Source organism: Musca autumnalis, unplaced genomic scaffold (genome assembly GCF_047663935.1).
Source record: "Musca autumnalis isolate F117 unplaced genomic scaffold, ASM4766393v1 scaffold_1, whole genome shotgun sequence".
Taxonomy (NCBI): Eukaryota; Metazoa; Arthropoda; class Insecta; order Diptera; family Muscidae; genus Musca; species Musca autumnalis.
The window spans coordinates 227,399,983-227,544,161 of NW_027411644.1; the positions used below are offsets into that span (position 1 = coordinate 227,399,983).

Genomic DNA, 144,179 nt, shown 5'->3' on the forward strand with positions numbered 1-144,179 from the left:
TCTAGATGAGAAGCAGTCTCCAAGTTGCTCAATATCAGCATGGAATGCCGCCCAGAAGACTGCAGCAGGGTGCCTCCTCAAAGCCCAATTGGATCGTCTTCATGAGGAGACGAAGATCTTACCGGTATCGCAGATCTTATCTTATCGCCGCTGTGACCATCCCTGCCACAGTCTAGTGGACAGGCTTACCCATCTAGGTACGTCAGGAAAGATCTGATCCGGGTAGACAGTTCCAAAGGTATAAGCATACATAATAGGCCGGGGCGATTTGTGTGGAAGGGAAAAAACCTTAACGGGCCCTTCGCGTTTCTGATTCCTGGGATTGAACTGAGCAAAAAAGTCCACTGAAGTTTTTATTGACGATTTTTGGATATTTTGGCATATAACAGTCAAACCATTGAGATTTGCGATCCAACACAAAGACCAAAATTGTAGCCAATACAATTATCAAGAACTCTCTAGTACATCGCAAAAGTATTGGAATGCTCCTTCAGACAGTTTTGGTCTGAGAAGGTGCAAACTATTCGGAAAATGTCGATAAATGACATTGTGCTACAAAAGTTGACCATAAAAATATTCAAACGCTCTGGTGCAAAATTTTATCGCCCATTAAGATTTTCAAATCGCCCCGGCCTAATACATAAGGATTTAATATGTTTCTATCAGGGTTTAAAAACCAGCATCTACCGCCATCAGTATTAGCTGTACAGATCTACTGCTACACAACATTGACGCACACGGCTAAATCAGCAAAAGAACGCATATTTTTATACACTCCACCACAATATGGAGGGTATAATTAATTTGTCATTCCGTTTGTAACACATCGAAATATGCATAGCAGGCCCTATAAAGTATATGGGGATTTCTGAGTGAAATCGGACACTTTTTCAAGATGAGGTTTTTGATTTCCTTTATTTTTTGCTGCGGTGATGCTGCTCATTAGCAAAACTTTTTAGTATATTTTCAGATTTTTTTGGACTCACGGTTCCAGAGATATCGCGCCTTGAAAAAGTCAAATTCTGTAAAAACTACATGCAAAGAAATACTCATAACTTCTTTAATTTTCGTCCAATTTGAAAAAATCTTTTTTTGCATGTTTTGTTGTTTTATCAGCTATTAACTACACAGTGGGCTTGGATGCTATTTTCGCGATTTAATATTTAAAATCTATTTTTTAAACATGATTGCACCCTTCGATTTTTTCACAAAAATTTTACGTTAAACTACGCTCAATTACAAAAATTTTAAGCCCTATGTGGTAATGGGATTCGGACGATTACTATTTTTTTCTGAATTTTTTAATTTTTTCAATACAATTTTTCCTTTATAACTTTGTCCAAAATTAGTATTTCCTGTATATTTGATGCTAAGAGTACATATTTATCATTATATATTATATATCTAATATATAAAAGGCAATGTGTGTATGTTAGTATGTTTGTTTGTTTGTATGTTTGTATGTTCCGAATAGACTCAAAAACGGCTGAATAGATTTTCTTGAAAATTTCAGATAATGTACTGGAAACACCGGGGGTGAAAATAGGCTATATATTTTTTTGAATGGTCGTCGCGAAAGTGAAATATCGCGGTCATCCCAAATTATTCAAAAATGTATTATTTCAAATAATATACCTAATTTTAGTAAGCGGGACTACAAAACCGCTAAAACACTGGCTTCAATATGTGGGATAACGCGGTCAACGCCATATTTTGGAATACAGTAAAATCCCGATGACTTGAGATGTCACTATATAGAAATACCGAAAAATCGATTGGGAAATCTTATGAAATTTTGTTTGTGGAGTTTTTAGGTCTGAGAATAGGTCGTAATCTATTTTTTTATCACGCTATGTGAAGTGACCGGTGGTCCTCCCCACAATTTTTTTAAGAAAACCGCGAAATTCAAGATACGTTTTAATATATTGTTTACAAATTGTTTGCAATGCTATGGTAATTACAGTCTTGACCCTGAATGGTCGTCGCGAAAGTGAAAATCGCGGTCATCCCAAAATTTTCAAAAATGTATTATTTCAATTAATTAGAACTGTTGTAAGCTGTTTTTATACGGCAAGGAGTAAGAAAATCTGAAATCTTTGATATTTTTGAACGTATTGTTTACAGATTGTTTTCCATGAATGATCGCGGTCATCACAAAGTTTTCAAAAATGTATTATTTCAATTAATATACATAATTTTAGTAAGCGGGACACATAAATGATATAAACACTTGCTTCAACAAGTGGGATAGCGCGGTCGTGAGCTATTTTAATACGGCTAAGTGTAGTGACCGGAGGTTCTCCTTCATTTTTTTTTTTTTTTAATTCTGAAGTCCATGATATTTTTGAACGTATTGTTTACAGATTGTTTGCAATACTACTGTAATTACTGTCTTACCTCTGAATGGTCTTCGCGGAAGTGAAATATCGCGAAAAGTGAAATATCGCGGTCATCACAAAATTTGCAAACATTTATTATTTCAGATAATATACATAATTTTGTAAGCGTGCCTAAAAAACCCTATAAACGCTGAACACTAAACAATAAGTGGGACAGCGCGATCAACTCCACATTTTGGAATACAGTAAAATCCGGATAATTTGAGATGTCACAAGATCGAAATTCCAGAAAGATCCGTTGGAAATCAGACAAAGTTATTGATATACAATACAATATCATCATTGGAATCAGAATACCACGATCGTGTTCGATTTTTGAAAATATTATAATTACGGATAAAATCTCAAAATGTGGGAAGTGAAACTTCATGAGCATTGATTTCAATCCTTGGAATAGCTAGATAAAGATACATTTTTTTAAATACAGCAAAATCTCGATAATAACGACTATAATTTATAGAAGTAATTTTTTTATGAATTATATAAATGTTGCCATACATATCCCGAAGGAACATACATTTCGCTGAGGGGTATTTTACCAATATTGCATATAGAGCGCGAAGAAAAAAGGCGTTACGTTCGATAGGGTTGAATGAGGTTAAATCCACCAAAAATACCGAAAATCAGGCGCCACCGTTCTATGGGAGCTATATCAAAACGAGGACGTATACTGAAAATTCTCTGCAAGACGGTTTACGACCCCCAACAGTGGCTATATCTCAGAACTATTGAAAATCTGGAGGTACTGTTTTATGGTAGCTATATCAAAACGTGAACCTATAACTGTTACATACCGAGCGCAAATAAAAAGGCGTGTCTTTCGGTCGATCCGAATATTTATGTTCTCCTCTTTAAAATATATTAAAACCAGATTTCAGCCATTTCGGTGTGATAATGATGTTAAATCCTCAAAAATAGCGAAAATGAGCCGGTACCGTTCTATGGGACCTATATCAAAACGTGGACCTATACTAACAATTCTCTGCAGTAATAATTACGACCCCAACCGAGACCAACAATCCAATATATAGCAATGTTAATTGACGTGCACCGACCATTACATGGAATTTATGTCAAAACATTGATTTATATTATGAAGTTTCTAGAGGGATGCCTAATTATGGGTGTATCAATACTGTATAGATAACTAAAGTTTACACGGACAACCCAAACAACGGGCCAGCAACGCGGACCGGGTCAGCTAGTTTATTATAAAAAATAGAAAAAAATGCACAGTGGGCTTTAATGGAATTTTCGCTGATGCATTTTCAAAATCGAAAAATATCGCAGTTTTTAAGATGTTTGAGATAAATTCATAAATATAAAATCAAAACAAATATTTATAAATGAAAGTTTTAATTTTTTTAATAAAATAATAAATGTTGCACAAAGCTTTAAAGGAAAAATTAAATTGATAAATTTTAAAAAATTCAGAAAAAATAGTAATCGTCCGAATCCCATTACCACATAGGACTTAAAATTTTTGTAATTGAACGTAGTTTAACATACAATTTTTTTGAAAAAATCGAAGGGTGCAATCATGTTTAAAAATTGATTTTATATATTAAATCCCGAAAATTGCATTGAAGCCCACTGTGCATTTTTCTTTTAAATATTTCTTTTGATAGCTGATAAAAAAACAAACAAATTAAAAAAAGATGGTCCCATTTGGACCAATATTTAAGAAGTTATGAGTATTTATTTGAACATAGTTATTTAAAAATGCGATAATTTCAATAGGCGATATCTCTGTACCGTTGGTCAAAAAATAATTTTAAAATATACTAAAATGTTCTGTTGGCTAGGAGCATAAATTGAACCAAAAACAATTGAAATCAAAAATTACTTTTCTCCGAACTGTCCGATTTCACTTGGAATTCCCCATATATATTCTTGGTCAGGGTAAAATTCTTCGATATAAACATGTCCGCCCGTCTGTTGAAATCAAGATACAGCTCGCAATTTTTGTAATTTGGTATAGACATTTATATTACTCCTAGGATGTTTGGTATTGCTAATGGGCTATATCGGTCCACGGTTTGATATTGCCCCTATAAAACGGTACCAACCGATTTTCGGTATTTTGAAGGTTTTAGCTTCATTATCGCAGAGACATGCCTGAAATTTGGTACTTAGTCTTCTTTGAGGGTATAAAACCTGCTTCCAGAATTTTGTCGGTATAATTCCACGTATAGCCCCCATAGAACGGTACCCTCGATTTCCAGTATTTTGAAGGTTGTGGCCTCAATATTCGGAAATTTCGAAATGACTGAAATTTGAGGTATAAACATTCCATATGAAATTTGTCGGTATAAGTCCACGCCTACATATAACAATAGCCTCCATATAACGGTACCAACTGATTTTCGGTATTTTAAAGGTTGTGACCTCAATATTCCTCCGAAATTATTAAAATTTGGTATTAAGTCTTCGTTGGTGGTATAAAACTTTCCACCTGAAATTTGTCGGTACCGCCCGATTTTCCGTATTTTGAAGGTTATGGCCTCAATAATCAATTGAAATGACTGAAATTTGGTTATACCCTTCGTTGGGGGTAATCAGCTTTACCCTCTAAATTTATCGGTATATGTCCACGCCTTCATATTCAATATTCAATACAAAACATTCAACTTAATACCCGATTTTCGGTATTTTGAAGGTTGTGGCTTCAATATTCCACCGAACTGGCTGAAATTTGTTATTTAGTCTTCGTTAGTGGTATAAAACTTTCCACTAGCAATTTGTCCGTACAGGTCCTCGCCTTCATATAGCCCCCATAGAACGGTACCTCCAGTTTTTCGACATTTTGAAGGCCACAACAACCCACCGAACAACCACCCACCGAAATGGCTGAAATTTGGTATTTCGCCTACATTGCACACTGGTCGAAACCACTGATCTAGCGGCGCGAAAGTCAAAAAATCGAACTATAAAATTGCGAAATATTTTCCATTGTATCGATTACAGACACTTTGCAGACAAAGATTTTGTTTTTTCATTTTTGTTGTTGTTAATATTCAATCAGTTATTCACTATCAAATACAAGAGTTTTTGTTGCATCAGATTTTAAAAAATTGTTGCAAAAAAATTAACTTCATATTTGTTTAAATGTTAAATAAATTCTTAATGAAAATGGACAAGATATATTTTTAATTAATAGCAAAGGGTGTGATTTAAACTATAAAAATTAGTTGGGGGTCTGGAGTTACTTAGTTATATAGCAATCAATTTTCAAAAAATTCAATTTTTTAGTGTTTTTATGGGTTGTACGCTCTTGTTCCATAGAGTGCATCTTGTAAACTTGGCCGAACTTAGGTCCGATTTGTTTTTGGGGAATGAAATGGGACTCTCTGGATACTGAATAACCACATTCGGGCTGCAAATATTTGCAAATCTTTTGATGACTAACTTTTAAAATAAGGGATTTTGCGTGAAATTTATACAAATTTAGCTGTGCATTTGTATGGGAGCTAAATCCAAATATGGACCTATCATGAGAAATGTTTGAAAGGAGGAGTTCTACCCCCGGAGACACTATAATACCATATTATAGCTAAATATGTTATTAAATATGGGATAACAAGTAAAAATTCAACGAATCGGGGGTACCATAAAAGGGACTACATCGAAACATAAATCCGTATTGAAAATGTTTTGCAAGAAGATTTTATACGCAGTGAGAACAAGGAGTGCAAAATTACAGCCAAGTTGAATTAAAAATGTGGTCATGATATTCAAAATACTTTAAATTGGGAGGTACGGTTACATGGGGGCTATATCAAAACGTGGACCTATGTTCATAATTTTTGGTGGAAATATTTTGTGACCACTAGGAACCCTAAGTACCAAATTACAGCTAATTTGCTACGAAATTGTGGCTTAAATCCTCAAAATACCGAAAATCGGAGGGTACCGTTATATGGGGGCTATACCAAAACATTAGCCGATATTCTTCATATTTGGCCCATTATTACCCACAGATACAAGCTGAGTTTGTGCAAAATTTCAGTGAAGTATCTCAATTCGTTTATATGTTATGAATTTCGCGCCGCTAGATCAGTGCTTTCGACCACCGTGCATTGGAGCTAAACACCTTACCAACATAAATTCGACGGTATAGGTCCACGTTTCTCTATAGCCCCCATAGAACGGTACCTCCCGATTTTCGTAATTCCGACCTAGTATCATTTAAAGTCATCTTACAAAGCCGAACGAGCTTTGAGGGAATACCAAATTCAGACATGGCTTGGAATACTTTTGGGCGTAGGGGGTTGTCGAAGGCTGCCTTATAATCGACTAAAGTTGGTAGGTGTCGATCTGCATCTCTTGGGTCTTCTCCAGGATTTGGGGGTTTTCCCATTTGGTTGTGCTTTCATGACAAACGCTTAGTGCTGCCTTTGAAAGTAATGAGTTTGGCTCTGAACGCTAACACGCCGTGACAACACTTTTTTTTGTGTTTTTTAAGGACGTGGGTTCAAACCCCAGCCTGTTGTTGTAAAAAACAAAACAATATGCATTTGAAAGAAGAAAAGTTCGAGGACAGCGAAGCCGCTCCACATCCGATATGTCTGAGGAGACTTTACCAAAGTCGAAACATGTCATGTCACATAGTGGTGGGTGTGTGGGTTCGAGTCGTCGTCGGCTTTCCTTTTTCACTTGCATTATTGATTGATCATCAAGCTCGATTCCAACGAGAAATTAATTAAAAATTAATACTAAAAATGATCTTCGCCTAAAAAAGGCAAAATTTTCAAATAAAAAATAAAAAATATTTATTAAACAGCTTCACTAAAAATTCACATGGGCTTTGAACGGAAAAAGTGGAATTAATAATATCTTGATTTTAATACTTTTTATCCTTACTATAGGCAACCCTGAGCGCAAAAACTATTGTTTGCTGAAAACATGGCTAAGCAATTGGAACTATGTTGCTTATTTTCTTTTCTAATATGTGTTGATAACTCTAAAGCCAAACGTTGACATTTTCACAACTTTTGGGAAAGATCGGTGATGAAGGAGCTCCTTCATCTCCTCCCTCTCATGAAAGCTGTGAAAGTTTCATATGAGAGTTTCAACGTGTGGTTTTATAGGAATTTGTGCTGCATAATATGATTATGCTTGTGCAGTGCTTTTTATACCCTCAGCATTTATGCTAACGAGGGTATATACACTTTCATACGGGCAAAATGTGCCTCATCGAAATAATGGTTTTAGACCCCAAGTATGTTTGGACGAAATGTGTTTCAGACAATTTGGAGTCGATTGAACAATGTCCGTCCGTCTGTCTGTCGGTCTGTCTGGCTGGCTGGAGCGCACGATAACTCTCGAACGGATCAACCGATTCGGTCCAAAATTTGGCTTTCGTAATATTTTGTCCAAACTTAGTTTAAGTTCGAAGACGGGTTATATCGGTCCACTCCTTCCGGTACCTCCCCCACAAAAGTTCGAAAATGTTCGGAAAACTTGTACGTACGATAACTCTTGAAGGATGCAACCGATTTGGTCCATAATTTGCAACTCGTGAAATGTCTATCAGACTTAGATGAGGTTCCAATATGGACTCAATCGGTCCACTCCTTCGGATACCTCCCACACAAAATTTCGGATAAGTTCAGTTTAGGACCTGCTATCGAATCGCTTTAATTTTTGTTTTAGAAATTTGTATTTACTGCCCCCCCATACGACGGTACAAGTTTCATCAGGGGCAAGTCCATACTTCCTGAGAAAATTGCCTGAAAGTTGCACAAACCCCTATGACACCGTGTGAGGTGGTTGGAGCGCAAGATAAGTCTCGAGCGGATCTGCCGATTGGGTCAAAAATTTGGTCTTAGTAATTATTTTGTCCAAACATAGTTTAAGTTAGAAGACAAGCCATATCGGCCCACTCCTTCAGGTACCTCCCCCTTCGGAAAAATTGTTCGTACGGTAACTTTTGAAGGGAGTGGCTGAATTGGTCCATACTTTACACATCCTAATATATCTACCATATATAAATCAGGTTCAAATATGGACTATATTTGTCCACTTCATCCAGTACCTCCTAAACAAATTTTCGGGTAAGTTCACTTTAAGACCTGCTATCGAATCACTTTGATTTTTTTTTGATTTTCGTTGAAGCAACTTGCATTCGCTGCCTCAATTACAAAGGTAAAAGTTTTTTCACGGGCAAATCCACACTTCTTGAGCAAACAGCCCGAATGGTGTAAAAACCCCCTATGACACCATATGTAGTAGCTGGAGATCCACTTCCATAATGGTCATTGTCGATCCATTCCTTTAAGTATTTCCTCCGAAGAACGTTTGCTCTTTAATCCTAATCAACATTTTTGTCGTTTCATACGCCCAACATTTTTAAAATCCTCTAAATACATACGTTTTTTGGGAGAAAATTGTTTCAATATACACAGGCTGAGGGTATATCTCAGTCGGCCAAGCTGACTGATACTCTTTTACTTGTTTATTATAGCAACAATATCAAATAGCATTAGCATCGCTAGCAATACTTTTATGTAATGTGTTGCTACGTGTTGTCGTTGTTAATTGTTGCTAAACATACATATTTCGAAGAAATTTTAGCAGGCAAAGCTGCACATTTTCGATGGTTTTGCCAATATGGCATTAGCATTTTAAACCCTGATTTCTATACATCTTTAGCAAATCATTCTACAGAATTAATTTCATAAAAACTGGGACTCCACAGTTAGGAAGACAAGAGGATCAAACACTGCTGAAGAATAATCTCAATAAAATTTAAAAATAAAACAAATGAAAAAAAACCAACAATATTAATACAGTATACCCCTTAAAGTTTTTCCATACTTATTTATAGACCTTAATTTAAATTGACTGAATATGAAATTATCTCCATGAGTACACAATAAAAATTATGCACAAAAACCAAATAAAGTGAATATTATGTGCATGAAAGCAAGGCCGACAGACAAAAAGAAAACAGAAACACACAACCACCCCCTCCTTCTTTATGACCATCACAATTACAACAAACAGACACTCTAGGCAACAACTATCACGGTCGACTCAAGGCAGACCAAGGATTCAACTCATTTCTGTGATACATAAAGACGAAGAGTACAATCAAAATGACTTGAAGAAAGCGACAGCAGCGATTATGGTGGCAAATGAAGACAGAAACCAAAAATATTTCACAGCTGCTTAAAATAGGCTCAGCTCTACGTTTGTAGTTTTAAGCTGATTTAAATGGAATATCAACAGCAAGAACAATAAGAACAACCGTGCAAATTGCAGTAGCATATTGCAATTTTGCATTAGTATTAATCATGGAATTGTCTGTCATTGAGGTTGAGAGTATTACAAAAGAATACGACTACGAAGAAGAATAAGATGAGAATACCAATGACAATTTCCATTTACTCGTACTACATACTCGTAGTACACCTACCTAGTCGTTGTACAAGTGTACGTACAATTCATTACGTGTGAGTGTGTGTTCTCGTAAATACTTAAAAACAAACATACACACACTTCGCAACATTTCTTAAATATGGTTGTTTGTCTGACTTCAACGCGGCTTTTGTGACAAACATGTTAAATGGAACAACAGTTCGAGGAAATTTATTTAGGAACAATATTCACAGATTAAAACGTTTCTAGTATATTTTAGTTAAACATATGGCATTTGCTTGAAATTTGGAATGAGAAGGAGGCTAATAAAGCCATGAGTTTCCCTCCGGCCTTTTACTACATTACTCGAAATTCCGTCACATAATACAATTTCTGTGCATTTTGTTATTCTTAAATAATAATTACACCCTCTGCTTTTAGAGTAAAGAGGGTATATACAATATGATACGACCAACAAATTTGCCTCATTGAAATGATGTTTAGATGAAATTCGTTTCAGAAAATTTGTATTCGATTTAGCCATGTCCCTCCGTCTGATTGGTGCGCGCGATAACTCTCGAACGGATCTACCGATTCGTTCCAAATTTTGGAAATCGTAATATTTTATTTAAACTTAGTATAAGTTCAAAGATAGGCCATTTCGGTCCACCACTTCGGGCACCTCCTCCACAAAAGTTAAAAACGTGTCTGTAAAATGGTGTGAACGATAACTCCCCGAATGGGAGCAATCGATTTGGTCCAAACTTTGTATATCGTAAAATTTCTATTAGACATATATGGGGTTCCAATATGGATTCTATCGATTCACACCTTCGGATACATCCCACACAAAATGTTAGGAAAAGTGCAGTTTAAGATCTCCTCTCGAATCCCTTTGTTTTTTGTTGTAGCAACATGTATTAATTGCCCCCATTACGAAGGTACAAGTTCTTTCAAGGGCAAGTCCATTCTTTTTGAGAAAATGTCCGAAAGCTGTAAAAAATACCCTATGGCCCTTTGATTTTTGTTGTAGCAGCTTGAACCCGCGGTCCTCATTATGACGGTAAGTAAATGGAAAGCTGTAATAAATCCATATGCCACCATGTTTAGTGGGTGGAGCCCACGATAACTCTTGAACGGATCAGCCGATTCGGTCCAAAATTTGGCCTTCGTAATATTTTATTTTAAAATCTTCCAAAATGGTTCATATCGGTCTTCTCTTAAGGATACCTCCCCCACAAAAGTTCAGCATTTTTGTTTATGACCAGTTTAGGATCTGTTCGAAGATCCTTTGGAAATTTATACCGAAACTACTCCTTGTGGTACTGTTTACGCAATATTATGTTTTTCGTGGGCAAGGGCAAGTCCATGCATTCTGGTCTGTCTTAAATTATACCAATTCACCAACTGATATGACTGGTGGGCTCGATATCTATCGAAAAGAAATGATTCCCAAAAATAAGGTCCACTTCCAAAACTGACTATTACGATGTATATCTTCTGGTACTTTTGAGCTCTAATTGAAGTCCATATTTTTGTCGGTATGTTCATACGACCAAAAAATGCCATAAAATTTACTGCCTTATTACTGTCTTATAGTTACTTGCCCTCACTTTGGCTAGGTGGGAAACACTCAATGTCGTCCATCGCAGCCCATATTCGATAAAAAAAAAGCTGGATGAAGTGCTCCCTTCAGATACTCAGTACGCTATCTGTTCGAGGACTGCACAATGACAGTCTGGCGTAGGCAAGACTGCCTATTGGCATTTCAATTGGTCGCCATTTGACATTTCAATTGGAAAGTTTATAATTTTTTAGCATAAACGTAATCATGTCAGTTTGACATACGACCATGCGCTGTGTATGTTTACAGTGACTTGAAAAAATAACTTTGCAAAATACTTTTCACAAGTTTCGACGTGGATTATGACGGTAAGAGTGCATCCTTGTATGGTGAAAAGCACCATCCTAAAGCACTATAAAAAACTGGTTTAATGAATTCTATCGTGGTGATAAAGGTCCTGACGGGCGTCCAAAAACAGCCGTTGTGCCAGAAAAAATAAGCAGTGCGTCAACTGATAATGCAAGATCTCTATTTTATATTCCGTGAGATAGAGACATCCTTGGGCATTTCTTCCACCAACCAACACTTGCTATTGCATGAACACCTGAGAACCTAAAATGTCAAATTATAGCTAATTGAGTTAAAACTTTTAGCTAAGATCCTCAAAATACCAAAAATCGGATGGTACCGTTATATGGGGGATATACCAAAACATAGACAATGATGAAGATTTTTGGTAGAGAAGTTTTGTGGTCACTGAGAACCTCAAATGTCAAATTACAGCTAGTTCGGTTAAAAATTGTAGTTTAAATCCGCAAAATACCGAAAATCATCAGGTACCGTTATAAAGGGCTACTATACCAAAATATGAACCTATGCCCACAATTTTCGGAATATAGGTTTGTTGATTACTAGGAACCCTAAATGTCTAATTATAGCTAATTCGGTTTGAAAATGTGTCTAAAACGTCAAAATACCGGGAATCGGGCGGTACCGTTATATGGGCGCTATACCAAAATTGGTATACCGCGCAAAATTCTAAGTCGATTTAACCGTGCAATACCTCGGTTACACTTATCCGGATTAACCCATTGGGTTTGGATTTCAAATGTCAATTCCATAGCGCAAACGTCAAATAAATCCTATCGCAGTGGGTTAACCCGTCAAAAAACGTACTATAAGCAAGTCAGTAATTAGCTTATATAAAAACGCTTTATGTCTGCAGGTATTGAAAATGGACTATATAGGTTTACGTTTTGGAATGTCCTCTATATAATAGTACCACCCGATGAATCCTGGTGCACGTGTGAGCCATTCCGTCTAATACTAAGATCCATATAAATGTACCTTCAGATTTTGGAATTTAAGCCAAACTTTCCTACCAAATTAGTTGTAATTTGGTAGTTAGGGTTCCTAGTGGTCACTAAACTTTTCCAACAAAAAATGTGGACATAAGTCCACGTTTGGATATAGCCCCCATATAACCGTACCTCCCGATTTTCAGTATTATGAGATTTTTTGATCCACATTTTCAGACCAAATAATCTTAATTTTTACATTGGAGGTTCTCGGTGGTCATATATCTTCTCCACCAAAATTTGCGAACATAGGTCTACGTTTTGATATAGCTCAAATATAACTGTAACGCCCGATTTTGAGGATTTACGCTACTTTTTTCAGGCATTTATCGGAAAGAACCAAAATTGTTTTATTCGGAATCTAGGAGTCCAACTTAGTTCGCCAAAAAATAATTGGACTGAACAACACAAAACATTTTTTAGTTACGCTCCATTCAACAAAAGTATATTACACTTAAAAACACAATAATAATAATTTTTAAATGGTTTTATTTAGCTCACCCCGTTTGTTTTATTATTATTTTATTATTTTATTCTTGGGTCAAATTTAGTAATTCAAATTTCACCCTCTTCCTGTCAACCGATTAATCTGAAATTTTGTATACACTTTGGATTTTGGTGACAATAAAATTATGTTTATTCATTATCATTATAAATTCAAGATGGCCGCCGCTACAAAATGGCGGATAACGAGGGTTTTATCAATCCCATCAATATGGGTATCAAATGAAAGGGCTCAACAAGCAGAATACAATATACTATAAAAAATTGAAATCCAAGATGGCGGCCGCTACAAAATGGCGGATAACGTAGGTTTTATCAATCCCATCAATAGGGGTATCAAATGAAAGGGCTCAACAAGCAGAATACAATATACTATAAAAATTGAAATCCAAGATGGCGGCCGCTACAAAATGGCGGATAACGTAGGTTTTATCAATCCCATCAATAGGGGTATCAAATGAAAGGGCTCAACAAGCAGAATACAATATACTATAAAAATTGAAATCTAAGATGGCGGCCGCTACAAAATGGCGGATAACGTAGGTTTTATCAATCCTATCAATATGGGTATCAAATGAAAGGGCTCAACAAGCAGAATACAATATACTATAAAAATTGAAATCCAAGATGGCGGCCGCTACAAAATGGCGGATAACGTAGGTTTTATCAATCCCATCAATATGGGTATCAAATGAAAGAGCTCAACAAGCAGAATACAATATACTATAAAAAATTGAAATCCAAGATGGCGGCCGCTACAAAATGGCGGATAACGTAGGTTTTATCAATCCCATCAATATGGGTATCAAATGAAAGTGCTCAACCAGTAGAATACAATGAACTATATAAAATTAAAATCCAAGATGTCGGCCTCTACAAAATGGCGGATAACTTAGGTTTTATCAATCCCACCAATATGGGTATCAAATAAAAGGGCTTGACAAGAAGAATACAGTGCACTATACAACCTCAATATTTAAGATGGGCGCAGCCACTAAATGGCGTATAATTAAGATTTAAATTTAGAAATTGAATCTGTAATTTAGGTATCTGATTAATCCAGCCTGAATCCACCACCCAAGTCAGGACTGTGTGGCGTTAGGGTGGCTAAAAATGATACGTCATTAGCGGTACACCACCCATGTTAAGGTGAAAGGTTAAAACGCGCCGAGAACTGTATGGCATTAGGGTGGAAAAAATCATATGTCGTTAGCGTTTTCCCCTCAAGACTCAGGCGCATCTTGTTGTACATGGCCTTGCCCCTTTATTGGACCTCTGGGGGGTCGACCGTTTAAATGTCCATTTACACAAATGACGGCGTCAGAAACGCCTGAAGAATATGAAGCCAGGTTAACAAAGCAACGTGAGCGATACACACAGATGATAGCGTCAGAAACGCCTGAAGAATATAAAGCCAGGTTAACAAAACAACGGGAGCGATACACACAGATGTGTGTTGCCTTTAATACTATCATGGGCTTCTACAATACATAAAATGCAGGCCAGCACTGTGGATCACGCAGTCGTATACTTAGGTGCGAAACTGTTTGAAGAAGGTCAAGCCTACGTGGCTCTTAGTAGAGTAAGATCTTTGCCGGGACTACGTATAGAGGAGTTAGACTGCAAGAAACCTTGCAATAATGAAGCACTAAATGAATTAAACGGAATGCGAAATAAAAACTAAAAACTAGAAAATAAAAATAGGTAAAAAAAACTTTTTAAGTTAAACGGTTTTATGTTAAACATACGTACATTGCAATGTTTAAGATAAATGTACTAAAAACCAAAAAATAATAAAATAGATACAGTCGTGGGAATTATAAACATATGCATAGACTAGACTAAAATAAAACCGTGGGGCACGTCAATTGTCTACAATCGTTGATTAACATGTTTGTTTTGTAATGTTACACTATAATTAGGCAGTTGTTCAACCGACAACGATGGACGTGTGATAAGTAGAGCTAGAATGTGGAAACAAGCTAGCAAGCTCGATTATAAGCGAGTTTTAGGGTTTAATAGTGGTGAGCGAGTAGTACTTTGTCGATTAAAGACAAACTACGAGCAGTGAAACGATTCCTCGCCAGCCAGCAGTGTGAATGTCCAACGTTAAACTAGTTGAAACATCTCTTTTATTTACATGGAGTGTATAACTATTGGAATTTCCATGAGCAAGAAAATAGTAAGTAATTTCCTCACCGTCTGCGGGCCAACTGCCTAACGACGAATTAAACGATTCTTCTATCGCACATTGAGTCGATAATTTGTAGACAATTGACGTGCCCCACGGTTTTATTTTAGTCTAGTCTATGCATATGTTTATAATTCCCACGACTGTATCTATTTTATTATTTTTTGGTTTTTAGTACATTTATCTTAAACATTGCAATGTATGTATGTTTAACATAAAACCGTTTAACTTAAAAAGTTTTTTTTACCTATTTTTATTTAAAATGTATTGCTATATAACTATGTATATATCTCCAGGCCCCAAACTATTTGTTTATACCCACCACCATAAGATAAGTGGTATATTAAGTTTATCATTCCCTTTGTAACTACTCGAAATAATCATTGTAGATCCCACAAACTATATATACTCTTGATCAGCGTGCAATTCTACAGCGATATAGCCATGTCCGTCCGTCTGTGGAAATCACTCTAGCGTCCGAACGGATTGAAGTAGGTGGATGAAATTTTGGTAGAATCTATTATATGTACGTAGGACTTTTGGTATTGAAAGCGGGTCCACGTTTTCGTATAGTCCCCATACAAAAGTCACGCGTGACGCGTCGTCGTTTTCAGGAATTTTTAAGATATTTGTCCCATTTTACCACCGAATTGGTTGTAATTTGGTATTTTGTGTCTCCAGATTCTAGAAAACATTTCTACCAAAGTTTCTTTATATAGCTCCACGTCTTTGTATAGCCCCCATATAACGCCCCATACATAGAACGCGTCACTTTAAGATATTTTGAATGTATTAGTTTCATTTGACCACAGAATCGGTAGTCACTTTGTATTTTGTGTTTCCAGAGCCTAAGAAACATTTCTACCATAAAATGTTTATATAGGTCCACGTTTTGATATAGCCCCCATAGGACGATATATCCCGATTTTCGGTGTTTTGAAGGTTTTAATTTCAATTTCAATTTATTTCCATTTTTTAATGCCCAGTCTTTCAACCTTAGGGCTGTATACTACATTTGAGTTTAAAATAACAAATTGCATGACTTAATATAGTAGCTTAAAATTAATAAGGAAAGGCTGTTAAACTACTCCTCATTATCACACCGAAATGGCTAAAAATTGTTGTTTAGTCTTCGTTGGGGGTACTAGACGTTCCATATGAAATTTGTTGGTATAGGTCCACGCTTTTATATAGTCCCCAAAGAACTTACCTCCCGATTTTCCGTGTTTTGAAGATTGTGGCCACAATGTTCCTCAGAAATGGCCGATATTTGGAATTTAGTCTGCGTTGGTGGTATAAAAATTTCCCCAAGAAACTTGTCGATACAGGTTCACGCCTTAGTATAGCCCCCATAGAACGGTAATTCCCTATTTTCGGTATTTTGAAGGTTGTGGCCTCAATACTCCACCTAAATGGCTGAAATTTGGTATTTAATCTTCGTTAGGGGTATACAACTTTCCTGCGGAAATTTGTCGGTATAGCCCCCAAAGGTATATTTTAGCCTCATTATCACACCGAAATGGCTGAAATTTGGTATATAGTCTTCGTTGGGGGTATAAAACTTTCCCCCAGAAATTTGTATTTGGCATTGGGTCTCCATTTGGGATATTAAACGCATATGAAATGTGTCGGTATAGATCCACGTCTTCATTTAGCCCCCATAGAACGGTACCTCCAGTTTTTTGGTATTTCGAAGGTTGTGACCTCAATATCCCACCGAAATGACTGAAATGTGGTAGTAAGTCTTCTTTAAGGGTATACAACTTTCCAACTAAAATTTGTCGATATAGGCCCACGCCTTCATACAGCCCCCATAGGACGATATCTCCCAATTTTCGGTATTTTTGGAGGTTTTAACTATATTCTCCTACCAAAATGGCTGAAATTTGATATTTCGTCCTCCTTTGGGATGCAAAACTTTCTCCCAGAAATTTATCGGTATCGGTCCACGTTTTGATGTACACTCATGGAACGGTACATCCCAATTTTAGGTATTTTGAAGGGTTTAGCCTCATTATAACACCGATACGGCTAAAATTTGGTACATAGTCCTCGTTGAGGGTATAAAACTTTCCACATGAAATTTTTCGGTATAGGTCCATGTGTTCATATAGCCTCCATAGAACGGTACCTCCCGATTTTCGGTATTTTGAAGGTTTTAGACTTATTATTCCACCGAAGTGGCTGAAATTTGGTATTTAGTCTTTTTCTGGGCTACAAAAATTTCCCTCAGAAATTTGTCGGTATACGTCCACGTTTTGATGTATCCCCATAAAACGATATATCAGAATTTTCGGTATATTGAAGGTTTTAGCCTCATTATAACACCGAAATGGCTGCAAGTTGGTACTTAGTCTTTGTTGAGCCCCTATATAACGGTACCTCCCGATATTCGGTATTTTGAAGGTTGTGTCATCAATTCCCATCGAAATATAATATTTAATAGTCCGTTGGTGGTATAAAACATTCCACCTGAAGTTTTCCTGTATTGTTCCATGTTTTTATACAGCCCCCATAGAAAATTTCCTCCCAATTTTCGGTATTTTGAAAGTTTTTAAGTTACGAAAATTTCCTCCAGAAATTTATCGGTACAGGTCAACGTTTTATACAGCCTCTATAGAACAGTGCTCCCGATGTTGTTAACTGTCCAAATCCAGAATATTTAGGTTTAGTCGGTATTGCCCAATTTTATGTATTTCGCTCAATTCGGAAAATTTTAAATATTGGTCCATGTTTTGGAAAGAACAAAAATGTCGCCTCATATTAGTTAAGATATATGTGACACTGCTGTAATAAAACGAAATTAAACTACCCCTTGGCGATCAATGCCAAAATTTCCCCACTAATAAATTCGTTGTTTTAAAATATTAAAACAGCCACAATGGGATTAATTGATAATTAATGAGTACAGTCTGAACTTCAAATCAATATTGGTATTAATTAGCCAGTATCATTCAGTATCAGTATCATTCATTTATACGGGCAAAATGTGCCTCATCGAAATAATGGTTTTAGACCCCAAGTATGTTTGGACGAAATGTGTGTTCAGCCAATTAGGAGTCGATTTACCAATGTCTGTCCGTCTCTCTGTCTGGCTGGTGCGCACGATAACTCTCGAACGGAAGAACCGATTTGTTCCAAAATTTGGCTTTCGTAATATTTTGTCCAAAATTAGTTAAATACAAAGATGAGTTATATCGGTCCACTCTTTCCGGTACCTTCCCTACCAAAGTTCGGAAATGTTCGGAAAATTTGTGGGCACTATAACTCTTGAAGGGAGTAACCGATTTGGTTCATACTTTGCACATTGTGAAATTTCTACCAGACTTGGATGCGGTTCTAGTATGGACCCAATCGGTCCACTCCTTCGGGTACCTTACACAGAAAATTTCGGAAAAGTTCACTTTAGGACCTGTTCTCGAATCTCTTTGAGTTTTGTTGAAGCAACTTGTATTCACTGCCCCACTTACGACAATACATGTCTCATTAGGAGAAAATCCATACTTCCTGAGAAAATAGCGTGTGTAGTGGTTGGAGCGCAAGATAACTCTCGAACGGATTTGGTCCAAATTTTGGCCTTCGTAGTATTTTGTCCAAACTTAGTTCATGTTCGAATATGGGCCGTATAGGTTTACTCCTTCGGGTACCTTCCCCACAAAAGTTCAAAATTTGTCTGTAAAATGGTGTGAGCGATATCTCTCAAAAGGAGAAACCGATTTGTCCATACTTTACACATCCTAATATATCTACCAGATATAGATCAGGTGTAATCTTTACAATTAAAAACATTTCGCAATTTTGTAATTTGATTTTTTGTCTTTCGCACCGCTAGATCGGTGGTTTCGACTAGTGTGCATTGGTGGAGTTTTTATTGGAGTAGCTGCTTCAATTTTGTTTTAGTTTTTTTTTTTTCGAAATAGTCTGCCTTAAATTCATTGTGGTTGTTATAATATTTTAAAACAACGAATTTATTAGTGGAGAAAATTGGCATTGATTGGCAAGGGGTAAGGCAAGGAAGACTATAGTTTTGATCTTTGCCTAAAGATCTAATCAAATGCCTCGTTTTTATTTGACGGATATTCTCCACCGAAGTTATTTTTCACTAACTTCTTCAACAAAAATCTTTTTATACCCAAACATCAGCAGATGAGATCTTGTGGCGAAGATCGAAACTATAGTCTTCCGTGCCTTACTCCTTGGCAATCAATGCCAAATTTTCACCACTAATAATTTCGTTGCTTTAAAGTATTAAAACAGCAACAATGATATTAATTGATAATTCATAGTGCAGTGTGAACTTCAAATCAATATTGGTATTAATTAGCCAATATCAGTATTATTGCAAAAATAGCACAACTATTCTAATTTTTGTTTTCTTGTAATAATAAATATCCCTACTTTCCCATCAACGTCATCAAGGAATCAGTAGAGCGGGCTTTTACTTTTTCGTTTTTGGTCAGTTTGTATTTGGGGCATCTTCTTTGAATAATGTACATTTTCAAATTGATTACAATTTTCCGAAACAACTCAGAAATGTAGTGGTATGGTGTATCACACGTTTGAACAGCCCACTATATGTTGTTCTTATAAATGTTTATGGTTTTCCCTAATTTATTCATCCTCAGTATATTTTTGAGCGAAATAAGTAACGGAGGCCGTATGGTCATTTTTTAATTAAATCAATTGATTTTTTAATTCTTTTCATATTCTGTAGTGAAGAAGATCTTGTTGACTGTGATCTCAGTGAACTCGGAGGTTGGACGCTCAATCAAATTAATATGCGAGTGAGTGTGAGTGTGTGTATGTGAGCGTGGAAATAGCTCAACTCAATGGCCAGTCGTCTAAAACAGACGCATTATGGTGACGCTCAAGCCAGCATTTGTTTGCAGCAAACATGATCTAAACTCATCCACTATTCTTTTTGATTCTTATATTTACGCTCAGTTCCAATGGATGACATGGGCAAATCGCACTCATATTCAATAGAACAAGAATACATACAATGGAGGGTAATGGAGGGTGTACATTTGTTCCATTTGTCCATGGTATGTGATTGACTAAATGACTAGTGACTACACTCGTTGTACTGATTAGTGCCAAGATATGGGGGCGCATTATGATGAAATGCTGGCTGGCTGGATGGCAGGCGGGTATTTTGATTATATGTGGAGGCTGTGTGCTACTGCTACTAAATGAGTGGACTAGCTGGACAGAGGGCTGGCTGGCGCAATGATACGAGAATAACTGTTCAAAAAACCAATGACTTTGGGCGTATGATCAGAGCTCAGATCAGTGTGAAATTTGAGCTCGATCAGTGAACTTAGAAAGGAAAGGCAAAAAAAAAAAAAAAATAATAAATAAAATGTAAACACGAGCGAAAAAAACTATCCACTGACGAACAAACGTGAAAATATAAAAAATAAAATAAATTACACATTTTTTTAATTTAGATGGCAAAATTAAAAAAAAAGAATACACACGTATAAACAACCATAAAACGGAAACAGTGAAATAAAATAATTTAAATAAACGTTTTTATATGTTAAAATAAAATAAATGAGTATTTCTATAAAACATTCCAACTGGCATAGCCGTTCGCCACTCTCTCCATCCAGTCAGCTGAAATAAAGGTTACGACCCCATCCACATTCAGTGGCGATAATCCTTATCATTCAGTTTGTTGCCAGTTTGTAGCTGATATCAACTTTCTTGTTGTCGTCGCTGACGTTTAGTGTTTTCTGTTTTTCAACAAACGATGGTGATTATTTCTAAAAATATTTTGTTATTGATATGCAATTTTTTTCATTTGATTTTCAAAACAACAGTTTTTGTGTGTTATAATAGTGCCATAATAATTTATAAAGCAGACCATTGAAAATTGGAAAACGAACAAAATAAAATACAAAAAATAAAATATACGAAAACAAAGTTTTGAAAAAAAAAATGTTTAAATATGAACTCGAGCTAGGAACAAGTGGAGACATTTGATATCGCTGTTCCTACTGCTGTACCAGGTGATTTTAATAGATATATGTCACTGTTATATCAAAATGATATTGGATCATATATATGGTGAGTTCAAGAAATATTCATGGAAACTCTGTAGACAGATATTATTACTCAAAATTTCAACATTTTTGCTTAATACTTTGAAAAATTTTACTTGTATTCCTGTTTACAGTGATATTAGCTTTTTCGACGACAAGTCCATGCTTCCTGACATATTAGTCCACAAGCCCCAAATGAAATGCTTGGTGGCCGCGAAATCTATCGACAGGGAAAATTCCCAAAATAAGATCCGCTTCCAAAATGGACAATGCGATCGATTTCTTTACATAACTCCTCCGCAACACGTTTTGTTTGAAAATTCATTTGCCCAAAAAGGGCCAGAAAGTTCTGAAAACCTCCAAAATACATAATTTTGGGTAAATGGATTTTGGTTGTGCATTCGGTATTCGATCTGTCCATAGATACAAGTTGCACTTCCCATAGGCTGAGGGAAGTCGACTGTTACTTTTTTCTTGTTTATCTACATTTTCTGCCCGAATTAGGTATAGTTTGACATTTAGGGTTATTATTGGTCAAAAAAACTTCTCCACACAAATTATTAGACAAAGGTCTACGTTTTGGAGTAGCCCCTTTATATCGGAACCGTCTGATTTGAGGGTCTTGTTGAAATTTTCGGCTTAGAGTTCAAAGTGCTCATCAAAATTCTCCACCAAAAATTGTCAGTATAGGTCCACGTATTGGAATAGTCCTTGTGTACCGGTGCCGACCGATTTAAGGCACTCTGAAGTTTCTAGCCTCATTTTCTGACCGAATTAGCTATAATTAGACACTTATTGTTCTTATTGGTTAGATAACTTCCCCACAACAAATTTTAGAATTGGGTCTACGGTTTGGAGTAGCCCCCATATAACGATGCAGCTCTATTTCCGCCTATAACGGTAACGTCCGATTTCAGGTATTTTAAAGTCTTTCAGTCCAAATTGGAGGTCACCAACAATTGTGGACATAGGTTAAAGTTTTGAAATAGACCCCATATCACGCCGCCGTCCGATTTATACTATTTTGAAGATTTTATCCACATTTTCGGCTTAAATTGCATGTAATTTGGCATACAGGGTTCCTAATGGCCCAACAACTTCCCAATAAACAAGTAAGAAATTACTAGTCAACTGTGCAGACATAACCTCAGCCGCTGACCACAACAAAAAAACCAATCACAATAATTGTGCGTATATAAAATATATCGATTTTGAATTAAGAGTTTGCTTTAAAATCTGTAGGTGCCGTAATGTGGGGCTATACCAAATTGGGCCATTATCTCAGGAAGTATTGATTTACTCTAGAAAAAAATTGTACCGTTGTAAATGAGGCCGCTAGAATAACCTACTGAAAAGAAGAATCAAAATGATGCGAGAAGAGATCTTAAACTTCACTTTTTCCTAGGGAAGTACCCGAAGGAGAGGACCGATATAGTCCATATTCCAGCCTGATACATGACTGGATGAAATTGTACGATGTGCAAAGTCTGCACCAATCAGAAACTCCCTGCGAGAATTACCTTGCGGATTTGCCATTTTGGTTGGTGCCGTCAGGGTTCCTTGAACCTTTTAGGCCAATATTTCAGGAAGTATGGACTGACGCAAGAAAAAGAGTGTACCGTCGTAAAGAGAGTCTTAAGGAGCTCTTAAAGTTCACTCTGTCCGAATTTTGTGTGAGAGGAACCCGAAGGAGTGGACCGATATAGTCCATATTCCAGCCCGATATATATCTGGAAGGAATAATGCGATGTGCGAAGTTTGAACCAAATCAGTTGCTCCCTTCAAGAGTTATCGTTCACACCATTTTATACGAAAATGTTGAACTTTTGTGGGGGAGGTACCGGAAGGAATGGACTGATATGCCCATTTTCGAACTTAAACCGGTTTGGACAAAGTATGCAGGGCACATGTTGGGTATCGTGCCATAAATTCGGGCCCAATAATAATTGTGACCGCAGCATCGTCCAGATCTTAACTGGGCTACAACCACTCGCGTTTGCCTTGGCAGCTGGCGTTCTTCTGTTGTGATTGATGGGGAAGGTCTCCGAGTACGGCATTCACACTGTACCTCTGTAATGCCTACGCAACCGTGTCAGTGTAAATGCTATCCAAGCCTGAGTGATAGGCTTGTTGGTCTAGAGCAGCCAAGATCACCCATATACGTTAACGTGACTGCAACAACAAAATATGTTCTCTTTATTCTCATCTATCGTGGTTTAGCAAAGGAAAGACTCGCTCAGAGAGACTAATGCACAAAATATTTTGAGCACCACCGGTCTAGAGGTTCACTTTTACACCTATGGACCTCTCTCTCTAAATCATGAATATCTCCACTGACGTGCCTGGGTGGGGGAAACCTGTCCATTACATCGTGACAGGGATGCTCACTGCGATAACACCCAAGCAGGTACTGCATCGACAACATCTTACCGGTGCGTCAGCACAGCAAAGACCTTGGTCTCCTCATGAAGACCATCCACTGGTGTCATGAAGAGGCACGCTGTTGAAGTCCATAGTGCGGCATTCTTGAGAGACTGGCTGTGGCTTGCGCTAAGCGCAGACAACTTAAATATGCTGTCGAACGTTACACCTAATATATTGGGTTAGTTAGTGGTCAGAACCATTGCACCATCGATCAATGTCTTCAGTGGAAGCACCATTTCAACCGTCCAGGTGGTGAACAGTATGACAGTGGACTTAGCGGCGGATATTTTCATATTCCCCAGATGGAACAACTGCACTAAGTCAGTTATAACATTTATTTTAGACATTTATCCTATCACATACCTCATGACGATAAGACCCGACGCCAAGGTCGTACAATCGTCAGCATACATTATGAATTCTATGCCGTGTGGAGGATGTGGGACTGTTCCGTTTATATCATCTCGCCTTCAGGAACTCCCTGTCTTACTCTACGGGTTTTGGACTTCCGCACATCCAACGTATGAAAATACACGGCTGGAACGAAGTCTTCTCTTATCCCCCAACAGCGGTATCGAAAGCATTCAATAGGTCATGGGTCACCATAAATTTTCAGTCGCACGGCTACTCTGGTTCAGTCCTCGACTAATATGTGTGGATATGGTGAGTAATGCTGTCTAGAATCTTTCAACTGCCGAAAGGAAGGGATATGTGTGGATATGGTGAGTAATGCTGCCTAGAATCTTTCAACTGCCGACAGGAAGGCGATCGGCTTGTACGATTCACATCTGCTGGTATCCTTGTTTGGATTCAGTAGTGGGACCATCCTACCAACATTCCAGACTTCTGGTTTAATATGGGTGGCTAACGATAGATTGAGAACACTCAACCCCGGGTTAATCCAGTTGCTTAAGCATTACCACTCAGATTTCGTGTTGACCCAACACTTTGAATGATTTCGCGTTTCGGGTTACGTCCGCAACATCAACCATCGTATTTTATGGTGATACTTCCTTGGCTGGGACAGCCTTTATACGGCGTAGCACACTCCCCTTCACCCTATCACTCTAGGGGTGCTCTATAAACTGCCGTTCTATCATCCTATTTTCTTGGATTCGAAATGATTTAACCCGTTGTCCACAATTTACTTAATCCTGTACTAATGCTGTATTGCTTCAGGTGTTCTAGCCATGTAAGTTCTATAACTCTTGGGTCTTAAGGGTTCGTACGATGAAGCTCATCACGCTCACTTTCTAGTCCCGTCGCCTCTGCTGGGAAAGTTGGTCTGATTTCGGGTATTCGACCAGCAGGTATGTAGTGAACGCCTGCAGCATTTCTGATGTCCCGGAAAATTCTCTCAGCTACCCAAGGATCTGAGAGAATGGACAGCTTTCTGAAACGGTGATTGGTTAATTCTCTGCATCCTTGCCAGAAAAGTACGGCGGTCAGAGGTTATGAAGTTGGTGGTCTGTTTACGGAGACGATGATCGAAAGATGGTCTGACCCAAGGGAAATGACGGGTTCCAGGACACCTCATTTACACAATGGTGATGTCTCTGTGGCAATATCCTCTTATGCTCGTAGGAGCGTCTTTATTTACCGTGCAAAATATGGAGCTATCAAATTGCTATGACAGCGCTGCATCTCTCTGGTCGTTGCCTAGGACGAAATTCTAAAGCTCATGATGAACATTGAAGTTCCATAGCACTAGACGGTTATTGCTAGGGGAATGCCGAGGTGTTTTAATCTGGTGCTGCTAACTACCATGTTTCTTACCACGACAAAGGCTATCATCCTTATTCCCTTGTAAGATGTTTCATTGTGAATACTGAAATACCCTACTGTTGGACCAGAAATATTCTCCTTTCTTCAGGGAAACTTAAGCAAATTGAACTTTATTTACATAATTTCTGTGTACTCTCTTGATAAAGGATTGTCTCTACATTATTACCAAATGTTCTTCTTTCAAAACTTACAACCAGCCGCTTTAAGGTAAACTTCAATATTTCTACATACATACTTGTTTATCAAGTTCTCCTTGCCTTACGTTTTCAAACAACATCAAATGTCACAACAATTACAATCTGTAGTTGCAAAGTCCTTACACCTTTCTTTAATTCAATGCCAAAACGTGGGCAGTTTTCGCTAACCATGTTATTAACTGTGACGCCTGTTAGCGTCCGTTTGTAATTTCATGGAATTTTATAGAAATATGTATGTACATATGTATGTAGCAGTGTCTAGTTGTTTTCCCATACTCTTTATTATAATCCAACCTTTCTCTCTCTCTTTCTCCTCTTCCTTTCACCGTTGCACGGTGTTTTGTTGGAATGCATATTTTATGGTTTTAATAAACAATTGCCGTAGGTGAAATTTCACCACTATTTGTGCATGTGGTCTAATAAACAACAGCGTGAAAAGAATAGCTAACTGAAACAACAAACATTGCTGCAATTCATTATTCGATGTTACGAGAATTGTTGCTGCTTATTTATGCAAAAGTAATTCCAATGAAATGGTTGGCGGTTGTTAGTGCTGGTGTTGTTGTTGTAGTTTTTGTTCTTAGTTGTGCATTATTATTACTTTTCATTTTTATTACTCGTTTCCGGTAGCCAACGTTGAAATAGGGAATTTTTTGTTACAAAAAAACAAGAACAATGTCCATATACATACATCTTTTTAATAATAACAATGAATGATGGAGAATGGAAGCATTTTAAAACTGCACACAAAAATGTCATGTATTTGTTCCTGTAGTAAACACACACATACACAAACAAATTATGATTAGATGAAGGTACGAGTGCATGTAGAAGTGTGAGTACAATGTGATTTTAATTTGTTTTCATTTACATGATTACAAAACAAATTTTTCCTATATATGTAATATAAATTCTGTTGGATGTTTGTTGTTTAGGAGATTAATATGATTTGTCCACTGATTTTGAAACAAAATAATGGTTAATTTAAAAAATTTAGCTTTTGAAATCAAGACTTGAAGGACTGTTCTTGCAGACGTTGTCGCCCCTCTTATAAAAGTGTGTCACCAAATTTCGAGATAATCTTTTTTACATTTGATCTTTAATATATTTCCCGTAGATCCTTCGAAGGATTTTTCTTTTCCAGCTAAAATACTAATTACAAAACTTCCTACTAACCCATTATTTTAACAAGGGTATGTCGCGCCAAACATGTAGTTTTTTTGTTTCAGACAATTTGGAGTCGATTTAGCCATGTCCGTCCGTCTGTCTGTCTGTCGGTCTGGCTGGCTGATGCGAACGAACGAACGGATCAACCGATGTGAAACAAATTTTGGGTATCGTAATATTTTGTCCAAACTTAGTTTAAGTTCGAAGATGGGTCATATCGGTTCACACCTTCGGGTTCCTCCCCGTAAAAGTTCAAAAGTTTACTTTAAAATGGTGTGAACGATAACTTTCGAAGGGAGCTATTGATTTGGTCCAAACTTTGCACATTATTATTTCTTCCAGATATAGATCTGGTTCCAATATGGACTATAACGGTTCACTCCACCGGGTACATTCCACACAAAATTCGAATAAAGTGAAGTTTAAGAGCTCGTCTCAGATCGTTTTGAATTTTTTTTCACTAGGTTGTCCTTGCGGCTTTCTTTACGATGGTACAATTACTTTCTAGCGGCCTCATTTACGACGGTACAATTTTTTTCCAGAGTAAGTCAATACTTCTTGAAATAATGGCCAAAAGCTCCAAATCCCTGAAGGCACATACTAAAATGGCTATTGTGCCAGAGCGCTTTTTAAATAAATCGCGGTCAAATTTCACATTTCTACGGGTTTCTTAGGGTTTCACGATTTTGCGTGGAAACTGCAAGCCCTATCAATATGGCACTAATGAAAATGTTATAGCAGTTAATTAGTTCGTCAGTCTAGTCAGACAGACAAACGACTTCAAATTTTCTAAAGTGGAGTTCGTTCAAACCCACTGTGGTCTAAAGCCATTATTTCGATGTATATACCCTCATTAGCCTGAAGGCTTATTATATGGGGTCTACATAAAATCGTGAACCTCTACCGACATATTTTATACCCCCAACGAAGGCTTAATACCAAATTCCAGCTATTTCGTTCGGATAATGTGGTTAAAACTTTCAAAATTCCCAAAATCGGAAGGTACCGTTCAACAGGGGAAATATGAAAATGTGGACCCAACCTACAAATCTTCGCAGGAGTGTTTAATACCCTCAGTTCAGATTAAATACTAAATTTTAGACGTTTCGGTGGGATACTTACACTATATCGAAGAATACCGAAAAACGGGAGAACCGTTCATTGTCTGCGGGAAAGTTTTATACCTCAACGAAGGCCAAATACAAAATTCCTTCATTTCGATGGGATAATTAGACACCTTCAAAATAACGAAAATCGGGAGGCACGATTCTATGGAGGCTATATAAAAACGTGGACCTGTACTGACAAATTTTCGGGGAACAATTTTGTAGCTCCAATGAAGGCTAAATACAAAATTTCAGCAATTTCGGTGTTATAATTAGCCTAACACTTTAAAACTACCGAAAATCAGGAGGTACCTTCTATGGGGGCTTTATCTAAATATGGACCGATATAGCCCATTTTCGACTTACAATTTCATGTTATCAAATATTTAACCCTTTCGGTGCTTCTTTTTTGTTTTTGATCTGAAAAATATATTTTTCCAATTTTATATATACTTAAGCCCACTATATGAATAATCAAAACAATTTTTTTAACATTTTGTTTGGAAAAGTGGTTTTTGGACACTATACCATATGGTATAGAATGTATTTAAAGAAAAAAAAAAACTAAAATATTCAAGTTTTTAATTCAATTTTATCTTATAGAAGACCAGGAGTCCTTATACAAGAGGAAGAGGTCTTCTTATAGAAGAGCAGAACGTCTTCTCATAGAAGGGCAAGATGTCTTCTCATAGAAGAGCAGGAGGTCGTCTCATAGAAGAGTTGGACGTCTTCTCATAGAAGGGCAGGACGTTTGCATATAGAAGAGCAGGAGGTCTTCTCATAGATGAACATATAAACGTTTGCATATAAAAGGCCAGGATATCTTCTTATACTAGAGCAGGAGGTCTTCTCATAGAAGAGAAGGACATCTCCTCATAGAAGAGAAGGACATCTTCTCATAGAAGAGAATGACATCTTCTCATAGAAGAGAAGGACATCTTCTCATAGAAGAGAAGGACATCTTCTCATAGAAGAGAAGGACATCTTCTCATAGAAGAGAAGGACATCTTCTCATAGAAGAGCAGCACGTTTGCATATAGAAGGGCAGGAGGTCTTCTTATAGAAGAGAAGGAGGTCTTCTTATACAAGAGCAGGAGGTCTGCTCATAGAAGAGCAAGAGGTCTGCTCATAGAAGAGCAGGACGTCCACTCATAAAAGAGCAGCACTTTTGCATATAGAAAGGCAGGAGGTCTTCTTATAGAAGAGAAGGAGGTCTTCTTATAGAAGAGAAGGAGGTCTTCTTATAGAAGAGAAGGAGGTCTTCTTATACAAGAGCAGGAGGTCTGCTCATAGAAGAGCAGGACGTCTTCTCATAGAAGAGCAGGACGTTGACATATAGGAGGGCAGGAGATCTTCTTATAGAAGAGCAGGAGGTCTTCTTATACAAGAGCAGGAGGTCTGCTCATAGAAGAGCAGGACGTTTGCAGACAGAAGGGCAGGAGGTCTTCTTATAGAAGAGCAGGAGGTCGTCTCATAGAAGAGCAGGACGTTTTCTCATAGAAGATCAGGACGTCTTCTCACATACAAGGATCACATAGAAGGTCTTCTTAAAGAATAACTGGAGGTCTTCTCTTAGAACATTGAAAGCTTCTTATAGAAGACCTAGGGTCTTCTTATGGAATACCTAGGGTCTTCTTATAGAATACCTAGGGTTTTCTTATGGAAGATTTGAGGTCTTCCTTTAAAAAACTGGAGGACTGCTTATAGAAGAGAATGTCTTCTTATAGCAGATCTGAAGGACTTATTATAGAACATTTGAATGTCTTCCTATAGAAGGGCTGGTGGTCATCTTGCAGAAGACCTGGGGCCATCTTATAGAAGATCTGGAAGACTTATTTTAGAAAATCTGCAGGAATTGTTATACATGATCTGGAGGTTTTCTTATCGTAGATCTGGAGGTCTTCGTATAGAAGACATGGAGATCTAATTATACAAGATCTGGAGGTCTTCTTATAGAAGATCTAAGGGATTTACTATAGAAGATCTGGGAGTCAAACAAAGTGAAACATTTCCGTTTAAATCGAACGAGGAGCGCTCGCTCTTTGAGATTTAACAATATATAGGGTCCGCCAAACAAAATTTTTTGTCGATTTATTTTCAGATAACACTTCAGGGAAAAATACAAAATTATTAAAAAAGGGCACCCAAAAGTATTTTGTCTTAAAACAGGCATCAAAAACTGGCTATGCCGTATGGCATAGAATCACCAAAAGGGTTAACAATGTTAACTATATTTGGTTATTCCGACCCCTGAATATTATCTGACAATCTAATAGAGCATCTTCCCCTACATACCATGCTCCGGTGGAAGTTATAAAAATTAATGTGCCGACAAGCTGTGTTGATTTGGCGAGTCTGTTCATCCTATAAATCGCACTACAAGATGCAATTTTGTTCGGGAACGTCACAATATTCCTTGTAGAGGTGGGGATCCTGGAGAGGAAGATACTATATTGATTTGTATGATGTTCAGATAATACTCAGGGATCTAGATATTAAGTTTGTTTTTTCGTTTGTAACGCATTGAAATAATCACTTGCGGACCATCTAGCAATGTAACGGCACCTCCATATTTTAGGTATTTTGGGGATTTTAGCTAAAATTTTTAACGAAACTAGCTGTAATTTGCCACTTGAGGTTCCGAATGTCCACAATACTTTTCTACTTAAAGTTGTCAATATACTTCCATGGTTAAGTTGTCAATATACTTCCATATAAGGTTGCCTCCCAATTTTCGGTATTTTGAGAATTTTCTGGCCGATCTACCTGTTATATGACAGCCAATGTATAGCCCCCAAAAAACGATACCTCCCGATCGTAGGTATTTTAAGGATTTTAGACGAACTAATTAGAACTTCTTCACCAAAAATGTTCAACTTGTAACGGTACCTCAGGATTTAAGGTGTGTTATTACCTTATATTACCTTCCCGACATGCATAGAAGTGAAGAAATTATTTCCGAGGGGGAAGACTAGCTCGAAGTATTTTGTCGTTATTATATTTGAACATTTTACGTTGCTCACTTAACACCTGGATTTTGTCATGTTAAAGGCAATTATCTTCATCACACATCATGTTTCGATATTCCAAAAAACGCTGCGTTCTCCACTTAATCTCAATTTTTTTTTTCATTTTATGTTTTTTTTTTCATTTTAAATTGCCAATACCATTTAGAAGTAACGCTTAGTATGTTGTGTAATGCGGGGTAACCCAATCCATTTAATATATCATTGAGTCGCCTTATAAATGATATGCCGCCTCCTCCATCCGCAATCTAGACAGTTGTTTGTTACCTTGTTGTTTTATTGGCCTACATAAAACAATTCAATTTATTGGAAAATTTACATACTTATCATTGTCATCATGTTCGACATGATAAACATTCTATCAGAACAGTCAATTGTATTGAAGGATGTTGGGGAAAATCATACAATGATTTTGCCGTCGCAGTTCAATGCCAACAGACAGTTAGGCCTCGATGAATGTGAGAAACGTGGACGTGAACTAAGGTAGATATGTTTATATACCACATATTAAAGAAAAATACCGCAATACAATTTTGGCTTAATTATATGGGTAACTTATAGGATAATGCCCATGAAATGGGGTCAATGTTTAAGTGTCTACTAAGAATTTAATCTGAGTTTCTGGCCCACATGTTCTGTGGGTACTAAAAAAATGCAGAAATATGATTTGGGTAGTTGCTTTTCAAAGCGATTTTTAAATTGTTCTTAACATAGAAATTCAAATGGCTTCTGAAATCTTGATCAAAGAAACAATGAAAAAGTTACGGAGAGGACAAAGTGGCTAAAGAATACCTTTATATTAGGATCAGAAGTATGTTATTAGACCACTATTAACATTAAAAATTCGTAGTTGTTGACACTCCTCTGTACCTTAATACAAATCCTACCAAAATATACACGTCTTATCCTCGTTCTTAAACGCTAAGTTTTGTTTTCATACATTCTTCCTTGCTTTAAAATTCTTATATTCAAAACAAAACAAAAATATCTGAAAATCTCACACATGCTATGCTTCGCAATCATGTACATGCAAAACGACATCAAAGACGGATATGTGTGTGCGTTCGTCTGTGTGATTTGATGTAAAGGTATTTAAAAAAAATTTCTTATTGCTTACCTGACTTGCAGCCATTAAAGGTAATTTGCATTTATAGTATTTTTTAGTGCCTAATACTTGTTTCAAATCGACTTTTTCACCATTTGCACGCCTCCGTCACTTCACATTCAGGCTGGCAACGAAAAATAAATGGAAAAAAGTAAAGAGAATATAAGAAGTAAGCTAAGGAAGTAAAATGAAATTTAAATCCATTGTGCAAGTAAATTTTTAGTTACTTTAGGCTATAAAGAGATTGAACAAACCCTAGGCAATAAGAACATTTTAAATTACTTTAAAGTGTTGTTTGCTTTACGATTTAGTATTGATTTTGTTCTTCGTAAGGAAGAATTTTATTTGTGTTTTATAAGTACAACACATGGTGTTTCAAATAAAATTTTATGTTGAATTTATATTGTCGTTAGATTTATGTTTCTATGAAGTATTATCTGATCTACGCGTACTGTAGAACTTTATATGTATATATCTTCTTTGCCATTCGAATTCGGCGATTAGAAGAAAGTCTCATATCAATAAGCCAAAAGAAAATAATATAATAACTACTATGAGAGAAACCTCTCCTGAATATCGAGTGTGCACTACCCATAGACATCTTTTAAAATCAAAGGGCAGCGGTTTCAACTTTACTGTATTAAGTTGAAATGTTTGCCTACACTGTGAACACAAATCTTCGGGATGAGATAATTCCTTTTGAAGATGAAAGCCCTTGGTGAGTATATTAAGAACCCCGAAGGGCAGTTCCGCCGTGAGTCGAACGTCCGCGTTATGGCGTGACGAATATTTTGCTGGAGACCCTATAAGCCCTCAAGAATTAGGGTTATATCTTTGTTAGTTGTTGCTTTAGATTATTTTTGAGATGACATGTCTTCAGTCAAATCGAATGAGAAGTATTTTCGTAGAGCACTTCGACCTTCTAACTCGCTTCCTTCAATGTCCTTTTCGTCCTTCATTTTAAGAGTCGCTATAATTGGAAAAAATGCATTCAACAATTTTTTTAATAAAGAAAATATTTTGTTTTTATCAAATGTGGAATATTTTGATAAATATTTTTGTCAATATGTGAAATGTTTTATCAGTTCAAAATAAAAAATCGATAAATATTTTAATCAATATTACAATTTTATTTTATCAACATGTATTTTTACTTTGTGATCACAACATTTTATCGAATTTTGTCAATATGACAATTTTTTTTTTATTGCCGGAAAATCGATAAATTTTTGGTTGAATCTTTGAATTTCAAATGCCTACAAGTTTTTTTCTGTGCACAACACAACGTTCCACCAGCGATTACCAACTTAGCGTACTGATATCCTGTTCAAACTCTTTTGTCGCTTGCCTGCATCGATTGCATTCAATTGCATTTCAAGGGTTCTGCTACGGCAAAAGACAATTTGCATCATACTCTGGATTGGTTTCCCCAATGACACGACATAAAACAATTCAAAATGTCGCGACAACAGGTACGGGTTGGGGGTGCTGATATGTAGCTTAGCCTGCGCAAGCTGTTGCTGCGAACGATTGTCCACCCATTTACGGCACACTTGGGGAAACAATATGTGGAAAAAAATCGGTTGCAGTCTGGTAATTATTCCGAGGGTGACCTCTTAGCCCTAGGCAAGAGCTAGTTACTAGCCATTAAGTGTAGTCAGTACTGGAAACAGTTCTGACACACTTCATCAGCAAAAAACTAAAAAAAAAACTACGACTCTGTCTGTTCCTTCCGTCGTTCGGAAAGCCCTCTGCCAAAAGACAAATTCATTCTCGCAAAATCGCCAAGAATGCTGCCTACGGAACAGTGCACGAACGGGATGACGATTTCCGCTTATTTGTCTCCACGCGAGAATGTTCCCGGACAGATAGAATAAGGCACAATAAGAGGAAGAGGGAGGAAGAGGCAAAAGAATTATACCACGGCTTCGTCAACAATAAAACGACACTTCCACGAAGCCGTTATGTCGTGGCCAACGACAATGAGGAAATGCTGGAAAGCAGGGGAAATTTGTCTGAACAAGCTATGAAAGATATTTTTACAAACGAAGATGCTCCAGTGCCCCAATTCGACTCTAGTTAGGTACATCGTGGTTACAAGGTCATCAAAATCATGGACCAGATCTCAAAGGGATAGTTGGGAAGATGATAGCAAAGTTGTGCGATGCTTGGGACGAAATCAAACTGAAGCTGATCCCGGCCCAGAAAATCTGAATGAGACCAAGTGACAGAGTTTGGTTGTCCAAGCTGCCGAAATGTGAGTATAATTCTCTCGTTGTCCTTTTGCACCAGTTTGCCGAAACAGACAGTCTAGCTTGAACTGGACTTTAGGAGACCCATGAATAAAATATATGGGATTATCAGTCAAGTGTGAGAATGTCGAGGTACAAGCCCAAGATTTGTTCACACTTGGAGACAATAACTTGGCCTGCTATTAAATAACTTCAATGCATATCACGAGTGGTGTCATTCCGCCCTAAGTTATGCCGTAGCTCGTCAACCAAAACCATTCATGATGACGTAACTTGCCAACCTATCATTGCTCTTGAATCCGACCATTTCACGACCATGGTCTTCATGGACAGGTCGGCCGACTTTTGGTATCTTTCCCAACGACACATTCATCAATCTGGATAGATACTTGACTAAATTTCAGAGAATATACCAATCTCTTAGGTCGGTTCTGTTAAGCGGAGGTTCGTTTTCTGATGTTCGAGAAGTATAACGGATTTTCCAGGAAATCGTCACTACTGCAGCTGATTGCTTTATTGATAAAGTGAGGATGCAGTGGTAAAGGGACTAGTCAGCCGGGCCAAAGCTGATTAGCTCAGGATTAGGCAAACGACATTGGAGGCCAGTTACTGGCTTGTGAACATAGTGAGCGCTACAAATTGCAGGAAACAGAACAATTGTCTTGCTATGTCAAGATGACTGATCCGAAGGATCATAGACGACCTAAATGGGTATTCTATAAACCGAAGACCTCAATGGGTATCCTATGAATAGAAGAATACCATGGTCTGTCGTACAGGCATCGATGACACCCATTGATTATACCCTCAGCCTTTAGTCTAAATTTGGTACGAAGAAAGTATCTGTAGACCAAATGCGTTTCAGACAATTCGGAGTCGACTTAGACTTAGACTGTATTTCTGCCTGCCTGGGTAACTGTGCACGGTAACTCTCGAACGAAGTAACCGATCGGGTCCAAAATTTGGTCTTCGTAATATTTTGTACCAACTTATATAAAGTTCGATGATGGGTCATATCGGTCCGCTCCTTCGGGTGCCTCCACCACAAAAGTTCAAAATTTTCCGCAAAAATAACTCATGAAAGAAGTAGCCGATTTAGTTCAAACTTTGTACAGCGTAAAATTCCTTCCGGACATAGATCAGGTTCGAATATGGACTAGGTACTTCCCACACAAAATTTCGGAAAAGTCCAGTTACGAGTTTTCTAAAGGCAAGTGCATATATCCTGAGAAAATTACCCGTAATTACCCTTTTCAAAGTTTTATTAAAGATACTCATTAAGATCCTCTTTACAGCGATATTATGTTTTCCGTGGGCAAGTCCACAATTCCTGATATAATGGTCCAAAAGCTCTAAATTTTACGATGACCAACTGAAATGAATTGTGGGCGCGATATCTATCGAAAAGAATAATTCCCAAAAAACACAATATTCCAAAATGGACTATGTCGGTCTATTTCTGCAGGTACCTTATCCGGAACACTTTTGACCTTTAATCCAAATCCATATATTTTAACAGCAAATAAATAATAATAATAATATTTTTTAGGGAAAAGGGAGTTTCAGTTCACACAGGCTGAGGGTGTATCCCTCTGTCGCCAAAGCCGACTTATACTTTTTATACCCTCAGCCTTAGTTTAAGCTCGACGATGGGCCATATCGGCCTTCTCCTTCAGGTACCTCTACGATAACTCTTGAAGGGAGCAACCAATTTGGTCCATACTTTGCATATCGTGAAATGTGTACCAGACTTGAGTTTCCAATATGGACTCAATCGGTCCACTCCTTCGGGTACCTCCCACACAACATTTCGGAAAAGTTAAGTTTAGGGCCTGCTCTTGAATCGCTTTGATTTTTGTTGTAGCAACTTTTATTCACTGCACCCCATACGACGGTACAAATTTCATCAGGGGCAAGTCCATACTTCCTGAGAAAATAGCCTGAAAGGTGCAAAAAACCCCTATGACACCGTGTGTAGTGGTTGGAGGGTAAGATAACTCTCGAACGGATCAGCCTTTGTAAAACTTTGTGCAAACTTATTTAAGTTCGAATATAAGCCATATCCGCCCACTCCTTCAGGTACCTCCCCCACAAAAGTTCAAAAATGTTCGGAAAAATTGTGCGTACGATAACTCTTGATGGGAGTGACAGATTTGGTCCATACTTTACACATCCTAATATATCTACCAGGTATATGTCAGGTTCGAATATGGACTATATTTGTCACTCCGTCGGGTACCTCCCACACACATTGTTGGATAAATTCACTTTAAGACCTGTTCTCGGATCAGTTTGATTTTTATTGAAGCAACTTACATTCGACAATTACGACATTAAAAGTTTTTTTTCAAAGGCAAGTCCATACTTCTTGAAAAAAAGCCCGAAAGTTGTAAATACCCCCTATGGCACCATAGGGCTCGAACCGAATTCTGCGTTCGTCCACACTTTGGATATCGTAATATTTATTCGAATATTCGATAAAATTCGAAGGCGAATATTTTCGAACAAAAGTTCGAAAATATTCGCTAAAAATATACTCTAAATATTGTCGAAACTCAGTTTTAAAAAGCCCTATCTATCAATATCCCCGAAAATTTTTATCCTACAAATTTAATATTATCCATATTGTTTTGAAAACTCCCCTAAATACGTAAGTTTTTTTGAAAAAAAAAAAGTATTTCAATCCACACAGGCTGAGGGTATATCTCTGTCGACAATGTCGACTGATACTTTTTTACTTGTTACAATGTCTCTTCAATACATTCAACACCTCCATAATTTGTTGTAAATGGAATACATAAAATTGTAATCCATGCATCTTATACCTCCACGAGTCTTCTACGCATGGCAGACCCCCCGTATATAGAGAACCTCCATGGATCTACTATGCAACAAAGACCTCCATGGGTATTTGTACACCAAAGACTTTAGTGAGTCTTCTATTTATAGAAGACATTCAGGGGTCTTCATACAGATTTCTACGGGTCTTCTCAAAAGGCTTCTATGGGTCTTGTAAAAAGGCATCCATGGGTACTTGAGCATTTATGCCCTCCATAGTTCTCCGACACATAAAATACCTCTCTGAGTCTTCTATATGTGTCTTCTATACATCCATATTGTAGGTATCTCTGCGTATAAGTCAATAGGTCATCTACGGTTGGTTGAAAACTCATTCAACTTTACTATAGTGGCCATCCATATTTAATAGAGAAGAGATCTTCTGATCATCCAATTAAGATTTAATATTTTAATTAGTTGAGCAAAAAAAAAAATGCATTTAGCAAAACCACTCTTTAAAATTTCATTAAAGTTTTGCCAAAGTCAATTGCGACTACTTCTTATGAAACAAAAACCAGAACCACTTTAAAAAATCGATTTAATAACAATTTACCTTTAATGCCTCCTGCTCCAAGCACAGTAATTTTCTAGTCTACAATCATCATGAAACCGTCTCGTGTACATAAGTGTTTGCTTAATAACACCGTGACAAAATGTCACCTAACATTTCAACAATCACAGAAACTAACATAAAGAACAAACATTGCCATGTATTGGACAACGGTGACGAGGATAAATGTGGTAAACCTTGGATTTTGTTAAAGAGAACATGGTGTTCGTGTCAAATGAAAAAATAAAAAATGCCAAAGAAAGTAAAGCTCTAAAGAATTATTGTTTACTTGGGTGCGGTGGGCAAAATACAAAAAAAAAACAATCATTCTCTGAACATGGTGCATTGCTGTTTAAAATTGTATGCCTTACAACAACAAAAAGTGCAAGAAAAATGGACTACAAGGAGCTACGTACATATGTACATACATATGTATGTCGTCTATCCACAGGTCTTGTTGACTGGTCAATGTCAACATTTTACACTCATGGGTACAATATTGACATATGACACATTGCTAACAACAAAAACAATTCTAAGGTTATTTGCCGCATAATACAATCATTCGGTATTTGTTTATGCACTTGGACAAGGACATTCAATCTACACAATCAATTTGCAAAGAGGTTTTGTGCATTCCTAGTGATTTGTTTAAATACAAAATCTAGATTTGTCAAGCACCTACTAACCTCAATGAGATTTGCTACAATTAAACTTAAGTTGGAAATTGCTTCAAGTACTTAATTCAAAGTGTCATCATTTCACACCATATTTATGGAGAAATAGTTATGATTTTGTTCTTTTGCCTTGCTGGGCTCTGTAGGTGGTTATATTTTACATGAGCCTCTTTTCCTATCTCATGCATAATACATAACTCTCCAATGAATGTACAAGAGGATATATTCAAATCTGTTCTATGCCGACATACATAAAAAATTTTAAATACATTCCATGTTGCCGGGACAACTTTGTTCATCCAACTGTTGATTATCTGGTATGTCAGTTGCTTGTTGTTGTTGCTGTTGAAGTTGTTAGTTGGAAACATCTATGTATGTATACATCATATGCCTCATAAGTGTAAGTTTTATATCCTGTTTATGAAATTTATCGTATTTTTGAAACTTCCTGCAAATGAACTCAACAATTTTTTTTATTATTACAAACACATTTACATGTGCCTGTATATTTAGGTATGCATGAGAAAGTAATAACCCGACATAACAAAAGTTCAAAATTTTTGAAATGTCTGTTTAGTTATGACAAACTCAAAGTGACTAAATTAGAAAGGGTATATTTGTGAAGGTGATGAAAATATTTAATTTTGAAAACATTTTTGAAATATACGACTGGGCACTAAAAGCTGATTTCTATGAAAATGTAAAATAAACAAGTAACAAGTGAAAACGATACAGCCCAACTTTTTATACCCTCCACCATCAATTAATTATATTGCAACAATTTTAAAGCCATTTCGTTAGGATTATGTGGTTAAAACTTTAAAAATACCGAAAATTGGGATACCGTTCGACAGATGCTATACTAAAACCTGGACTTTACCGATAATTCTGTGCAGGGATATGTTTTAGTCAAAACGGAGACTAAATAATTTGTGTGGGAATAATGTGGCTAAAACCTTCACAATACCGTTGTATGGTGGCTATACCGAAACAAGAGATACTGAGATAGTTAGGTAAAAACACAGATAGTTAAGTAACAATCGGAATGTGTCCTTCGTTTTCGTATAGAAGTTTTGTGATCACTGGGAACCTCAAATGTCAAATTGCATCTGGTTCGGAGAAAAAAAATCATCAAACATGAAAACATTATTTGCCGAAGACCTTTGATACCCAAGGACACTAACATTTCGCTGGAATTTTATTGAAACAAGGAGTGCATTCAGAAGAAATGAGGATAGTTGAGTTCCTCGCTCAGCATTCGATTGTGTCAGTTTTAATTAGGCTAAATCTGTTTTTTTAGTTTTTTTTACAAGAAGACAGTAATTCGAGTCAAAATATACTCCTCGAACCGATGTATGGATGGGTGACATATAGCTATCACGACATGATCAATTTGGTTTCTTGACAGCTAAATAGCCTTGTGTATCAGAACCAGTGTGACTAAGTACCATATTTCCACGAAGTTTATCAGCGTGATTCTGTCAAGGTATATTTCCCTGTTTATTTTTATGTTCTGGACGTCCCTTTGGTTTGTTTTGATATGCTGGTCCTTAGACCATTTGAGGAAGCTTCAATATTATGAGGACCGTTTTTTTTTATATCCTCCACCATAAGATGGACGGTATATTAAGTTCGTCATCGAATTATTCGTCGTTGAACCTTTAAAAAATATGTACATATCTAAGTCTATGTCACGATGTCGGTCTGTCCGTCCGTCTGTCTTTTGAAATCAAGATACAGAGGGCCATATTTAAGATAGAGCTTTATAAATTGGTGCAGATGTTTATAATGCTTTTACAATGTTTGGTATTGAAGATGGGCTATACCGGTCCACGCTTTGATATACTATAACCCATAGAACGGTACCTCACGATTACGGCATTTTGAGGGTTTTTGTCATCATTAATACATTAAAATGTCAAAAATTTTGTATTTGGTCTTCGTTTTTGCTACAAAATTTTTCTCCAGAAATATGTCGGTGCAGGTCAATATTTTGATATCAATAATTTGACAATGTTTGCAGTTTTAGTCATAGTATCCAACCGAAATAGCTGAAATTTGGTATTTACGAGTAGTCATCGTTGGGGGATTAAACTATTTTTGCAGAAAGGTCGATGCCGGCTAAAGTTTTGATATAGCCCTCATAGAACGGTCCCTTAAAAATTTCTAGTCTCCGTGGGAGGTAAACAATATTCCGGCATATCTCCCGTTTTTGTCATCATTATCACATTAAAATGTCAAAAATTTTGTATTTGGTCTTCGTTTTTGCCACAACATTTTTCTCCAGAAATATGTCGGTGCAGGTCAATATTTTGATATCAATAATTTGACAATGTTTGCAGTTTTAGTCATAGTATCCAACCGAAATAGCTGAAATTTGGTATTTACGAGTAGTCATCGTTGGGGGATTAAACTATTTTTGCAGAAAGGTCGATGCCGGCTAAAGTTTTGATATAGCCCTCATAGAACGGTCCCTTAAAAATTTCTAGTCTCCGTGGGAGGTAAACAATATTCCGGCATATCTCCCGATGTTGGTCAATTTTAAGTTTTTGAGCCACATTAGCCAAACGAAATAGCTGAAACTTGGTATTTATTTATTTTTATTTATTTTCACAATGCTCTTGACGTAACTTTAAGTGAAAGGAGCTTACATTTGGGAAGTTTTTGCGCATTCTGAAACTACAATGTTCGTAGGTGAGAAAAATCAAAAAACAAAAAAAAAAAATTCTCCGGAGCGTTTTTTAAATAAATCGCGGTCAAAGTACACATTTTAGAGGTTTTTTAGGCTTTCTCGAATTTGTTGGGAAACCACAAGTACTATCAAAATGAAAGAAAATGTTATTGCAGAGGAAATTCTCTTCAAGACTGTCCTTTATGATGTTCTCATAGGTATTACCATTTTTGAGATATAGAAGTTCAAATTTTGACAATTTACGGACTGTATCGTACAAGGTCGTGACTGCAATTTCTCAATTTAAACTAAATATATCTCAACAAGTAAAAAAGTATCAGTCGGCTTTGCCGAAAAATATATACCCTCAGCCTGTGTGGATTGAAATACTTTTTTCAAAAAAAAAAAAAAAAAAAACAAGTAAAAAGTATCAGTCGGCTTTGGCGACCGAGATATACCCTCAGCCTGTGTAAATTGAAACAACTTTTTTCCCAAAAAACGTATGTATTTAGGGGTTTTCAACATTTTGGGCGTATGAACCGACAAAAATGTTGATTAGGATTAAAGTTCGAAATTTTTGCGGAGGAGGTACTTAAAAAAAATGGGCCGACATAGACCATGGGTGTGCAACAGGGGGGTTTTTACACCCTTCGGGATGTTTTCTCAAGAATTATGGTCTTGCCCCTGAAAAAACTTTTACCATCGTAATTGAGACAGCAAATGTAAGTTGCTTCAACAAAAATCAAAATGATTCAATAGCAGGTCTTAAAGGGAACTTATACGAAATTTTGTGTGGGAGGTACCGGATGGAGTGGACAAATATAGTCCATATTCGAACCTGATCTATATCTAGTAGATATGCTAGGATGTGTAAAATATGGACCAAATCGGCCACTACCTTCAAGAGTTCTCGTGCGTAGAATTTTTCCAAATATTTTTGAACTATTGTGGGGGAGGTACCTTAGGAGTGGACCGATATGGCTTATCTTCGAACTTAAATTAAGTTTGCACAAAATATTACGAAGGCCACATTTTGGACCGAAACGGCAGATGCGTTCGAGAGTTTACGCTCCAACCACTACACACGGCGTCATTGGGTTTTTTGCACCTTTCAGGCTTTTTTCTCAGGAAGTATGGACTTGCCCCTGATGAAACTTACCGTACCGTACCGTCGTATGGGGGAAGTGAATACAAGTTGTTGCAACAAAAATCAAAGCGATTCGAGAGCAGGTCCTATACTGAACTTATCCGAAATTTTGTGTGGAAGGTACCCGAAGGTGTGGGCCAATTGAGTCCATATTGGAACGTCATCAGACAGACGGACGGACATTGCTCAATCAACTCCAAATTGTCTGAAACACATTTCGTCCAAACATACTTGGGGTCTAAAACCATTATTTTGATGAGGCATATTTTGACCGTATGAAAGTGTACATACCCTTTCTAGCCTAAAGGCTAGAACGCCCCCATAGAACGGTACCTCCAGATTTTCGGTATTTTTAAGGTTTTAGCTTCATAATTCTACCAAAATGGCTGAAATTTGGTACGTAGTCTTCTTTAGGGGTATACAACTTTCCCCCAGAATGTTGTCGGTATCGGTCTATAACTTCATATAGCCCCCATAGAACAGTACCTCCCGATTTTCGGTATTTTGAAGGTTTTCGCTTCAATATCACACCGAAATGGCTGAAATTTGGTATTTAGACTTCGTTGGGGTACTCAAGCTTCCCCTTTAAATTTGTCCGTATAGGTTCACGCCTTAATATAGCCCCCATGGAAAGGTACCTCCCGATTTTTTGTGTTTTGAAGGTTGTGTCTTCAATATTCCACCAAAATGGCTGAAATTTGGTATTTAGTCTTCAATGTGATATAAAACTGTTCGCCAGAAATATGTCTGTACAGGTCCACGCTTTCATATTGCCCCATTTCTGACTAAAATTCGTCGGTATAGGTCCACGTTTCGATATAGTCCCCATAGAACGGTACCTCCCGATTTTCGTAATACTGAAGATTGCGACGTCAATATCCAACCGAAATGGCTGAAGAGTTATAAAGAGTTATAAAATATTCCAGAAGAGTATTATCAGTATAGGCCCACGTCTTCTTGGTTTTCGGAATTTTTTAAGTTTTAGCCACATTCTCTTACCGAAATATAGGAAATTTCGTATTTAGTCTTATTTCAGCTTAAAAGCTTTCCGTAAGAAATTTGTCTAGCAAAAACTTCATCACGCCATAACGCGGAAGTTCGACTCACGGCGGATCTGTCCTTTGGGATTCTTAATATACTCACCAAGGGCTTTCATGCCTGCCCCAAAATTTGTGTTCACAGTGTTATTCGCATAAAATGTGCTAAATATTAAATATTTTAAAATACTTTTTTGTGCATTTTTTCCAAGTCCTCAAAATTGAAGTTGAGTTTTACTAACTATGCCATCCTAGGCCACTCTCAATATTTTTTGGAGAATGTTCGAAATAGCGTTAAATTTACAAAAAATTTGGTTCCTTGTTGTTTTGTGTTTTAATAAGTCTGTGTTGTTAGTTTTGATACATATACGATTCTATATATAAAGTGAACAACAAGTTAAAATGTTTACCTCGGCCGGATAGAACTTTTTTATACCCCTCACCATGAAATATTCTTACCTCAAATAGAATCAGGCGGAGACCTTTCCTGAGTACTGAGAACCCCATAACCAAATTTCAGCCAATTTAGCCTGAAAATGTAGATAAAAACATCAAGGAATCAGTTCGGGCAGAAAATGTAGACAAAAATTTCAAAATCCCTGAAATCGGGAGGTACAGTTATATGGTGGCTATACCAAAACCTGATCCTCTATCAAAAATTTTCGTGCGGAATGTTTCTGACTACTGGCAACTCCAAATACCAAATTACAGCCAGTTCGGGCGGAAAATGTAGACAAAAACTTCAAAATCCCTGAAATCGGGTGGTACCCATACGGATAATTTTTTGGCTAAAGTTTTTTTTTTTAGAAATTTTTGTCGCATCTTCACATCAAGTGGGACCACTGTGCGTTGACTAATATCTGATTTTTAATGCGTTCAATGTACGATGACCTTCTCTAGCATATTATTAAAATCATCATTAAAATCATTACTATATTTTCCACATCCGAATTTGACGATACGCGATTTGGAAACAGTTTCCTCTGTGTGGAAATTTACCCTTTGTGCTGGAAAACATTTGAGTCCTTCAATTTTGTGAATATTCTCGCTATTGGAGTTGCTGTTGACTTGACACTTGCTTCAAGACCCAGGGCCTCAGTCGTCATGTCTTTAAAAAATCTTAATAAATAAATATTATAATAATTATATACAAATTCATTTAAGTTCCCCAGACTTCTCCAACACGTATATGGTCTTGAACTGATTGCTTATAATAACGTTGTTGACTGCAGATGCGTAGGTGAAGAAAACTGTTGCTGCAGAACGACGAGGCGTGACTCGTGAGGAAATGGAGTAAATTTCATAATGTCAATGTTTGTTCGATTGATCTAATAGGATCGAATTCATCAGGCCGTAACTAACCATGAGCTAGATTTTGTGTATTAGAGCTAATAGAACAAAATACACATGGCGATATGATAAGCAATTTTCCAAAATAGTCTAATCATAACCTCCACAAATTGACCTCAAGTTTTATTAACAATTCCCTCCTCCCCCGAAAAAACACCAAACACGAAAAAATATAAAAATTTGTGAATTTTGCAAATGCAAAAAAATTCTTCCACTTGTTCAGAAAGAAATTGGATTTTTGGTTCAGTATAATTTTTTTTTCAATTTCTGTTTATTATGCTTTTGTGACAATGCGGGAGGGAGTATGTGAATGAATAAATAAAATTGCAAGTAAAATGTCGAGCATAAAATATACATTCACACCAGTACGCTACTTTGCAATGTCTCCAGCTATGGGTGTGTTACAGGATGCAAATATGCAAAAGTGTGTGCATGTGAGTGATGTGTGTTTTGGTTTACACCCTTTGTACCTTGACGTCAATAGCATGCCTTATACACAATATATTTGCTGTATATTTTATATTCAAATGCATCATCCGAAACTCTCACCTCTGTCACAACCAGCAGCAAGCTGCATTGGATATAACGAACAGAATAGCACATTTTCATACAAAGTTGTTTCATTTCATTCACAACCAAAGATCTGTCAACAATGACGAAATGGCAAAGTCAAAGCCCCTCTAGACAAAAAAACAAGCAACGTTATGTGTGTGAGCTTGAGAGATGAATGTGGCGAAATGGATTTGAAATTCAAACAAGAAGTCAGAATACCACCACGATTTCGACCAAAAAACCTGAAAAAGCACGAAACGGAAAATGACAGTGATGATGGCGTCAAAAATTATACTAAAGTCAGAGTAAGATTTTGTTTGCTTCATAAAAGCGGATGTAAACAAAAAAGAACAAAACTTTGCATTGTTGCACAATGGGGATGGTGGAACAAGAAAGTATAATAGCAGATTTTATTTTGTTTTACAATGTCTCTATGACACTTTAATGGCAAAGAAATTTGCCTTCTTTACTACACAAGGAAGTATAGGACATCCTTAAGGCGCCACGATTGCTTGGCAATGGTTTTGCATTTTCCTAAGCAAGGTTGGTTTCTCTTTATCCTTGTGGATCCCCACTCAAACGACATACTGGTAACATTTGGTCCAAAATCACTGAGTCTGTAATCGGTCTGAATTCAATGATATAATAGAAGTCTCCTCTTGCTCCCTCTTAATTTTTTAGTAACCATCAAAACACCCTTAACTTCTAACCAGAAGGTCGCAAGAGAAATCCTAACATCGGAAAAAGTTTGGTGTTTGGTGAAATTGAACGTAATACACTTAAAAAATAGAACAAATAATTCTTCAGATATTTTTATTGATTTTTACTGCCAAAAAATACCTTATAAACCCATTACATGGTAATGTGATTTTTGTTGGTTAGAACCATCAGACCCACTGTGTTTTGCTATGGTTGATTAAAAGAACCCAGGTGAGAGATGCAATGTATAAATGTTTGTCTTGTGTTCATTTTTGCATATCCCTATGAATATTCTTTGCACTATTTCTCTTTATACAGGATAGGGGGGAGGGAATTCTAACAAAGTTTGAGCTAAGGTGTTTCATAAGCAAATGTAGCAGCAAGAGTGATTTACATACACTAACACACACATACACACTAAAAATACCCTTTTCTAGATACTTTTATGTTTGCCAAGAATTGTGTCTACATCATTCTGGTGACATATGGTGCATGCTGCACCATATCCTGCCATGTCACTCACATATGCATTAACATGCAAACATACAGACACACACATCCCTATGTATGTGCATAACTTTACGCTAGAACCATTCACAATGATACTTTGTATGTCATTTAATCTTAGCATATCATTTCGTTTCAGGTAGCTATGGCTCTACAGATACAGGTGTAGATTGTCAATATTTATTTTAAAAATGCCAGTCAATGTTCATCTGCATGCAAGTGTTAATATCTGTGCTGTGTGTGTGTATTTGGCGACAGAGAGAGAATGAAGGAATATACAAATTAACAAAATGTTAAACCACATTTACCCATCATACAGCGAAATTTAGACAAAGAAAATTATGACAAATGACAATGGAAGAAAATGGTAATGAGGAATAAAGAAAAGTATGAAAATATAGTGTTGGAGGGTTTAAAATTATATATTGTTGCGGAATTTAATCATTATTTCACAAGAAAAGGCAACTTAATGATTAATCTTAATCGTCCAATTTAAACAGTAGAAGTAGGGATATTAAAATGTTTATGAAGTTCCAGCCAGTACACTGTGATACAAAAGTTGAAAAAAATTTTTCAAGGTATTCTGATGCAAAAAGTCTGCCTTGTGGAAGACGAAAATACCTTTGCCTTTTTAAAGTTGAAAATCAAAGAAACCACGAAAGGCCTAGCCGAACTTGTTTACCCTCCACCACGAGTTGTATTGAAGTAAAATGGAACAATTAGTTTCCTTTCGTTTATGAAGAAGACTAAATACCAAATGTTAGACAGTTCGGTGGATTGTTGTGGCCACAACCTTCAAAATACCGAAAATCAGGGGGCATGAGGGCTATACTAAGGCGTGGACCTATAAAATTTTATATGGAACGTTTATTACCCCAAATGAAGGCCAAATACAAAATACAGCCATTTCGGTAGAATATTGAGGCCACATCCTTCAAAATGCCGGAAATAGGGAGGTACCGCTCTATGGGGGCTGTACTAAGGTGTGGAGCTATACCGACAAGTTTCTGGGGGAAGGTTTTATACCCTTAACGAAGACTAAATACCAAATTTCAGCTATTTCTTAAGAATATTGAGGCCACAACCTTCACAAAAAATCGGGTGGTACGTTCTATGGGGGCTATACTAAGGCTTGCACCTATACCGACAAATTTCACAAGGAACATTTAGTACCCCAAATAAAGACCAAATACCAAACTTCAGCCTCGGTGGATTGTTGTGGCCACAACCTTCAAAATACCGATAATCGGGAGGTGCCGTTCTATGGGGGCAATATGAAGGCCTGGACCTTTACCGACAAATTTCTGGGGAAAAGTATTTTACCCCAAACGAAGGCTATGTATCAAATTCCAGCCATTTCGGTGTGATAATGAGGCTGAAACCTTCGCAATACCGAAAATCGTGTGGTACCGTTATATGGGGCTTATATCAAAACGTGGACCGATATAGCCCATTTGCAATACCAAACATCCTAGGAGTAATAGAAACATCTATACCAAATTGGAAAGCTCTATCTTAAAAATTACGAGCTGTATCTTGATTTCAACAGACGGACGGACCGACGGACATGATTATATCGACTTAGAATTTTACCCTGATCAAGAATATATGTATATACTTTATAGGGTCTCCGATAAATATTTCGATGAGTTACAAACGGAATGACAAATTTAATTATACCCTCATTATTATGGTGGAGGGTGTACAAATGAAGTGACCCAAAGAAACCAAACATATTTTCGTCTTCCGTGGACTCCCACAAAACAGAATTTATACATCAGAACCCCTGCAAAACTTTCGCTGTAGCACAGTGTAATTAAGCATTTCAGAAATATTTTTTACAAATATTATAAGTCGAACTCTTCAAACGTGTTTTATTGTTGCAAGGAGTCCGTTACTATTGATTTGGTATAATATGCTAAAGCACCATCTATATGCTAAATGAGGTATCGGCACCATAACTTCTGTTGTATACTTTATGGAGCATTTATTGTGTGAACGTATGTTTTTCAAAGAGTTAAATTTTGCGTACCACTTTTTCCGATAGATGTTCATTCTTAATTAAATTTTATTATTTGGGCGAATCAGTCTGCCTTTCTTGTTTGAAGAAGACAAGCTATTAAATAGCATACTTTTTAAATGAAAAGTGTGAATAAAAGTTGACATCACTGATGCTATCGGTAGAGCTTAGCGATTACTATATTTTCGTTGCTAACTTACCGAAAAAACAGTAATATTGTTGCAGTAACAGTGTTTATACCCTCGAATCGCTTTAATTTTTGTGTAGCAACATGTATTCACTGCTCCTCACACGACGTTATAAGCTCCATCAGGTGCAAGTCCATACTTCCTGAAAAAATAGCCTGAAAGGTACAAAAAAACCCAATGGCACCGTGTGTAGTGGTTGGAGCGCAAGATAAATTTTGAACGGATCTTCAAATTCGGTCCAAAATGTGGCCTTCGTAATATTTTGTGCAAACTTACTTTAAGTTCGAAGATAAGCCATATCGGCCCAATCCTTCAGGTACCTCCCCCACAAAAGCTCAAAAATATTCGTAAAAATTGTACGCACGATAACTCTTGATGGGAGTGACCGATTTGGTCCATACTTTACACATCCTAATATATCTACCAGATATAGATCAGGTTCGAATATGGACTATATTTGTCCACTCTGTCGGGTACGTCCCACACAAAATTTTGGATAAATTCACTTTAAGAACTGCTCTCGAATTGTTTTTTGTTGAAGCAACTTGCATTCGCTGCCTCAATTACGATAGTGAAAGTTGTAAAAAAAACCTATGGCACCATATCGACACCTCCAAATAATAGTATGCTAAGTCTAAAAAGTGAGTTTTGCAGGAGAAGCACTCAAAGTTTGGAAATTTTTTTGAACTTCAGTACTATGCTAAGTCAATATTTGTTTATAACTTTTGTTCGGATTGACCGATCATTACTAAAATTAGACAGAGTTTAAGTTAAAGGACGTTCGACACCTCCAAATAATAGTTTGCTAATTCTGAAAAGCGAGTTTTGCAGGACAAGCACTAAAAGTTTGGAAATTTCTTTGACCTTCAGTAATATGCTAAGTAAATATTAGTTTATAACTTCTGTTCGGATTGTCCGATCATTACCAAAATTTGACAGAATTTAAGTTAAAGGACGTTAAATATAAAAATGTAAAGAACTTGAAAACATGCTAAGTCGACTTAGCATACTATTGTTTGGAGGCGTCGATATGTAGTGGGTGGAGATCTCGAACCGAATACTGCGTTCGTCCACACTTTGGATATTATAATATTTCTTCGAATATTAGGTGAAATTCGAAGTTGGTGCTTATAGGTCCACTCCTTTCGGTACCTCCCCCACAGAAGTTCCAATTTTTTTTGTGGTTAAGGGTCTGCTTGCGGATCCTTTGGATATTTTTGTGTCGGAAAAGCCCACTGATACTTTTTACTTGTTTTATGTTATGTTTGTACGTTCATTTTCTGCTTAATATGGGTCTGGGTCTATCTCTAGTTCTAGGAATGTGGCTGCTTCGATGGGAAGTAACAACAGATCTACTGGAGTTAGTTAAGTGGGTTTGGCAGGACAGTAAAAAGGTGCAGTGCGTCGCTCGGGTCTGTGCCGCATGCTGGCCAGATGTTTTCCATGTTTTCCACTATAAGAATTCAGACGCCTGCACCATCCCGAGCGTAGTTGAGACAAAACTACTCTGGTTTGTCGTGGCAGCTGATGCTGCTCAACTGCTATAGATGGGGGATATTCTCTGAGGAACGCATTCACGCTATAGTTATTTATGGCATCAGCGACTGCTTGATAGTCTTGTTGATCTAGGAGTTCTCTCTTGTAAGCTGTTCGCTTTGATTCGGTAATATTAAAAATTATTGACATTTAAATCTGTCCACTTACCGACAATCCTCGCTATTTTGTTGTTAACCAGTTACAGAATCGAAGTACAGATTTTATTTTATTTGTAATTCCAACGACTTTATTTTAGTAATCTGAAGCAAACGTAAGAGACGGGACAAACATGTCCAATTTGCTTCCTCTTGTTAATATTTAAGTCTTCTTTTTTATAAAAGAATTTTTTAATAATTTGCGCATTTTTCATTGCAGGTACAGCGCGGTGAATGTTTATTATTCTCATTCTTCAATGTAAGTATAAACATGTTAAAATTTATTAAAGTAGGTGTATATTTTACAAACAAAAATTAAAAAGTTTGTCCCTTGGGTCAAACTGTGTTTCCGAAATATAGCTGTGATTAACCTATTTTTGTCCATTGATCTTTCGAAGTATTACCTTATCTACTGTTTGAAGTACCCAAGCCTCATACAACAACAGGGGTGGCTTCAGTGTCTTTTATAGTGTGATTTAAGTTTTGCAAAAGGTGACTTGTTTTTTATGACTTACGAATGTTCATAACGTAGATTTATTTTCCAGTGCTTCACGATCCACAGTTTGGTCCATAAAGTTTTAGAAAAAAGATCCTCTTACGCATTACAAATACTGCCTACTGATATTTCTGATCCACTTAACATCAGGACTAGTATGACTGTAATAGACTCCAAGAGATCTACTCTTGTCTCTTGCCGTAAACAGCATCATGAGTTCCTCTGTTACGTTCAGCATAAAGAAGATTTCCAGCGATCTTCTGCCCAATGGTGTTTTTTTTTTGTTCTCTATAGACGACCTCAAGCTTTTTCTATAGAAGACCTCCAGAGATCTTCTCTTATATATAGGGGACCTCCAGAGATCTTTTGTATTCTATAGAAAACCTCAAGAGGTCTTTCGTCTATCAAAGTTATTGCGAGATCTTCAGCATATACTTCTTTCTATCATATCAAGATCTATAATAGGTATCAAGACCCCAATAGGTCTTCATTTTATAGATTATCCCAATCATTTTATAGAAGATCTTAAAAAGTCATCAGCATAAAATAGACTTCAAGCGGGTTTCTCCCTATAGGAGACTTCAAGAGTTTTTCGGCCTACAAGAGATCTCAAGTAGACTTTTGTTCTATTAAATACCTCAACAGATAAACTCATCGGCCTTCTATAGGAGATTGTTGTCAATAGAGGACCTCAAGATGTCTTCTGTTGTCTTGAAAATTCCTCAAGATATCTTTGGCATAAAGAAGATGTCAAGAGTTTCTCAGCATCAAGAAGATCTTATGTAGTTTTCGTCATATAGGACACATAAGCAATTGTTTCGCCTGTAGAAGATCTCGCGAAGTATTCTGCACCAAATGATAATTTAATAAAATGAGGTTTTCTGGTGTCTAAAGAAAATCTCAAACGGTCTTCTGTTTCCTAAAATACCACAAGAAATTTTGCGTTTCTTCTAAAGACTTTCTTGTCTTGCTGGTATTCTCGATAACGGTAAATTTCGAACATATCAAACAATTAGGTCTAAATTTGGTTGTCGTAATATTTTATTCCTATGCGTCCCTCTGTTTGTGTTCACGGTTTCGTCGTCGTCGTTATATTTGGTCCAATTTTAGTTCAAATTCCAAGATGGGCCGCATCGGTCCACACCTTTTGGTACCTTCTCCAGATAAATTCAAACGTTTTCGCTTGTACGTATCAACCGGTTTGGTCTAATTTTTTTCTGGTAATATTACATTTAGACATATATCAGATTGGAATATGGTCTAAATTTGCAGCAGGTTGCCTTGGCGCCCCTTTGTAAAAATTCAAAAAACCCTTGCCGGCACCAACTTAAATAACTAATGACCACGATCAACTTCGAATTGATTGTCCGATTTGCCCGAAGCTTTATCCATTGTGGCATTTCTTCCTAATGTACATTATGATCTAAGAAGGTATATTTCGGACAACACCTTTTTTGGTACATCCCTCACAGAATTTTTAATTTTTCGCTTAAATGAAGTTGTTCGATACTTTTGTGGTACTGTTCACATCATGTTTGGGTCCAAACAAATGTATGTTTGCAACATTTTGTAATATATCTCAATTTTATTTGCTTAGGTACCAACATATTTTTATGGGTGGAGAGATTATTTAGCGTGTGGATTTTTTTATAAAAAAAATTACAGAGTTAGTTTTGATTTTATGTATCTACAGATTCAATGTGTTTAGCCAGGATATTACGTCTGTTGAAAGGGACTGTACTTCCTCAATATTTCCTGGAAAAGATAGCATCGGACAATTGTAAATTATGTCGTCGATCGACTGGGTTTGGGCTCCGCACACGCAGCTAACTCATGACCTTTAACGTGCAAGGCGGGCGTGCAACCATTGCACCACGGTGGCGCCCTTTTTATACCTTCCACCATGAAATATTATGAACTAAAATAATTAGTTTTCCTGGCGTTACGATTTGATGTGACCACTAACCCCTGGGTATCCTAATTACCAATTACATCGAATTTGGTCCGCGGATGTAAATACATATGTAAAGCCCATTTTGCTAAAATTTACCATATTCATCTCAAATGTTTTGCTGTACACCTCATATTACGAGCATTTTCTTTTTTACAAATCTACATTTTTTGCAGTTTTATAAATTCGTGTTGAAGTATGTGCTGTCGTAATTATTGTTCTTAATCTGCAGTCACATATATTACATTCCGAATTTGTATATGACAACATTAACAATAAATTTCGATTGTAACTTTAATTATGTTGTATGCAAAATAAAACAAAGTCCTTTGTTATGGTCCCTCCCCTCCATGCCACTCTCTCCAGCCATCATGAACATCACGTATAAAAATTCAAATAATGCCTCGAGTCTGCAATTATACATAAAAATAAGACAGGCATCAGGCAATACAATCGAAAAAAGTTTACAATACACACAAGGTTTAAGTATTGTTTTGTGTTTTTTCCATGTCTCTGTTGAGAGTTAATTTTATGAGCTGACGTGGTAAAAGACACATACCATGAAATGGCCGGGAGTGGAGTGGGCTAGGGTGGGTATGTGTAAGAAATGAAGAAACAAATATACGGATAAAAAGAAAGAATCCTGATTATTTTCATAAATTATTGCAAGCCAAGTTGTAACCGAACTGAACAGTGCCTCTGGAAATGAATTTTAACCTGAAAGGTAGAATACACATAATAATATTCCATACAACGAATTCTGCTGCTCCTGCTGCTTATACCAAATATCCACTTACGACTTTACAGTCACATTAATCATGATAGATGTGAGTAGCATGAGAAAATTTTATGGTGAACTTGTGTGTGTGTGTATGAGTGCAATTTTAAGAAATATTTTATTGGAATTTAAGATATATCAAAACGTGACAAAATGCATAATTACTTTTCTCGGTTGCTTTATTTACATATCGTTGGGTTAAACAAAAGAAATTATACACACCTTAAGGGATTTTTTGATATTCTTTCTTCCATTGATGTGGTGTCAAATTTATGTGTGTGCGTGTTGTATTTAGGATTTTTTTTTTTTGATTTTCGGCAAAGATACTGTGCATTTGTAATAGAATATAATAATTTCTGAAAATTAACAATATTTTATTGGAGTTCCTAACACATATCAACATTCGAATATGAAATGTCAAAAGGTATATGAATTCGCCAACAATTATATAAAACATTCTGAAAAAAAACTTCTATTCAATACATTCAAAGTTGCTCCCGAAAATTAAGGAAAACATTTTAACCAGAATGCCATAATAATGAAAATTTCAAACCTATGGCATTTTTAATATACGCACACATTTGTATAAAAATTATTTTATTGCCAAAATAAATTGTCTACTTCTTCAATTTACATATTTTTTAAATGATTGGGCAATAAGTTTGTATTACATACATGTATGTCATAGTTTATGCACACATACATGTTAATGTGTACATATCAGCATTGACATAAATATGTACATTAGGGTTATGACTTTTTCACATTTTTTCCCAAAAATTATTTCCTGTAGGGAGAATTAATGAACTTTTGCCTATTAATGCCATGAATAACGTTCATTTCATTTAATTATTAAAAAAGGGCTCTTTGATTTTTTTTAATACCATGAAATGAACAAAAATATCTCAGAGAATTATTTCCTGTTGCACGAATGAATGACCATTTGCACTATTAATTACTAACGTAACTTTTATTCAATTTAAATATTGATCAAGAAAAAAAATAAGTTCGACCGGGCCGAACTTTTTATACCTTCCACCATAATAAGGAATATTATCTTCTTTCCTGTCTACAATTTTAGGTGGAAATACTTTGTGACCACGGATAGCTAACAAAGGTTAAAAATGCTTTCGATCGGGCGGCACCTTTTTAAAGGGCTATATCAAAGTGTGGACCTATGTTGAAAATGTTTGGTGGAGAAATTTTGTGACCACTGAGAACGTCAAATGTTGAATCACAGATAGCTCGGTTAACAAATGTAGCTATACTCAAAAAAAAACCTAAAATCGAGTAGTAACTTTATATGGGTCTATATCAAAGCATGGACCAATGTTGACAATTTTTGGTGGAGAAGTTCTGTGACCATTGGAAACCTCAAACGTCAAATTACATATAGTTCTGTGAAAACATATAGTTGAAATTGTCATAATGCCTAAAATCGGAAGGTGTGTTATATAGAGCTATACAAAAACATGGATCTATGTTGAAAATTATTGGTCAAATGTCAAACTACTGATAGTTTGGTCAAAAAATGTGGATAGAATCCCCAAAATACCTAATATGGGGAGGTACCTTTATATGGGGGCTTATACAAAAACATAGACATGTATTGACAAATTTCAGTGAAAAGGTGTTATGACCGCTAGGAACCCAAAATGGCAAATTACCACTAGTTCGGTTAAAAATTGAAACTGAAATCCCCAAAATGCCAAAAATTGGGAAAAGCCGTTATATGGGGCTATCGCGACAATTTTTAGTGGGACGTCTTGCCACCACTGGCAAACTCAAATGTCAAATAATTCATAGTTCGGTCAAAAACTGTAGCTAATATCCTCAAAATACAAAAAATTGGGACGTACCGTTATATGGGGGCTATACAAATACATGGACCTATGTTGATGGTTTTTGGTGGAGATATTTTGTGACCACTGCACATTGGCCAAAAATAAAAAAATCAATGTCAAAATTTTGCTACAACATCTGGCAACTCTGACAGCTATATTTTTAAAAATATATTAATTTTTATTTCATTCGAACGCGATCTTCTTAAGAATAGCTTCAAACTCGGAACATTTGACTAATTTTTTGTTGTTGTGAGTGCAACCTATATTTTAAGTGCAAGTAAATATATTCAAAATATCGCGAAACTTATACGTATAGCAAAATATTATAGTGGATTTTTAAGCAGGAGGTAATAGCTTAATTTTCATTAAAAAATAGTGCTTTAGCCTGTTGTGGAATTCTAGTTAGCTGCATATTTTCATAGGGTATATTGTAATGCCATCATATACTTAAATTTGACCTTAGGTTTTAGTCATGACGCTCACCAGTGCCCACCTCGGGAACTATTTTCCAAAGTAGTTCATGAGTTTAAGATTATTCAGTATTAAAATCAGCTGCCATCTAGTGCCAGACTATAAATGGTGGGCCGCTGACTAAAGCTGCCCTAGAATAGGGTTGCTATGTATATATTAGCGTATAACTCTGTTATCTTACCACTTACATTAACATAATTGGTATCAGTGGCAAGATGTATATTAAACATTTTACCAATTCTCAGACAAAAATATTGATTTTTTTAATCCGTTAAATTGGTAGGATTTTATGTTGTTTTGGAGATTGTTTTGTTTCTCCAAGCCTATTTTTGCATCAAAAGATAATCGGGATCTTTGTTCATGTCATTTTGTATTAGCAGCATAAAACAATTCTTACTGTATACCCCCTCCCGAGGGGAAAGAGTGCAGAATGTTACGCTCGTGGTTTCTTAAAAGACTCTTCGCAACAACACAAAGCTGTAACCGGAGCATTGGCTTGATTTTAACACTCTAAAAATGTTTGTCCACTTTCTCCATACATGTGGATCCACTGTGCACTGGGAACTACAAAAAGCTTATGTCATTTTTATACCCTACACCATTATGTGGAAAGGGTATTATAAGTTTGTTTTGGGAAAAATGCATGTAACACCGCGAAATATTCGTCGGAGACCCCCAATGTAGTATACCAATCTTCATATCTCGGCGCCATAAAGCGATTTTGAGATGTGTGTCCGTGTGTCCGTCTGTCCATTATAGATAGTAATCAAACTCCAGGCCGCAATTATGGACCGATCGTCACGAAATTTGGTATGGAGGTAGGCTTCACATCAGAATAGATCGCTAGCTTAATTAGAGATGATCGCGAAATATGTAGCGGGTGAAATGGATTAAAAACATAATTTTTATCCAATTTTGTAGCGGCTCTGTAGGTCGGAATAATAGTCCGATCAAAGCGAAATTTTAAATAAGGTAAGAGTATATGACAAAGAAGATGCCTGCAATGGCCTGAGATGGCGATCAGATAATATTTAGAGTGTTAAATGGAGCACAACTTTTGTGTGAAAATTGTAAAAAATTTTTAATATACAGCTTATATCTTTGTTTCTGAAACACACAATCCTTCCTCGTGAGTTATATTTGAAAGCCGATCTCTTGACCGTTCCATTGATGTCAATTATGTTGATGTACGCGATCAGATAACATAGTTACAGCCTAATATATCCAGTTTTTTGTTTGTAGTGTAATCATAAAGACGCTAGAGATCGCAATTATAGCTCAATAGTTACGAAATTTTGCACGAGGTAAGAGTTTAGGTAAAAGAAAATGCCTATAACTTTTCATGATGATCTGATATTATTTAGCGGGTGACATAGACCATTACTTTCGTATGAAAAATATACAAATGTTATTTTTGGTCCATATTTTAATTCCTGTATGGCATATACCGGCAAAGTAGACTACATATGGAAAAATTACTACTGACCTTTCCCATGATGCAAATTGCAATAATGTGTCTGCTAGGTAACGGGCCTACTGCTTAATATATAATGTGTTTTGTGAAGAGAACCACAATTTCCTCCCATGCTACAAATTATCTCTATCATGACAGAGATATTTTCAGTTCAGTTGTCCAACTGGATGTTTTACGACCAAAGATGTGTCTCATAGAAATAATGGTTTTAGACCCTAAGTATGTTTGGACGAAATTCGTTTCAGACAATTTGGAGTCGAAAAATTGTGTGAACGATGTCTGGCGAAGTGAGCAATCGATTGATAGATCGGGTAAGACTATATCGGTCCACACCTTCGGGTACGTCCTACACAAAATTCGGAAAAGTGAAATTTAAGAGTCCTCTAGAATCGTTTTGAGTTTTTTTCAGCAGATTGTCCTTGCGGTCCCCTTTACGATGGTACAATTGCAATATCAAGACCATACTTCCTGGGATAATTGCCAAAAAGCTCCAAGAAACCTTGAAAAAAATGGCAAATCCGCAAGATAACTCTCAAGGGGATTTTCTGATTTTTCCAAACTTTGCACTCCGTATTATTTTATCCAGTCATGTATCAGGCTGGAATATGGACTATACCTTCGATTACCTCCCACACAAAAATTGGGAAAGTGCAGTTTGAGGACTCGTATCGGACCTATTTGATTTTTTTGGAGGAGGTTCTTTTCACGGTCCCTATTGCAACGGTACAATTTTTCCGGGGTAAGTACATATATACTTCCTGAGATATTGGAGAAAGGAGGGACAAGGGAGACTTCTCTTATATCAATGGATTCATATTAAGTTATTGATACATATGTGACCTAGTTTTTATCGCCGATTCCGAACGGCGTGTCCTAAGTTGCCACTTGTAGAGACGGTTTTCATGGCTGAAATACTCAGGAAATATCGCCAACATTACAAAGGGGTATTTTGCCACCGTTTAAAATTTGGTGTGACCAGGCCTGGGAATCGAACCCCGACTTTCAGCGTCCAAGGCTGTTGCACATAGCTAATTCCTAGAAGTTGTGGTTTAGGGTATCACATGGTCGGCCCGTCTGACTATAGCCTTTGCTTACTTGTTTTTAAGTAGTGTGGCTTTAAAGATTGTTTTGAGTTATAAATGTGCTTAAAGTGACTCAAAAAAAAAAAAGTCAAAAAAAGCTCATATATAAAAACGTTAAAAGCTTTTTGTGCATGAGTTTTTTATCGAATCAACTTAAAATTAATATTTCATATAATCTTATATAAAAGCTCTTCAAAATATTATACAGGGATACAAGGTTGCAAAAAAGTCATAACCCTAATGAACATACATATATTAGACATTTTGTGTGTCGGCATTTTTTATGATCTTAATTATAGAAAGTAATTGAAGTATCCGACACACTATAAATGGATTCTGACATAGATATGTATGAACACTTTTCTGTCCGTAAAAGTATACATACATATGTATATTCACATACGAGTCACAATGTCTATGTATGTATGCACGTGTAGGATTCTCTTTTAATTCTTCAGCAAATGTTTGATGTTTGATAAAGATGATGATGATCATCAAACTCATGCCCATATCTGTCTTTTATTTGTTAGTTTAACATTTGCCAAATAAGTTCAATTGTCTGTGGCATTTATTGTTTGTTAATTAAATTTATCATTTGATCTTTTGATTTTTATTATGTTTTTCGTTGCTTTCTTGTGCAATCATTTTTATTATTGTTTGTATATGAAGACAATGTCAGCAAAAATTGCCAATATAATGAAAGTGGAGGAAAAAAACCGTTGCATTTTTTTGTAAGGAGAAAAATGTCTTCAAACATACATAGGGGTATGTGCATACATATGTTCGTGTGTAAACAATATGAGAAATTGATTCTTTAATATATCATTGCAAAGTCTGGTATATTTCTGGCTTTTTCCTAATTTAGGAGACTATTTACAAAAAAATTGGCTTGAAATGATTTTATTTACTATGTAAATAAAATACATTTTATTATTCTAATGAAAATACCTGATTAATTATACTCTCACACCTAGGTCCGAAATGTGCCCAATCGAAACAATGATGTACCCAACAAATGTTAACACCAGGGAACGCCACAGGCGGAATCGTATCACTTAAACAGCCTTATGAGGACTTTAACAAATTTTAATTAAAATACTTTGATGGAAAATAATCCAAATTTGATATAAAGAAGGGCTGAATCGGCTCTCAAACTCTCTTACAACTGGGCTAGACTAATAGGTTTAAACGGAAACACGAAAACAGAAATATTCCTTTTTGTCCCATGTGAAATATTAATTCACAACGGGGCGGTAACTTTTTATAGAAGACCCACAGATTGAAATCTTTCTTCGTTTGCCGGATCATAATACGGTGCTTCAAGCGGGGTTCCGCGCGACTACAGAGTGTCCGAACTCACTTAATGATAACTCGAGACCAACTACCGACAATGTGCTTTCGGGCAGGAAAATAGCAAAAAGAAATTTTAACATCCATGACATTTCTGTGGAAAGGTGTGTAATATTTCTCTCAAACTTGAATGGCTTCGTAAATGGACAATATCGGAGTTCTGCTCCATAATAGTACAAATATTCTCTTAAGTGCCGTACAAGGTTTGGATCGTTTATATATTTGCATTGGTAATGGTAAAATGGCTTGTGTGTAGAATAGCTATCAAGAAGATTGGCTCCCAAAGTTATATTAATTCTCGCCCATTCCTTCAGGAACCTAATTCAAAAACATAGCTTAAATACAGTTTGAGCCCACTTTTCGTATCGTGTTGGTTGGCTTCAACATTATAATTTTTTCCAAGAGAAGCCAATACATCCAGTGATACTGGCTCGAAAATGTCCGAATATATGGGCTTATTTTTTGGCTGCCACCGTGGTGCAGTGGTATGCTCACCCGTCTTGCACTCACAACGTCTGCGGTTCGATTCACAGACCAGTCAACATCAAATTTTCAACGGTGGCAAACTACATACATCTCAATAAAGTTGGTGACATTTCCTGAGTATTTCATCCATGTTAACTTCTCTACAAGTGGTGTCGTGAGACACGCCGTTGGGATAAACGATAAGCAGTAGGTCCAATATCATTGAGTCAATATGAATCAGGGTGCACTCATTGATATGTCCCTTCTGGGATGTTTTTACAACAATTATATTAGTGTATTCCTTTATGAAGTTGAGTACAGGTTTTTACTGCTGGTAGTCTTTGTGATTTCCCTTTCAACGCTAAATTTTAATTCTCCATACTTCTCTTTAAGTGTGATTTTGTAAAATATGTAAGATTGTAGATTATAATTGTGTGGTGATTCGGTCCACTGTTCATGATACGTACCCCACATGAGTCAATATTTTGAATAACTCCCGACTATATTATAAAGGTTTAAGCATCATTATCAAACCGAAATGGCTGGAATTTGGTATGTATTTGGTCTTCGTTGGGGGTATTTAACATTTTAGGATAATATACTGATATAGGCCCCAAATAACTACACCTTCCGATTTTGGTTGTGTTGAGGATTTAAGTTATATTTTTGACCGGGCTACCTGGTTATTAACATTTGCCAAAAATGTCACACAACTTTTAGCCTTAATATAACGATACATACCGATTTTCGGTATTTTGAGAATTTGAGCTACATTTTTTGACTAAACCATAGAGAAATTATCGTATAGACAAAGAAATACTCATGTTATGTGCAATTAACCGACTTATACAGAAAAGCTCAAAACTGTTCGAAGGCGATTTTTGAGAAAAATGGAAAGATTTTCTTGTATATTTCTATCTGAGTATGTAGATTTCGTCAAAGATTAACCCCATACAGTTTTTGTTGGAACAAAGTGTGTATAAAATCGTGTTTATTGGCATTTTTAATTGAGTTGTTCTGTCAACAAACTCAATGTTAACAACATTGGTGAGAGCATTTCTCTGTCTATACAATTCATTTGTCTATGACTAAACTACCCGTATTTTAATATTTGAGGTTCCCTGCAATCATGAAACTTCTCCACCAAAATCTTTGAACATAGGTCCATGTTTTGGTGTAGCCCCCATATCAATCAAAATTATACAACATAGGTCCATGTTTGTTATTCTCTCGATTTTAGGTATTTTGAAAAGTTAAGCTAATTTCTTTATAGAACTACATCTTATTTGACGTTGTAGGTTCTGAGTGGTCATAAAACTTCTCCAGCAAAAATTGTCAACATAGCATCAAGTTTTGGTATAGGCCCCGCACAACGGTAACTCCCGATTTTCGGTATTTTTTCATTTAAAATTTGAGGCTCCCAGTGGTCACAAAGCTTATCCAACAATACTAGTCAATATACATAGGTCCATGTTTTGTACTCTCAGATTTTAGGTTTTTTAAGGATCTTAGATAAATTTGTTGACCGAACTAGCTACTATTTGACATTTGAGGGTGCCAGTGGTCATAAAACTTCTCCAGCAAAATTTGTCAACATACGTCCATGTTTTGGTATTACCCCCGTATAACGGTACATCCCGGTAATTTGAGAATTTTAGCTACACTTTTTGACTGATCTACTCGTATTTTGATATTTTAAAAGATATGAGAGAAGTCTCCCTTGTCCACTCTGATCGAGAATTTCTTTGGCATTACCTAAACTCGAGCAACTTCACTTGCAAACAAAACCAAATCTTTCGCACTGGTATGCGTTCGTTGATTCTCAGCAAGAAACAAGGAAACTGATGAAGGTCTGTGGCGAGATCTGAAACTACAGTCTTCCCTGCCTTACCCCTTGGTAAACATGGCCAATTTTTTTCATTTGTAATTCGAGAATTCTATTTGTAATTCGTAGCATTTCATTTGTAATTCAAATTATTCCACTTGTAATTCGAATTATTCCATTTGTAATTCGAATTATTCCATTTGTAATTCGCATTATTCCATTTAAAATTCGAATTATTCCATTTGTAATTCGTAATATTCCATTTGTAATTCGAATTATTCCATTTGTAATTCGTAATATTCCATTTGTAATTCGAATTATTCCATTTGTAATTCGAATTATTCCATTTGTAATTCGAATTATTTTATTTGAAATTACAAATGAAATCATTCGACTCGACATTCAACTCGGGGAAATAACATTTTAAAATCATTGAATATTTTGTGTATTTTCCATAATAACCATAAGTTATTCAGTCTACAACATCATCATAACTGCTCAAATAACACTCAGTCACTTATCACAAATACTTGCCTCAAAATGTATTTCTCACAACAATTTTGCTGACGTCATCTAACGGAAATTGAGTAGAACTGCTTCTGGCTCCTTTTGTAAATAATAGATTTAACAACCAATCGCCCGAAAACATTTCTAAACAAAGGTTTAACCATTTTACATTAAGAACACTGAAGTGTTGACCAATTACGCATAGCACCTTCATGTGGGTCAGTATTACTCACATACATATATACATACATACATACACACATGAAAGCCCCATCCACCCCACACACATACACACACGTAGTACAAAAGAGTAACTAAACAAAAGCCTAACTGTAGACGACACAGTTACTTGAATGATGCCCCCGGGCTAAAACTTGTTCAAATTGGTTTCTAACCAAAAAAGGCTACATCATTTCTTAGTACGTATGTATGTACATATGAATGTATGTAAGGACATACAACAAGTTGTTCCAAAATTCTAGTGCTTACCAGTAGTAGCAGTATACATTTAAAGTAACGACTCCAGCTAACAATACTATGTACAAGAGAGGTACTTGGAATATTTAAAAGGACATGTGAATGGTAATAGAATCACCATCATCAAGAGGAGCAACAGCATCTTTTTCATAACGACCAATACCAACCGTTGCCACCATGAAATTTTATATGCCGGTGAGACTAAATGTTGCATTGCAGAGAAAACTGCCAACAAGAGCCGTAATGAATTCTCGAGTCTAGTGAAAAGTCCTCTAAAAACAGAAAAACTAAACTTCAAAACAATCTGGGCAATGGACCAACTATAAAAAGTACTCAACGTTGTATATAAGTAATATTACATGGAAAATTATCACCCTTGTCTCTAAGTGAGTTAATGAATGTCGTTTTCATTTCCAAATTTCATAGAAAACCAACACAAAATACTGCAGCTAACTTTTGTGGGTGCAAATGGTCTGCAAACCAACAATTTTAATTGACGCATATCTATGCATTTATGGGATGAGATTGCATTCCTCACAACAGTATTTTTAGAGGAAGTTTTGGAACATTGTTTTTGAAAAATTTCGAGTTTTAGTTGTGCATTAGGTATATGCTCTTGTCATTCAAAGTGAAAATTGTTTTTCGAATAGAGATATGTTTATGGCATGGACACTCATAATGGAAAGGGCATTGCAAGGATTATGGAAAATAAACTAAACCACATGAAGAACCCTGGGCAAAAAAAAAAATTGTAGTAATTTCAAAATTTATGATTTCTGAATTTATCTTTGTTAGGAAAATGTGCCGAAATAAAGAATCGAACTCACCACAATGGAAAATCAATGGACCCAGTTTAGGTGCCGGACATAACTCCTACCGACATAACTCCTTAAACAAATATAAAAACTTCCTATTTTCTTAAATAGTGAAAATAATTTGGTAAAAAAACCGCGATTTTTTTTCAAAAATATTTCGTTTAGTTTACAATAATATATGCATATTTTTAAAAAATGTTCTACTTTCACAAGTAGTGAAAATATTTTTGTAAAAAGTTGCGGGAATTTTCTTAATACTATTGCCAGTGACGATTTTCTGTTTTTTTTAAATTGGCATGTTTTTACAAAAACATTCTATTTTCTTAAATAGTGACAATATTTTTGACAAAAAAATCGCACGATTTTCACCAAAAAAATATTTTTACAAAAACTTTGTATTTTCTTAATTTGCTAAAATATTTTTGTAATTTGTAAAAATATTTATCGCACAATTAAAAAATTCGTCATTTAGAAATGGTAATTGCATACCATTTAAATAACTTTGCATTTTCTTAAAATGTTTGTAAAAATTCGCACTTTTTTTCAAAAAAAAAAAAAAAAACAAATCGTCTGCTACGCTTTCTCTATTAAGAAATGGCGACAACATATTTTTCAAAAAAATTGCACCCATCTATATATGACTACTATATTTACTATATTTCTTAAAAATTTTAAATTAATTATAAAAAGTAAATAAATTTAATGTTATTTTTTAATTTTCTTATACAATTGAAATAAAAATTGTATTAAAAATTAATTAAATTTTAACAATTAAGAACGGCGCACAGTGGTTCAGCTTTCGATTTTCCTGGCCAAACTCCATTTGTTGTTGTCACCGATTGTTAATTTCGATATGGCATTCTATAGTAAACAAAAAAGGAAAAGGAAAACAAAAAGTTAAATCAAACTGTTGGAAAGTGTGGGCGTGGCGTGCCCCCAAAGAAGACCATTTTTATACCCTCAGCATTTATGCTAACGAGGGTATATACACATTCATACGGGCAAAATGTGCTTCACCAAAATAATGGTTTGACCCCAAGTATGTTTGAACGAAATCCGTTTCAGGCTATTTGGAGTTAATTTAGCAATGTCCGTCCGTCCGTCTGGCTGGCTGGAGCGCACGATAACTCTCGAACGGATCAACCGATTCGGTCCAAAATTTGGCTTTCGTAATATTTTGTCCAAACTTAGTTTAAGTTCGAAGATGGGTTATATCGGTCCACTCCTTCCAGTACCTCCCCCAGAAAAGTTCGTGAAATTTCTACCAGACTTAGATGAGGTTCCAATGTGGACTCAATCGGCCCACTCCTTTGGGTACCTTCCACACAAAATTTAGGAAAAGTTCTGTTTGGGACCTTCTCTCGAATCGCTTTGATTTTTGTTGTAGCAACTTGTATTCACTGCATGCGACGGAACAAGTTTCATCAGGGGCAAGTCTATACTTCATGAGAAAAATAGCCTGAAAGGTGTAAAAACCCCTATGACACCGTGTGTAGTGGGTGAAGCGCACGATAACTCTCGTACGGATCTGCCGCTTCGGTTCAAAATGTGGCCTTAGTAATTTTGTGCAAGCTTAGTTTAAGTTAAAATAATGGGTGGGAAAGGAGGTTTGTAATGAGGATTTTTGCTGGGTATCTCTGTCGGCAAAGCCGACTGTTACTTTTTTACTTGTTTTTTCGCAATTTTGGAAAATACGTAACTTTTGCAAATTTCTGGAGAAAGAAACAGCTATTTCTCAGAAACTATAGCAGATATTGTTTTGTTGCATTTAAGAGTCGTTTTAATAAAGTACCATTTCTGGGAGAAAGTTTTATACCCCATACGAAGACTAAGTAACAAATTTCAGCCATTTTGGTGTTACAATGAAGCTAAAAACCTTCAAAATACCGAAAATCGGGTGGTACCGTTCTATGAGGGCTATATAAAAATGTGGACCGATATAGCCCATTTGCAATACCATTCATCCTAGGAGTAACAGAACCTTCCATACTAAATTACAAAGCTCTATCTTAAAAATTGCAAGCTGTATCTTGATTTCAACAGACGGACGGACGAACAGACAGGCGGACATCGTTATATCGACTTAAATTTTACCCTGATCAAGAATATATATGTTTTAAAGGGTCTCCGATGAATATTTCGATGTGTTATAAACGGAATGTCATATTTTATTATATCCTCCATATTATGGTGGAGGGTATAAAAACTTAGTAGCAGCCATCGAAAATATTTGTCCATTTTCTTTCTCTGCCTTTATTCCATATTTGTAGATAGTTTTGTTTTGCAGGTTCCCATGCAAATGTCAGTTGCTTATCTACATTCGCTTTTATTTGACTCTCTGCTTCGCCTTGTGCTGCTACCATTTAGCTAGACATTGTCTGCGTCATTATTTCATAACTGTTGACTTAGTAGTGCTTATTTTTCATTTATTAAATTTTAATTGGCTTAATTGACCCCACCAATTTTTTGCTTAATAGTACATGTGTTTTTTGTTCTGTTCTATTTAATGTTTTGTTTGTCTAACATTTGTTCGCATTAGTCAGCTGTTATCAAAATATTCGTGACGTGGAATTTAAAGATGTTGTATTTGTGTCGATTTTTAAAAAAATTATTTAAATTGACAATATGAAATGTTGTGCTTTAAAACGATGTATTTTTCTTTATTTTCAGGTTTATGCTAAAGCAATTAAGCGAAATGCTGTCAATATAATTAGAGGTTCTATGCAGGCTGTATGTGAAGAACTTGAACACAAAGCAGTTACCTGTAAGTAAATTTTATACAAACTACGTGTTTACCGGTAGATGTATGTATATGACAATGGGAGAATCAAAATTTTTATGGAAATGCTTTATATTTATTAGGATCTCGAAATGTTAATAATAGGGAACTGAAATCTTTTTACGGATTCTCTCAAAAACGTCAAGGCTGAATTACCATTTAAGGGCTATAAATAAAAAAGTAAAAAAATCGTTAAGTTAGGCCGGACCGAACTTTTTATACCTCCACCATTAAATATTCAAAACTAAAATGGAATTATTAGATTTTATTTCCTGTCCACAATTTGAAGTGGAGCTATTTTATGACCACGAATGCCCATAATGCCTTCTTTAGGTCAGAAAATGTACCTAAATAGGGCGGCGCATTAATATGGGGCCTACAACAAAGTGTGTACACTATTGTGTCCACATGTGATAAGAACAAAGCCTCGACTTAGATTTAAACCTGGGTTTAGACATAGACAGTTTGTTTGCGAGTAAGTTTTCTATAACCTGTGAACACAAATTTCCAATTAACAACAAACTTCGGTAGAAAAAATGCGTCTAAAATCTTCAAAAAAAAAACTTAAATGGTAGCTATGCTTTTATTGTCTGATCTTATCGTGGATCGTGGACCTATACTGTCTGATCGGATTGATGCAAGGGATGTTTTGTAACTGTATAAATGTTTTGAAGCTTTAGCGAAGACTAAATATAAAATTTCAGTTATTCGGTTGAATTACTTACTTACTTACTTAGTTGGCCCATTACAGAACATTTGTTCCATAGACCGAACTAAGAAAAGATCTCCATTCCTCTCTGTTTTTCGCTTGACTTTTTGGAATACCGCGCCTTTTCATTTCTTCATCCACTTGTATGCTCCATCGAAGCTTAGGCCTGCCGATTCTGCGTGCACCGCCATGTGGCATGTATTCATACGCCTTTTTAGCGGGTTCATCATCGCTCATTCTCATGATATGGCCTAGCCAACGCAATCGTTGCATCTCGATACGTTTAACTATATTCATTTCTTTGTATAGCTAATATAGCTCGTGGTTCATACGACGTCAATATTCACCGTCAACGCAAATCGGCCCGTAGATCTTTCGAAGAATTTTCCTCTCAAACACACCAAGCACTGCCTTATCTGCTTGCGCAAGTACCCATGCTTCGGAGCCATACATTAGCACGGGTAGTATCAGCGTTTTGTATAGTGTTATTTTTGTTTGACGAGATGTGGCTTTGTTTTTAAGTTGCTTACCTAGACCATAGTAGCATCTGTTGGCCAATACAATTCTTCTTCTTATTTCACAACTGATGTTGTTTGTTGTGTTTATGGCAGTGCCGAGGTAGACGAAGTCTTTAACTACCTCAAAATTGTAGGTACCAACTTCCACGGTTGGTCCGAGCTCTATGGACGCTTTGCGCGTCGACACCATCAATTTGGTCTTTTCGCCGTTTACCGCCAGACCCACTTTCGCAGATTCTGCTTCGACCTTCATAAAGGTATCAGTTACTTCCTTTACTGATCGTCCCATGATGTCTATGTCATCAGCATAGGCAAGTAACATGTGGCTATTGGTGTAAATTGTGCCATTTCTTTTGACATTTGCATCTCGTATTACCTTTTCCAGCAAAATGTTGAAAAGATCACACGAAAGGCTGTCTCCTTGTTTGAAACCTCTTTTGGTACAAAATTCTTCGGAGAGGTTCTTTCCAATTTTAACTGAGGACCTAGTATCAGTTAATGTCATCTTACAAAGCCAGATGAGCTTTGCGGGGATACCAAACTCAGACATTGCGTGGAATACCTTTGATCGGAGGGGACTGTCGAATGCTGCTTTATAATCGACAAAAAGGTGAAATGTGTCGATCTGCATCTCTTGGGTCTTCTCTAGGATTTGCCGCAGGGTAAATATCTGGTCAATGGTGGACTTGCCAGGTCTAAAGCCACATTGGTATGGTCCAATTATTTCGTTGACCATTGGCTTTAGTCGTTCGCACAATATCCCTGACACTATCTTATAGACAATAGGGAGAAGACTTATGCCCCTATAGTTTGAGCATACAGTCTTATCTCCTTTCTTGTGGACGGGACATAGGATGCTCAGGTTCCAATCGTCGGGTACGCCGGACGGTGCTAACTAGCTGATGCATACACCTTATCAGCGCGTCGCCTCCGGTTTTAAACAGCTCGGCTGGTAAGCCATCGGCTCCTGCTGCTTTATTATTCTTCAGCCGGTTGATTGCTGTTTTTACCTCATCTTGGCCGGGCGGTATACATTCTATACCATCTTCTGGAATTGGATCTGTGGTATCATCGTCTTCGCTACTATTGGATACCAGCAGATTGGAGAAATGTTCCTTCCATATCCTGAGCACGCTATCTGTATCTGTTACCAGATTACCTTGCTGGTCTCTACAGGAGGATGTGCCTGTACCAAAAGCCATCTGTTTGATGCTTCACTCTTTGGTAGAATTTTCGGACTTCATTCTGGCTCCTGTACATCTAGATTTGTTCACACTCCCGCTTTTCCATTTCTCTCTTTTTCTTGCGGAAAAGACGTTTCTCTTCTCTCCTTTTCTCCCGATATCCCTCTCGAGCACTACGCGTTGCCACTGATTGTAAAGTAGCTCTATATGCCGCATTTTTCTCTTCGGTAGCAGCACGACACTCCTGGTCATACCATGAATTCCTTTGTGGAGGTCTCTGAAATCCAAGTATGGATTTTGCGGCTGTTTGCATGGAGTGGGCAATATGTTGCAATTGTGTTGTTATGTTATCGGGACAAGGAGTGCTCGCGTTAAGCAATTGGGCTAGTTGAGTGGAATATGCTGTGGCTATCTGTTGTGTTTGCAGCCTATCGATGTCCAACTTCCGCGTTGTGTCTGTTCGTGCTTTATTTGCAACGTTTAGACGGGTACGTACCTTTGCTGCAACAAGGTAGTGGTCCGAATCAATGTTTGCGCCTCGGAACGATCGTACATCCAACACGCTGGATGAATGTCTTCCATCTATCACAACATGATCAATTTGATTACTTGTTCTTTGATCTGGAGACAGCCAGGTGCCCTTATGAATATCGAGATGATTAAATCTGGTACTGCTAACTACCATGTTTTTTGCAGCTGCAAAGTCTATCAGCCTCATACCATTGTCAGATGTTTCACTGTGAAGACTGAATTTCCCGACTGTTGGGCCAAAGATATTCTCCTTTCCAATTTTGGCATTAAAATCGCCTAGAATGATTTTAATGTCATGGGCAGGGCAACGGTCAAATGTTTCTTCTAAGCGCTCGTAAAATATATCTTTGGTCTATTCGTCCTTTTCTTCAGTGGGAGCATGAGGGCAAATAAAGCTGATATTAAAGAATTTAGCTTTTATTCATTCACTGGGGTGAAGCTGGATACCAGATGTTTTAGTCTCCGACTAACTACGAATCCGCAACCAAACTCATGCTTTACGTCATGGCAGCTATAATACAGTGCGTCACCTTTAGGTGTTGTTGTGACGCCTTTCCCAATCCATCGTATTTCCTGTATGGCAGTAATATCGGCCTTGTACTTTTCAAGTACGTCTGCCAATGCGAAGACTGCACCTTCTCTATAAAGAGTGCGAACATTCTAGGTGCAGATTCGCAGATTATGGTCCTTAAAACGTTTGCGGGGTTCGTCAACTTTAGAGGGGTTTGTTTTTCTTTTCTTTCGTTTTTTCATAGTAGGATGTTTTTTCTAGGGGAGGGTTACTAACCCGACGCACAAACCCAAGTTTTTAACGTTCTTATGGGTGAACGCGCGGCACATGTTAGCTCACTACCTTTAACGGGTGTTAAAGGCAGTTCCCCAGGTGGCACCACGGGGAGGTCAGTGTCCACTTGAGATGAAAGAGGGACCAAGATAAATCCTGGGCTTTGCATGTTAAAGCCGGTCAAGACCGTTGCTTGGTATCATTCATCCCATCGTCACCCATTCCGGTTGAATAAGTTGGCTAAAACTTTCAAAATACCGGAAATCGGAGGGTATCCTTCTATGGGGGCTTATATGAAGACGTGGGCCTATACCGACAAATTTCTGGTGCAAAGTTTTATATCCCCGACAAATACTAAATAATAATTTTAAAGCATTTCGGTGAGATATTGGAGCCCAAATCTTCAAAATACCCCAAATCGGGACGTACCGTTCTATGGGACTATACGAAGACGTCGATCTATACCGACAAATTTAATATGGTATGTTTTATACACCCACCTTATGCATAATACCAAATTTCAGCTTTTGGTGGGATATAGAGGCCACAACCTTAAAAATACCGAAAATCGGGAGGTACTGTATTATGGAGCCTTTATTAAGACATGGACCTATACTATTAAATTTCAGTTGGGAAGTTTTATACCTACAACGAAGACTAAATTCCAAATTTCAGCCACTTCAATGTGATAATGAGGGTAAAACCTTAAAAATACTAAAAATCAGGAAGTACCGCATTGGTCTGCCAGAATACACCCAATTTCAGCCATATCAGTGGGATAATGTGGCTAAAACCTTTAAGTCCTAAAATAGCGAGGTAACGTTCTATGGCGCTATATGAAAATGTTGACCTAGAGATACTAATTTCAAAATTTGAGCCCTTTCGTTGGGGCGCTATATCAAAACGTGGACCTCTACTGACTGGTCGAAACTTTGCATATCTTAAAATGTCTTTATTTGCCCATAGAAGACCAAGAGGTCATATGTTACCTATAAAAATCTCTAGAGGTCATATGCTGCCTACAGATGTACCCGAAAAGTTTTCCGTCGCCTGTAGAAGGCCGTGAAAGGTTTTCCTCAAAAAAGACTCTCGTCCATTTGTGCAAAGAAATTGTAAATAATTACGATCGCGGGACTTCAAATGACGTCACATACTACGAATTTTGGCTCAAGGCGAGCCAAATCCAATGAAGGTTGTTCATGGAAGAATCACTTCGAAGCAAATGCTCGCCTGTTTCTTCGGCTAAATTGACCTTGTGGCTACTTACTATACAGATTGATGAACGTAGGACGGTTAATTCTGAGTGGTACACTATAATTTTTTTATTTGAAATCTGCTGATAAATTCGAAACACGAACAAGAGAAGACGAATCATTGTGCACCATGACAATGTGAGCTCTCACACATCGATTCAAAGCTGCGGCTTTTTGACCGGAAAAAAACGTGGAATTGATGCGTCATCCGCGTATAGCCCTGACTTGGGACCCAATGACTTCATTTGATTCCCGCACATCAAGCAAAAAGAGCATGGCCAACGATTTTCGTCGCCAGAAGATGCTTTTGAAGCGTTCAAAAACCATGTTTTGGAGGTGTCTCAATCGGAGTGGAAAAAGTGCTTCGAAGAATTGGTTTGAGCGCTAGGGTTATGAATTTTTTAGAACCTCGTATCCCTGTATTATATTTTGATGAGTTTTTACCTAAGATTGCATAACATTTTATTTATAGAGTGATTCGAAGAAAAAAACTTCCGCACAAAAAGCTTTTAAAGTTTTTATTTTTCAGAATTTTGACAATTTTTTGAAGTCACTTTAAGCAGATATTTAACTGAAAACAACCGTTTGTTTCTCACTAATGTTATCTTCGTATTATCACTTAGATATCATTTTCTATTATATATGACTTTATTTCATATATCATAAAAATTAAAAGTGGTTTGTGCGGCAAATTTTTTAAAATTTAAATGGAGTAAAGTTATTTTAGTCATTAATAGGCAAAAGGCCATTCATTCGTGCAACAGGAAATAATTTTTTGAGAAAAAAATTGATTTCATAGAATTTTTTCAAAAATATTTTTTTTAAACTGGTTTGTGCGGAACCTTTTTTATAATAAATAAATAAATAAATGAAGAAGTATATCGTCACCTGAAATACCCTTTGAGGGTTGCGTCTTTAGGCATTTCAGGGAACGATATAAATCATGCTGGAGACTACCTAAGAAAACAATAAAACTATGTTTGATGGTAAATATTTACGTTTTCATTGTTAGGCCAGACATTTTTTTAGTTCCCCTCGTATATATTTAGTTTGTTTTTCGCCTACGAGATAAGTTTTTTGGCAATTATAGCACAGTAGGAGCGAGCGACGCTTTAGGAATTGTGCCTAATTTCTTTTAATTCAGTAAATACGGTTTTATACTTTCAATTACACCCGCCAATACGTAAAGGGCTGACCATCTCGACAAAGAGGTGCTAATAATGGACCTCAAAAGTTGTGGAGCCCTTCAACATTGGAGTATTTTCTAAAGTTCTGTTCATAAAGGTGTTTTAGGTTGGGTTACGAATACTAACCTGACGTCCAAACCCAAGTTTTTTATCGTTGTTATGGTTAAAAGTTATATTGGATATGTTAGGGACGCCAAGCACACGTCAATATAAGGATCTCAGGCACTATGTGATTTGCTTTGAGACTGATTATTTAACTCACAATTCAATAGGTATACCGGGCATTTCACTAACCTCGCCCCTCTGTACTCAACTACACCTCCCCAAAGGACGGATATTCATTTTAATTGAAAATAAATATTTACACATTTACACATAAAATTATCAATTAAAAATCAAATCCCATTGTCCGAACATATTACATGGTGTGGTTCATTATATTAAAAATATTCAATAAAACTCTTCAAGCATTGTCATAAAATACGTCAACCACAAATATTTATAGTTTTTGTGTTTTAATTTGCAATACATACTTCATGAGCACAGCATAGTCTTTTTTACACAGTACCAATTAATAATTATTATTGTATTATTGGGAAAGATTTTCCTCAATTGTAATGAAAATAATATTTAATAATAAACACCGCCATATACACATACACACATAAAAATACCCATTTAGTGCAAAATACTCAATGAGAAAAAACAAAAAAAAAAAAAAACATTGTTGAAATTAAAATGTTAAAACCTCCTACAACAATGAAACCACAAATTTGTTACAGGGCATTCCATCATCCGCAAGAAGAAAAAACAATAAATGACTAGGTGGTCCATGCATACGCACACACAGTTTTATGGTATTCTGTTTTTTCATATCGTGTTTAAAGTACGCAACTATCAAGGGCCGGTATCAATGGAGGAAAGTTTTCCGTAACAAAAAATTGTTACATACCTTTGCGTGCATACCATCAGCTACCCTTAGTTATTCGTGCAGTAATTTTCACTTTTGTTAAAGTCAAAAAACAATTGCAGGTGGGATGAATGTGTATACTGAACGAGGAAAAAAATTAAATGATCTACGTGTATTTTTGCAAGGAATTTCCTGTGGGTCATAAGATTTGTAACATAAAAATCTAGAAGAGGGGGGAAATTAATAAAATTACAAAAATATTGAGATGTTTTCTTTTAGAATTTTATTAAATAATATTTTAGAGGTGTGTCTGAACAATAATCGAGGAGTGTGTCTGAACAATAGTCGTGAAGTTTGTTAGAAACTACTTTAGGTTTAGGTTATTTATGTATTAGCTAGTGGTCCTCTACATACCACGGAAAATTGCTCTTGGGTTAGAAAGGCCTTGGTGAGTATATTAAGAACCCCGAAGAACAGATCCGCCGCGAGTCTAACTTCCGCGTTATGGCGTGATGAAGTTTTTCCTAGAGACCCTGTGAACCGTCAGGAATTAGCGCTATATCTTTGTTCATTGTTGCTTTAGCTTATTTTTTAAATGACATGTCTGCAGTCAAATCGAATGAGGATTATTTTCGTAGAGCACTTCGACCTTCTAACTCGCTTCCTTCATGTCTTTTTTGTCCTTTATTTGAAGAGTACTAAAAGTACTACAAGATGACGTTTTTCAGCTTCGAAATGTTCTGCAAAAATGTCCCTCAGAAAAGTTTATGTACGGCTCTCATTAGCAACTAATCGATTTTTCGACGAATTATCTCTGCCCCAAAATTTGTGTTCACAGTGAAAAATGTCATTTATATGAAAAACTGTATAAACAAGTAAAAAAGTATCAGTCGACCTTGCCGACAGAGATATACCCTCAGCCTGTGTATATTGAATCAATTTTTTCCCCAAAAAACGCATGTATTTAGGGGGTTTTAAAAATTTTGGTCTTTTGAACCGACAAAAATGTTAATTAGAATTAAAGATCAAAAGTTTTGCGGAGGAAATACTAAAAGGAATGGATCGACATTGACCATTATGGTGGATCTCCAGCCACTACATATGGTGCCTATGAGGTTTTTACATCCTTCGGGCTGTTTTCTCAAGAAGTATTGACTTGCCCCTGAAAAAAACGTTTACCATCGTAATTGAGGCAGCGAATGCAAGTTGCTTCAACAAAAATAAAATTGATTCGATATCAGGTCTTAACGTGAACTTATCCGAAATTTTGTGTGGGAGGTACCGGATGGAGTAGACAAATATAGTCCATATTTGAACCTGTTCTATATCAGGAAGATATATTAGGATATATAAAGTATGGACCAATTCGGCCAATCCCTTCAAGAGTTATTGTACGAACAATTTTTCCGAACATTTTTGAACTTTTGTGGGGGAGGTACCTTAAGGAGTGGACCGACATGGTTTATCATCGAACTTAAACTATGTATGGACAAAATATTACTAAGGCCAAATTTTGGACCGAATAGAGTTATCTTGCGCTCCAACCACCTCACATAGGGGTATTTTGCAACTTGCAGGCTATTTTTTCGGGAAGTATGGACTTGTCCCTTAGGAAACTTGTACCGTCGTATGGGGGGCAGTGAATACAAATTGCTAAAACAAAAATCAAGGCCATTCGAGAGATGGCTCTAAACTGAACTTTTCCGAAATTTTGTGTGGGAGGTACCAGAAGGAGTGGACCTATTGAGTTCATATTGAAACCTAATCTAAGTCTGGTACACACTTTACGATGGGCAAAGTATGGACCAAATCGGTTACTCCCTTCAAGAGTTATCGTGCGCACAAATTTTCCGAACATTTTCGAACTTTTGTGGTGGAGGAACCGGAACGAGTGGACCGATATAGCCCATCTCCGAACTTAAACTAAGTTTGGGCAAAATATTACGATAGCCAAAATTGGAACCGAATCCGTTCGAGAGTTATTGTGCGCTCCAGCCAGCCAGACGGACGGACATTGCTCAATCGACTCCAAATTGTCTGAAACACATTTCGTCCAAACATACTTGGGGTCTAAAACCATTATTTCGATGAGGCACATTTTGCCCATATGAAAGTGTATATACCCTCGTTAGCATAAATGCTGAAGGTATAAAAACACATATTTTTACCCATGTAATTTCAAAGAATTCAAAAAAGTATTGAACGGACGGAACTGGACGGGTACAAAAGTATATATGCGCTGAAAAAGGACACCCCCGGGTATCATTCAAGCTGTTTCCTAAAAGTTCTAGTCCACTAAACTTGGAATTTCACTAAAATTTAGTTCCTGAGAAAAATAAAATAGCTCATTTCTGGCAATTTATTAAAACGACTCTTAAAAGTAACAATACTACCTACTTAACAAAAGAAAAACAAATAGTCGTTTCTTTCTCCGGAAATTTGCATAAATGAGGTATTTTCCAAAATTGGGAAACAGGAGACGGGGCATTAGATTCCCATCGAGTACTGGTTCTACCTGTCAGATTGCTAACTGCTGAGGCATACACCTTATCAGCGTGTCGCTTACTTTCTTGAACAGCTCTGCTGGTAAGTCATCGGATCGTGCGACCTTATTACTCTTATTTCTGTTGCTATCTCATCTTGGGATTTGGGATCATCTTTTGGGATTTGATCAGTTTGGAAAAATACTCTCTCCATTACCAGAGCAAAATATCTGTATTTGTTACCTGTACCAAATCTATTAGTTTAATGTTGCAATCTTTTGTTGAACTTTCGGACTTCATACTGGCTCCTGTACATCTCGATGTTTCACATTACATCTTTTTCATTTTTCTATTTTTCCTGAGGAAAATACCTCCCTCATTTTCTCACGATACCTATCTTGTGCGCTGCTCGACGCTACTTATTGTAAATTAGCCCCATATGCCGCATTCTTCTCTTAGACGAGGTCTCTTGTATCCATGTATGGATTTTGGGGTTGTTTGCATAGATATGGCACTACTTTGCCCATGAGCCGATATTTAATACGAACGCTAAAGGCTTACATTAAGCAATTGGACCAGTTAAGTGGAATATGCTGTGGCTATCAATTGTGATTGCAGCTTATAGATGACCATCTTCCATGTTGTGCCTATTCGTAGTTTATTTGCTACGTTTAGTCGTGTACGTACCTATGCTGCGACAAGGTAGTGACCCGAATCGATTTTTGCTCCTCTGAACCATAGTACCTACAATACCCTCGATGACTGTATTAAATCAATGGGTTTCTTATCGAATTTTTTTTTTTGTTTGATCTGATTGCAGACATGATCAAGTCGGTTTATTGTTTTGCAAAGTCTATTAGGCTTATTCCGTTGTCAGATATTTCATTGTGGTGGCAGAGTACTGCTGGGCCTAATATATTATCCTTTCCAATTTTGACATTAAAATTGCCCAGAATAATTATAATGTCATGAGTAGGACACCAGTCATATATTTTTTCTAAGCGCTCGTATAATTTACCTTCCTTGTCGTTGGTGGGCGCATGGGTACAAATAAGATTATGTTGAAGAATTTAACTTATATCCGAATTGCAGCAATTCTTTCGTTCACTGGGGTGAAGCTGGAGATCAGATGTTTTAAACTCCGACTAACTAGAAATCCGCCACCAAACTCATGCTTTATATCATAGCAGCTGTAATGCAGTGCGTCACCTTTAGGTGCTATTGTAACACATTTCTGTATGGCAGTAATATCGGTCTTGCGCCTTGCAAGTACATCGGTCAGTGTATGAACTGCATCTTCTCTATAAAGAGTCGGAACATTCCAGGTGCAGATTCGAATGATCCTTAAAACGTTTACAAGGTTCGTCAACATTTAGGGGATTTGTTTTTCATTTTCTAAGTTTTTTCATTGTATGATGTTTTTATAGTGGTGGGTAACTAACCCGACGCCCAACTAACAAGGTAGTTGCCCGTCCACTGGAGTCCACTGGATATGATAAACCGGCCACGATAAGTAAGTCAATATCGTTTGTTTTATTGTTTTCTTAAGCATGATTTATACGCTTTTTCATGGCCTCAAACCAATTGTTGAATCCCTTTTTCCACTCCAAATTAGACACCTCCAAAATATGGTTTTTGAAAGCTTTTCCAGCATCTTCTGGCTACCAAAATCGTTGACCATGCCTTTTTTTCTTGATATGCCGGAATCAAATAAAGTCATTGGATCCCCAGTCAGGGCTGTACGACGGATGACCCATCAATTCCACGTTTTGTCCGGTGAAACATGCGCTGGTTTGAATCGATGTTGTTCCCTTTTCGAATTTCTCAGGAGACTTGTGGCAAACAAATTGTAGTGTACCACTCAGAACTAACCGTCCTACATTTTTGAAGCCGTATAGTCGACTATTTGCTTCTTACATGAGCAACGTTCGTTGGATTTGGCTCGCTTTTGAAGACCTAAACGGTCGATTCCTGTTTTGTTTCAGGCTCCTAAGCATAGATCCAAGATTCGTATGTGACGATCATATAAACGTCGTTTGAAGCACAACGATCATTTTTCTTTGCACCAACCCACTAGAGCCTCCTTTTGAGCGATTGTCAAATTTTGCTGGATCTAACGAAAAAAATCCATTTTTGCGGCCAGGTTCTCATGCAATATCAAATGTTAGTTTATGGAAATGCCCAAGGATGGCTCTATCTCAGGGTATATAACATGTCGTTCTTGCATTATCAGTTCACTTGCGTCTTAATTTTTTTTTCTGGCACAACGGCCGTTTTTGAAGACCCTTAAGAACTTTGTTTTTAGCTAGTGTCGGCCACGATGGAATTCATTAAACCAGTTTTTCATAGTGCTATAGGATGGCCCTTTATCAACAATCAAAGATTTAATTTGATCGATACACTCTTGCCAACAAGGTAATTTGGTAACTGATACAGATAGTGTGCTCAGGATATGGAAAGAACATTTTTCCAAACTGTTGGTATCCGATAGCAGTGAAGACGGCGAAGATACCACAGATCCAATCCCAGATGATGGTATTGAATGTATACCGCCCAGCCAAGATGAGGTAAGGACAGCAATAAACCGGCTGAAGAATAATAAGGCGGCAGGAGCAGATGGCCTACCAGCCGAGCTGTTCAAAACCGGAGGCGACACGCTGATAAGGTGTATGCATCAGCTAGTTAGTACCATCTGGCAGGAAGAACGCGTACCCGACGATTGGGACGTGAGCATCCTATGTCCAGTCCACAAGAAGGGTGATAAGACTGTGTGCTCCAATTATAGGGGCATAAGTCTGCTCCCTATTGCATATAAGATAGTATCTGGCATATTGTGTGAGAGACTAAAGCCTATGGTCAATGAAATTATTGGACCCTATCAGTGCAGCTTTAGACCTGGCAAATCCACCATTGACCAGATATTTACCTTGAGACAAATCCTGGAAAAGACCCAAGAAATGCAGATCGACACCTTCCATCTTTTCGTCGATTATAAAGCAGCATTCGACAGCCCTATACGTTCAAAGGTGTTCCAAGCCATGTCTGATTTTGGTATTCCTGCAAAGCTCATTCGACTTTGTAGAATGACATTAACTGAGACGAGATCCTCAGTTAAAATTGGAAAGAACCTCTCCGAAGAGTTTACTACCAAAAGAGGTTTCAGACAAGGAGACGGCCTGTCGTGTGATCTATTCAACATCCTGCTGGAAAAGGTCATACGAGACGCGAAGGTCAAAAGAAATGGAACGATATACACGAACAGCCACATGTTACTGGCTTATGCCGACGACATTGACATCATGGGTCGATCGGTAAAGGAAGTAACTGACACCTTTGCAAAAGTCGAAAGAGAATCTGCTAAAGTTGGTCTGGCAGTAAACGGCGTAAAAACCAAGTTGATGGTATCGACGCGTAATATGTCCATAAACACCGCACCATCTGTGAATGTTGGTACCTATAATTTTGAGGTAGTAAAGGACTTCGTCTACCTCGGCACCGCCATAAACACAACAAATAACATCAGTTGTGAAATACGAAGAAGAATAGTGTTGGCTAACAGATGCTACTTTGGGCTGAGTAAGCAGTTTAGGAATAAAGCCACCTCTCGTCAAACAAAAATAACACTGTACAAAGCACTGATACTACCCGTGCTAATGTATGGTTCCGAAGCATGGGTACTTGCTCAAGCAGATAAGACAGTGCTTTGTGTGTTTGAGAGAAAAATTCTTCGAAAGATCTACGGGCCAATCTGTGTTGACGGCGAATATCGGCGTCGTATGAACATCGAGCTGTATCAACTATACAATGACATCAATATAGTTGAACGAATCGAGATACAACGATTGCGATGGCTAGGCCATGTTATAAGAATGAGTGATGATGAACCCGCTAAAAAGGCGTATAAATACGGGCCGCATGGAGGTTCTCGCAGATCTGGAAGGCCAAAGCTTCGTTGGAGCGAACAAGTGAAACGAGATATCACAAAGCTACATATCCCAGATTGGGAAAATACAGCAGCAAACAGAGAGGATTGGAGATTTTTTCTTAGTTCGGCTTATGGAACAAATGTTCTGTAAAAGGCCAGCTAAGTAAGTAAGTAAGTACACTCTTGCCATAATCGGACGAAAATGTTCACAATTCCATTTTTTTGCAAAGTGATTTTTTTCAAGTCACTGTAAAAAACCCAACACATGGTCGTATGTCAAACTATCCTGTGTACACTTAGCCTAAAAGCTGTCAAACTTTCCAAAAAAATTTCAAATGACGCCTTGTAATACGCGGTGTTTACTAGGCCAGATAGTTTTCGTCCAGCCCTCGTAATTTCTAAATCTATTAAAGCTATATTCCATATAATATTCCTATAATCAATTATATTACTATTGAAATTTGGAGCCATTAAGGTCAATTGATTTAGATGACAGTCTACTGATGGACACATTTAAATCTCTTAGCATTTTACACTAATCCGAAATTTAAATCCCTCCATGGGAAACATCTAAAATCCTCAATTTACTTCACCTCTCTCTTATGATAATACACCATCTAATTATATATCCCATACCAACTATATAATAGTAAGTGCAGTAATGTATATTCCCCAATTGGTGTATGCTTCGTATGCCACTCATTGAAGTCGTTTTGGTCCATCGCTTCAATTCCGACAAATGTGAACATTTGGTGCAGACGTCATCCTTTGTACACCTTAACATTAACGTTTAACCACTACCACGTAAACCATTAAAATGTAATTATAATTACGGTTCCATTGTTCTTCTTCGGTGTGTGAATATCTCTACTGGTGTTCGTTTCTTTTCGTTTTTTCCTTACACCTTTTTTGTAAATACTCACATGTGAGTGAATGTAGTTACATATGTGTGTGTGCAATGTGTAATAACATGTAAGAGAAAAGTTGATGCTACAGAACAAAAAAAATCGACGGCATACAGGAAACTGTTCGAATGAAACGTGCGTACCTTGTATACCCTTGCCAAGCAGCATTTAAAAGGGAACGAACAACTCCAAGAGTAACAGTAATTTAGGTATATCATAACCATTGAAGTAAAATCTTTTTAAGAGGCAGTAAACCATTAACCAGAGGTGGATTTCTACATTAGCTTTTGTTGCGGTATTTTGTGGGGGGCCAAAAGTAACCTGACTGCATATATTATTTAATATAATATTTATAAAACAAACAAAGAAGGAATGAGGGATATATTAACATTTACATATGTAACTAACACAAAACTTGTTTAAAATGGAAGAACATTCATTCTAATAACAACAACAAAATATGGCTATGTACATATCGCCCATTTACTCAAAAAGTGTCCTGATTCCAACCTATAACATGTTGAATTAGTCGATTTTTATCACTTCAACGTATTTATATTTTGTCTTATTTGTGACGCCGTAGTTCATCTTAGAGATGGTGCTAATTTCAGAAGTAATTTTTTTCAACAGTAATTTTTTCAACAGTAATTTTACTTGATCACCGTAGAATTTTTAGGTTTTGGATCAGTTGGGTGACGTAGGGGATGGATGATACCAAGCAACGGTCTTGACCGGTTTTAACATGGCAAATCCCAGGATTTATCTTGGTCCCTCTTTCATCTCAAGTGGACACTGACCTCCCCGTGGTGTCACCTGGGGAACTGCCTTTAACACCCTTTAAAAGTAGTGAGCTAACATGTGCCGCGCGTTCTCCCATAAGAACGTTAAAAACTTGGGTTTGGGCGTCGGGCTAGTAACCCTCCCCTAGAAAAAACAGCATACTATGAAAAAACGAAAGAAAAGAAAAACAACCCCCTTTAAAGTTGACGAACCCCGCAAACGTTTTAAGGACCATGATCTGCGAATCTGCACCTGGAATGTTCACACTCTCTATAGAGAAGGTGCAGTCTTCGCATTGGCAGACGTACTTGAAAAGTACAAGGCCGATATTACTGCCATACAGGAAATACGATGGATTGGGAAAGGCGTCACAACAACACCTAAAGGTGACACACTGTATTATAGCTGCCATGACGTAAAGCATGAGTTTGGTTGTGGATTCGTAGTTAGTCGGAGACTAAAACATCTGGTATCCAGCTTCACTCCAGTGAATGAAAGACTTGCTGCAATTCGAATAAAAGCTAAATTCTTCAACATCAGCTTTATTTGCGCTCATGCTCCCACTGAAGAAAAGGACGAACAGACCAAAGATATATTTTACGAGCGCTTAGAAGAAACATATGACCGTTGCCCTGCCCATGACATTAAAATCATTCTAGGCGATTTTAATGCCAAAATTGGAAAGGAGAATATCTTTGGCCCAACAGCCGGGAAATTCAGCCTCCACAGTGATCAGCCTCCACAGTTAATCAAAGCACTCCTCATCCCGATAACATATCAGCGCAATGGCAAAGCATTAGAAAATTTCGAAAGAAACAGCCTTAACCGACCTTCGTGGAACTTGACCTACATTTGAGAGAAATATTAGTTTATGCAAATGTTGGTCCAAACTTTCGATTATGGTGACCGCTAGCCGTTTAATTTGGCCACAGGGGGTCATTATTGTGCCACCGTGGTTCAATGGTATGCACACCCGCCTTGCACGCAGATAGTTGTGGGTTCGATTCCCCGGCCAGGCAACATCAAAATTTTCAACGGTGTTAAAATACCCCTCAGTAATGTTGGCGACATTTCCTGAGTATTTCAGCCATGTAAAACTTCTATATAAAGTAGTGTCGTAAGACACGCCGTTCGGACTCGCCGATAAATATCATTGATTGATATCGATATTATTGAGCTAATATGAATCGGGGTGCACTCATCGATATGAGAGAAGTCTCCCCTGTCCCGTCTGCGATGTTTGTGGGACAATTATTATAGGTCATTAACTCCTTCAGTGTTAGATCATTAAGCCGTTCCCACGAAACACATAGTGTAGCTGCAAACAGGACCACACACAGTACCTTCAGTAATGTTCAACTGTTTTTTGTGAGAGTACTACCCGAAGGTGTTGCATGATGTGGAAAATTCCCGCAAATTTGAATACTCAATTCGTAAGTAATAGTGCTCGTCAGGCATATTTGTTGCTGCCGGTAGGGTTTTTAGAGTTTTTTGGGTTTGTACCGCTGCATTTGGACTGCCAGAACGAAGTGCTGAAAAAAATTAAAACGATAAGAAATATGAAATTTCCTATGGGATGTATTTGAAGGTCATAGACCGACATAGGAAAAAATATTAAGAGAAACGAATTTTGGACCCAATTTTGATCTTTTGTTGGAGAGGTACCGGAAGCAGTGGGACGATACGTTCCAACTTCGAACTTGAGCCATGCTTGGAAAAATATAATTAGGTGCAAATTTTGGGTCAAATCTGTTGATTCGAGCGAGGATTATCGTGACTTCCAGCCAACGAGACAAACAGGCGGACGGACAGTGATAGGTCTACTCCACATTGACTGAAATTCGGAGAATGTTACAGAACCTGAGTTCTTATAACTTCCACCATAGTATGGAGGGTATATTAAGTTTGTTTCTCCATATAACGGTACCTTCCGATTTTAAGTGTTTTGACGATATTAGCTACATTTTTGCACCAAACTATTAATAATTTGGCTTTCGAGGTTCTCTTCAGTCACACAGCTTCTCCACCAAAAACTGTCAACATTGGTCCATATTGTGCTATAGCCCCCATATAACGGTACCACCAAATTTGAGGATTTTGACTGCATTTTTTTAGAATTATATGTTATTTGACATTTATTTGACCTGCCACTTGACATATAAGGTTACCAGGGCTCATACAATTTCTCCATAAATCCATGTTCTGGTATAGCCTCCATATAATGGTACATACCTATTTTCGGTTCTATGAGGATTGTATTCATATTTTTTGAACGAACCAGATGGTAATTGTCATTTGAGGTTCCCAGCGGTTACAAAACTTTTCCACCAAAAATTTTCAACATAGGTCCATGTTATTTCGTTATTTAAAGGTTTCTCAAACGGATCGTAATATTTTGTCCAAACATAGTTTAAGTTCGAAGATGGGTTATATCGGTCCACTCTTTCAGGTACCTCCCCCACAAAAGTTCGAAAATGTTCGGAAAATTTGTGCGCACTATCACTCTTGAAGGGAGTAAATGATTTGGTCCATACTTTGCACGTCGTGAAATTTCTAGCTGACTTAGATGAAGTTCCTACATGGACTCAATCGGTCCACTCCTTCGGGTACCTCCCACACAAAATTTCGGAAAAGTTCTGTTTAGGACCGGCTCTTGAATCGCCTTGTTTTTTGTTGTGGCAACTTGTATGCACTTTCCTCCATACGACGGTACAAGTTTCATCAGGGGCAAGTCCATACTTCCTAAGAAAATAGCCTGAAAGGTGCACGAAACCCCTATGACACCGTGTGTAGTGGTTGAAGCGCAATATAGGGTACCTCCCCCACAAAAGATCAACATTTGTGTCTAAGTGCAGTTTAGGGTCTGTTCGAAGTTCGTTTGGAAATGTATAACGATGCTGTTCGTTGTGGTCCTGTTTAAAGCGATATTATGTTTTCCGTGGACGAGTCCATGCTTCCTGGCATACTGGTCCACGATGACCCACTGAAATGACTAGTGGCCGCGATATCTATCGAAAAGATATGACTCCAAAAAAAGATCCAATTCAATAACATACCAAGTCCATTCCTTTAAGTACCTCATCCGCAACAGTTTTGAACATTAATCCTAATCCACATTTTTGCCGGCAAGGTGAAATGCCCAAAAAGGGCCACAAAATTATAAAAAAGATACCCAAAATACAATCGATCTGTCCGTAGACGAAAGTTTACATTCATATAAACTGAGAGTATAGAGTATATATATCAAGTTTTTTTGTCAAGTTTTTTTGTTGGTTTAAAATTAGGTATTTGGGGTCCCAGTGGTCAAAAAACTTCTCTACATAAAGTTGTGGTCATTGGTATTTTTGTAACAGAAAGAAAATTAATTATTCCATATAAGTTTGTCCCGTCCGAATTTAAAGCTTTTTGCTTGTTATTCTTCAGCCGGTTTATTGCTGCGATGTACAAACTTTTGAGATTGGATCTGTGGTACCTTAGTTGTCTTCGGTAGACGTGGATACCAAGAGCTTGGAAAAATTCTCTCCTTTCTAAATGAGCACACTGTCAGTATCTGTTATCAGATTATCTTGCTTGTCCCTACAGGAGGATTTGCCTGTACTAAAAACCATCAGTTTGATGTTTAAATTTTTGGTAGAATTTCGCATCCCAACCTGGGTCTCCGACAACCAAGTGACCCGGTTACCGGGGTCTTAGCGTTATAAGCCACCATCAACTTCAAAGCTTCCGATGAAAAATGTTGATAATAAAATCTTCTGATACGGAAGGACAAATACAAATAAAGGTGGAAAAAAGCTGCCATAGTATTTGTAATAAAGCATTGAAAAATAGCCAAGTCGGACTAAAAGGAAAACTTTGGAATTAAATAAGTGACATTAAAATAAATAAATAATTCGAATTTACAATTTTCGAATGATGTGTGGTATCAATGCTAGTTTCCAAGCTTAGCCTTCGTCCACCTACTAAAATAACATTCTAATATGCCTGATGATCGGACTTAACCACCCGTAGCATAATGGTTGAATGTGTGGGACTTCGGTGGATTCCTAATTTTTCAATGTACCTCTTAGGTCATAACAGCTCAACTCAAAAGAGAATAAATTCAAATATCACTTTAAAATTACCTTCGCATTAGTAAGGCAAAAAAAAGAGAAGGAGAATGCTTTCGTTAAAAAAATGGGCAAGTCTTGTGGAATATGATGCAGTTATCTGTGATTGCATCTTTTCGATGTGATTGCAGTTTCGTTTTGTGTCTGTTCTTACTTTGTTTGTTCCGTTTCATCGAGTACGTACCTTTGCTGCAACAATCTAGTGATCCGAGATCATGTTTCCTCCATATTCAGTACTCTCGACGAAAGTCTTTGATCTATCTCAATGTTATCAATTTTGTTTCTTGTTGATATGGTGACAGCCACGCGCCGTTATGAATGTTAAGCATCTTGATCTGATGCTGCTGACTACCATGTTTATGTCGCATCGAAGTCTATGAGTCTAAACCCGTTGTGTGGAGACTGAATTTCCCGAATATTGGACGAAAGATAGTCTCCTTTACAATCGAAAAATTAAAAAAAAACTACTGAAATCTCTCAAATTATCCTATCAGCAATTGAACTCGACAGGACATACATACTTATGCATACATATTTATATTAAAAGCTTATATTTTCTCAACAAATAAGGCCCTTGGCCCCTTTTAAAAAAAACCTTGACCAAAATGACATACCTACAAACTCAATATCAATGCCAGAAAATGGAGAAACAAAACCTGCCAACTGCAATTATTGTTTGTATATGTGTGCATGCCCGCCCGTACGTTGATTGTACAACACAGGATGGGTGAGTGGGTATTTTACACAAATGAATGCATTTTAAATGTTCTTGTACAACAAAACAAAACGCTATGACAAAAACAATAACAGCAGAAAAACGAGACAACATACCAAAATAATGAAACACAAGAAAAAAGAAAACATGCAGAAATCATTCACAAAACATTTGCACTGCCATAGAAAGCTAACCCACAGACAGTTACAGAGAAATGACACAGCTTGAGATTTTTGTCATATGAAAAACCATAATAATGTTCTATCTACTGAGCAAAAAAAAAAAAAAAAACTCAAAAAACGGCAGCGGACCCAGTCAACAATGGTACAAACTTTTTATGCCCTTACCGCATCATACAAGCAATAGAAAACCGTTACGAACAATAACAACAACAAACCAAACAAATAAAGTTGCCTCAGGACGATGATGGTGAGGATGTTTTGTGTTTTTGCCACAAGAATACAAATCTCTCCCAATCACATAATGCACACTTTCTCTCTCTCTCTTTTTGTCCGTATAATACAAAAAGGGTTCGAACATGCAGTTAACCAGGAAACCCCAAATTCCTTGTTTTGTTGTTGTTTTTTGCTTTATGTTCATTGCAAACATTGCAATACAAAAATTCTAAACCACCCGTAGTTTTTATTCAATTTTACTGATTTTGAGATTTCTATATGCACTCACCTACTGCTACCGCCTCCCCACTTCCTTTAGCAATTGTCATGAATTTGGTCATTTCATAGATCACAATGTCTGTGTGCGTTATTCCTTTTTTTTTGGTTTTACCATTGTTTGCCAGAAAAGTCGGTCACAGCAAATTTTGGAATATTTATTCTTCATTTAATGTTGCCATTAATTTAAAATTCCAGTTCTTTATACCAATATACAAAATATTTGAACTAGTCAAGAACATTAGATCTATATATATTTCAAGGTGACAAGCTGTTCTGTAATCGTTTTCTATGACCTTACTTCTATTATCTTATTCAAATATTCCTCCGTTTAAGTTTAACTTTAGGATAATATTCAAATTTTAACAGTGCTTTCCAAAGACCATACCTCCCATAATAGGGGCCCGAATGTCATCCGTTACCCGTTTTTATACCCTCAATTTTAAGGCTAACACTTTGATACGACCAAAGAGGAGGAGTATTCGAAGATGAACATTCTTCGAAATAATGGTTTTGAAGTCGGTTAAGCCCTTTTCGTCTGTGTGTTCTGCTGGTTTGCACGATAGCTCTCGAAGGGATTAACCTATTAAATCCAAGCCTTGAACTTGTTAATATATAGTCAAAACATAGATCATGTTCGAACATGGGCCATGGCGGTCGACTCCTTTGGATACCTCCCCACAAAACCTTCAACTTTTTTCGCTACCATGGCGTGTTTGATAATTGGACTGGTATGTCCTATTCTGGCTGGATGGCATGATATCTATCGACTCCCAAAATTAGATCCAGTTCCAAAATAGACTATTCATTCCTCCAGGAGAAGTACCATTCGTTCTCAGTTCGTGTTAAAATGCTAATAACGGGTAGTCATTGTAAACATGTCTAAACATTATATTTTATTTACCATTACTTTCTAAGATATGGACACCTAAATGTCCCAATATTTAGGGGACATCTTCATACACCTAAAGTAATAGTTTTTGTTACAATGCTGTACCCTTTTCTCTATACATCTATCGATAATGGCTTGATTCTTCCGAGAACCCCACCCAAGTGGCCTTCTAACAAAATGAAAAGATTTTGGTTTTATTTTTGGTGTAGACTGCGTTGTGGATTATTAACCCCACAAAACGTCCTATACCAACAAATTTCTTGCGGAAAGTTTTAGACTCAAAGAAGACTAAATACAAATTTTCTGATATTTCGGTAAAACTTCCAAAATACCGAAAATCAAGAGGTACGCTGCTATGTGGGATATATGAATCCGCGGACCTATGCTGATAATTCTCTTCTTTAATATTGTATAACCCCATGGAAGACAACAAATTTCTGTCCTTAGACGATATTGACGTCACAATCTTCATAATTACGGAAATCGGGAGGTACCATTTTATGGGGGGCCATCTCGAAACGTGAACCTATACCGACAAATTTCAGTCAGAAAGGCTTTAACCTCCAACAAAGACTAAATACCAAATTTCAGCCTTTTCGGTGTAATAGTGAGGTCACAAGCTTCAAAATACCAGAAATAGTGAGGTACCGTTCTATGGGGGCTATACTAAGGCGTAGACCTTACTTACATACTTAGCTTGCCCATTACAGAACATTTGTTCCATAGACCGAACTAAGAAAAGATCTCCATTTCTCTCTGTTTTTCGCTTCGCTTTTTGGAATACCGCGCCTTTTCATTTCTTCATCCACTTGTATGCTCCATCGAAGCTTAGGCCTGCCGATTCTACGTGCACCGCCATGTGGCATGTATTCATACGCCTTTTTAGCGGGTTCATCATCGCTCATTCTCATGATATGGCCTAGCCAACGCAATCGTTGCATTTCGATACGTTTAACTATAATCATGTCTTTGTATAGCTGATATAGCTCGTGGTTCATATGACGTCGATATTCACCGTCAACGCAAATCAGCCCGTAGATCTTTCGAAGAATTTTCCTCTCAAACACCCCAAGCACTGCCTTATCTGCTTGCGCAAGTACCCATGCTTCGGAGCCGTTTTGTATAGTGTTATTTTTGTTTGACGAGATGTGGCTTTGTTTTTAAATTGCTTACTTAAACCATAGTAGCATCTGTTGGCCAATACAATTCTTCTTCTTATTTCACAACTGATGTTTTTTGTTGTGTTTATGGCAGGGCCGAGGTAGACGAAGTCTTTAACTACCTCAAAATTATAGGTACCAACTTCCACAGTTGGTCCGAGCTCTATGGACGCTTTGCGCGTCGACACCATTAATTTGGTATTTTCGCCGTTTACCGCCAGACCCACTTTAGCAGATTCTCGTTCGACCTTCATATAGGTATCAGTTACTTCTTTTAGTGATCGTCCAATGATGTCTATATCATCAGCATAAGTAAGTAACATGTGGCTATGGGTGTAAATTGTTCCATTTCGTTTGACATTACCATCTCGTATTACCTTTTCCAGCAAAATGTTGAATAGGTCACAAGAAAGGCTGTCTCCTTGTCTGAAACCTCTTTTGGTACAAAATTCTTCTGAGAGGTTCTTTCCAATTTTAACTGAGGACCTAGTATCAGTTAAAGTCATCTTACAAATCCGGATGAGCTTTGCGGGGATACCAAATTCAGACATGGAGGGGACTGTTGAATGCTGCTTTATAATCGACAAAAAGGTGATATGTGTCGATCTGCATCTCCTGGGTCTTCTTTAGGATTTTCCGCAGGGTAAATATCTGGTCAATGGTGGACTTGCCAGGTCTAAAGCCACATTGGTATGGTCCAATTATTTCGTTGACCATTGGCTTTACTCGTTCGCACAATATCCCTGACACTATCTTGTAGGCGATAGGGAGAAGACTTACTCCCCTATAGTTGGAGCATAAAGTCTTATCCCCTTTCTTATGGACGGGACACAGGATTCTCAGGTTCCAATCGTCGGGTACGCGTTCTTCCAGCTAACTAGCTTATGCATACACCTTATCAGCTTGTCGCCTCAGGTTTTAAACAGCTCGGCTTATTATTCTTCAGCCGGTTTATTACTGTCTTTACCTCATCTTGGCCGGGTGGTATACATTCAATACCATCTTCTGGGATTGGATCTGTGGTATCTTCGTCGACTTCGCTACTATTGGATACCAACAGTTTAGAAAAATGCTCTTTCAATATCCTTAGCACACTATCTGTATCAGTTACCAGATTACCTTGCTAGTCTCTACAGGAGGATATGCCAGTTCCAAAGCCATAAGTTTGATGTTTCACTCTTTGGTAGAATTTTCGGACTTCATTCTGTTTCCTGTACATCTCGATTTGTTCACACTCCCGCTTTTCCATCTCTCTCTTTTTCCTGCGGAAAAGACGTTTCTCCTTTTCTGCCGATACCTCTCTTGTGCGCTACGCGTTGCTACTGATTGTAAAGTAGCCCATTTATGCCGAATTTTTCTCTTCGGTAGCAGCACAACACTCCCGGTCATACCATGGATTCCTTGGTGGAGGTCTCTGGTATCCAAGTACTGATTTTGCGGCTGTTTGCATGGAGTGGGCCATGTTTTGCCATTGTCCTGATATGTTATCGGGACGAGGAGTGATTTGATTAAGCAGTTGGGCCAGTTGAGTGGAATATGCTGTGGCTATCTGTTGTGATTGCAGCTTACCGATGTCCAACTTCCGTGTTGTGTCTGTTCGCACCTTGTTTGCTACGTTTAATCTGGTACGTACCTTTGCTGCAACAAGGTAGTGGTCCGAGTCTATGTTTGCACCTCGGAACGATCGTACATCCAACACGCTTAATGCATGTCTTCCATCTATCACAACGTGATCAATTTGATTTCTTGTTCTTTGATCTGGCGACAGTCAGGTGCCCTTATGAATATCGAGATGCTTAAATCTGGTACTGCTAACTACCATGTTTATTGCAGCTGCAAAGTATATCAGCCTCATATCATTGTCAGATGTTTCTCTGTGGAGACTGAATTTCCCGAGTGTTGGGCTAAAGATATTCTCCTTTCCAATTTTGACATTTAAATCGCCTAGTATAACTTTAATGTCATGGGCAGGGCAACGGTCATAAGTTTCTTCTAAGCGCTCGTAAAATATATCTTTGGTCTGTTCGTCCTTGTCTTCAGTGGGAGCATGAGCGCAAACAAAGCTAATGTTGAAGAATTTTGCTTTTAATCGAATTACAGCGAGTCTTTCATTCACTGGGGTGAAGCTGGAGACCAGATGTTTTAACCTCCGACCAACTACAAATCCGCAACCAAACTCATGCTTTACGTCAGCTATAATACAGTGCGTCACCTTTAGGTGTTGTTGTGACGCCTTTCCCGTTCCATCGTATTTCCTGTATGGCAGTAATGTCGGCCTTGTACTTTTCAAGTACATCTGCCAATGCGTAAACTGCATCTTCTCTATAAAGAGTGCGAACATTCCAGGTGCAGATTCGCAGATCATGGTCCTTAAAACATTTGCGGGGTTCGTCAACTTTAGAGGGGTTTGTTTTTTTTCTTTCGTTTTTTCATAGTAGGCTGTTTTTCCTAGGGGAGGGTTACTAACCCGACGCCCAAACCAACGTTTTAAACGTTCTTATGGGTGAACGCGCGGCACATGTTAGCTCACTACCTTTAACGGGTGTTAAAGGCAGTTCCCCAGGTGACACCACGGGGAGGTCAGTGTCCATTTGAAATGAAAGAGGGACCAAGATAAATCCTGGGCCGACAAATTTCTGGGAGAAAGTTTTATAGCCCCTATCGAAGACTAAGTATTCGGTGTGATAAAGATGCTAAAACCTTTAAAATACCGAAAACCGGGTGGTACCGTTATATGGGGTCTGTTTGAAAGCTTGGACCTTTACCGACAAATTTCATTTGGAACGTTTAGTACCCCAAATGAAAACCAAATACGAGATTTCAGCCATTTCGGTGGAATATTGATGCCACAACCTTCAAAATACCGGAGGTACAGTTTTAAGGGGGATATACTAAGGCGTGGATCTATACCGACAAATTTCATATAGAATGTTTAATACCCCAAAAGAAGACAAAATACCAAATTTCAGCCATTGGGGTGGATTATTGTGGCCACAACCTTGAAAATGCCAAAAATCGGTATGTAACGTTCCATGGGGGCTATATAAAGGCGTGGACCTATACCGGCAAATTTCTGGGGGAAAGTTTAATACCCCATATGAAGACTTAATGCAAAATTTCAGCCATTTCGGAGGAATATTGAGGTCAAAACGTTCAAAATACCGGAAATCTGGAGGTACCGTTCTATTGGGGCTATATGAAGGCGTGAACCTATACCAACAAATTTGATACTGAGAGTTTTATATCCCAAATGAAGACTAAATACCAAATTTCAGCCATTTCGGAAGTATATTGAGGCCATAGCTCCCAAATTGGAAGGTACCGTTCTATGAGGGATATATGAAGACGTGTTCCAATACCGTCACAAGTCTGGCGAAAAGCTTTATACCCCCAAGGAAAACTAATTAGCAAAGTTCAGATATTTCGGTGTTATAATGAATCTAAAACTTTAAAAATACATTAAATCGGGTGGTAGCGTTCTATAGGGTGCTATATCAAAACGTGAACTGATATAGCCCATTTGCAATACCAAACATTCTAGGAGTAGTGGAAACTACTACACCAAATTACAAAGCTCTCTATTTAAAAAACTGCGAGCTGTATCTTGATTTCCACAGACGGACATGGTTATATCGACTTAGAATTGTACCCTTTATAGAGTCTGCGATGAATATTTCGATGTGTTACAAACGAAATGACAAATTTATTTATACCCTCCATATTATGGTGGAGGGTCTAAAAAATTACTCCAGCATTATCCAAAACTTCGTACGAAAATTCGACTTACTCTTAAAATTCGGGACCTGTTCGTAGCGTATTTAGGTCCACCACTCTTGTTATTGTCTTTTTTAGTACACTAATAGGCTGTATTTAGTTACTGATTCCGTCTAATTCTCTTATACTGGATTTACTGTCTGCAATATCTGTTGATTTTACTTGTTCTTTTTAACATTCACGTAATTTCTCCTTCTGCTGAAAAACCTATTCCATGATGGCAACACTGTTCACACTGGAAAACTCCATCACAAGACTAACAACTCTACCATTGAATACCACCAACCAACGATAACCAAAGAAAGTAACAAACAAAAAATAAAAACAAATTACTACTGCAACAACTTTATACATTTTGAAGTCGTTTGCAACAAATAAACACAAAACCCAAATAAGATCGTAGCAGCAGTAGCAACAAACTCCACCAACAACACTTCCAGCTATTTTCCACCCGAAACAGAGAAGGAAAAATACCACAATCATGAATTTTATTTTGCTTGCAACAAACATTGACAATAGACATTTAAGGAATTTACTGCTTTATCGAGTACTTAGAGTTACACATATCCTTGCTGTTGTTGTTGTAGCTTGAATGTAGTTATTTCATTGTCGCAATCCGACTTCTTTCTGTTTTAACATAATTTTGTAGTATTTTCTAACAATTGTTCTATGGATTTCGTTTCTTGTGTGTTTGGCCCTTGTTTGTTATACAAAGAAAGAGAAAGATGATGCTCTTGAAGTTAGATACAATATTATTCAATTATTTAAATTGTTAATTAGTTATTAAATTTATTGTATTTAATTTTGTTTCTAAGAGTTTCTAAACAATAATAAAAATAAATATGAGAACTATTTAAATGAACAATTTTAAAGTTTGTTTGGATATTTTATTAATATTATTATATATTGCATATAATTACCAAATTCTATTGAATGGACACTTGAATGATTAAAATATTTACATTGTGATACGTCTTACACAACACTTCGGAATTTCTGTTCATTAGTTCTGAAACAGTAGCATGTATACTCAAGGATGCAGGATTCCACCAGTAATAATCACCTCGAAAAACTACTAATTTTGTGTTTTCTTTATTTGCACAGCAATAAAAGGCTAATAATTAATTTATTTTTTCTCATTATTGTTTCAGATATTCTATCACCTACCAGTTAATGGAACTGTCAACCTGTTTATGTGATGGCATCAGCAGCAGGCAGTAGGCTATCGTAAATACGATTGAAATTAATTGTTTGTGGAAATCTACGAAGGATTGTTATGATTATTCACACGAATGGAATCTGTCGATTAACATAATAATCTTTATTCAGGTGGAATGTCTTTAAATACGAATGCTGAACTTAAATATCGGACAGTTAGCATGGATTACACACTCGCACGCATGTTCATGGCCACTTGGCAACCGGTTGATAGAGGAAATGTTATTTAAGCCATCAGAGGTGGAAATGTTCCGTTTGTAGTCGGCAATTCATTGGACATGTCCGTATGGTATGGTTGGTATGTGTATGTATACTAGGGTTATGACTTTTTGGGCTCTTTTTTCTCAAAAATGATTTTCAGTAGCAAGAATGAATGAACTTTTGCCTATTAATTATTAAAATAACGTTTATTCTATTTAAGTATTAAGAAGTAAAAAGTCGTTAAGTTCGTCCGGGCCAAACTTTTATACCCTCCACCTTTAAAATATTCTTAACCAAAATGGAAAATAAAGTTTCCTTTCCTCTCCAAAATTTTTGGCATAAACGACCATGGATGACCCAAATTCCTAAATTATCTAATCTAATCTAAACAATTAAGAAAGTATCAGTCGACTTCGCCGACAGAGATATACCCTCAGCCTATGTGACTTCAAACTTTCATCAATGGACAGATCGAATGTATTTTGCGGTCCTTTTTGGACAATAATGTGGATTATGATTGAAGTTCAAAAGTGGACGAGCTACTTAAAGGAATGGGCCGGCATAGTCCATTATGGAAATGAATCTTACTATGGGAGACATATCTTTTCGATACACATCTCGCCCACTAGTCATTTCAGTGGCTCATGGTATAACTTTTGGACCAGTATGCCATGAAGCATGGATTTCTCCACGGAAAATATAATATCGCTGTGAACAGGACGACAACGAACAGCATCGGTATACTTTTCCAAAAGATCTTCGAACAGACGCTAAACTACACTTAGGCACAAATGTTGAACTTTTTGGGGAGTTTCCATAAAGGTAAGGCCGATAGGGGCCATTTTAAAACTTAAACTAAATTTGCACAAAATATTAGGGGATCCGAAGGGACTTTAAAACTTTTGGGCTGTTCTCTCAAGAAGACTTGCCCTTGAAAAAAATTTTACCATCGTAATTGAGGCAGCGAATGAAAGTTGCTTCAACAAAACTCAAAGTGATTCGAGAGCAGGTCTTAAAGTGAACTTATCCGAATTTTTTGTGTGGGAGGTACCCAAAGGAGTGAACAAATATAGTGCAGATTCGAACCTGATCTATGTCTGATAGATATATTAGGATGTGTAAGTTAAGGACCATCGGTCACTTTCTTCAAAAGTTATCTTGCGTACAATTTCTTCGAAAATTTTTGAACTTTTGTGGGGGAGGTACCTGAAGGAGTGGACCAACATGGCTTATCTCCGAACTTAAACTATGTTTGGACAAAATATTATGAAGACCAAATTTTGGACCGATTCGGCAAATCCGTTCGATAGTGGCGCTCCAGCCACTACACACGGAGTCATAGGGGTTTTTTTACAACTTTCAGGCTATTTTCTCAGGAAGTATGGATTTGCCCCAGCTGAAACATAAACCGTCGTATGGGTGGCAGTGAATGCATGTTGTTACAACAAAAATCAAAGCGATTCGAGAGCAGGTCGTAAGCTGAACTTTTCCGAAAATTTGTATGGGAGGTACCCGAAGGTGTGGACCGATTGAGTCCATATTGGAACCCCATCTAAGTCTGGTAGAAATTTCACGATGTGCAAAGTATGGATCAAATCGGTTACTTCCTTCAAGGTTTATCGTGCCCACAAATTTTCCGAACATTTTCGAACTTTTGTGGGGGAGGTACCGGAAGGAGTAGACCGATCTAACCCATCTTCGAACTTGAACTAAGTCTGTACAAAACATTACGGAACCTACATTTTGGACCGAATTGGTGGATCCGTTCGAGAGTTATCGTGCGCTCCAGCCAGCCAGACGGACGGACATGGCTAAATCAACTCCAAATTGTCTGAAACACATTTCGTCCAAACATACTTGGGGTCTAAAACCATTATTTCGATGAGGCACATTTTGCAAGTATGAAAGTGTATATACCCTCGTTAGCATAAATGCTGAGGGTGTAAAAGTGTGTTCAGTCAGGTGGTACCTAGCTATATCGAAGTGGGACCTAAAAGTATATGGGTGCTATACCAAAACATGGACCTATATCGACAAATTTTGGTGAGAAAATGCAGGCTAAAACATTGGCCTGTGCTGTCAAATGTCAAATTACTGCTAGTTTGGCTAAAAATTTGCCTCTACCTAAACATGGACCAATGTTGACAGTTTTTGGTGGAGTAGTGTTGAGACCCCTAGGAACCTTAAATGTCAAATTTCGGCTAATTTGGTTAAGAATTGTTTCTAAAATCTCAAAATGCCAAAAATCGGGATGTACCGTTATATGCGGGCTAAACCTAAACATGGACCTATGTTGATAGTTTTGGTAAATATCAAATAATAACTTGTTCGGGTAAAAATTGTAGCTAAATCTTTCAAAATACCGAAAATCGAGAGGTACCGTTTTATGGGCCCTATACCTAAACATGGACCGATATAGCCCATCTTCGAACATGACCTGGCTATAGAAAAAATATACTCTGGTGCAAAAATCCCGCTCTCTAGCTCAGTGATTACAACAGACTGAAATAGCTAGATCGACTCAGAATTTTATCCTGATCAAGAATATATATACTTTATAAGGTCGCATATGATTATTTCAATGCGTTAAAAACGGAAAAAACAAACTTAATATACCCTCCATGCTATGCTATATGGAGGTCACGCTCAAACAACTTTGAATTTTTTTTTTTAATATTTAAAAAGTTTTGAAAGTAATATTTCCTGTTGTACGAATAAATGATCTTTGGCCTACTATAATAGGCAACAAAATTCAATTTTTTTCAAAATGATGGGAAAAACCTTTTAGATTATGAAAGTAGAGCTAAAACTGTGAGACACGTGTATCGGCGTTGTTAAAGTTTACATCGGAAACTAACCAAAGTAGCCGGGACAAGTTCGAGTTAATATATCTTGGAATTCTTGCATTTAAGATATATAGTGTCTTTGGCAACATTACAGAGGAAGATGTGGGGAATATTTTTGTTAAAAATTTTACCCTTCTTTTGACACTTTTTACCTAGAACCAAGTTTCATATTACTTTCACGTATCAACTCGAAAAAAGAAGGAAAAAATTTAATCAAAAAAATTGTGAAATATTGTCATGTTTTTTCAGCAAAATTGATACAGATATTTTCATAATATATATTGTAAATAGACATTTCAATTGTTTGATGACCCATAGTGAAATTTGACGAAGAATATGTTTGCGGAATTTGCCCCGCCTACTTTGGTTACTTTCCGATGTAAACTTTAAAAACGCCGATACACGTGTCTCACTTTCATAATCTACTCAGTTTTCCCTGTCATTTTTTGGTTTTCAATTTAAATTGATATATGAAATAAAATGATATGTGATATAAAAATATATATGTAATGATACGATGATACATTTAGAGCGAAACAAAAGGTTAGGCCATGTTTGTTATGACGTTTTAATAAAAATAAATATGAGAACTATTTAAATGAACAATTTTAAAGTTTGTTTGGATATTTTATTAATATTATTATATATTGCATATAATTACCAAATTCTATTGAATGGACACTTGAATGATTAAAATATTTACATTGTGATACGTCTTACACAACACTTCGGAATTTCTGTTCATTAGTTCTGAAACAGTAGCATGTATACTCAAGGATGCAGGATTCCACCAGTAATAATCACCTCGAAAAACTACTAATTTTGTGTTTTCTTTATTTGCACAGCAATAAAAGGCTAATAATTAATTTATTTTTTCTCATTATTGTTTCAGATATTCTATCACCTACCAGTTAATGGAACTGTCAACCTGTTTATGTGATGGCATCAGCAGCAGGCAGTAGGCTATCGTAAATACGATTGAAATTAATTGTTTGTGGAAATCTACGAAGGATTGTTATGATTATTCACACGAATGGAATCTGTCGATTAACATAATAATCTTTATTCAGGTGGAATGTCTTTAAATACGAATGCTGAACTTAAATATCGGACAGTTAGCATGGATTACACACTCGCACGCATGTTCATGGCCACTTGGCAACCGGTTGATAGAGGAAATGTTATTTAAGCCATCAGAGGTGGAAATGTTCCGTTTGTAGTCGGCAATTCATTGGACATGTCCGTATGGTATGGTTGGTATGTGTATGTATACTAGGGTTATGACTTTTTGGGCTCTTTTTTCTCAAAAATGATTTTCAGTAGCAAGAATGAATGAACTTTTGCCTATTAATTATTAAAATAACGTTTATTCTATTTAAGTATTAAGAAGTAAAAAGTCGTTAAGTTCGTCCGGGCCAAACTTTTATACCCTCCACCTTTAAAATATTCTTAACCAAAATGGAAAATAAAGTTTCCTTTCCTCTCCAAAATTTTTGGCATAAACGACCATGGATGACCCAAATTCCTAAATTATCTAATCTAATCTAAACAATTAAGAAAGTATCAGTCGACTTCGCCGACAGAGATATACCCTCAGCCTATGTGACTTCAAACTTTCATCAATGGACAGATCGAATGTATTTTGCGGTCCTTTTTGGACAATAATGTGGATTATGATTGAAGTTCAAAAGTGGACGAGCTACTTAAAGGAATGGGCCGGCATAGTCCATTATGGAAATGAATCTTACTATGGGAGACATATCTTTTCGATACACATCTCGCCCACTAGTCATTTCAGTGGCTCATGGTATAACTTTTGGACCAGTATGCCATGAAGCATGGATTTCTCCACGGAAAATATAATATCGCTGTGAACAGGACGACAACGAACAGCATCGGTATACTTTTCCAAAAGATCTTCGAACAGACGCTAAACTGCACTTAGGCACAAATGTTGAACTTTTTGGGGAGTTTCCATAAAGGTAAGGCCGATAGGGGCCATTTTAAAACTTAAACTAAATTTGCACAAAATATTAGGGGATCCGAAGGGACTTTAAAACTTTTGGGCTGTTCTCTCAAGAAGACTTGCCCTTGAAAAAAATTTTACCATCGTAATTGAGGCAGCGAATGAAAGTTGCTTCAACAAAACTCAAAGTGATTCGAGAGCAGGTCTTAAAGTGAACTTATCCGAATTTTTTGTGTGGGAGGTACCCAAAGGAGTGAACAAATATAGTGCAGATTCGAACCTGATCTATGTCTGATAGATATATTAGGATGTGTAAGTTAAGGACCATCGGTCACTTTCTTCAAAAGTTATCTTGCGTACAATTTCTTCGAAAATTTTTGAACTTTTGTGGGGGAGGTACCTGAAGGAGTGGACCAACATGGCTTATCTCCGAACTTAAACTATGTTTGGACAAAATATTATGAAGACCAAATTTTGGACCGATTCGGCAAATCCGTTCGATAGTGGCGCTCCAGCCACTACACACGGAGTCATAGGGGTTTTTTTACAACTTTCAGGCTATTTTCTCAGGAAGTATGGATTTGCCCCAGCTGAAACATAAACCGTCGTATGGGTGGCAGTGAATGCATGTTGTTACAACAAAAATCAAAGCGATTCGAGAGCAGGTCGTAAGCTGAACTTTTCCGAAAATTTGTATGGGAGGTACCCGAAGGTGTGGACCGATTGAGTCCATATTGGAACCCCATCTAAGTCTGGTAGAAATTTCACGATGTGCAAAGTATGGATCAAATCGGTTACTTCCTTCAAGGTTTATCGTGCCCACAAATTTTCCGAACATTTTCGAACTTTTGTGGGGGAGGTACCGGAAGGAGTAGACCGATCTAACCCATCTTCGAACTTGAACTAAGTCTGTACAAAACATTACGGAACCTACATTTTGGACCGAATTGGTGGATCCGTTCGAGAGTTATCGTGCGCTCCAGCCAGCCAGACGGACGGACATGGCTAAATCAACTCCAAATTGTCTGAAACACATTTCGTCCAAACATACTTGGGGTCTAAAACCATTATTTCGATGAGGCACATTTTGCAAGTATGAAAGTGTATATACCCTCGTTAGCATAAATGCTGAGGGTGTAAAAGTGTGTTCAGTCAGGTGGTACCTAGCTATATCGAAGTGGGACCTAAAAGTATATGGGTGCTATACCAAAACATGGACCTATATCGACAAATTTTGGTGAGAAAATGCAGGCTAAAACATTGGCCTGTGCTGTCAAATGTCAAATTACTGCTAGTTTGGCTAAAAATTTGCCTCTACCTAAACATGGACCAATGTTGACAGTTTTTGGTGGAGTAGTGTTGAGACCCCTAGGAACCTTAAATGTCAAATTTCGGCTAATTTGGTTAAGAATTGTTTCTAAAATCTCAAAATGCCAAAAATCGGGATGTACCGTTATATGCGGGCTAAACCTAAACATGGACCTATGTTGATAGTTTTGGTAAATATCAAATAATAACTTGTTCGGGTAAAAATTGTAGCTAAATCTTTCAAAATACCGAAAATCGAGAGGTACCGTTTTATGGGCCCTATACCTAAACATGGACCGATATAGCCCATCTTCGAACATGACCTGGCTATAGAAAAAATATACTCTGGTGCAAAAATCCCGCTCTCTAGCTCAGTGATTACAACAGACTGAAATAGCTAGATCGACTCAGAATTTTATCCTGATCAAGAATATATATACTTTATAAGGTCGCATATGATTATTTCAATGCGTTAAAAACGGAAAAAACAAACTTAATATACCCTCCATGCTATGCTATATGGAGGTCACGCTCAAACAACTTTGAATTTTTTTTTTTAATATTTAAAAAGTTTTGAAAGTAATATTTCCTGTTGTACGAATAAATGATCTTTGGCCTACTATAATAGGCAACAAAATTCAATTTTTTTCAAAATGATGGGAAAAACCTTTTAGATTATGAAAGTAGAGCTAAAACTGTGAGACACGTGTATCGGCGTTGTTAAAGTTTACATCGGAAACTAACCAAAGTAGCCGGGACAAGTTCGAGTTAATATATCTTGGAATTCTTGCATTTAAGATATATAGTGTCTTTGGCAACATTACAGAGGAAGATGTGGGGAATATTTTTGTTAAAAATTTTACCCTTCTTTTGACACTTTTTACCTAGAACCAAGTTTCATATTACTTTCACGTATCAACTCGAAAAAAGAAGGAAAAAATTTAATCAAAAAAATTGTGAAATATTGTCATGTTTTTTCAGCAAAATTGATACAGATATTTTCATAATATATATTGTAAATAGACATTTCAATTGTTTGATGACCCATAGTGAAATTTGACGAAGAATATGTTTGCGGAATTTGCCCCGCCTACTTTGGTTACTTTCCGATGTAAACTTTAAAAACGCCGATACACGTGTCTCACTTTCATAATCTACTCAGTTTTCCCTGTCATTTTTTGGTTTTCAATTTAAATTGATATATGAAATAAAATGATATGTGATATAAAAATATATATGTAATGATACGATGATACATTTAGAGCGAAACAAAAGGTTAGGCCATGTTTGTTATGACGTTTTTCTTCAAAGCTTTGTTTCAGTTATATATCTGCTTATATTGACTTTAAAAGTTTGCCAAAAAACCTCATAAAGAAAAATTTTTAAAGGACTTTGTGTTTGAGCTTTTTTTAAAGAATCACCTTATATGATTGCTTAAGTCTGTAGTATTCCCCCATTGGCTTAACTTAATCATTACTTTCTTTACAGAGAGTAATGTTTACAAAACGCACTGACAGCCTGCAAAATTTACGGGTCGCTACCAATATCATGATTTCATCCCGGCGAAGGGAATTATCAATTGGCTTTTCAGTTTTTGAAATGATGATTTTTCTAGTGAAAACCTGACCTCTTTAAGCATCGAGTATTTTCATGTTAATGAGAATGATGCTCACTTTTCGGCTTTCCCAAAAACGATTCAACTATTTATGTAAGTTGAAGTAACATCAACACAGTTACCTGTGAGTATGTTGTTGGAATTTATTTAAAAATTCCCTTTTGCGCGTGCCTTCACTGTTTTCTGTTTAAGATTTTATCTATATACAATTGTTCCACAAAACGTCCCAGGCGGAACAAGGGACACTTCTCTCCTATCTATGAGTGCACCCCGATTCATATTAGCTCAATGATATGGGTCCTACAGTTTATCGCCGAGTCCGAACGGCGTGTCCTAAGACACCACTTGTAGACAAGTTTTACATGGCTGAAACACTCAGGAAATTTCGCCAACATTACTGAGGGGTATTTTGCCATAGTTAAAAATTTGATCTTGCCTAGCCGGGAATTGAACTCACGACCTTCTGTGTGCAAGGCAGGTGTGCTACGATGTTCTAAAAAATACATAACGCTAATGTATACATGTATGTATTTGTGTAACAAACATTGATATGGACAACCATGAAAACATACCATGGGAAAACTCTATCATTGATAACAGACTAACGAAAAAGTTTACTTAATTATTAAATAAATAATTAAATGTACATACATATGTACATATTTATGAATATGGTTGAATGTGGGCAAAGGATGCGTTAAATGGCGAAAAAAGGACCAACCAACTAATGAGTAAGAGGTAGCGAGGCAAAGCAGCATAATCGGAGGAAATACTTAACTGTTATATATACTCACTTATGTATGTATGCTTCTTATGTGTGTGCAAGTAAGTGCTTGTGCTTGCTTGCCTACTTATTAAAATAACATTCCAAATGAAGATTCCTACCGTATCAACAAATATGGCTTTATAATACACAACACAAGAGAATGTTAATGATAAGAATGATCATAACGACTGAGGCTATAATTAAGTAGACAATGACGATGGTATTAAAAATAATATTAACAGCAACGCTGTTCCATCGTAGCCATTGTCGAAGGCATCATCATCGTCGTCAACATCAACATCCTCATCGTCAGCACCGCCATTAACAGTACAATCATCAGCAGTGAAATGTCAATAAAACAATTTATTAAGCCAACAAAACTGATGAAGAGAAAATGAGGGGCGAGACGAGGCGATTGCGTTCTGGCCCAACCCAACCCAAACCATAAGAATGAAGGAAGACACAAAAAGCAACATTAACGAAACGAAAATGCTGATAAAAGAAATTAATAAACAAATATATGCCAATGAGCTTGGATGGATATGTGTCATGTTGAAAGGATATTCGTATACGGAAAGTCTTGCCGAGTTTTTGTGGTTACAGCTGTGAAAAATTTCGATTGAAAACGAAACAGTCAAAGTTAATGAATATTATTGTAAAGAAAAAATTAAGAGCTCTGAACAGAAATCAACAAAGTGGGTCTGGGTGTGATCTGGTCCAAATTTCAGGTTAGGTATAGGTACTTTTATCTTTGATTTCCACATGTATTTGAGCATAGCTTAGAATAGATCAATCTGTCGAATTATAAGAGATTTCGGCTAAGCAGTTTATGCTAGATTGAGGGCATGTATGCCTCTCACAAATCTTTATAGATAATGTATGCAGTCAGCGTATTATATCCCTAGAATATAATAGATGGGGACTGAATTTCCCGACTGTTGCCTTAATGTTATTCTCATTTTCAATTTTGACATTAAAATCAACTATAATAATTATATAATATAATAATAATAATAATGTCATGGGCGGGACAAGGGTTAACGGTCCTTGTCTTCAGTGGGAACATGAGATCAATTAAAATTGATGTTGAAAAATTTTGCTTTTAGCCGAATTGTAGCAAGTTAGTCATTCACAGGGGTGAAGCTGGAGACCAGGGCCCTATTCCACGAAACAACTTATCGCTTTTCACTTTGCACTTGTTAAAAAGTAGTTATTTTGAAAAGTGATAATTTTGTTTGTTCCAAGAAATAACTTTTCAATTTCTCTTTGCATTTTTAAACCGTTCTCTATAACAAAGTTGTTGTGCTCTCTGGCTTAATTTTTCCGCCATCTTGCTTAGTCTCTCAGTTCTCTTGCAAAGTGTTGATGCTATTTGTTCAACATAACATAAAATAAAGTGAAATAAAGTAAAATAAAATAAAATAAAATAAAATAAAATAAAATAAGATAAGATAAAATAAAATAAAGTAAAATAAAATAAAATAGTGAAATAAAATAGAATAAAGTAAAAATATACTCTCAAATAGTTTAGGATAAGTGTAAAATCGAGGAACATCGATTTGTATGATGGTTCGGAGTTTGGGGTGGGTGCTTCGCAGGGTGGAAGTTCGGAGGGGTGGTTCTGACGTTGGACGTTCGGAATGGGACTGTTGCCAGGGTGGAAGATCGGAGTGAGTGGTTGGTTTGAAGGTTGAAAGTTCGGAAAAAAGTAATTCGATCCGTATAATTTCCAAAAAATATTTAAAAAAAAACTCGCCTATTGCCTTCTTTGGTTGCTCCTAAAAATCATTAAAAAAACACGCCTATTGCCTTCTTTGGTTGCTCCTAAAAATCATTAAAAAAACACACATATTTTCTTCTTTGGTAACTCCTAAAAATCATTAAAAAACTACGCCTATTTTCTTCTTTGGTAACTCCTAAAAATCATTAAAAAACCACGCCCATTTTCTTCTTTGGTAACTCCTAAAAATCATTAAAAAACCACGCCTATTTTCTTCTTTGGTAACTCCTAAAAATCTTAAAAAAAACGACTATTGTCTTCTTTGGTAACTCCTAAAAACCTTTAAAAAAACCACGCCTATTGTCTTCTTTGGTAACTCCTAAACATCATTAAAAAACCACGCCTATTTTCTTCTTTGGTAACTACTAAAAATCATTAAAAAACCAGGCCTCTTGTCTTCTTTGGTTGCCCCTAAAAATCTTTAAAAAATCTTTTTGGTTGCTCCTAAGAATCTTTAAAAAATCCACGCTTATTGTTCTTTTTAGTTGCTTCTAAAAATCTTTAAAAAAAGTCCACGCTTATATTCCTTTTTGGATGTTCATAAAAGTTTTTAAAATGTCCTTTTTAGTTTCCCCTGAAAATCTTTAAAAAATCCATGAAGTCCCTAAAAGTCTTTAAAATATCTACGTCTATTGTCCTTTTGGTTGCTCTTACAAATCTTTAACAAAAAAACACGATAATTTTGTTTTGAAGGGTGAAAGTTCGTAAAAAGTAATTCGATCCTTATAATTTCTTGTCATTAAGGTGTTTTCCCTATTTCCGAACAAAAAATGATTTAAAACCTTTACTTGTTTTAACAAGTTACAACTTTTCACTTAGCGGAAGGGAATGTTTGTGGAACAGAAATCAAAAAGAGAGCAAAATTTTTTTGAAAACTTAGCAAACTCAACTTATCATAAGCAACTATTCACTTATCAAAAATAAGGATTCTGTGGAACGCAAAAATTTGCGAATTATCAAAAAGATTGCTAAGTGCAAAATGAAAAGTTAATAAGTTGTTTCGTGAAATAGGGCCCAGATGTTTTAATATCCGACCAACTATAAATCCGCAAACGATCTCATGCTTCATGTCACCTTTAGATGTTGTTGTGACACCATTCATAATCCATCGTATTAACTGTATCGTAGTAATATCGGCTTTGTACTTCGCAAATATATCTGCCTGTGCGAAAACTGCTGCTTATCTATAAAATTTCCGGACATTCCTGGTGCATATTGGCAGATTATGGTTCTTAAAACAATTGCAGGGGTTCTAGAGGGGTTTGATTTTCTTCATTCTTATAGGTGAACACCCGGCACATGTTAGCCCTCTAAATATAACGGCTGTTAAATTAAGCTACCCAGGTGACATCACGGGAAGGAGAACGTCCCCTTTAGATGATAGGGTGATCACGATAAATCCTGGGCTTTGTCAAGTTAAATCCGGTAAGCAGCGTTGCTTGGTATTTTTTGCCCCCAATTTCATTGCATATTACATCAAATAAATCCCCATAATGGAGGTTAACCCAAAAAATGCTCTAATGTGAATTTCTTATACGTTATCGACCCAAAGAAATAATTTATTTTGTATACATACGTATATAAATTATTTACCCAAAATCCCTACTCATCGACTCAATGTTGTTAAAGAGTTCCTTCCTCCTGTCTGCATAAATTTTAGGTTCATTCACCCAATTCATTCACCATCCAAATGTTCTATCCCCATCAACTGACAAAGCCAAGATTCTCCAATTGTATGTCAAAAAATTATCCGCTACAACAGCCAGCAGAAGTAAAACAAATAATAAAGAAACAATTTTCATAACAAAGAGAAAACAACAACAAACCGAGAAACAATAGCCAAAATAATAACAAAAACAACGAAATTAAATGAGAAATAAAAACATTGCCAAATTTAACGAAAATTACCTGAAAAATCCCCCAATATAATCACTGACAATAAAAACAACACCACGAACAGACGTTAAAACAACATCACAAAATTGGGTAGCAAGTTTAGTGTAAGTAGACAACAATAATAACAAACTGTTGCAAAAACGAAAAAAGTAAGCAGAAAATAAAACAAACATCACCTAAAATCCCTAAATAAAAATACACAAAAACGCAAAAAAAAAAAACGAAATGAAATGAAAAACTTTTTACATAAAGCCAGTAATAACGTTTAACAACAACGGTGCCAACACAACATAAAATACAACTAAACAATCGCTCTACAATCTACAAGTGTTTTGGTGTTTCTTTATGCGAGGGTTGCTAATTTTATTCTGGAGAGGGTTGGGTTTAGAATATTGCCGACCAAGAAGAGGGCAGATAGAAATGTGAATGTATTCAAAACATTGGCAATTTATGACAGTGTGTTAGTAAGTGTGTCAAAATTATAGGAACCAACTTCAACAGTTGGCCCGATCACAATGGACGCATTGCGCGTCGACACCATCAATTTGGTCTTATCGCCGTTTAACGCCAGACCCACTTTATCAGATTCTCCTTCGACCTTCATAAAGGTATCGGTTACTTCTTTTACTGATCGTCCCATGATGTCTATATCATCAGCATAAGCAAGTAACATGTGGATATTGGTGTAGATTGTGCCACTTCTTTTGACGTTTGCCTCTCGTATAACCTTTTCTAGCAGGATGTTGAAAAGATCACACGAAATGCTGTCTCCTTGCCCAGGCGCCCTTATGAATATCGGGATGCTTAAATCTGGTACTGCTAACTACCATGTTTCTTGCAGTTGAAAAGTCTATCAGCCTCGTTCCATTGTCAGATGTTTCACTGTGGAGACTGAATTTCCCGACTGTTGGGCCAAAGATATTCTCCTTTCCAAATTTAGCATTAAAATCGCCTAGTATAATTTTAATGTCATGGATGGGGCAACGGTCATAAGTTTCTTCTAAGTGCTCGTAAAATATATCTTTGGTATGTGCGTCCTTGTCTTCAATGGGAGCATGAGCGCAAATAAAGCTGATGTTGAAGAATTTTGCTTCTGCAGTGTGTCCCCTTAAGGTGTTGTTGTGACGCCTTTCCCGTTCCATAGTATTTCCTGTATGGCAGTAATGTCAGCCTTGTACTTTTCAAGTACATCTGCCAATGCGTAAACTGCACCTTCTCTATAAAGAGTGCGAACATTCCAGGTGCAGATTCGCAGATCATGGCCCTTAAAACGTTTGCGGGGTTCGTCAACTTTAGAGGGGTTTGTTTTTCTTTTATTTCGTTTTTTCATAGTAGGCTGTTTTTTCTAGGGAAGGGTTACTAACCCGACGCCCAAACCCAAGTTTTTAACGTTCTTATGGGTGAACGCGCTGCACATGTTAGCTCACTACCTTTAACGGGTGTTAAAGGCAGTTCCCCAGGTGACACCACGGGGAGGTCAGTGTCCAAGATAAATCCCGGGCTTTGCCATGTTAAAGCCGGTCAGGACCGTTCCTTGGTAGCTTTCATCCCCTACGTCACCCAATGAAGCTAAAACCTTCAAAATACCGAAAATCAGGTGGTTCCGTTCTATGGGGGCTATATCAAAGCGTGGACCGATATAGCCTATTTGTAATATCAAACATCCTAGGAGTAATATAAACATCTGTAACAAATTACAAAGCTCTATCTTAAAAATTGCTGGCTGTATCTTGATTTCAACAGACGGACGGATATGGTTATATCGACTTATAATTTTACCCTGATCAAGAATATATACTTTATAGGGTATCCGATGAATATATCGATGTGTTACAAACGGAATGACAATTTTAATTATACCCTCCATATGGAGGATATAATAAGACGAATAATATTGGTTGGCCAAAATATACTACTTTGGACCAACATGTAAAATGGTATCAGTCGGCTTGACCGACAGAGATATACCCTCAGCCTAAGATCTAAAGAAAATATGTAACATACAATACTTCTGACGTCTATATAATACGATGTACAACGTTTGGACCAAATCGGTTTATCGCTTCGAGGGTTACTTTACGTAATACGCAGTGTAATTGGGTCCGGCAGGCTTTTTGGAGCTTTTGGGCCATTACCTCAAGAACTAAGGACTTAACCCGGAAAAAACATGTACCGTCGTAATGGGGAAAGCGAATAGAAGTTGTTACATCAAAAATCAACGGAGTTCGAAGGCCAAAGATTAGACCGATTCGGCAGATCCTGTTCGAGAGTTATCATGCTCTCCAGCCGCTACACATGGTGCCATAGGGATTTACAGCTTACGGAACATTGTTTCAGGTAGTATGGGCTTGCCCCTGAAAACGTGTAACGTCATAATAGGACAGCGAATACAAGTTGTTACAAGAAGAAGCAAAACGATTCGAGAGCGGGCCTTAAACTGCACTTTTCCCAAATTTTGTGTGTTGGAGGTACTCGAAGGAGTAAACTTATATAGTCGAGGCGTCACAAGGGTTTTTTCAAACTTTGAGGCTATTTTCTCAGGAAGTGTGGACTTGCCCCGGATAAAACTTATACCGTCGTATGAAGGGCAGTGAATACACGTTGCTACAACAAAAATCAAAGTGATTCGAGAGCAGGTCCTAACCTGAACTTCTCCGAAATTTTGTGTGGGAAGTACCCGAAGGAGTAAGACCGATTGGGTCCATATTGGAACCTCATCTAAGTCCAGTAGAAATTTCACGATGTGCAAAGCATGGACCAAATCGGTTACTCCCTTCAACAGTTGTCGTGCGCACAAATTTTTCGAACATTTTCGAAATTTTGTGGGGGAGGTACCGGTAGGAGTGGGCCGATATAACCCATCTTCGAACTTAAACTAAGTTTGTACGAAATATTACGAAAGCCAAATTTTGGACAAATCGGTTGATCCGCTCGAGAGTTATCGTGCGCTCCAGCCGGACATACAGACGGACACGGCTAAATCAACTCCAAATTGTCTGCAACACATTTCGTCCAAACATACTTGGGGTCCGTATAAAAGTGTATGTACATACCCTCGTTAGCATAAGTGCTGAGGGTATAAAAAACAGTTTAAAAAACAATGTCACTAAAACCAACCGTGCTAATATATGGTTCCGAATTATGGATAAAGCAGTGGAGCTTGGTGTGTTTGAGAGACGTCGTATCAGCTTAGTTAAACGTATCGAGTTACAACAATTGCGTTGACTAGGCCATGTCATAACAACACGCGATGATGAATCCACATAAACGGCGTTTAAAACGATCCGCATGGCGGTAAACGTAGAACTGGAAGGCTACAACTTCAATGAAGTAAACGATATTCTTTGAACTTTTCTAAACTATTGGTTTCATAAATATAAGTAGCATCTGGCGTACCAAATTTTTGGCTGGATTTAAATCTACACATGTTGTTGTAAAATTACTGAAGTGCATATCGGGGCACAATAACACTAAACTTCCACACAAACACAGAAATCTACTCATCGTCTGACTTATCTGTTAGGCTACACTTATTCATATTCACTACAGCCATGGAAACCCAGTTATCTTTGAATACAAAATTAATGGCCGCAGGATACCTTTTCGATGTAGATGAACGACAAGCATAACTTGTAGTTGTCGGTATAAATGTACGATGTATGTATGTTTGTATATCAGTCAGTCAGCAGAGGATATACGCGAATGTATGAATTTCCGTTTCCGCTGACATGCACAGACTTATGTATGTTACTATACATGTACATACATACGTTAGGATGTGTGTATGTATATACGTTGTGTGCTGCCCTTCTTCTTTGTTATTGACAGGGCTTAGCTGACTGGTCTGGTGTTGTCTTTCATAGCCAAATCCATGCCACTCAACTACACTCCATTTTGGGGTGAGTGAGTGAATGGCCGATGAAATTGCTTTTGGTAAGACGGTGACCACAGCAAGTTGTTGCCGTTGATTGTTGGCAACGCCAGCTAAGTAGTGGTATACCATAATATTTGTTGTAGTTATTGCTGTTGTGTTTATTTTCGTGGGGATTTTAGTGGGTGTTATTGTTAAACGGTGATTATAATTATATTTTTATTTTGTTATTATTTCAGGTATTTTTTGTAAGCAGCATTTGGATGTTATGTTGGACAATGTAGGCCGAAATGGTTTTCTTAAGAAATTATCATTGTGGACAAATATTGAAAAACAACATAAGGAGACATTGTCAATTAAATTGGAACTCATTAATTGTAACTATTCATAACTTGACTTAAGTACTTTAACTACTCATAATGTAAACTAATTTATACAAGAAATGTGCATTGCAAATACCTTTTACTACATCACCATTGATCAATTAAAGTTAAAGGCATACCTGCATACATCGGAGGGATCATAACATCTTTGTAAGTTTTATATGCTTTTTAATTCTTATTTCTATTTATTTGCACTAAAACTAATTTACATTGTTTACAGATGAATGTTTTTTAAGCTTCTGGCAGCCCAAAACAAAAAACACCCGCACATAATCTTAAATTATGTCCATGGTTTCCATTCCAGTTTTACATCCCTTGCGGTTATTTATTCGAAAACAAATGGTGAGTACAATGAACTTGTATCCAAAATCCAAAACAGAATTCTATAGTGAATTAATAAAATGACATTGCGTTAAACGAAAATCACTTTTCTAAGTACTAGTGCCGCAGGATATGGTTGCTATGATAAAAGCTCCTGCTGCCCAAGTGCTTATCAAAGAGATTAAGTGTACCACGTGGAATAAAAATTATTAAGTGATATTGTGAAAAGTGAAAGTTGGTGCTATCAAAACAAGATAAACATTCCAAATGAAATAAGTGCAACAAGAAGTGGGACGTTTTATGTTTAAAATTAAAACAATTGTAGTAAACAAATGAAAAACAACTGTAATACAAAATAAAATAATTTCAGTTAATGAAAATAAAAAATATTTCTTAATTGCAAAACCTGAAGAAATGAATTAGAGAGTTTTTTAAATGTCGCAAATCCTTGTTATCGACATAAAGCTCAAAATTAATGTTAAATGGGTTTGACAAATACAATAAAAATATATAAATAAACAAGAGAATTAAACAGCTTGGCGGACAGCTTCTCAGCTTATGACTGTAAAAAAAACAATAACATCAGTTTGGTAAAGTATACAGTGTCGGCCAAAACTTAAACACCCCCTCAGGACATTTTTTAAATGATATTTTTTTAAGAATACAAAGGTACAAATTTATTTTTTATTTTTCTTTTTTTACCCTACATCGAAATAATGGTTTTAGATACCAAGTATGTTTGGACGAAATCCGTTTTAGACAATTTGGAGTTGATTTAGCCGTGTGTCTGGCTGGCTGGAGCGCACGATATCTCTCGAACGGATCCACCTATTCGGTCCAAAATTTGGCTTTCTTAATATTTTGTCCAAACTAAGTTTAAGTTCGAAAATGGGTTACATCGGTCCACTTTTTCTACCGGAAAAAATTCAAAAAGATCGGAAAATTTGTGTGCACCATAATTCTTGTTGAGAGCAACCATGCCTTGCACATCGTGAAATTTCTACCAGACTTCATTGAGGTTCTAATATGGACTCAATCGGTCCACTCCTTCGGGTACCTCCCACACAAGATTTCGGAGAAGTTCAGTTTAGGACCAGCTCTCGAATCGCTTTGGTGTTTGTTTTAGCAACTTGTATTTACTGTCCCCTATACGACGGTACAAGTTTCATCAGGTGCAAGTCCATACTTCCAGAAAAAATGACCTAAAAGATGCAAAAAAACTCTATGACACCGTTTGTAGTGGTTGGAGCGCAAGATGTTTCTCGAACGGATCTGCCGATTCGGTCCAAAATTTGGCCCTCGTAATATTTTGTCCAAAAATTATTTTACGTTCGAATTTAAGCCATATCGGTCCACTACTGCAGCTACCTCCCACACAAAAGTTCAAAAATGTTCGTAAAAATTGTGCACACGATAACTCTTGAAGGGAGCGACCGATTTGGTCCATACTTAACACATCTTACCATATCTAACAGACATAGATCATTGAATAGGGGCTATATTTGTCCACTCATTTGGGTACCTCCTACACAAAATTTCGAATAAGTTCACTTTAAGACCTGTTCTCGAATCACTTTGTTTCTTGTTGAACCAACTTGCATTCGCTGCATCCTTTACGACGGTAAAAGTTTGTTCAGGGCAAATCCATACTTCTTGAGAAAACAACCCGAAAGGTGTTTAAACCCCTAGCCATATGTAGTGGCCTTCGGGTACCTCCCACACAAGATTTCGGAGAAGTTCAGTTTAGGACCAGCTCTCGAATCGCTTTGGTGTTTGTTTTAGCAACTTGTATTTACTGTCCCCTATACGACGGTACAAGTTTCATCAGGTGCAAGTCCATACTTCCTGAAAAAATGACCTAAAAGATGCAAAAAAAACTCTATGACACCGTTTGTAGTGGTTGGAGCGCAAGATGTTTCTCGAACGGATCTGCCGATTCGGTCCAAAATTTGGCCCTCGTAATATTTTGTCCAAAAATTATTTGACGTTCGAAGTTAAGCCATATCGGTCCACTACTGCAGCTACCTCCCACACAAAAGATGAAAAATGTTCGTAAAAATTGTGCACACGATAACTCTTGAAGGGAGCGACCGATTTGGTCCATACTTAACACATCTTACCATATCTAACAGACATAGATCATTGAATAGGGGCTATATTTGTCCACTCATTTGGGTACCTCCTACACAAAATTTCGAATAAGTTCACTTTAAGACCTGTTCTCGAATCACTTTGTTTCTTGTTGAACCAACTTGCATTCGCTGCATCCTTTACGACGGTAAAAGTTTGTTCAGGGCAAATCCATACTTCTTGAGAAAACAGCCATATGTAGTGGCTGGATATAACACTCGAACTGATCAACCGATTTGGTACAAAATTTGGCCTCCGAAGATGGGTCATACCGGTCCACAACTTCCGGTACCTCCCCCCCCCCCCTATACTTAAAAAAATTTCACTAAAATGGTATGCACGATATCTCTTGAACGGGCCAACCAATTTGGTCCAAACTTGGGATCTCCTAATATTTAGTCTAAATTTAGTTTAACTTCTAAATTCAAAGGCAATATGGAATGTCCAAAAAGGCCGACAAAATTAGAAAGACCCTAAATACATTCGATCATTCCTTAGATGAAAGTTTCAATTCACATAGGCTGAGGGTATGTCTCTGTCGACAAAGCCGACTGATACTTTTCCAGGTCACAATTATGTACCAATCTTCACAAAATTTTTTATGGAGATAGGGTTCAGACCAGAAGAGACCCCTATAGTTTTTGGTGATGATTAGAAAAGATTAAGGGGATGAAATGGACCAAAAACTAAATTTTTATCCGATTTTGTAGCAACTTTGTAGATCAAAATAATAGTCTGATCGGCGTAAAATTTTGAGTAAGGTTTGAGTTTAAGACAAAGAAGAAGCTTGCAATTTACAACGACGATTAGATAATAGTTAGCGGGTTAAATGCACCAACATTTTCGTGGGAAATTTGGTAACATTTTTAATATAATGACTATATCTTTATTCCTAGAAGAGACATTTTAACCACGTAAATTATATCTAGAAGAGGACCTTTCCATTGGTGTGCATCATGTTGATGTACATTGCAATATAAAATAATGTAAGACATATTCCGGCAAATTACGAAACCAAACTTGAAAACCAACTGTTGACTTCTCCTTTCATTCAAATTATATCAATGTAGAGGTAGGATAATGGAACTTCGGTCTAACATATAAGTGAGATCCTTTATTGTTTTGGTTTGTTTTTAAAGCATGCAAAAAATGTTTAAATTGATGCTAACTATAATAATATTTTATTAGCCGAAACTCTCAGAATGTCCATTATAAAATAAGGGAAAATGAAGGTGTATGTATGGGCTATATTCCTCTTATGTTATCGTGTATATCAACTCATGTATGTATTGCAGGCAGTGAGAAGACGAAGAAGAGACCCCTATTATGTCGCTGTCCAAAGCGTATGTCTAGAATATTGCGTACGACGTGTGAACACACGATCCAATTTCTAACAGCCTTCTGCAAAACCGAGTCGACAAGTCTGCTCTTCCTCGCCAAAGGCATGGGATGGCTCCAACGAGAAGGAAGCATACTGTACTTAAACCTACATACCTCAATAACTCTAATCTAATTTTTAACCTGTTTTCGTAAATGCTTTCTCTTTCAGCACACTACCAGGATGAAGACAATGGACCATAATGTCTCCGAGTGGAGCGGCTGTCTATTATGACAGCCGCGCGTCTTTTTACCTGACGTAACCTATCCTATGTATGTATGACATGACGGCTTAAATATGTATGTAGCAATCATATAGAAGATATTCCGTGGAAAACTAGTGCACCGAGGTAGTGGTGTAGGGTATCACATGGTCCGCCCGTCCGACTGTAGCCCTCTCTCATTTGTTATTTATATCTTTATTATTAAAAACACAAACTTTTGAGTTAACGATCTCTTACAAGTCCCTATCGAGAGCTAAGATCAGGAGATTGGACAGGACAATGGAAAACTTCTGTCGAATTGTTTTGGAATCACTGCTTTTCCATTTTCAATACATGTTTTGGCTTGTTATCTTCCTGGAATGTCCATCTAAGTGGCATGTCTTCTTCAACAGAAAGAAACATCACGCCTTTTAATACGTTACGATACAACGATACAACGATCCATAATTCCATTATTTTTATGAATTGGTGCAATCCCAGACCATTATGTTCCGCCTCCATTATCTACGGTGCCTTTGCCACATTTAGGATTTAACCATTGCCCATTTGATCCACGTCTTATGCCATATGTGCTTGAAAAGAAGATGCTTTAGCGTCACTTTGGAGGAATATGAATAATACCGGCTAATGTTATGGTATAGCTCTATTATGGCGGTACCTCCCGATTTCGCTGTAATTTGACAATCAGGGTTCCAAAACTTTTCCACCAAAAATTGTGGACCTGGGTCCACGTTTGGATATATGATTCGTTTTTTATCCACAACAATGAACTGGTAAAATTTGTTCGTCGATTGGAAAAGAATTGGGGCCTTAAAATTGGCATTTGGCCTCCGTACGAAGTACTATGGAAATAAAGATGGGTCAGGGGGCCACGGGTTATCATTAACCGATCATCATAATTTTTTGTAGAAATCGTTTTTTAGCCACAATAATTAACTGTTTCGTCGATTGGACCATAATGCGGGTTTTTGAGAATTTTCGCGAAAAATCACCTTTGGTCACATACAAATTCATACGGAAACAAAGATCGCTCCTGTGCCACGGGTCAACGTTACCGATAGCAATAAAAGTTCATATGGGAAATATTTAGAGGGTAGGAGTTTCAATTTTTTTGGCTATTTTAGCTAATTTTTTACCTGAACTACTAGAGAACTAAAAAAGTTTCTGGCCTAATAATGAAAACTTTATCATCAAAAACATGATTTATACACTTGTTCATGCGCTCAAATCAATTGTTGATGCACTTGTTCCACTCCGATTGAGACACCACTAAACAATGGTTTTGAACGCTTCAATAGCATCTTCTGGCGACGAAAATCGTTGACCACGCCTTTTTTCTTGATGTGCGCGAATCAAATGAAGTCATTGTGTTCCAAGACGCGAAAGTAAAAAAATCGAACTATTAAACTGCGAAATATTTTCAATTGTATCGATTACAGACACTTTGCAGACAAAGATTTTGTTTTTTCATTTTTGTTGTTGTAAATATTCACTCAGTTATTCACTATCAAATACAAGAGTTTTTGTTGCATCAGATTTTAAAAAATTGTTGCAAAAAAATTAACTTCATATTTGTTTAAATGTTAAATAAATTCGTAATGAAACTGGACGGGATTTATTTTTAATTAATAGCAGAGGGTGTGATTTAAATTATAAAAATTAGTTTGGGGTCTGGAGGTACTTAGTTATATAGCAATAATTTTCAAAACATTCAATTTTTTAGTGTTTTTATGGGTTGTTCGCGCTTGTTCTATAGAGTGCATTCTGTAAATTTGGCCGAACTTAGGTTCGATTATTTTTTGGGGAATGAAATTGGACTCTCTGGATACGGAATAAGCACATTAGGGCTGCAAATATCTGCAAATCTTTTGATGACTGCACTTTTAAAATAAGGGATTTTGCATGAAATTAATAAAAATTTAGCTGTGCATTTGCATGGGAGCTAAATCAAAATATGGACCTATCTTGAGAAATGATTGCAAGGAGGATTTCTACCCCCGGAGACACTATAATACCATATTATAGCTAAATATGTTAATAAATATGGGATAAAAAGTAAAAATTCAACGAATCGGAGGTACCATAAAAGGGCTACATAGAAATATAAATCCGTATTGAAAATGTTTTGTAAGAAGATTTTATACGCAGTGAAAACACGGAATGCAAAATTACAGCCAAGTTGGTTTAAAAATGTGGTCACGATATTCAAAATACCTTAAATTGGGAGGTACGGTTACATGGGGGCTATATCAAAACGTGCGCCTATGTCCATAATTTTGGTGGAAATATTTTCTGACCACTAGGAACCCTAAGTACCAAATTACACCTAATTTGCTACGAAATTGTGTCTTAAATCTTCAAAATACCGAAAATCGGAAGGTACCGTTATATGGGGGCTATACCAAAACATTAGCCGATATTGTTCATATTTGGGTACAAGCTGAGTTTGTGCAAAATTTCAGTGACGTATCTCAATTCGTTTGCAAGTTATTAATTTCGCGCCGCTAGATCAGTACTTTCGACCACCGTGCGCTGATTTGAATCGATGTGTGAGAGCTCACATTGTCATGGTGCACAATGATTCGTCTTCTCTTATTCCGTTTTCGAATTTCTCCGGAGATTTCGAGCAAACAATTTGTAATGTACAACCAGTATAGTAGCCACATGGTCAGTTTAGCCGAAGAAAAAGGCTACCATTTTTTGCGGCCAGGTGTTCATGCAATGTCAAATGTTTCTTAGTTATAAATGCCCAAGGATGTCTTATATCACCGTATAAAACATGGCGATCTTGCATTATCCGTTCGTTTTTAGCGAGTGTCGGCCACGATATCATTCATTAAACCCGTTTTTATAGTGCTTCATCGCTATACAAGGATTAATTTGATCGATGTTCTCTTGCCCCGGTAATCCATTCACAATAAATTCCATATTTTTGCAAAGTGATTTTTTCAAGTCTCTGTAAATGACACAACACATGATCGTATGTCTAACTGTACGTTAAAGTAAGAACTGTCAAACTTTCGAAAAAATTACAAATGGCGTCTGGCAACACGCAGTCTTGCCTAGGCCAGGATGTTATAGTGTAGCCCTCTTACAGATAGCGAACTGAAAATCTCTACCAACTTTTGGTATCGACTATGAAGATAGCCCAGAATCAATCCCGTAGTGTTACGTGTTGTCTAGGCCAGAAAATTTTCAATCTCTCGTATTCGCAATTTGGCATTTGAGGTTCACCGCAATTACGAAACTTCACCCAAAAATTGGCAAATATGTTTATGTTTTGGTACAGCTCTCGTATAACGGTACCTCCCGATTCACGGATTTTTGAGGGTTTGAACTACAAATTTTATCGAAATTGCGGTTATTTGAAATTTAATGATCCCAGTGGTCGCGAAACTTCTATAACAAAAAGAGTAACGGTAACAAAAAAATCTGCGAATCGCAAGGTACCGTTATACGAGGGCTGTACCAAAACATAAACATATTTGGCAATTTTTGGGTGAAGTTTCGTAATTGCGGTGAACCTCAAATGCCAAATTGCGAATACGAGAGATTGAAAATTTTCGGAGATTGGATTGGTTTTGGGGGATATTCATTGCACCCGTGGCACGTTGGGGCAATATTGAAAAAAACGGGTCTTAATTGAAAAATTGAAACACAAATTATTGATAATCTGTCTTGACAGGGTTAACGAGTACAAAATTCTACCTCACTAGCCAAAATAGCAACGTCGTATGTTGTTTATATTCGTGTAGCACAGTGTTAAAGTTGAACATATTTTTAAAATTTAAGAAACAGGTGAAAAATATTAAATTTTGCTGCTTTTAAATCGCCATAACGTAGTTTTTGCTACATAAACTTGGCTTTTTCAAAATGGATATTTCAAGCAGAGGTAATTCTTAATATTTTAGGAAAAAATTGTACTGAAAAAGTCTTGTAAAAATGTGTTTAAAAAATTCCTCAAAATATGTCCAGATTTTGCATAATTTTGAAATGTGAGAATTTTTTTTGTATTTTTCTCTTGATTGTTGTCTTTGATATTGTGCAAACAAAACTTTCGTCTTGTTTGCGCATTTTGAGTTATGTCATATAGAAACATATATTTATGACAAAAGAAGTTTAGGAACATATTTAAAATTAACTTAAAATGTATCCATTTTCCCTATTTTTGAAAAGTATTTAGAGTTAAAAAAGTAGCGGAATATTTTATATGGAGTTTATTCCAAAACGAGAATATATAGAGATGATGTTTGATAGAAATATTTTCAATCCCTTCAAAATGCACAATTCACAATTTGAGCCAGTTTAGTTGCAATATATCCATAAAATATTCGAAAACCTCCAAATCTGACTGTATGGGGGTTATACAAAAATATTGAAAAATTTTCACATTATGAATTCTTAGGCATTCAGAACTATAAATCTTAAATTATAGATAAATGTACTAAAAAATGTGGTCAAGACCCTCGAAACACATAAAATCGCTTTTATGGGAGCTATACTAAAATATTGACCTAACTTAATAATTTTTTTTCCCAAATATTAGCTTAATCAATAATTTATCATATTAGAAGATTTTAGATTCATCAAATACGAAATGTAGGCAATACCGTAAAAACACTTAAAAACACCATTTATGAGGGCTTCGAATAAACCTCACCAATGCCTCAATTTGCACCAAAACTGTGTTCCATTATTCTTACTGAAGTGTAAACATTCGAAAAATATTAACATTAGATCACTCAAATGCTTCCCTGAATTAATACCCGTTTTTTGGAATCTTGCCCCAATGTGCGAGGGTTGGTGTTTTGAGGAATTTATCTATCTGTAATTTGACATTACAGGTTCCCAGTGGTCCCAAAACTTCTTCACCAAACATTGTCAACATACATTTTCTAACCTAATATAGGCATTTGGTCGAAAAATTTTTGCACCTAAAATTGTGAGCTGGAAAGGAAACTAAACATTCCATTTAAGTTCAGAATATATTATAATGGAGGGTGTAAAAATTCGGTCATCAGATTCCAAGATATAACTTATTTAAAAAAGTAGACATGGTCGGTAATTTCGGAGACACAACCACCATTGTCTGCCACAACTAATTCTCAAACCGATATGGTCATAAGCTGAGATGGAAAGAAAACTAAACATTCCATTAAAGTTCAGAATATTTTATGATGTAGGTTGTACAAATTTGGTCATCAGAGTCCAATATATAACTTATTTAAAAAAGTAGACATGGTCGGTTATTTCGAAGACACAACCCCCATTGTCTCCCAAAAGTAATTCTCAAACCGATATGGTCATAAGTTTTTCGTATATAGAAAAAAGGACATGGGGAAGGTACATCACCTCCTCCGAAATGCATAAAAATGTACATTACATTTACAACAAGTAAAAAAGTATCAGACGGCTGTGCCGACAGAGATATGCCCTGAGCTTGTGACCTAATATAAAGAAGCAAACCCAGTATGGGTTGTTTCCCAGTACATTACTCTTGTAATTAGTACTGCGAAAACTGTCTGAAATAAAGTTTAAAATTTATACGAGACAGACATAGATACTTAAATGTTTAAAATTTAAGGAAACAATAACGTAGCAAGGATATCAGTCAACAATTTTCTGGAATATACGAACCGTCTATGAACGGCCCTTATCTGTAAACCAACACCCTAGAATAAATTATAAAGGAAAGTTGACCTTGACGATTTTGACTTTGAAGATGAGGTTTGGTGGATTTTATGTGTTCAGAATTTGTTCTTTAAGACAAGAGCCACAATTTTGCCTCCGACAGCGAATTAAAAATCTTAGCGGTTTAGAAAATATGAGCCTGGCAAAAGGATCCCTTTTGACAACAAGGCCTAAAACCTTTGGGGGCTCATAACCGCGAAAGTGGAAGTGATGGGGAAAAACGCCGGGACTCGTGTCTTCTTATTTTTGCTCTTCTATCGTGCTGCGGTGTCAGAATATGGTTTGTTCGTATTTTTTTTTTATTTTGTTCGTGTCGCACATTGATAGAATAAAATGTTTTGTTTTCTTCAAAGAATTTTATGTAAATATTTATTAAAAAATAACTTACAAAGTTAGGATATTGAAATTTCGAGAAGTGTTGAATAAAGGATATTAATATATATTTTTTTAAAAAAATGCATGATGTTTTTAAAGGATTTTTTTAGTATTTAATTTTTCAAGGACATTTTTGATGTCCTTGTTATCCTTGAATGCAATAAATGGGAATTATTAAATAAAGCCAATATTCTCCTCTTTAGTATGACACCAACAACAGCATCTAACGATGAGTACAAGTATTTAAAATATATTTTTGAAAAAAGTTGTCCTCTGAAATTTGAACGTCCTTTAAAAGGTAAACAGGATGAGAAAATGAAAACTCTTAAGTGCTAATTTTACTTCATTTTCCTGTAGTTTCAGACGTATATAGTCCGGTTTATGTGTAATTTTGGCTGTCGAACGGTGTAATCAATTCATAATTTTAAGTGTCATTTGACTTAATGATGGCATGGATATATAGAACTGTTGGGATATTATCTGAGGAAGTATAGACAAGCCGCGGAGCACAACATATTGCATAACATTTCATTCCAATCCGACATCAGTCCCTAAACTAATGCAGTGCTAAAAATTTCGATCTTTTATGTGGGAGGTACTCTAAGAACCAGGGTTTCGGAGTCGGAGTCTACGAGTCGGAGTCGAGCAATTTTGCTGGAGTCGGAGTCTGAGTCGAAAAAAATAACTCGACTCCGACTCCGGGCAAATTTTTTTTCACGTTATAGAAATATAACATTAAATTTTAAACAAGAAAATTTTTTTAAAAATCATTATTTATTTTAAAAGAAAGGTATAAGAAAACATATATGCAAACGGTATTTTATACTAAGTTAAGGGACAATGTACAGGATATTTACGATCCTCTGAAGTGTAGTCTATTCATCCCTATTTTGTTGATCCAATTTCTTTACATTTTTGCAAACAAAAGTAAAGTCTTTTTAAGTAAAGTAAAGTAAAGTAAAGTTAAGAAGTTTTACTGGTCTGCTCACAAAGGTCTATTAGTATTCGCGTCTTGTTTTTATTAGAAGTCATCCTTGTATTCTATTAAAGACATTGTGGTCTCTATGGAAAATCTTACTGAATACCATGTTACACAAAATCGAAGTCAAGATCTAGGGGGGGGGGGGGGGAATTCTTGTTAGGAATGAAAGCCCCAATGGAGAAACCCCAAAGGATCCCATAGCTGAAATTTCTGAGTTATGACATAATGAATGACCCCCATCAATCATTGAGAAAATAGCTTTATATCTCTGTTTGGAGATATTGTTTCATAATTTTTAGGTGACATGTTTTCAGTTGATTAGAGTGAGGAACCTTTCTGTCGAACATGCTGTCCTTCTAGCTCAATTCCTTCCATGTCCTTTTTGTTCTTGAACTCAAAAACAAATCGATATTGTCACGTTTTCATTGTCCTTTATCAGTTTTACCCGTTACTTTCTCAAAAAACCGTATGTTTATCTCAGAAGTCTGACAAACGGCGAATCTTTCTTCTAGGATTCATTTAGATGTAGACATTCAAATAACATGATCTGTCCGCCAGGAACAGAGATAGTTCATGTGTATCCGAGTTTTCTACACAATCAATATCATATATGAAATTCAATGAAATATATAATCATAGAGTTTTCATGAGAAAGGATCCGGTAAAAGTGATAAAGGACAATGAAAACATGACAATATAGAATTCTTGTCCTAATGGACCGACCCTACATAACATTTTTTTAGCAACATTTTTGTAGAATATTTTCATGCACGAAATCTCATCGTCTGCTAATTTTTCAGTTCCTGAAAACATCCACCTGCCTACGTGTTGGGTAGTATACACAATATAGCTCAAATATTTCAATAAAATTATTCACACGACACCAAAGTCCAAATTTTGAACTCTGGATTGTAGTAGATCTCTACTTATAAATTTCAGAAAAAAGTAGAAAGTATAAATTTCATAGAATAGGTGGTCAAATTTTTAAGTTGATCGGAACAATATTGCCTTAGCATGAGCGTTGTATGAGAACAATTTATTTTAATTTGTATGCCGCATATAAACTGTGTTTTTCTCGAAATCGGGCACATAAATATATGACAATTGATTTATTAGTTTTCGAGCTAGGGTTGACTCCGCGCAATGCTTTAATAAAAACAGGACGAAGAAAAAAATCTGCCAAAAAGCTACGTAGTTTTCTCGAAAAAAATCATGAAAAATGGTTTTTATTGAGCTTTACAACTGGGGGTCTCCTTTTGAGGCTAAGCACGCTAAAATATTGGCTTACATCCAGTTTGAAACTTGGTCATGAATTGCTTATAATTTTTATTGCATGTAGTCCTTATGATTTGTATTGCCCCTTCATTTTCACATATTTTGAAAGCTTAAAGATTTTCTCACGCTAAAGAATTCTTCACGCGAAAGAAATTTTGTGTATATTTTATTCATTTTTAGTGGTATAGGAATTCACTCTCGGAGTCGACCCGGAGTCGGAGTTGAGCCAAAAAAAACCTCGACTCCGAAACCCTGCTAAGAACAGGTTCGATATGGCTCATTTTTGAAGCTAAGTTTGATCAAAATATTACGAGATTCCAAGGTTGGACCAAATCGTTTGCTCCGTTGAAGAGATTTCCCGCGTACGAGTTTAGCAAATATTATTCACCTTTTGTAGCAGAGCTACAGGAAGAAGTGGACACATAACCACCATCTTCGAAGTTTATCTAAGATTCGCAGAAATATTTCGATATACAAAGTTTAGAACAATTTGTCGCGTGCATCAGCCGCTACACATGGTGGCGGTAGAAGGTTTTTACAGCTTTCGGACCTTTTTATCAGAATGTTTGATTTTTGGACCAAATTTGTCGTGTGCATCAGCCGCTACACATGGTGGCGGTAGAAGGTTTTTACAACTTTCGGACCTTTTTATCAGAATGTTTGATTTTGCCCCTACAAATGTTCGTTTCTTGTAATAGTGGCTCTAACAACAACCTGTTGCAAATACATCAAAACAATTCGGGAGATACCCGAAAGAATAGACCGATGTAGTCCATTTTCGAACCTTAAGATTGGACATATAGCTACCATTGCACTGTGGTTTAGCTTGTATGGGAGAGAGCGAAATATTTCTAATCAAGATATCGATCTGAAAATTTTACCGTAAACTAGTGACTAGAAGATATATTTCCCCAAAAATCGCCAGGATTGGTCCATTTTTAGGTATAGACCCCCAATAACGGTACGTCCAGTTTTTTCCCCCTTATAGACGTATCTCCCGTTTTTTATAATTTCACGATTTTGGCTATATTTTCCAACTGAATGTGCTGCAATTTGACATTTCGAGTTTATAATCTGTATCAAATATTCTTGCCAAAATTCATCGATATATGTCCACATTTTGGTACAGTCCTATATCATGTTAACACCCGATATTTGGCATGTTTAAGTATTTGGCCTACATTTTTTACAGAAACGTTTGTAAAAATCATGACATTTTATGCATTTTATTCTTGTCAACAATATGAGACACAGAATATTCTTGCTAGGAGGGTTAACATATGAACCAAGGGCATACCAGTTTATATTGGATGTAAACAAAGTCCTACATTTCTCAAACAGGGAATATCTGGAAACTAAGACGTTTTATAAGGCATTTAGTTCGCGAGAATGGGTTGGCATCTATTACAATAAATACTAGCTACAAGATATCTCGATTAGTAGAGTTCCCAGATCTACTAAAAATGTACCAGGATATATAAACAGTAAACAGGACCACACAGGTGGCACTGCTTGCCAATTTAACCATTCTACGTTGTTTAGTTTTCTATGTGGAGCTTAAATCTACCACAGGCCATCCGCGTTTTTACTTTCAACGGCAGATAATTCTTGAAGTGGCATGTATATTTCAAAAATAATGTTGCCTTTTATAGCAAGCCAATTTTTTTTGTTCTCTTGTTGTGTATCCAGATTTTTGAAATTCCTTTGCAGAGATAGTATATACGATAGGACAACTTAGAGAACTCGTTTCCCGCAACATCCACCTAAAGATTTGCTATAATTTCTTCGAAAACCGTCGTCCCATGCTGGCATTGACAAAGTTTTTTGAACACCATATTTCAAAAACATACAAATGTGAAAACACACATTCATACTGTAATCCTAAAAACATAATTTTTTATGAAATAAGATCAAAATAAAATGCAAAACAACAACACCGATTGCTTGAAAACACCCTATACCAAACATTCACAATACTTCGAGTATACTCAGTGTACTCGTAATGAAAACTGAATACCGATCGGCAACTTTCGGCAGACGAGATAATTTTTTTCTAATTCTGGACACCTCCATGAACATTTAAATAAAAATAACGTGAGGAACCGCGAGGATCCAAGGTACTAAAAGTCTATTTCTTTTCACAATCTATATATATAAAAGAGCTTTGTAAGTGAGTGAGTGAGTGAATGAGTGACTGACAGATCATCGCCCAGACGAAACCGCTGAAGCTAGAAAGCTCAGATTTTGACTGTGGGTTGCTGTCGGTACGTAGGCGTGAGATAAGGCTGGGTTTTTGGAAATTCGACATAGAAGGGTACGAAAAGTACTAAAAGGTACTAAATATGGTACCCTTTGTATTAGATAAAACGGGAAGAGCTAGAATTCTGAAATTTGGAATGAGGGTCACTGATGGAGAGTTACAAAGATGCACCAAAGCGTTTTTGGAAATTCGACCTCTAAGTGTACGAAAAGTACTAAATTTAGTACCAATTGTATATTTTGAACGGATATAGCTAGAAACTTGGAATTTGGTATGGGAATCAAGTTTGGGAAGTGGTGTTATTATAAGGAAATGGTTTTGGAAGTTCGTACTTATGTATACGAGAAGTACTAAATGGTACTAAATTTGGTACAATTTGCATTTGGGTGAACGGATAGACCTGGAAATCTGCAATTAAGATTGATGATGGAGTGAAGAATTGAAGAAGTTTTGGAAATACGAAATAGGGTACGAAAAGTGCTAAATGGTACTAATTTTGGTACCAATTGGATTTGGGTGAACGGATAAAGCTGGAATTTAGATTACCGTTTAAGAGTAGGATTAGATATGGGGGTAGTCTTGGAAATGCATACTCATTTGTACTAAAAGTACTAAATGGTACTAAATTTGGTACAATTTGGATTTGGGTGAACGGATAGACCTGGAAACCTGGAATTAAGATTGGTGATGGAGTGAGGAATTGAAGAAGTTTTGGAAATACGAAATAGGGTACGAAAAGTACTAAATGGTACTAAATTTGGTACAAATTGCATTTGGGTGAACGGAAGGAGCTGGAATCCTGAAGTTTGGAATTTATATTACCGTTGAAGTGTAGGATTGAGATTTGGGGGTAGTTTTGAAAATTCATACTTATGTGTACGAAAAGTACTAAATTTGGTACAATTTGGATTTGGGTGACCGGATAGAGGTGGAATCCTAAAATTTGGAATTAAATTACTTTTGGTGTGTAGTATTGAGATAGTTTTGGAAATTCGTGCTTATGGGTATGGAAAGTACTAAATGGTACTAAATTTGGTACAATTTGGATTTGGGTGAATGGATAGAGCTGGAATCCTTAAATTTAGAATTAAGATTACTTATAGAGTGCAGGATTGAGGTAGTTTTGAAACTTCGTTCTTATGGGTACGGAATGTACTAAATGGTACAAAATTTGGTACAATTTAGATTTGGGTGAACAGATAGAGCTGGAATCCTGAAATTTTTAATTAAGATTACTAATGGAGTGTAGGATTGAATTTGTTTTGGAAATTCGTACTTATCGGTACGATAAGTACTAAATGGTGCTATGTTTGTTTCAATTTGGATTTGGGTGAACGTATGGAGCTGGATTCCTGATATTTGAAATTAAGATTACTGTTGGAGTGTAGTTTTGAGGTGGTTTTGGAAATTCGTACCTATGTGTGCGCAAAGTACTAAATGGTACTAAATACGGTATAATTTGGATTTGGGTGAACGGAGATAGCTGGAGTTTGGAATTTAGATTACTGTTGTAGTGTAGGACTGGAATAGTTTTGGAAGTTCGTATTTTATGTTTACGAAAAGTACAAAATGGTACTAAATTTGGTACAATTTAGATTTGGGTAAACAGATAGAGGTAAAATCCTTAAAAATTCGGAATTACTGTTGGAGATAATAAATAAAATTCGTACTTTCATACAAAAAGTATTAATTATATTATGAATAGAGCTGGAATTCGAAATTTGGTATTATAGCTGCTGTTGGTGTGTAAGGTTGAGATATGAATGTAGATGTGGATATACGTACAATAAGTGTATAACTAAATGATAATGATAGGCCAATTAATTCAATTAAATGAAACTGGCTCAGAATTTTGTTCAAATTGTTATTGTGGAAAGGGGTAGAGCTGAAATTGTGAAATTCGGTATTAGTATAGCAGTTGGCGTTTATAGTGGAGATGGAGAGGAAGTTTTGGAAATTATGTATACGAAAATACTAAATCGCGGTTTGGATATAGTTTTGGATATAATGAAGTAATTTTTGAAACTTATACATATTATAAGTACTAAATTTGGTACAAGTTTGGTGTTGGTGAATTTCGAATTGTTGATTTTTGAAATACATACAAATTCTGAAATAAGGCTGAGGGCTTGCTGATTTATTGAAAAATAGGAAATGTATTAAATGACATTAAATTTGACGTTGGGTGTAACATTGAAGCTGGAATTATATAATTAGTGTGTGAAAAATAAATTTTTGCAATAAGTTTGGTATTGGGCTAAGGAATAGAAGTGAAATTCCGATTTATTTTTTATTTGTCAGGTTCATTGTTACAGGTGGTCGTACAATACCCAGCAAAATGTTCGATGCCAAAGATGTCATTCAATCATGGGTGCAAGTAGTCTGGCATGTCATCTTTTTAGCATCTTCATCGATGAATTTTATATGAGCGTGGACCCCAAAAGATGCTTATTATTTTTGGATCCAAAGCATGTCATTTACACCAATGCTTTGACATGTCATTTTCACCAATGCTTTGGCATGTCATTTTCACCAACCCTTTGCAATGACATTATCATTACGACGAGAGTTCCAACAATGTTGGTTGTGATTTCGAGTCTCCGACAACACCAAGCCTATTTTAAATAATTAATCTTATATACTTAGAAAAATGTGTATAAATAAAACACAAAATTCATCTCTATTGGATCGGTGGAACGGGTTCAAATGCTAATGAAACGATCGGATCTTTCACGACTTCCTTTGCATGGGTTCAAATGCTGATGAAAAGATCGAATCTTTCACAATTTCCTTTGCATTGGTTCAAATGCTAATGAAAATATCGGACCTGTCACGACTTCGTTTGAACCAATGCAAAAGATGCCATGAAATCACGTCATCGCATGGAACCCCTTCCTTCAAATTTTGCTGGGATAAGTGTACTAGAAGTATTAAATAATACTAAATATTGCACTGGTATTGAGTGAATCGATAAATGAAATTTATTATGGGAATAGATCAGAGGATCGGCATCACAACGTTTCTTAAAATCCACCTTTAAATGTATGAAAGGTTCCTACATGTAATACCATTGGCATTGGGTGAACAAGTAGAGTTAAAACTGTGAAATTTCAGCTAAGGTCCTGAATTTTAAAAATTGTACTGAATAGTGTACTATTGCTTTTATGTTAACACGAATTCGGTTTCTAAATAATGTACTGAATTCAACAAGTCAAACGTATCTCTTCAACAAAATTGTTTTTATTTTTGTTGTCTATTATAGTAAGTTCATTTGATAAAGGAAAATCTATGCGGCTAATGTTTTACAAGAAGGTTTTTACACCCTGAGAACAAAAAGGCCTAAAATAAAATGTCTCAAAAATTATCTGTTATATAGGGTAACATATTTTGAATAAAGGTTTTCAACATTTTGATATCACAAATTCCAAAATTCGGTTGGAAAATGTGGATTAAAAAATGTGAATAGAATTTTCAAAATACCCATACCGTTCTAATAAAACATTGACTGGAATTTCAATTGTAGGCCGCTGTTGAAGTGTAGAGTTCTTTTTTGAAATTCAAACAAAACGTGTACGAACAGTAGTTAAATGAAATTAAATATCAATTCAAATAGGTATTAGTACATCAAAATTTTCCCTGTTCACCATATTATATATTGTTTATGTCTATATTATTCCTTTTCCGCATACGAAGTATCGGACATTTTGCTAGTATTAAATAAAAAAACTCACAAAAATGCATTTCAAAAGAGATCAATTTTACTACAAAATAAAGATACAACTTTATGATGTTAACTTAAATTTCCATTTCTTACTACAGCAATTTTATACATTACTTTTTTGTAAATTCTCGGGAAATGTCACCAAAATCGGTTTAGCCGTTTTTGAATCTATGCGGACCATACAAATATTTATTTACAGTGAAAATGCTGTTGTACTAATACCAATTTTATTTAATATTTATCTTTATTTAAGTACTGTTTGTACCACTTTAGTTCGATTTTCAAAAAATCAGCCGTATTTCACACCTACAAATCATTAGCCTGCCACAATCTTTGAGACATTTTAATTACATTAATAATTTACATAGCTTACATACACCAAATACCAATTTTATTACCATATAAAATTTGTACGTAGTATTTCAATACGATTTCAACCCCATATACCAATGTTACACACCAGCTATGTCCCTACACCCAATAACCAATTGAGTAACTCATAGTAATTTTTAAAAATTTATGGTACATATTTCTACTACCACATATCTCCATCCCGTAACAACATAATCTTAATTCCTACTCCAACATATTCTTAATTTCAAATTTCAGGACTCAAGCGCTATCCGTTTACCCAAATCCAAAATGTACCAACTTTAGTACCTTTCCTCAATCCTAAACTCCAACAGTAATCTTACTTCTAAATTTCAGGATTCCAGCTCTATCAGCTCACCCAAATAGAAATTGTACCAAAGTTCGAATTTACGTACGAATTTTGAAAACTTCGTCAATCCCACAGTCTAACAGTAATCTTTATTCTAAAATTTAGGATCCATTCATTCGCTCAAATCCAAATTGTACCAAATATAGTACTTTTCGTACCCATAAGTACGAATTTCCAAAACTACCTGAATCCTACACTACAACAGTAATCTTAATTCCAAATTTCAGGATTCCAGCGCCATCCGTTTACCCAAATCCAAATTGTATCAAATTAAGTACGTTTGGTACCCATAAGTACGAATTTCAAAAACCTCTTCAATCCTACACTACAACAGTAATCTTAATTCCAAATTTCAGGATTCCAGCGCTATCCGCTAGCCTAAAATTAGTTTTTTTAAATTAAAATTTAGTTCCATTTAGTACGATTCGTACACATAACCTAAATCCAACAGTAATCTCAATTCCAAGTTTTAGGATTCCAGCTCTATCCGTTCGACCAAAACCAAATTGTACCAATTTTAGTACTATTTAATACTTTTCGCACCCATAAGTTCGAATTTCCAAAGTTACTTCAATCCAACAGTAATCTAATTTCAAATTGCAAGATTCCAGCTCTATCCTTTCACCGAAAACTAAATTGAACCACATTATGTCCCATTTAGTACTTTTCGTTCCATAAGTAACAACTTCCAAAACTACCTCAATCTTAATTCCAAATTTCCAGCTCAATCCGTTCACCCAAATCCAAGTTGTACTAAATTTAGTACCATTTAGTATTTTTCGTGCTCATAATAATGAATAATCTGAAGACCAAATTTCAGAATTCCAGCTCTATCCGTTCGCCAAAAAACCAAACTGTACCAAATTTAGTACCATTTAGTACGTTTCGCACACATAAGTCCGAATTTCTAAAACTTCCTCAATCCAAGAGTAATCTCAATTCCCAATTTCAGGATTCCAGCTCTATATGTTCGTACAAAACCAAACCAAATTAGTACCCATAAGTACAAATTGCCAAAACTCAATCCTACACTCCAACAGTAATCTTAATTCAAATTTGCATGTTTCCAGGTCTATACGTCCAAATCCAAATTGTACCTAATTTAGTACCACTTGGTACTTTTCGTACACATAAGTAGGAACTTCCAAAACCATTTCCTTACACAAAAAAAGTCACCCCGAAAATTTTAATTAAAAGTTTCATCACCATATTTTTGTCGGATGTCGATAAAATATTACAAACATATTAGGAAAAATTTATCAAACCTGAAAATGTCACTAGAAAGCGGCCAATAAACGATTTCAATCAAATAATTTATTGAAGCTTTTTAAACAATATTTGTTTTTAAAATGGTTTTCAACGTTTGTCACATGTTTTCGCTCTCAAGAGGGAAAGAAAATAATTTTTAATGGCATAAAGAGATTTTCCGCTACAACAATGTGCGGTGTTTGTGTGTGCCGTTGCTATGTTTCTTTCAAAGCATGGGTATGATATTTTTGCGGCATGGAGGGAATGTGTGTGTGGTGCTTGGATTCATCCATTTCATTGCCGACCATGAAGAGTGCAGACAAAAATGTGAATTTATTAAAAACATTGGCAATTTATGACAGTGTGTTAGTACGCAAGCAAGGCAGATTTAACAGGTAACCTATTCGTCAAAAGGCAAGAACAAAAAACTCTTGTTGTACACTTTAAACGTCAAAATTTGTTATGATTTTGTATGAAGAATTGTTGTTGTATGTTGTTTACAACAATTTTTTGACATTTTATGTTCAATCAGCTGGCGGGAGTCGGCTACCTTATTCAATATGCCTTGCACGCAAGCTACAAAACAACAACAAATCAAAACATTTGCTCTCTCTTGTCCGCTCTTTCTTGGCGTTCGGGTCATGTGTGTGTGATTTGCCGAAAAACTTCGTAACCGCAACAATACCAAAGAACTGGCATGATCTATTTGTGCTCGGATGAATGCTTGTATGTATACTAAAAGTTTTTATCGTAACCTGAAATGCCCAAAGACGAAACCCTCAAAGCGTTACGTTGAGGGTTACGTATTTGGACATTTCAGGTGACGTTATGAACCTAACAAAAGAAGATGGAAAGAGAAATAATGTTTTGTTCTGTTTCGATAATGTAAGAAACATTTATTGTTTAACCAACAGTTTGGTGGCTGTGTGTTTAAGGCGTTTGTTTTGTGCGGATCGAAAGTGTGAAAATAATTCAGTGTCTTTGTCTAAAATAATGGTGCTTATACAATTTATGATTGGAACCAGATTTTGAAATTTTATCAAAAAATCGGAAAAAGGAGAATGAGAATATTTTAATTAATTTCTCGTTAGAGACGAGCTTACTGACCAAGATGCTTTTTGAAAAAGGAAAGCCGACGATACGAACCCACACAATCACCACTGTGTAACATGCATGTTTCGCCTTTGGTTTAGGAAGGCTCCTCAGACACATCGACTTATTTAACTTATTTCCTCTTTCAAATGCAAGTTGTTCCTTTACAAAGTTGAATTTTTTGTTCAAATCTTTGTATGGCTTTCATGACAAACGCTTAGCGTAGCCTTTGAAAGTTATGAGTTTGGTTCTGAACACTAACACGCCGTGACAACACTTTTTTCCATGTGTTTTTCAAGGACGTGGGTTCGAACCCCAGCCTGTCTCAAGCTGATTTTTATTTGAAAATTTTTTGCCTATTAGGCGAAGGTAATTTTTTATTAATTTTTTAATTAATTTCTCGTTAGAGACGAGCTTACTGACCAAGATGCTTTTTGAAAAAGGAAAGCCGACGATACGAACCCACACAATCACCACTGTGTGACATGCATGTTTCGCCTTTGGTTTAGGAAGGCTCCTCAGACACATCGACTTATTTAACTTATTTCCTCTTTCAAATGCAAGTTGTTCTTTTACAAAGTTGAATTTTTTGTTCAAATCTTTGTATGGCTTTCATGACAAACGCTTAGCGTAGCCTTTGAAAGTTATGAGTTTGGTTCTGAACACTAACACGCCGTGACAACACTTTTTTCCATGTGTTTTTCAAGGACGTGGGTTCGAACCCCAGCCTGGCTCAAGCTGATTTTTATTTTTATTTGAAAATTTTTTGCCTTTTAGACGAAGGTCATTTTTTATTAATTTTTTAATTAATTTCTCGTTAGAGACGAGCTTACTGACCAAGATGCTTTTTGAAAAAGGAAAGCCGACGATACGAACCCACACAATCACCACTGTGTGACATGCATGTTTCGCCTTTGGTTTAGGAAGGCTCCTCAGACACATCGACTGTGGGGCGGCTTCGCTATCCTCTAACTTATTTCCTCTTTCAAATGCAAGTTGTTCTTTTACAAAGTTGAATTTTTTGTTCAAATCTTTGTATGGCTTTCATGACAAACGCTTAGCGTAGCCTTTGTAAGTTATGAGTTTGGTTCTGAGAATATTTTATTGGGCGAAGAAGCAATCGCATGGTAATACTATTTTATAAATTTGAAATGCGATGTATTTATTTATTACATTTTATTCCAGATGTCCACTTTTCGATGATGATTTTGAAGAATTTGTTTTGTTTCAAAGAAAAACTAACGAGAAGCTTTCAACGATGTTCCTGTACTTTATATTTAAAAGTGTTTTATTTTTTTCTTCTATTTAAACTAAATTTTTACTTTCGTTATAAATTGTTCCATTCCGTTTTCTTTCATTTGTTATTTCTTGTACGATTTAAAATTGTTGTTGTTGCTTTTGTGTTTAGCATTCCTATACATTTTAATAAAAGAAACAACCACCATTTAGTAATGCGTGCGTATGTATCTATTTATTGTGGCTTTTGTGTTTGTATTTAACAAAAAGTCAACAAAATAATTGTAAATATAAACATATTTTTATCGATATTTACTTTGATATTTAACAAACCTTTTTATATAGGTGACAATTTTTTTATCAAATAAAAATTAAAACATCGATACACCAGTTTGTAAATATGAAAAATATTTTATCGATAGAAAAAACAAATTAAATTCAACAAAATTCTTAGCACGGTGCTTTTGAAACAATTTTAAATGGAAGGTGCTTACACCTCGGAAATTTTTGCGGATTCTGAAACTACAATGTTTATAGATGAGAACAATCAAAAAACAAAAAAAAATCGCCGGAGCGCTTTTTAAATAAATCGCGATTTAAGTTGACATTTTTAGGGGTTGTTTAGGTTTTCGCGATTTTGCTTAAAAACCACATTTTCTATCAAAATGGGACTAAAACAAATGTTGTAGATATGAAAATTCTCTACAAGATTGAACTTTATGATATTCTCGTCGGTTTTACCGTTTTTGAGATATAGAAGTTCAAATTGAGACAATTCAAATTCAATTCAATTCTGTATCGCCCCCTTATAAAACAATGCCATGACTGCAAATTCCCAACTTAAACTTATATATCTAAAAAAATGTTACAACTAAGGATAAGTTACTTAAGCCAGTCTTGTAGAGAATTTTCACAGCTTTAAGATTTTCTCAGGTCACATGTCGATACGACTTACCGTATTCAAGCAAATTCGCGAAACCCTAACAAAAAAAACTAAAAATGTAAACTGAGCTTCCTTATCTCAAAAATGGTACAAGCTGGGAACAAATGATAAACGTCAATCCTCTAGAGAATTTTGACAGCTACAACATTTTCTTTAGCTCCATTTAGATTGGACTTGCGGTTTTCAAGCAAAATCGTAAAAACCTAAAAAACACCTATAAATGTGAATTTTGACCGCGATTTATTTAAAAATCCCTACAGCAATTTTTTCTTGTTTTTGGATTTTTCTCATCTATGAACACTGCTGATTCAGAATTCACAAAAAACTTTCCCTGTGTAAGCGGTTTTCATCAAAAGTTAGTTAAGGCGCACCCTACATGACATTGTTTTATAAGGGGGCGATACAGTCAGTGCATTGTCCCAAGTTGAACTTCTATATCTCAAAAATGGTAAAAACTACGAAAATACCATAAAGGTCGATCTTGTAGAGAATTTTCATAGCTACAATATTTGTTTTAGTCCCATTTTGCTAAGAAATGCGGTTTCTAAGCAAAATCGCGAAAACCTAAACAACCCCTAAAAATGTCAACTTAAATCGCGATTTATTTAAAAAGCGCTCCGGCGATTTTTTTTTTTTAATTGTTCTCATGTATGAACATTGTAGTTTCAGAATCCCCAAAAACTTCCGAGGTGTAAGCACCTTCCATTTAAAATTGTTTCAAGAGCACCGTGTTAGTTAATATGAGAATTGCTTTATCAAAATAAGTTCTAACGAAAACTACAATTATTTTTATCGACGATTGTCAGTATGAACATTCCTTTTATCGGCAAAAAATCAATTAAAAATTAATCAGATTTTTGAATTTTTTTTATCAAATGGGTACAATTTTTTGTATGTGTATATCTACATCACTTCCCAAAATTGATTCTCATACCAAATTTTAAGATTCTAGTTTTATCCGTTCAAAATATACAATTGGTACCAAATTTAGTAACTTTTAGTACACTTATAGGTTCCAAAAACCCTTTGGTACATATTTCTAACTCTCCATCAGTGAACCTCATTCTAAATTTCAGATTTCTAGCTCTTCCGGTTTGCCTAATACAAAGAGTACCATATTTAGTACCATTTTAGTATTTTTCGTACCCTTCTATTTCGAATTTCCAAAAACCCAGCCTCATCTCATCCCTACACACTAACAACAACCCACAACCAAAATTCCAAGATTCTAGCTTAAGCGGTTTGTCATGGCATTGATGTGTCAGTCACTCAGTCATCACTAAGCTCCTTTAATAAATAAAGATAAAAATATATGTATATATGAATAAATACATATACATATATAAATACATATACATATACTTCTATCCAATCGGTGTTGTCGTTTTTAGATTTTAACTAAAAAAGTGGACGTGGTAATTTTTGTCGTAAAAACCTATGTTGGACTATGACAAACATTTAGATAAAAACAAGTATACAAATCGGTTGATTTTTATTTTAATATATTTATACGTGTATAATAAGTGATTGCTTGGTAAGAAATGTTTAAAATATATTTCTCCTATTTTCATAGTACCTGTATACGCCGTTTTTCGGACACGGAAAATACCAAAATTGGGGCTTTGGGGCCGAGGTGTAGGTTATAATGACCAGAGGATATTTTTTCTATTCTTTCTTTGGGCACAATCTGAAGAGAATATTAACAAATTGTTGGCTTTAAAACATTTTTATCCATTTTGATGACAACACAACAGCTTCCACGTAAATAATTGTTTATAGTCGATAACGGGAAATTTTTCCTTGCTTTTTTCATTTTCAAAACTTCACATATACAAAACAAAGTGTTCTACAGATTTTCCATTCCATAAGCTATAACTCCAGGAAACGCAAGATTTCAACTGGCAGGATTGTACGTGCGAATAATGTGAATTTTGCGTGCAAATTACAATCATTTTGAGTTGGGCAAAAATCTTTGCAATTTTCCTTCGAACAATTTCTAAGAATAATTTGATATTGGTTACATGCAACTTCCTAAAGTGTCTCCTCTTGGTATGGACTCGAACAAAAAATGAAAACTACCGCAAATCTGTATATAAATCTAAGCTAAAGCACATAATTTTGTGATTGTGTTTACCAGCCTCCTGCAAAGAATGTTGCCAACTAGCGAACGTCGAAGTTGCTGCAGAATTGTTGCAAGATATTTGTAAATTTGTAAATTGTTGTCATTTAAAAAAGAAAAACTAAAACAAGTAAGAACGGTGTTAAGTTCGGCCGGGCCGAACTTGTTATACCCTTCAGCACGAGTTGTATTGAAGTAAAATGGAAAAATTAATTTTCTTTTCATTTATGAAGAAGACTAAATACCAAATTTCAGCAATTCTGGTAAAAGCAATGTGGCTAACCTTCAAAATACCGAAATTCGGGAGGTACCATTCTTTGGGAGTTATGTCAAAAAGTCGATCAATACCTACAAATTTTGTGGCGGAAAATATTTAGACTCAAAATTTTCGATATTTCGGTAAGATAATGTGGCTAAAACCTTAAAAATACCGAAAATAAAGAGATACGCTTCTATAGGGGATATTGGAAGACGTGGACCTACACTGATAATTCTCTTCTGGAATATTTTATAACACCATGGAAGAATAAATAACAAATTTTAGTCATTTCGGTGGGATATTGACGTCACAACCTTCAGACTTATACTGAGGAATTTCAGTCGGAAAGGTTTTTAACTCCTCCCTATGGTACCGTTCGAAAAAGGTCGATTAACATAGAAAACATTGTTTTTCAATAATAAACAAGTAAGCAATGGCTATTGTCGGACGTGGCCGACCATGTGATACCCTACACCACAACCTGTAGGAAATAACTATGTGCAACCGCCTTGCACGCTGAATGTCCGGGTTCGATTCCCATCAAATTGTCTACGGTGGCAAAATACCCCTTAGAAATGATGGCGATATTTCCTGAGTATTTCAGCCATGAAAAACGTCTCTAAAAGTGGCAACTTAGGACACGCCGTTCGGACTCAGCGATAAAAACTAGGTCACATATCAATAACTTAATATGAATCCATTGATATAAGAGAAGCCTCCCTTGTCTTTACTGGGAAGTTTGTGGAAAAATATATAAATTATACATTTCTAAAAAAATATTCAAAAATTGGAAAATTCACATTGATTAGCCCCTCCTGCTACATCTCCAATTGTCTTTAAATATCTGGTTCCTTAAATATACATAGCACGCAATTTGGTAGATTTGTTAATTGGAAAAATTGCGAGTTTATTGAAGATCTATAGTCTAAAGTTGTGCACTTGTACCTCACATATGCACAGTGGATCCACCCATTGGCCAAAAATAAAAAAATGAATGTCAAAATTTTGGTACAACATCTGGCAACTCCGACAGCTATGACATGGACCTTTTTAAAAATATATTAATTTTTGTTTCATTCGAACGCGTTCTTCTTAAGAATAGCTTCAAAAGTCGGAACATTTGACTAATATTTTTTGTTGTGAGTACAACCTATATTTTAAGTGCAAGTAAATATATTCAAAATATCGCGAAACTAATACGTATAGCAAAATATTATAGTGGATTTTGAAGGAGGAGGTAATAGCTTAAGTTCCATTAAAAATAGTGTTTTAGCGTGTTGTGGAATTCAAGTTAGCTGCATATTTTCTTAGAGTATTTTGTAATACCAATTCGATTATATACTTAAATTTGACCTAAGGTTTTAGTCATGATGCCCACCAGTGCCCACCTCGGGAATAATTTTCCAAAGTAGGTCATGGGTATAAGATTATTCAGTATTAAAATCAGCGGCCATCTATTGCCAGACTATAAATGGTGGGCCGCTGACTAAAGCTGCCCTAGAATAGGGTTTCTATGGATATATTAGCGTGTAACTCGGTTATCTGACCACGTACATTAACATAATTGGCATCAGTGGCAAGATGAAGAAATCTTCTTCCAAATTTGTCTTACGTTGGCGGTGCGTGTCTTCCAGGAAGAACGGTACGAGATCTATATTAAAAATTTTACCAATTTTCAGACAAAAATGTGGATTTTTTTAATCCTCTAAATTGGTTGGATTTTATGTTGTTTTGGAGATTGTTTTGTTTCCCCAAGCCTATTTTTGCATCATAAGAAAATCGGGACCTTTGTTCATGTCATTTTGTATTAACAGCATAAAACAATTTTTACCATATACCCCCTCCAGAGGGGAAAGGGGGGAGCAGCTACGCTCGTGGTCTCTTAGAACACTCTTCGCAGCAGCACAGAGCTGTAACCGGCGCTTTGGCTTGATTTTTACACTCTAAATATTTTTGGCCACTTTCTCCATACAAGTGGATCCACTGTGATATGCTTCGAAAATATTTAATTGTGGGCATATATTGTGATATCTAAAATATATTTTATACCGGTAGAAATAACTAACAATGACTAGAAATTCAACAACTTTGCATGCAAACAAATTTATAAATCCCAAAATTATTCATATTCAATTATACAGCAAAGAAGATAGTATAACTCAGCTGCGCTAACGGTGATATACCCTCAGCCTCTGGCGTATAAAAATATATTTATTTTGTAACACGATCGTAATATTGGTCTATACCAAATCAATTTTAGTGAGCTAACTTCTGAGTTTCAGAAATATTTGAGAATTATTTTTTCAGATTTTAGTTGGAACTTTTTGGAACTTCTGGACTATTATCTCAGGAAGTATGACTTACCCCGGGAAAGGGACTAGAATAACATTCCTCAAAAAAAAAAAAAATGATCAAATAGATCCGATACGGGTCCTACATTCGAACTTAAACAAAGTTTGGGCAAAATATTAGGATGTATAAAATTTGGTTCTAATCGGTAGATCCATTCCAGAGTTATCGTGCGCACCAGCCAGCTAGACATTAAGAAAGACAGATGAACGGACAGGGCTAAATAGACTCAAAATTGTCTGAAACTAATTTCGTCCAAACATACTTGGTGTCTAAAATGGACCAAAAATAAAATTTGTATATTTTTTATACAAAAGTAATGGTCTATGTCAACCGCTAAGTAATATCAGATCATCATTCAAAATTATAGGCATTTTCTTCAACCTTAACTCTTACCTCGTGCAAAATTTCGTGACTATTGAGCTATAATTGCGACCTCTAGCGGGTTCATGATTACACTACGAACAAAAAACTGGATATATTAGGCGGTAACTCTGTTATCTGATCACGTACATCAACATAATTGACATCAATTGAAAGGTCAAGAGATCGTCTTCCAAGTATAGCTTACCTTCCCGGAATGTCTCTTCCAGGAAAAAAGATATAAGCTGTACATTAAAAATTTTCACAATTTTAACACAAAAATTGTGGTCCATTTAACCCTCTAAATATTATCTGATCGCCACCTCAAATTGCAAGCTTCTTCTTTGTCATATGCTCTTACCTTATTTAAAATTTAGAGGCGATCGGACTATTATTGCAACCTACAGAACAGCTACAAAATCGGATAAAAATTATGTTTTTGGTCCATTTTACCCGCTAAATATTTCACGATCATCACCAATTAAAATAGCGATCTATTCTGATGTGAAACCGACCTCCATACCAAATTTCATGACGATCGGTCCATAATTGCGGCCTGGAGTTTGATTACAATTTATAATGGACAGACGGACACACGGACGGACGGACGGACGGACTCACATCTCAAAATCGCTTTATCTCGCCACATTGGGGGTCTCCGACGAATATTTCGCGGTGTTACATGCATTTTTCCCAAAACAAACTTATAATACCCTTTCCACATAGTGGTGTAGGGTATAAAAATAATAAATAAATAAAGACTTTTATATGTCTGTTATTGGCATTTATGGAACCATAAAATATGTTCAATAGTCAGGACCGGTACCAATTCCGTGTATAAGTTCCTAGAAGAAAACGACAAAAAAGTGGAAAAAACAAATAACAATGGGTCATTTTATATTCCCCACATACATATTTTATTTATTTATTCATTTATTAGTAATACAAAAAGTCTTAAAGGCCAAAACACTACATACACTGTGCAACAAAATGGAGCTCAAAGTCTGGGGGGTGGAAAATTCCTTTTGGGGATGAAAGCCCTTGGTGAGTATATACAGAACCCAGAAGGACAGATCCGCCGTGAGTCGAACTTTTGAGATATGGCGTGATGAATATTTTGCTGGAGACCCTATAAGACCTCAGATATTAGCGTTATATCTTTGTCCGCTGTTGTTTTAGCTTGTTTTTGAGATCACACTTCTTCAGCCAAATCAAATGAGGATTATTTTCGTAGAGCATTTTGACCTTCTATCTCGCTTCCTTCAATGTCCTTTTCGTCCTTTATTTTAAGAGCCGTTATAAAAGTACCACAAGATGACGTTTTTCAGCTTCGAAATGTTCTGCAAAAATGTCGCTCAGAAAATTTTAGGTACGGCTCTCATTGACAACTAATCGATTTTGTCGCGTTTTCATAGTAATTTTTTACATTTACCCCTGTTTGCTCAGGAAAAAAATGTGTTTTGTGTTTTTGTATGTTCTGTAACGAATATACAAAAAACAAAATATAGTATTTTTCTGAACAAAAACAGGGTAAATGCACAAAACGACCACGAAAACGCGACAAAATCAATTAGTTGTCAATGAGAGCCGTACCTAAAATTTTCTGACCGACATTTTTGCAGAACATTTCGAAGCTGAAAAACGTCATCTTGTGGTACTTTTATAGCGGCTCTTAAAATAAAGGACGAAAAGGACATTGAAGGAAGCGAGATAGAAAGTCAAAATGCTCTACGAAAATAATCGTCATTTGATTTGGCTGAAGAAGTGTGATCTCAAAAACAAGCTAAAACAACAGCGGACAAAGATATAACGCTAATATCTGAGGTCTTATAGGGTCTCCAGCAAAATATTCATCACGCCATATCTCAAAAGTTCGACTCACGGCGGATCTGTCCTTCTGGGTTCTGTATATACTCACCAAGGGCTTTCATCCCCAAAAGGAATTTTCCACCCCCCAAAATTTCGGTTCACAGTGATATAGGAGCACTCAAATCTTAACACCTTCTGGTGTCCACTTTCCATATTAGGTCAGTAGGCAGTAGAATAGTAAGAGGCGTGTTTCCCTTAAGAGAAACCAAAAAGTGATATTTTCCTATAAAAATCGAAAGTTGATTTGACCCTTAAGGGCATCTAATCAATTGTAGATGGCCCTCGTGGGCATCTACTCAATTAAAGATGGCCATCAAGGGCATCTACTCAATTGTAGATGGTTCATAGGGACATCTACACAATTGTAGATGGGCCTTACGGACATATAATCTCATTTAGAGTGCACTTAAGGACATCTAATTACTTGTAGATGGCCCTCAAGGGCATCTACACAATTGTAAATGGACCTCGGGAGAATGGACACAATTGCTGTTGGCCCTCAACGGTATCTACTCAATTGTAGATGGTTCTTAGGGACATCTACACAATTGTAGATGGGCCTTAAGAACATCTAATCTAATTTAGATTGCACTTAAGGACATCTAATTACTTGTTGATGGCCCTTAAGGACATCTACTCAATTGTAGATGGCCCTCAAGGGAATCGACACAATTGATGTTGGACCTCAAGGGCATCTACTCGATTGTAGATGGGCCTTAAGGACATCTAATCTCATTTAGATTGCACTTAAGGACTTCTAATTACTTGTAGATTGCCCTTAAGGTCATCTACTCAATTGCAGATGGCCCTCAAGGGCATCTACTCAATTGTAGATGGTTCTTAGGGGCATCTACATAATTGTAGATGGGCCTTAAGGACATGTAATCTCTTTTAGACTGCACTTAAGGATATCTAATTACTTGTAGACGGCCCTTAATGACATCTACTCAATTGTAGATTGCCCTCAAGGGAATCGACACAATTGATGTTGGCCCTCAAGGGCATCTACTCAATTGTAGATGGGCCTTAAGGACATCTAATCTCATTTAGATTGCCCTTAAGGACTTCTAATTACTTGTAGATGGCCCTTAAGGTCATCTACTCAATTGTAGATGGCCCTCAAGGGCATCTACTCAATTGTAGATGGTTCTTAGGGGCATCTACACAATTGTAGATACGCCTTAAGGACATCTAATCTCTTTTAGACTGCACATAACGACATCTAATTACTTGTAGATGGCCCTTAATGGCATCTACTCAATTGTAGATGACCCTCAAGGGAATCGACACAATTGCTGTTGGCCCTCAACGGTATCTACTCAATTGTAGATGGTTCTTAGGGACATCTACACAATTGTAGATGGGCCTTAAGAACATCTAATCTCATTTAGATTGCACTTAAGGACATCTAATTACTTTTAGATGGCCCTTAAGGACATCTACTCAATTGTAGATGGCCCTCAAGGGAATCGACACAATTGATGTTGGCCCTCAAGGGCATCTACTCAATTGTAGATGGGCCTTAAGGACATCTAATCTCATTAGATTGCACTTAAGAACTTCTAATTACTTGTAGATGACCCTTCAGGTCATCTACTCAATTGCAGATGGCCCTCAAGGGCATCTACTTAATTGTAGATGGTTCTTAGGGGCATCCACACAATTCTAGATGGGCCTTAAGGACATGTAATCTCTTTTAGACTGCACTTAAGGATATCTAATTACTTGTAGACGGCCCTTAATGGCATCTACTCAATTGTAGATGGCCCTCAAGGGAATCAACACAATTGATGTTGGCCCTCAAGGGCATCCAATTGTAGATGGGCCTTAAGGACATCTAATCTCATTTAGATTGCACTTAAGGACTTCAAATTACTTGTAGATGGCCCTTAAGGTAATCTACTCAATTGCAGATGGCCCTCAAGGGCATCTACACAATTGTAGATAGTCCTTAAGGACATCTAATCTCTTTTAGACTGCACATAACGACATCTAATTACTTGTAGATGTCCCTTAATGGCATCTACTCAATTTTAGATGGCCCTCAAGGGAATCAAAACAATTGCTGTTGGCCCTCAAGGGCATCTACTCAATTGTAGATGGTTCTTAGGGACATCTACACAATTGTAGATGGGCCTTAAGGACATCTAATCTCATTTAGATTGCACTTAAGGACTTCTAATTACTTGTAGATGGCCCTTAAGGTCATCTACTCAATTGTAGATGGCCCTCAAGTGCATCTACTCAATTGTAGATTATTCTTAGGGGCATCTACACAATTGTAGATGGGCCTTAAGGACATCTAATCTCTTTTAGACTGCACATAAGGACATCTAATTACTTGTAGATGGCCCTTAAGGGCATCTACTCAATTGTAGATGGCCCTTTAAGGCCTCCCTCCCTCCCTCCCTATTTTAGGTTGTAGCAACAACAACCCACCGAACTGGCTGAAATTTGGTATTTAGTTTCAGCCATTACAGTGGGTTGTTTTAGCCACAAATACCGAAAATGGGGAGGTACCGTTCAATGCAGGCTATATGGAGGCGTGGACCTATGCCA

At 36.5% G+C, this 144,179-nt stretch overlaps 1 long non-coding RNA gene across 1 annotated transcript; it reads left to right on the forward strand.

The window, feature by feature from the left end:
* Nucleotides 1-20,657: 20,657 nt before the first annotated feature.
* LOC141391109 (uncharacterized) lies at nucleotides 20,658-72,742 on the forward strand. Its single transcript, XR_012409561.1, has 3 exons — nucleotides 20,658-21,450; nucleotides 50,635-50,673; nucleotides 66,620-72,742. It is a non-coding gene; the product is annotated as an uncharacterized lncRNA (long non-coding RNA).
* The last annotated feature ends 71,437 nt before the right edge of the window (nucleotides 72,743-144,179 follow it).